Source organism: Aplidium turbinatum, chromosome 1, assembly GCF_918807975.1.
Source record: "Aplidium turbinatum chromosome 1, kaAplTurb1.1, whole genome shotgun sequence".
Taxonomy (NCBI): Eukaryota; Metazoa; Chordata; class Ascidiacea; order Aplousobranchia; family Polyclinidae; genus Aplidium; species Aplidium turbinatum.
In genome coordinates, this window is record NC_137472.1 from 18402920 (window position 1) to 18545217 (window position 142298).

The 142298-nt window shown below is 37.9% G+C and overlaps 4 protein-coding genes across 4 annotated transcripts; 2 read left to right on the forward strand and 2 right to left on the reverse strand.

The window, feature by feature from the left end:
* Window positions 1–929: 929 nt before the first annotated feature.
* On the reverse strand, window positions 930–16075 carry LOC145769057 (TBC1 domain family member 13-like). Its single transcript, XM_082580657.1, has 11 exons — window positions 16001–16075; window positions 15722–15798; window positions 13335–13401; window positions 9504–9624; window positions 7631–7744; window positions 7277–7405; window positions 5726–5927; window positions 5414–5512; window positions 4767–4869; window positions 4128–4250; window positions 930–3884 (listed from the first exon to the last, which is right to left on the reverse strand). Exons 1-11 carry the CDS (start codon window positions 16021–16023, stop codon window positions 3752–3754), a joined length of 1191 nt encoding a protein of 396 aa, XP_082436783.1. The 5' UTR covers window positions 16024–16075; the 3' UTR covers window positions 930–3751.
* Window positions 16076–23344: 7269 nt separating this feature from the next.
* Window positions 23345–26818, forward strand: LOC145769310 (large ribosomal subunit protein uL29-like). Its single transcript, XM_082580908.1, has 4 exons — window positions 23345–23439; window positions 23712–23848; window positions 26255–26336; window positions 26633–26818. The coding sequence occupies exons 1-4, from the start codon at window positions 23437–23439 to the stop codon at window positions 26780–26782; spliced, it is 372 nt and encodes a 123-aa protein (XP_082437034.1). The 5' UTR covers window positions 23345–23436; the 3' UTR covers window positions 26783–26818.
* Window positions 26819–48184: 21366 nt separating this feature from the next.
* LOC145778804 (uncharacterized) lies at window positions 48185–72700 on the forward strand. Its single transcript, XM_082590390.1, has 11 exons — window positions 48185–48443; window positions 48791–48891; window positions 54116–54669; window positions 56262–56331; window positions 65106–65197; window positions 66376–66498; window positions 66859–67023; window positions 69521–69682; window positions 70539–70662; window positions 71554–71775; window positions 72339–72700. The coding sequence occupies exons 1-11, from the start codon at window positions 48277–48279 to the stop codon at window positions 72563–72565; spliced, it is 2007 nt and encodes a 668-aa protein (XP_082446516.1). The 5' UTR covers window positions 48185–48276; the 3' UTR covers window positions 72566–72700.
* Window positions 72701–77696: 4996 nt separating this feature from the next.
* LOC145768965 (outer dynein arm-docking complex subunit 3-like) lies at window positions 77697–97019 on the reverse strand. Its single transcript, XM_082580570.1, has 13 exons — window positions 93838–97019; window positions 93044–93165; window positions 92471–92575; window positions 92048–92200; window positions 91568–91672; window positions 90941–91098; window positions 90212–90299; window positions 87967–88113; window positions 86831–86991; window positions 80960–81116; window positions 80450–80599; window positions 79780–79849; window positions 77697–78606 (listed from the first exon to the last, which is right to left on the reverse strand). The coding sequence occupies exons 1-13, from the start codon at window positions 93914–93916 to the stop codon at window positions 78467–78469; spliced, it is 1635 nt and encodes a 544-aa protein (XP_082436696.1). The 5' UTR covers window positions 93917–97019; the 3' UTR covers window positions 77697–78466.
* Between the last annotated feature and the right edge of the window lie 45279 nt (window positions 97020–142298).

Below are 142298 nucleotides of genomic sequence, written 5' to 3' on the forward strand. Positions count from 1 at the left end.
AATTTGAGAAAATTATTCAATGCCAGATGGGCTCGCAAATAACATGTTGCCTATAATTAAAAAATAACGTAAGCAACCAAGTCAAATTTTAAACGCAATGCAACAAAGCCTCACGTCTTATATTTGGACTTAAAATCGGACTATGTTCAGAAATATACAAAAAAGAAAAACAAAAAATTTGAAATGACGTATACAAATGTTGCTAAACTGAAAAAACGAAACTGTGATGAGATTATTTGGGCTAGTTAGTCATTTAATGTTCTATGCAGGATCGCAGAGCCATTGAAAAAATAATTTTGACCTGGTATCAAGAAAATCTCGGGCGCTAAATCAAGACATTTCTAAAAAAACACTATATCTAAAGAATACGGGTGTTTTTTCACGTTCCCAGGGCCTCTTGATATCACTCCGGGCCCAAAAGTATTTCATGTCAACGCTACTGGTCCTAAAACAGTAAGCCCTAACTATCAACGGAACAAAAATCATCTCAGGAGCTGCAAAACCGCAGCGAATCAACGATTGAAAACATAGCTTCAACATATGGGTTGCCAACAGTGTTCAGCAGTCGAGTATATAGCTAAAGTAGAAACAGCGATGGACACGCCACTTGGGAGTGTGTCATAAAGTCGGTGAAAAAAATCCCGACCAAAACTTTTATATCTGATTGCACTCTTGCCTATATACAGTACTGCAAGTGGCCCGTGGTGATTTAAACTAAATTCAATAAACTTGACGTAATGACGTAGGTTATCAAAAAATCTAATGCATAAAATTACAAAGTATGACGCATCAATTTACAGAATACAGTCCTCTCGCACCCTGATCCTCTTGTGCAGAAAATGTTAATTTTCGCAAAGTAAACTTTTGATACGGTAAGTGAAAAAGAAAAAAAAAAACAGAAAAGTGCCACGCTGGCATTCTATGCGGCATCACTCAGTGATTTATTTTCAACGCTCCGTTCAAAGCACAATGCGTTAGCTTTCAGGTGGTCATGGTGGCAAAGATAGTCATTTCGTACCATTGACAATGGTCACCATATAAACAATGAGCACCAATCACTGATTATTTATAACTTTACAAAACAATAACAAAAGTTTGTTCAAGCGATAACTTCGAGAGACACTGTAGTAACTGTACGGTAAACCTGAATTGAATCACAACATCTACAGACTGTTTCTCGGCAGCCGATTGTAGCAAGAGGTAACAGCGAGCAGTGCCGGTCTTAGGGTATTTTGGGCCCTGTGCGGAATGTGCTTTGCGGGCCCCAATGACAATGATCCAATTCAGTAGCGTAGCTAAGTATTTTGAAAGGGGAGGGGGGGTTTGACGGCCAGCGAGCAAAGCCTGACGGCGTGTTCGCCGAAGGCGACACCCAGCGGTGTGGGGTCTGGGGGGCCTCCCCCAAAAAATTTTGAAAAATTGCTTTGAATTTGGTGCATTCTGAGCGCATGTTCAACAAAAATTTGGGTATGAATATTAACTGTAAAATGGTGCTGTCCGGTGGCATAGCAAAAGGATAAGATCATGTTTTCTCTGGCATTTTTCGGAAATAAAGCTGAGCCTCCATGTTTTCTTGTTGCTAATTCCTAAAGCCGCAACTGACTTCAAGGATAACGGTACTTGCTTGTGAATCGAATTGAATTTTTTCCATTGGAAATGACAAAAATTACTGCATTTCTTGAGTAAATTGCGGGCCCCCTAATTTGCGGGCCCTGTGCGATCGCACGGTTTGCACACCCCAAAGACCGGCACTGCAGCGAGACACGTGTTTCGCCCATTGGGTTGGGCTCACCGGTATCGCACCACTAATTTGAAACTTAGCAATTATGTTGATAACTTTTATTGTTATAATTCATCCATTATACTGTCACAATGCATTATTATTATTATCAATAAACTTTATTTTTAGATAATGAAATATAACGATACAGATGAAAAATATTATAGAAACCTTTTGAAATAAGGCAAAATAAATCTTCTGAAAAACCACATACGTATCCAAGACAAAGCAAATGCATCATTATGACATCTGTTATCGTTACATAGACGTAGCCTATCATCCGATCTCTAACATTCATAACATCAAGTAAGAATTAGAGAAACGTTTATTAACCGAATTTTAAGACGATTCCTGTGTTACAAGCCAAGAAACCACAAAGAAATCAGACTTTTTGATCGAGGGAAGATGAGGACAATTTAAAAATGAAAAATAAAAACATGACGTTTAACCCTTTCACAGTAACAAAACGTCGTTTTAAGAGTTAAAAGTCGTCAAAATATTACAAACGTGAATACGTGATAGCTTGCTGTCTATGATTCTTTTGACATGATTTGCTGCAAACAAGAATTGAGATTGCTTTTGATAGAAAAGTAAAGAATGAACTGTCATCATCATGAAGTACCAATCACGTACGAGCAAGGGTCTAAAAAATCAAGCAACAAACATCCTAGACAGCAAAATCTATCAGTTTTACATTGATTAAAAGTCCGTTGACGATAAATCACTAACAAAGTGACGAATTTTGCTGTCAGGGATCACTTGGATTCTCACAAGAATCTACCGCATGCCAAGAAGTTTGTTTCATGAGCAGTTCAAAATTTATCAGCAAAATTATAAAGTCTTTGGAAAAATCAAGTTAATCACAGGCTTAGTATGTTGGAGACACAACATGCAAGCCCATTCTACTGAGTCAATGGAAGATAAAACAACACAAAATGTAAAACTTTTATTAGTCAGGTTTCTTCTTCACGATGAAAACTAATACTCGATGGAAAATAATCACAATCAACAGAGATTTCGTCATTAGATAGGAATACAAGTAGATAAAAGACGACTTTGAAAGAAAAATAAACTAATGGTCCTGCAACGACTAATACGATGTTTTTATCAGTATTAAAATGCCACATTTCTGTTACAGTGCTAAGTCATGTTGATGAAAAATTATAACTTTTGGACCATAGATTAGGATTTAATGCTGCAATGGTGGAAGGTTATCAAGATTTCAAATCTCAGTAAAGTCCATGATGAAGTATGAAGCAAACATGCTTTAATAATACAAAGCAAAAACATAAACTGGTTCAACGTTTCACTGACGTTTCGCACTCAATAGCAATGCTATGTATCATACTACACTAAGATTAAGATGTACATTAAGATGTATCATAATGCGCATCCTTACAGTGCCTAGTCACTGGCATTCAATAGAAAATTTAAAACATTTACATCTTTCGCCACCTGCATTTGAATGTGGTTTAAGGAGGCGCATTGCCATAGTGCGCAAAACGTCAGCGAAATTGCATAACATTTTATTCCGGTTATTTATGATCACTGCTTTTACTTCTGATTGTGCTTGATGATCATTGATCACTGAAACTAAGTAAGAGAAGCTCTCTGCAGCCTCTGGTTTTAGAAATTTACTAAATAAACACACCTTCAAAAAGTTGCTTACAAATAAAGCGGAAAAGTTAAGATAATGAGAGTTTATCCCGTACTCAACTTCACAGTAACGGAAGAAACACTATGCCGCGTTTCACTTCCCACACTTGTAGAATCATAGTCGAAGGAAATCGTGGGTGCATTGCGTGTTTTGCCATTGTTTGTATCTATTTTTTTTTATCTAGAGGAAATTTACATTGACTGACGCAAAAATGACGAATTCTTGCAGAAAAATAAAACATATTCGGCAACCAACGACAATACTGCCCTGACGTCAAATCAACGGTAATAGTTTTAGATAAATTAAGAAAAAATCTAAATGTGTAAAAATGGTTGTAATTCTTTAGCTTTTGATAGGATTGTGAAGATATTGATGTTGATTGGATAGTTCTGCAACAACTTCATGTTATGGCTGAAATCGTTTGGCAAGAGCTCGCTCCGAACCAACCTGGAAAACATGGATACCTTACAATTACGTGAATTGCGTCAATTACGTTTTTTCGAAACAGATGCGGGATTCAGGCTCTTTAGGCAAACATTTATCCCAGCAAGCAAATCAGTTCTTTCTTATATTGATTCAACGCTTACAGACTTTAAATCAACGTAAAAAAGAACTGACTTGCTGGATCGGAATACACGAAATTTCAAAGATTGTGTGCCGTGAGTGCAAAAGTGGAGAGGGGTGGCTTACATAATCATTGCCGCACAAATGCATATCAAAAAGTCAAATCGATTTCTGTCAGCAAACAGAGCATCCCAGATCTGGATGACGTCAGGGAGAGAGAACTCTTGTGAGAGCAGAAGAGTTATCCACCTGAAAAAAGAACACATGTTACATGTTATGCAATTTCACAACGTAATATTTGCAAATCTAAAACGCACGCATAATAACAGTTTATTTCACATAACGCACTCTATTTGTATATACTGTAGTGACTCTTGTTTTTTTACAAATATTTTTGTTTCTGCAAGATCCCAAATATAGTAGGCAACAGTCAGGGCCTAATGTGAAGGTGACACAATTTAAACTTAATAAGAATTCATGACCCAACTTCTCATCAAAAAGTGTGATGTATGTCTAACATTTTATTTATATGTGACACCACTTTTGAAACCGATATCAGCCGCTATTTGTATCAGACATTCTAAGCAGCATACCGCACCTTCTTAGCGGTAACAAGATAATTTTCACTTAAGTATTCTTGAATAGACATTAGACAAGGTTCGAAGTCTAACAGTTTATAAAAGTTAATGTTTGCAAGCATCATCAATCACTAACTTGCAATGGTATTAGTTATTTGAATAACCATCCACTAACTAAGCCTACAACCTGAATAAGTAATACTGTGGTCGTATGTTCTGTTTCTTAAGAAGCAGATGAACCTCCGCATCGCATCTGTACAGTAACGCCAGCACCCGATTCATGGTGAACTCTGTTGAAACATAGGCATCGCTATTGCTTGCTCATAGTCATAAGTAACTGATATGGCGTTCAGTCATAAATATCATTCAACAACGTCATTGATAATAATTAATTAATAAATGATGCTACCCTTCAGTTTGGATATGCATTAGAGTAAGTGTATACAAAGCAAGCGATGTTTGAAAATGTCTAGTTGGCTAGCTCATAAGTTTTAAATCTCCTTGCATTTGAAGAATGCTTTAATTATAAAAACAACTTAGTAGTTACAACAAAACTTTGATGACAACTCCCATGCACGCAGTTACTGCCATGAGTATGCAACGCCATTGCTAAGTGGCGCCAAAGTGTATATATGTGGCTATTGTGTTGTTTATATGGTGCTAACTGCTAATACTTTTACAATTAGCACCTTCAATGTGGAAAAAATAAACATAGAGACATTCAGCGTAATTTTAACTACATTTTTATAATTTGACGCTTTTCCTTCGATATAACAATTAAAGTAACTGCATGAAAATTGATTTTGCAGTGAGTTCGTTATTAGTTATTATTACCTATGCCGGACTCGGATCTGTCAAGGGATTTTATGAAGTTGTCTCTGATTTCTCCCATCAAGTTAGTGAAGCAAAAGAAAGTGTCAGCTTCAGCGTGTTCTAGAAAGAATTAACATTGACATTGTGTAACTGTAAACAACTAAACAGTAAACACTCGTGTAAAAATTAGAAATCTAACAATGATTGGCTCCAAAAATGGAACATCCAAAAGGGTTTATTAATTAATTAATGCAGACTTTTGCTGTGGGGAAAAGTCGAATGAATGAGAAGTTAAGAACGCTAGACAAAGCCAACAAGATAGCACAGATGTACCTCTCCAATCATCATTAGGATCAGAAGCAAGGGTGTAATACAGTGGACCAATAATCTCATTCATTCCTTGAACATAACCGGTACCAGGGTTCAGTTTGGCGTAAATAAACAATATTCGTTCAACAACCTCCCAGTGAGCCTCTTTGCCTTCTTCGATCAGAGCATCGTATTCCCTTGAGGCTTGTTTCCGGCTGCTGATCAACTGAGAATGAAAGGAAAAACAAATGACCGGGTAGTTTTGTCATGACTGGTATGTGGCCTGGCGAGAGTTTAACAACAAAGATTTTGAAAGCACTGGTGTGCAAACATTGTCTGACTGACGTAACCCAACTTAAAGAGCAAAACGTGGCAAAAATACAATACTTCAAGCCATTGAAGACATTTTATTATCACTCAAATAATAATGTTTGAAGGCTGTAGTGATATCGCTTTTGTGTATACAATACTTACGCAATAAAAACATATTTCAATTTGAATCGCTGTAAAGCTGTAACGATGGCTCGCTTTGAATTTTGGGAATGATTTCAATTTGTATTTACTCAAATACAACGAGTTAATGTGCATTGCAATTTGCAAGTTATGCATAAAACGGGTCTGCTACTATTCGGTGAGTCCGATTCGGTGAGTTTCTAACATTTAACCCCTAACCCTAACTCCTAACCCTAAAACGGCAATGATAATTAGGCTACGGTACCCGATAATTAAAAAAAAAAATTGAAAAAATCACCGAATAGAGATCGGACTCACCGAATCAGACTCACCGAATCGGACTCACCGAATCGGACTCACCGAATCGGACTAACCGAAACGGGCCATTCCGGCATAAAACACATGTTATTATTAATGACGATCGATAACAAACATTGGTAATCTGCAAAACCAGTGGTCATCAAACTGGGATCGCCGGACACGCCTGAATTGCGATGTCAATTGATCAAGCAGGCTGACGGATTTGCGTGACACAACAGAGGAAAGGCTAGACTTTGTAAAATCCATTTTGTTATTATTATTATAGTACAGGACATGATGGCCAAAAAATCTCAAAAAAATCCACAGTAAATGTTCAGTCCCAGTCTGGCGCTTCTCAACCTATGGGCAACGACCCAAACTTTTGTCAGTTGAATAGATCGCCAAAAATTTGTTGATATTAAATAAATATACACACTACACAGCCAGAGCTTTCTTTCTCGCTTGCAAGTAGTACTGACGACAGTCGGAATGGCCCGTTTCGGTGAGTCCGATCCCTTAACGGGGGATTTTTAATTTTTTTTTAAATTATCGGGTACCGTAGCCTAATTATCATTGCCGTTTTAGGGTTAGGGGTTAGAGGTTAGGAACTCACCGAATCGGACTCACCGAATAGTAGCAGACCCGACGACAGTAGAGAATGACTATGCCGGCTTAGCTCACAAATCTTTCTTACGATCTGGTCTAATCACAGTTTCAAGGTCCATGTATGGGACCACACAAAATCAACACAAGCTGCAACTAATCTTGAAAATCCGAATGAATTCATTTCTGCACACGTCCTAAAAACACTACTCCACCTACGTTTGTGATCCCCGACCGACTCTTGGTAAGGTTTTGGGATTTTAAAACAGTCCTTTCCACGCGTTTCCGAAGATTCTCAATCCGGCTGTCGGGAGACACGAGAAGATGGCATGGATACAGTGTTGCGTTCTGTGCAAAGTGAGATCAGTTGGCAACAACCAATTGGTTGACTTTGCAAGAAATTTTACAACTACTTCTAAAACAAGGTTTTTTAATTAGTGTATAACGTTTTATAACAAAACTTACAGTACTATAATGTACTGAAGCAATCGCTTGAATGCCACATGAAATCTTGGCTATATGTAATGTTTCGAAAGCCATGTCTTATAAACAGTGTCGTTATTGACAACTCACTTGAAAAAAAGAAATATCAGGGCAGAGTCTTCGTACATCCTTGTCGATTTGCAATAGGACGTCATTATCTTTGAAGTAATTATTCCACTCGCTGCTGGGATTGGGATTTAAAGGCTGTGGAATTGATGACATAACGTAAGAAAGTGCTCATTGTAGTAACTCGGCCAGCAGTTCAGTTCTTTTTTACATAGATTTGACGTCTATACAGGCCTCGAAACAACTTTTTTTTTCCGGCGGCCAAACGTGTCCGACTGAAGCAAGCTGTTCCGCGGCCAATCACAAGCACATGGCGGCCATCGGAACTTCGACACGCATCAACATACAGTCTTCGAAATTAGCACATTTTTACTTCGGCAGAAGCGAAAAATATACTAGAGTAGTCTATCACGACCGCACTGTTTGATTTGTTGTGATGTAATAATGCCAAAAGTAGCGATAAAGCGAGCAACAAGATACGCACGTCGCACGCTGTTATAGTAATTCACGTTAAATAACTCACGGGGGGAAAGTAAGTTAATTTTGGGTTGATTCAACGTTCGAGTCAGCACAAATCGATTTAATTTTCTCGGCGGGTTATATTGCGTAACAACAATGCCCAATAAGAAAGTTACGTTTGTTTTGCATTAATTCGACATCTAGCAACGTTGAATTATCATAAAATAATGTCAATTGCTCAACCAGGTACCGGTAACAAATTAATAGCTCCCTGCGAGAAGTTTGCATCGACTTACGTATACACTAACATAATTTCGGCACAATTGGGATACTGCGAACAACACAAAGTCTGTTTGATAAAGAACTAGCTGTCAGAATCGGAATCATGAGATGCTGTATCGGAGCACGAGGTTGTCGCGTCATCACGCCTTTGCTGTTCGCAATGAAGCGTCCACGTTTTGCGGCTTTCGGGCTTTGATACCAATCCACAGGCGTCTTTCTTTTTCATAGAGATCCATCAGGGTGTTGACTAAGGAACAAATCTATGGCTGTGCCATAACGACTAGGAGGAATGTCTAACCCTAACCTTACAAGCGCTCCGTGTAGCCTCGGCATTTTATTGCTGACGCTAATGCGCCATTTGCCGACGCTAATTTCGAAGACTGAATATATCGCATCAATAAAATGTATTGTGATGTCACTTGCATCCTGCGGAGGTCAGACATCAGCTGCTTGGTCACTCAATAATGTTAACAATTCAAGCATAGACAGGGTGTATTGTGATTTATCGGATACTTTGACTGCTTTCTAATCCTTTGTGATTATAAGTGGCAAAGTACTTTATTCACAAGGCCGCTTGCGTAAATTTTCTCGGAACTTCATGGCGGACAAATGCGGCCGACGGAAGGGCGAGACCCGGCGGACAAAATGTCGATTTTTGTAGGTTAATCGCGGCCATGGCCGCGATGGCCGCCTTCAGTTTCGAGGCCTGTCTATAGATATTGAATCAACGCAAAAAGGACTGGTTTGCGGGGTGGGTGAAAAATTGATTTTGAACATAATAGTTTATTCAGGAATGAGCAATTAAATATGTCTAATATGGAAAACATTCTCTGAAATTCATCGTATTACAATTCATATAGAATGATTTTCAGCAAATTTATTGAAAAAATTCCATATATGCGTGAGATACCGGTAACGATAGCGTAGTAAAAACAATTGAGGTAAGGCCACCAGCACGGTAACAAAAACTTCTTTGCTTAAGACGTTTTACCACACACGAGGTAACAAGTGTCTTGTGTAGTCTGGTTTAGTCAAAAGACTTCAATAAAGACACGGTACGTCTACTTTAGATATAAACCAGACTGCTGGTGCTGTAATATTAACTGGACAATAAGCAACATTGAAAGAATTATACACAAATAAAGTACATACATACATGATCATCAATATGTGGATCAGCATTGCATCTTTTCAATCCAGGTTCAATTATCATCTCATTTAAAAACTCGCTGTATTCTTTACGTTGTTTTGAAAGTAACGTAGCCCACTTTGAACGCCTGATCAAAAAAGTGTAAAAACTGTTGATGTAGCGAGCGTGTCTTTTTTTAAATTGAATTCTTAGTTTGGAATGACTTCAAAACTGAACTTTAATACTTTCCAATTTGACCTTAAGCAGCAACGACAAAAGAACTGTTCATTTTGTTTTATTCTTATTGTTCTATCCTTTGTTAATACATACTAGTCAACACAAATTTTAGTGCAACAGATAAGAGGGATTTTCGAGGGTTGGAAATCCGACAATGAAGTCCGTTTTTCCATAACAAATCTGTTTATTTTACTGCAGCCATCACACGTTAAGGGTTAACATGTGATAGCTGCAGTGAGAAAATAAAAAAACTTTAGTATTACCTCATTTTCAAAATCAGCGACCCAAATTTACCCTACACGAAATCTTTTTGTTTATACACCAAAAAGTTGGTTTAAAATAGTTGACCTGTGTACTTTCAGTATGCCTTCCAGTCCTGTTGTTTGCTTGATGTTGTCAATTTTCTATATTGACAAAAATCTTTCGTATTATAATTTTGTAATTATTGCATTAGTAGTATCGTAGTTTGTATTTGTATCGTAATTTTGTCCTTGTTTTGTTCATTTGCCTTGCATGATCCCAGTCAACATCACATTTTCTAATGTTTTTCTACTTGCAATGTCAGAAACATGGTAGTTTTCTAAAGTTGATGGTTGTTAATTTGATTCCAGTTGTTATCTAGGGAAAAAAGGACTGAAGAATTGTTGGATATGCTAGAGATGAGAGAGACCATAGACCAACTGGCAAGGGCAAATGGAGTAAGATGGTATGGACATTAGGGTGCCACAGGCGCCCCTCAAAAATTAAAATTTTGTCCGATACACCTGAACTTTTTTTTATATGTGACACTTGGTAAAAAAAAGCATATGTGAGAAATTTTAATAAGTTTTGATAAAATTTGGACGTGCAGATTAAGTTTAAAGTTTTTAAAGGTAAATTTGCACAATTTCAATAGTAAAATCCTCTCTAGATGATCAAAACTCAGACATTTCTTCTCAGTTACGGAGTATTTGAACTTCGAACACTTTCTGGTGAACTTACTTACTAATTTACAATCGTACAGACCATGTGTCAATTGTATATGTTCAACAATTTATGAAAAATGCGTAAAAATATGAGGTTTCATGCATTATAAAAAAGGATCCATGTAAAGAAAATGCCTATTGAGATGAAATGTTGGGTTTACTGTTGCTTTCTATTTTGAGTTCTTCCCAAACATGCGTCAGTATTATCTATCCAATATGATGCCTGCATGCTGCCCAAAGTAGGCCTTTTCCAAGATAATCTTGTATTTGGATGCAGGCCGCAGTTTTGTGGCCCGTATTGCTACTTGTGGTGTCAAACACCATTGCAGCAAGACATGCAGTAGGCCTACAGTTCCAATTGTTTAACAATTCCATGCTTGCATTGGCTATTTGCTTTCCTTTTGGATCGGATGTTTGTGCAGGCAAATAAGGAACACCAAGCAGTTTTGAGCCTCCAATACCTGATAGTAATATCGGAAGCCTATCAACTTGCTTATTAGGGTTTGTTAGTGACTCCATCCTTTTACCATCCCAATGAATGGTTCCAACTTCAAGAGGTACCCAACCTTTTTTAACCGCTTCAGAAATATTGAAAATCGTTTCAACTCTATACCTTTGAGCCGTCATGTAGTTTAAGTTTACGGGAATAGTTTCACCAGAACAACTCTTGATTAACGAGTGTAGTGTTGCAGATAATGCAGTTGGTGTTATTCTGTTTCGTAAACTTGTGGCCACTATACCAGGTGATCGTAAAATGTCGTGTGGTACAAATATTGTGGTACTGGTTTTTACAACTCGACGGTGACTCCTTTTACTTCCTGTGGATGTAGAAGGCTCGGCAGTGTTAACTGCAGTCACTTCATCACTGGTATCATCGCTAGAAGAAAGCGAAATGTTACTTTTGCTGCTGGATTCAGCCTCTTGACGTTTTATTTCTTTTTCTTTCCTTTGCACTTCTGCTTCTTTTCTAGAATGTTTTCGTTTCAACGTCTTACGCAAAGCATTGTCTCTCCCTGCCATTGACGCCTCTCTGGTAGTTTGCATGCTCCACAAAAATTCTTTATCTTCCTCAATTGACATCTTCTTCATTACATCGCGAGGCCAGGTCAAGGAAAGGTCAATTGAAGTTTCTTTTTAAATTCCTTAATCCTTTCCGATTGCTTTCCATCACTCCTATGGAAGCATTCGATCTGAATTTTGAAGATAAGACTCATTTCATCTCGAAAAGATTGAATTTTTGAGCCATTTTTTTGGATGAATTGTTGGAATATTAGCTTTGTAGTAAAACGTTAAGATGTCCTTCACTGTCTCGTTTGCTGCATCTACTGATATTTGGATATTCCTTTTCGTGGGATTTTGAGATTCAAGCTCCTGCTTAAAGGCAAGAAAACTTAAAATCACTTGATGATAAGTTGGCAGTTTACTTCCCTTGATTTTCTGATCATCTTTCGTTGGAATCTAGTAGAAAGAAGAAGATACTGTTTCTCAGCATTCTGAGACTGGCTGTTCATTATTGTAATACTAACCAGACCGATTTGTAAAAACACTACCGTATCAATTATCATTACTAGAATAACCTAAAAAACAATACAACCATAGGTTTTGCAACATTATTAGCCTTTCCTGCAAGAAGCGAAGGTAACATAACCCTTTCTTACAGTAGGCTACCTGCCTTTTACAGTCACAACTTGCATGGGTTTAATACTAAGCTTTCCTGGGCGCTGCAACACTGATTCAACAGAAGAAGAAATACTAAAGCCATTATTCCAAGGCCCTGAGTGAGGTCAAGCCAGCTATGTTGATTCAATGTTGCAAGATGGTGAATCAATGTAACAGGCGCGGAGCTGTCATGCTTGACCTCAATTGAGATCTTGACATACTGGCACTGGTCTCCTAACCTAATTCTTGAAGTTACCCTGTTTCAATGTTGAGAAAAAGATGAGAAATAGCAAAAAAACGATGTTCAAACTAGGGAAATCCCCTAATTTTACTGCATTTCAGTTTAGACTTTCGTTTTCAATCTGCACATCCAATTTTTGTCCAATCTCAATCAAACTTTGCAAAGTGCCTTAATATGTGAAATGTCACACCAGAAAAAAAGTTCAGGTGATTTCGGCCACATGAGGGCGCCTGTGGCACCCTAATGGACATGTGATAAGGAGGGAGGAAGGAAGTTTTCTTAGAAAGGCACTAGATCTAAAGGTGGATGGGAAGGAGAAACGCAGTCGTCCAAGAAGAACGTGGAAACAACAAGTGAAGGATGAATTTAAAAAAGTCGGACTGAAGGAGGAAGATGCAAGGGACAGAGTGAAATGGAGAAAAGGGATTAAAACAATTGCTGCGAGGAAACAATCGGCCACCCCCACTAGTGGGGAACAAACCGACGATGGATTATGATGATCTATTTGTTGAGCAACAAATTTATTTGCTTTTTTCTCCAACAAATATGGATTAGCCTCCTGTGATGCCACATTTCAAAACTTTTTAATGTCTTGTCTTTTCTATGACCAAATTTCATTTGTATGTGGTAATTGGAAATACGATAGCTCAAATACTATTTATATAAATACTGTTTTTCTTTGAAAAACACTACATGTTGAAAATCGTTCACATACTATCATCAAAATAGCAAGCAAATATGTAATAGGTTACTCACTCAAGAACAAGTGTATTCAATAACAATCTCCAACAAATAGGGCGAATTCCGCAAGTATCGACAATACCTAAACACAAATTAGCATTTAGACAAGGTAGCTTTGATGATCAGGTATTAATTGCAACAATGAGATGAAATATGCTCCAATTGGAATGCAGCTTATGCTTCACTGATGTCTTGAACATTGGGAATTTGTGATGCTTGACAAACTTACAATAAGTATGAAGTCAAATTTTGAAACTTACCTTGGCATGAGTACACAGATACTTCAGAAATTGGCAATAAAAGCACTTAGGCCACAATATCTTTCAGACAGTTTCATGTGCCACCTGGTCAGTGCTTATTTTTTGCTGGAGACTTAATAATACATATAAAAAAATACATGGCATAGAAAGAACATGTAGCGTAGACTTTTCACAGATTTGCATAAACAAAAATGACATCAAAAGATGAAAAGTTGAAAACGTCAACTAACAATAACACTGGTCAACAAAATGAGAAAAAAATTTTTTGGCAGGACATCTAAGAGTGTTTTCTGGGGTTTTCAAGGTTGCTGATTACGAATATGACATTGGTTTTGCCAGATTGACTCTAGTTTAGAAGATACCTATACTCCTAGATTAGCCCAAATTAGTGTATTTACCTGTATTAACCCCCTAAACATCTCACCAAGAAGGACGTAAATCTTATTAATTTTGTTTGATATAACATAATAATTAGTAACAAAAGCTAATTTAAAAATTACTGTAAAGTCCTACATTCCTTCCTACATTTTGCTCCGGTACCAATTGGACATTCTACCAAGATGAAAGAGGAGTATGATGCCATCAAACTCGTCCTTGAAAAGCTTGACTACAATACCCATAAGTGGCTCATCTGTGTTGACAAATTGGTCAACAAAGTGGATATACCAAGTATCCTTGCTCCCTGTGTTTGTGGGACAGCAGGGCGAGAACCTAGCACTGGCGCAAGAAAAACTGGCCAGAACGCACCAGTCTTCAAGTTGTGACAGCCGTCAGCCAATGTAATTAATGAACTTTTAGTTCCCAGGGATAGAATTGTATTTCCTCCTCTGCATCAAATTAGGATTAATGAAGCAGTTCGTCAAAGCATTAAACAAGGAGGGAATTGCTTCAAGTACATTCGCAGTCAATTTCCAGGACTCTCCGATGAAAAAGCTTAAAGCTGGTGTCTTTGATGGACCTCAGATTTGAACGTTGATGAAAGATTTGGATTTCACCGGTCACATGAACAGCAATGAACTCACAGCATGGAACTCCTTCAAGGGTGTAGTACAAAACTTCTTGGGGAATCACAAAGCACCTAATTACAGAGAATTAGTTCGGAAGATGTTATCTGCATTTGGAAAACTTGGAGCTAACATGAGCATTAAATTTCACTTCCTATTCAGCCACCCTGACAGATTTCCTGACAATCTTGGTGATTACAGTGAAGAGCCGGGGGAAAGGTTCCACCAAGACATCAAGACAATGGAAGAAAGACATCAGGGCAGATGGAATGACCACATAATGGCAGACTATTTCTGGAACCTGTTGAGAAACTGCCCAAAAGTTTCTCACAAGCGAAAATCTTACAAGAGACATTTTTTCGGCGCAGATGAGTTAATAGTTTTAATCTTATTGTATTTCATACCATTGTTTTCAATTTACAATGAAAAAGATAATGTGGTTCCTTTCATCTACATTTTATGATACAAGGTTGATAGACTGATTTAATGCAACATGTTTTAGTGTTTTATGTGCTTACACTAGCCTACTGTATATGATTGTGTATTTTGTGTACTGTATATGACATCGGTAACATCAAGTTTTGAAGTATGACAAATCTAATATTCCTAAAAATTTCGTGATGTTGCTGTACTTAAACTTAAAACTGTCTTTATTGTTCACAATTGACCATTAAATTGCATTTCTGAAATATCAAATATGGTTAAACTGTTTTTTTGATCTAGCACATAAGGCTCAAATATAGGATTTTGGTCAAAAATGACCCTATGCAATATCTCCTAAACTAGAGCCAATTCGGGAAAACTAAGGCCATATTCGGAATCAGCGCCCTTCAAAACCCCCAAAAACACTCTAACTTTGTCTGCCAAAAAATTTGTGTTGACCAGTGTAATCGACAATGGTTGATTAGAAGGACGCTTACTAAGATATAATACAAAGTTTGTTACTTCATACTTAAATATGTGTGAAAACAATTAGTTCACAAATCACAAGTATAATAATGTCTGTCAAATCTTTAAAGTACTGTAAGATTTTATCATAATCAATTAATCATGTGTATTGAGTTAAGTGATAGCCTATTGAAAAACATAAGCAATGGGTGGAAAAAGCAAGCATTATCTACAATATGCAAAAATATACCTGTTGAACACATTTTTCGAAGCTTGCGCATATCAATCTGAGAAGCACTGATAGCCTCAAGAAATTCACTTTCTCGTCTAAAAATAATATATGTCGTTATGTCAGTACAAGTTTCCGCACTTGATTGATTTTACTTACTTGTTATACAATAAGCAAAGACCTTAACACCATCTTAGATGTTGTGATTTCAATGAACAAACAAATTTTCTGCTAGTTGTTGAGGTGAGGTCGTCATATCTCATAAAAAGAAAAAATAGTAAGTTTCCAGAAAAAACTAACCTGTTGACTATATTGCTTGCCATGTCTCTTTATATAATAATTTAACTGCATAAATTAGGCTGAAGTTAATCTTGCCTATCTGAAATAAAGTTGAATAGTGTTTGAAATCATCATCATCAAATGGATGATGATGATAAAGCACTTGGCAAAAAATATCCAATCCAATCAATAATTGACATACTAATGGTTTCGTTGATTTGTATACTATAGCCTAGCCTATTGCAGTAAACCATTTTTCTGACTTTAATTGCATGTCAAGATATATAGATTGTTTAAAATACTTATATTTTGTTTCTGTATTAGAATACAAGTGCCTATATACTATGGGTCTGCTACTATTCGGCTAGTCCGATTCGGCGAGTTCCCTATTCGGCGAGTGCCCTATTCGGCGAGTTTTTGAAATTTTTTAAATAAAATTATCGGGCACCGCAGCCTAATTGTAATTGCCATTTTTACATCGTTTTAACGTCGCTAAACCTTGAAATCGTGCAGAAAGGAATAAAAATTAAATGTTTGAACTATTAAATTAAAATTCGTCATGTCAGTTCAGTTGTTTTTATTTCTGACCATCATATCAAAAACAATACACGTCAATATAGCAAAGGTAGAAGCGACAAAACGCGAACGTTAAAACGTGCTTGAATTCGTCATGTCAGTAGAGTTGTTTTTTATTTCTGATCATAATATCAAAAACAATATACGTCAACATAGCAAAGGTGTAGAAAAAGGTAGAAGCGACACAACGTGAAGGGAAAATAAAAAAAAAGAAAATTTACAAAGTAAATTACATGACGAATTTTAATTTAATAGTTTAACCATTTTATTTTTATTCCTTTCTGCACGATTTCAAGGTTTAGCGACGTTAAGACGATGTAAAAACGGCAATTATAATTAGGCTACGGTGCCCGATAATTTTATTTAAAAAATTTCAAAAACTCGCCGAATAGGGCACTCGCTGAAAAAGGCTCTCGCCGAATAAAGAACTCGCCGAATCGGACTCGCCGAATTGGACGGGCCATTCCGATATACTATAGTGACATCATGACCGGTCAAATAGTGTTTCAGATTAAAAGGTACTGGAGGCGGTCAAATAGCCACTGCCTATTTTTTTGTTGCGTGTTTGCTTTTGGATTGTTTCCTTGACCTGAGCAAATGGTTGCACCCAGATAAAGTATGGTCATTCCCCTAAGCACAATTTTTTTTTCTAAAACACGAAATATTTTTCATCACCCACTCTTTAATTCTGAAGATATATATTTTTTTGGTGGTAATCCACTTCTAGCTACTTGCGTCTACCTTACAAAACAATTTTTTCAGGCGAAAACTCCATCAACTTCGGAAATACTGAAGAAGATCGTGAATTGGGAGCAGCATTTTTGTGGAAGGGGAAAAATCCCTGATGCGTAAATGAGCAATTGGGGAAATTTGTGGATACAACAAATCTTTCAATTGCACGTTTATTTTGGAATAGATTTGCTTTCATTTGGCATGGTTAGCTCCTGCATACCTACTGATTATTTTCACATAGTTTCATCAAAAAAAACAAAACAAACCTTAGCGTAATGGATCCCAAAAACGATGTTGGTCTGTAGGAAAATATGTATAAATTTTCCTAATTCTTATTTATTTAGTGCCAAAATATCAATCCAAACATTTTAAAGACTTGAAAACACAATAGCAGTGATGACATTACTCATCAATTGATTGATTGAATCTTTATCCTCGGACTGGGAAAGTTTCTTGCAGAGCTTAATCTTGGCAGTTTCGTTTGTAGACGCTTTGAATCACTGATGCAGGCCCGGTCACCGAGATTGATAGAGTGAAGTTTCTGATTGTTGAAGTCTTGTTGCCAGGGAATTATTCCATCCATTAGATGCCGCTGAATAGAGAGCAGTCCTTAACGTGCGTTGCTCAAGCGCACAGACCGAGAGTCGAACCAGCGCCGCTTGATTTTGAAGCTTCTTCGTTCCAGAAGTCACGCGCTAACCAACTGAGCTATCGGGCGGACGCCATTACACAACGCAACAGTGAAAAAAAAGAAATTTATTAAAGAAATTAAAATGAACAACACAGCATAAGAAACACGAAAAAAACACGGAGGAATTAAAATGATTTAACAAAGTCTTCAAATATTTTGACTCGCTCTGCGTGACGAGTGCGCGCGAGACGTAGTATGGCATCATAGTTAGTACATTGCCATTTGTTGCCTTTAAGAGGCAGCATAGATGCAACAGACATTACGTCACATGCTGGGAAAATGGAGATGTCCGGATTTAAATCATCCGGGACATTTTGCATATTTTAAACATGTGCTATGTTCCTGTTACTGACAAATAAACCATTGATTGATTGACATTTGTAAATTTGCCTCCAGTTCTGAACACCCCCACACTAGCCTGTATAATATATATTATATATATACATGTTTAAATAAGTTTCAACATTCTCTAACGCATATATTCTCCAACGCATTTAGTGAGATTTTGTGCATTTGCACTTTGTGTATTATTTCGTTGTTTTTCATTGTTATTTCGTTGTTGTTGTTCGTTATTAGTGCATTTGCAGTTTGTGTATTATTTCGTTGTTTTGGATATGGACAGCTTTGTCTGATGCAAATAAATATTATATTATATCTGAATTATATCTGCATCCTAGGCAAAGGCTACGGTAACTCTTTATTACACTTCCTTACCTTTTCCATGACCAGATCAAAACGGATATAATAAAAGCATGACCGCTCTTGCGCAATGGTAAAATTGCTCGAATGCGTGATATTCACTATCGCCATCTAGCAGTTGCTGTTTTGAACTTTTATTTGCCACGTGGCGCTAGAGTATTATTTCTGATTTTATTGATGCTTCAATGGCAATTCTAGGTTCACCAGAAGAGATTTAACAGCAAAGTTAGTGTAGATGGTCAGAAAGTTTTCAATTTTATTAGGGACAGGGTTTTGGGCCTAGGTCAAACATATGCTGAAATCTGAAAAGCGGTTTTGGTCTAATTTTTATTGCAGAAATAGGGATAGCAATCTTCTTACCTGTGCCATTTCAGTTTTTGAGTTTAAACACACATTAGCCTATTTTATTTGAAATTTGTGTTTCGGGTTATTTTACCAAAAATTTGTGTTTAGGGGAATGGATACAACCTAGTTTGTATCATGAACAGTTCGGACCGTCAGTTCGTACCTTGAAAAGATCAAGAAAAAAATTTAAAAAAAGCCGAAGTCGCTGATTGCAGTTTCCGCATTCATTTTAAAATTTTCCCCCTGAAAAGATCGAGAGTAAAAATAGCTCAAAACCGAAGTCCGCTGATCGCATTTTCCGCAAACATTTTTCCGCAGTTTCCGCTAACCCTAATTCTAACCATAGAGTAATCTATGCTCTAACCCTAACCCTCGCTGATCGCAGTTTCCACAAACATTTTTCCGCAGTTTCCGCTAACCTTTACCCTAACTATAGAGTAATCTATGCTCTAACCCTAACCCTCGCTAATCGCAGTTTCCGCAAACATTTTTTCGCAGTTTCCGCTAACCGCAGTTTCCGCTTACCCTAACTCTAACCATAGAGTAATCTATGCTCTAACCCTAACCCTCGCTGATCGCAGTTTTCGCAAACATTTTTCTGCAGTTTCCGCTAACCGCAGTTTCTGCTAACCCTAACCCTCGAGTTTGTTTCAAATTGTTTGGGGAAACTCCGATCAGCGACTTCGGCTTTGTGCTATTAAACTGCGATCAGCAACTTCGACTTTTTTAATTTTTTCTCTCGATCTTTTCAGGGTACGAACTGACTGTACGAATGGTTCAAGGTACGAACTAGGTTGCACCCTAGGGGAATCACCATAACTACGGTTTCAACTCTTAATAAGAATTCAACCTATTTTGTTCCCCAATTTCAGGGGACGAAATCGGGAAACAAAATAGGTTGCATCCTTGGTAGTTAAGCAAATGACAACTTAGCAAGCAACATTTCAGCAAGTGGCTAAAATTGGCAAATATTCAACCCGAGCAAGTCGAAACTTGGCATGTCACTTCAGCAAATTAAGTTTAGCAAGCGATAACCAAGCAAGTCCCATGCTAGATGCAAATCACATTTGCTGACTTAAACAGTAGGCCTAGCTGAAATGTACCTGCTAAGTTGAACATTGCATTTGAACTTCTCGTTTGTGGCTTCATTATTTTTTACAAATCAAAAATCACAAAAACTTTGAGCATGGGCCTCAGTACCGGTACCTTTATTGCACAGTTGCTCCCTTTTGCATAAGCAGTGCAACTTCGTAATTTGGGAACTGGTATACAAGTCCCCCCCCCGGTAACTCATGACAAAGAGGAATTGACCAAAACATGTGGATTAAAGTGTGTGAACAGTAAAGCAAAGGTAAAGTAGTTTCACCCTATATGTTTGGTCCAGTCCTGTCTTTGTCATGAGTTACCAAGGGGGGGGGGGACTTGTATACCAGCTCCGTAATTTGTACTGCATAACCTAATGCCCTGGTCTGAATTTTTGATAACCATCCGCGGAAAGCCGAAAGCATTTGGGTTTAAGCATTAATTTAGTCATCCATGGTTTGATTCAAGTTCTTTCAGTCCCAGTGTTGCCATCGTGGCTATCTGTAAATATTAGCAGTAGGTTGCCACAGTCTTTTCATTTTGATGCCAACTTAATAATAATAATAATTCTCCGATTTCACTCGCTCGAAGCGTTTATTCACTGTCCAGATGGAGCCTATTATGTAAAAAAAATTATGTTACAAAAGCTATGGTTTACAATATCTGCCCCACCAAACTTTTTTCAAAATCACATATACCTAAACCGAACGCCAATTTGCATTTATCCATATCGAGTGCTGGAATTTGCATTACAATCTAATCTCTTGGTGTAATTGATTAGGAATTGATTATGATGTGGTGTCAATATCATCAGCTCATTGAGATATAATCTTATTTAATTGCATTTATTTTATCAATGGTCTTAATTTGGCAACACTGAATGGTTTGGTTTTGAATATTTGTCATCGGACCTTGATAGGTTTATTCATGGTTATTCCTGGTTGTTTCGTATACTTGTAGACTATGTAGAGGCTCTTCACCAGTGATGTACGCGCATACAAAAAATATTGACGCTGTCAGCGTAAACACAAACGTTCCAAAAACATACGCCGTATGCGTCAACGTAACTTGTAAAAAAACTTGGCGGCGTCAGCGTCAGCGCATATACTAGCGTAAACTAATTTTGTTTGCTAGGTGCCAAACATTCACACGGTATAAACCACTCGAAACAAACAAGTTTTATTTTGAATTTCCACGAAGAAACACAAGCATCTGAAAGTGTTCATCTGACAATTTGCTGTGTTTTGGTTCTGATATGTCTTTGCCCATTGCAAACATTCTTTCAACTGCAGCGCTGGAAGATATTGGCGTGTTGTAGCAAAAAAAAATACATTAAAAAGTATGCATTTACGCTATGCACTAAAAAACCTCGAAAACTTTACGGCGTATAGCCTCAAGCGCAAACTGTCTAAAAAATGTGGCCGTAAGCGTTAGCGTAAACAAAAAGTCTACGCCGCAACTCTGCGGCGTATACGTACATTCACTAGCGTACGCAGGGGGGCCATTGGGCCATGCCCCTCCCCCCTTAAACTTGTTTTAGTAGTTAACGACGTAGATTAAGGCATTTAATATGTTTTGGATTGCACTGTCAAAGCAATAGTCAAAGCAATATCAAAGCCAGAAAGATCGCTCCTTAAAAAAAAAAGGATATAAAAATGCTAAGCAACTGTATTTATACACGAAATTTTCCTCCGCCGGTGTTGCCAGGCGCAAAGCTAATGAGTTAAATAAAACTTGAACGTAGGCCAAACAGTAGAATTATGGAATTATGAGAGCGTTGGACTGCACTGCAGAATATTGGCTGGTGACAAATATAAGACAACAGTCGGTACAAACTCATTTTTATTTATTTCTACAGACTTTGAAGAAATTATTGATTTGTTTGCAAGACAAAAACCTCGCCGGAAGCAATTTTAAACAATCAGTTCATTATACAATGACATTCATTGATGTAAGGCCTTTTAGGCTATTTAAATCAACAATACAAATAACTTTTTGTAAGGAATTGAGAATATAAATCGTAGCGCACCATCGAAATGTTTTTTTGGGGGGCAACACTTTTTTCATCTGTTTAGGGCAGCACTTAGGCTAAATCCGGCCCTGAGCGTGATCTTGAGCCGGGTGCGTAACTACTGAGCTAAATGGGCGGACAATGAATGGTTATCAGGTCACAGGATTCTGCCCAGAGCTAAAAGGAAATTACATCCAATGCAGTGCTTTTTATTCATTCAAGTTTGATTTATTTTCTACTTGGTCTGCCTTTATTTTGTGAATTTTATTTTCTCTTTATTCAAGCGCACACTACGTATTTTTTGCTTTTTAGTACACATCAGTTAGCTTGTTGAATTGTCATCATTGGAAAATATGTACAAAGTTTAGATTCTTGATCAGACCTTCGGAGAAAAAAACAATATGATTTGATTTTCTGTAAATATGTAAAATATATTAATTAAAATTTTGGTACATTGCGACTCAGTTCAGTTCAGTTGTTTTTTTTCTGACCATCATAACAAAACAATACACGTCAACATAGCAAAGGTCGAGAAAAAGGTAGAAGCGACAAAACGCGAACGTTAAAACGTGCTTGTGACCGAAGTAAGTTATTGAGTTGAAAAAAATTTTGGCACGGTCGCAACACCTTCAGAAAAATTTAAGATATAAAAAGAAAATAAAAAAAAGAAAATGATACAAAACAAATAAATTTAGGCTATAGCTTTATTAGCCCACATAGCTTTAGCTGATATATTTAAGATTTGTATGGACAGTTGCTATGAAGATCGGCCATGGTGCGTTATCAAGAGTGCTGATGGTCTTAAGGGGAACACGTCTTGATGCGTTTAGCTCATAGCAAGAAGAGCAAGGCAGGCAAAGAAAACCCCACAAAGAAATCCTACCACGGGCAAGCCATTTCAACCGCAACGCACCAGGCCTTGCACGACTCACAAAATAGATAGGCTATAACTTGACGACATGAAAACAATGACGAAAACAAATAAAACAAACTAGCAAAAACAGCATCATCATCTTTCGGAAATTCAATTATACCCAGGGAAAGTTATGTCGAGTATGAGTTTTTATGTTTGTTTTTAATATGGACCATCTTTTGCAATCACTTTTGTTTATTGTGTTGTGTAGATTTTTGTTTATTTGTCAGCAGAAAGAATAAACAAACTTACCTGAACTGCCTTCAATTGGTGTAAAACATCCAACTCTCTCTCAAAATTATTTAATACATTTTCATTAAACTTTTAAATTGTATTGGAAACACTAAAAGATTTTGGAAACGAGATCATTGTTGGTTTGCTTTCCTTTTGCGCAGTTAATTTTTAAAATGGTAGGTTTATTTCATATCCTACTTAATCCTGCTAGACGTTAGTTAAATCAATGAAATGTCTGTATTGTGTTAATTGCATGCCTTGATCTTCCGAAAATGTTTTGCAATTTTTTTCAAGAGCTGTTTTTTAGACTCAATAATAGTGTATTTCAAGTAGCAGGTTGGCCAGCTCAAAAATGCCACATAACAAACAATATATCCTAACTGCAGTTTTTTTGTGAAGAATGTAGATATGTTTTTACATTGCAATTCAGTGCCTAATGTCATTGCAGGGAAAGGTCAAAGCCAGAGAATTGCGAGGAAAGTCCAAAGAAGACTTGTTAAAGCAACTAAATGACTTTAAACAAGAGCTGTCAACTTTGCGTGTAGCAAAAGTGACTGGTGGTGCTGCATCAAAGCTTTCAAAAATGTAAGTACAATTTCACTAACGAGCTGGTAGACCATGTTAGATCGCCGACTTCCACAAGCCAACATTTCTTCATTCTCTTCATATTTCAAACTTTTTTCTCTACTGCTGTTTGTACATGAATTGTTTTTCTTCTTGCTCACTTTTGCAACCTTCACAAAGCAAAGTTTCTCTCATGCCTACGAGAAGTATATTGGTAAATGTTTGGCAGTGGCTATTTGACCGGCTCCGGTCTTTGAATCTGAAACACTATTTGACCGGTCATGACATCACTACATAAGCACTTTTTTCTTTCAAAGCAAAAGACGATAAGCGCCTTAAGTTTTAAATTCAACACGGTTTCTACAACTGAGTCCGTGGCGCATACGTAACGTCACGGACTACCATTCTTGAGGGAATAAGTTCGATACTATCCGGAAGCGCTCTTTTTTTTTTTTTTAACTACAAAAGGATACAAACTGATATGAATAAATCAACAAGTGAATAAAAAAGTTTTTTCTAGTCTTTATTTTTAACAAATTCCTTTCATTTCTTAGCACAAATTCTCTGAAAAAATCACACCTTCTAATAGGCTGTAAGATTACGTTTCGCTGAAGTCCGAAGTTAAAAATTAAATCCAGTCTCATTGTCGCACAACAATCAGTCAAGTTTCAAATCATCATCTCAACCAACCCTTCAAGACAACTTTCCACTTTCACTTTACTACGCTACGCTGAAGAGGTCGGGAGATCAAAACACTGGCCTTTGTCCGTAGTTGCTTTTCATAATGTCTTTTTAGACATTCTTTTTGGGTCAATAATGTCTTTTTAGATATTACTTTTAAAGAAATAAAAAGGAGTCAAAAGGCATGTAAATTGTAAATTTCACTCTGTGTGGAGCTACATGTACTTGAGAGGTTAACTGTTATTCTTTTATTCACAAATTAAAAAAACTTAACTTTATTACTCACATTTGGAAAGATTTAAAAAAATGGGCTGTAGGCTACTCAAATTAAAAATTGACCACAAAAATGCACTTTGGGTCAAAATTTAGTTAAAAAAAAAAAAAGAGCGCTTCCGGATAGTATCGAACTCATTCCCTTTAGAATGGCAGCCCGAGACGTTACGTATGCGCCACGGACTCAGTTGAAGAAAACGTGTTGAATTTAAAACTTAAGGCGCTTATCGTCTTTTGCTTTGAAAGAGAAAAAGTGCTTATGTAGTGACGTCATGACCGGTCAAATAGTGTTTCAGATTCAAAGACCGGAGCCGGTCAAATAGCCACTGCCTAAATGTTTTGCAATGTGTATTCACTGAGTATTGACCTATAAGAACTCCAAACCTAGCTCTACATTTACTTGGATGCAACCTATTTCGTCCCCTGAAAAGATCAAGAAAAAAAGTACAACAGAACCGAAGTTGCTGATTGGAGTTGCCGCAAACATTTCAAAATTTTTCCTTTGAAAAGATCTAGAGAAAAATACAGAAGCGCCAAAGTCGCTGATCGGAGTTACCGGTATCAAATTAAGATTGTAACAGTGTAGTCCCTCCACTGCAAGTGATCACGAGCTGCCACACTGGAATGATCTATTCATTTGCAAATAACGTTTCTAGACAAAATTACAAAGAAAAAGTGCACTTATTTTGTGGTGGCCCATAAAAATGCAGTAGCCTAATTGATTTAAGAGGAAAATTTTAAAATGTTTGTGGCAAGTTTGATCAGTGACTTTGGCTTTGTTCCATTTTTTCTCTTGTTTTTTTCAAAGGACAAAGTGTTCAGGAGACAAAATAAATTGCATCCTATTTACTTGGAAAGCAAAAATCAGTGCATTTAAATACAACTGCAAATATGTTGCACTGCCTTGTGTTGCGTTGTTCTTACCTGAGTGAACGCAAACACATGATATATAAAGAATTATTAAAAAAACAAATTTGACTTCCCGAACAAAGCTTTGATAGGTCATGCTTTGTCGCCTGAGGCCTGCGACCCATTTAAATCGTCTTCGTGGCTATATTTAAGAAATATTTTAAGAAAGAGGTTGTATTCGTATTGTGTTTTTGTTGTACTTATGCTTATTCCCATTCAGCAAATTAGACTTGTTAACGATACAGAATGCGAATACAAATTGACGGTTTTTGTACAAAACTGGCTTAATTACATGAAAAATGTGACAGAATTTTGTAAACGGTTGCATTAGGTGTTGACCGTGCCAAATTTCTCAACTCAATAACTTACTTTGGTCACAAGCATGTTTTAACGTTTGCGTTTTGTCGCTTCTACCTTTTTCTCGACCTTTGCTATGTTGACGTGTATTGTTTTTGTGATATGATGGTCAGAAATAAAAAACAACTGAACTGAACTAGTTTGTCAGTGCTAAGGTAAAGGCAACAGTTTTAGAATAAATATTAATGACAAACTTGTTTCTTTTAGCCGACTTGTCCGGAAAAGCATCGCTCGAGTTCTCACGGTGATCAATCAGACCCAAAAAGATAACCTGAGAAAGTTGTTTAAGGTGATATGATCTTCTGTGACTGCAACCAGTAATTCTTTTTTTAGTGGGTGTTGTAAACGGTGCAGAAGGGCAATTGTCCTCCGAAATTTTGTGCTAGCTTCGCCTCTGGTTTCTGAATGTGTGAATCGATAGTTATTCATTTCAAAAGTATATGCAGCAAATTTCATGGAAAAACTTTAAAAATCGTAGAAATGTAAAACAGCAAAGACAATATAAACGCTAAAATGTACACACCGCCCACTTTGGTTTTCAGGGGATAATCAATTTTCTGAACTCATTTTTAATCTTCATTGCAGGGAAAGAAACATAAGCCCATTGACCTTCGCCCGAAGAAGACCCGGGCCCTCCGCCGCAGATTGAACAAACATGAAGAAAACATAAGAACAAAAAAGCAACAGCGAAGGATGAGACTGAGCGGCAAGAGGATGTATGCCATCAAGGCGTAAAACTGCGGTCGTGATAATAAATTCTATTCATGAAAATGTTGCCTGTTGATTTTTTGTGCATGTGCCGCAATCCCTGAATGTCCTCGACGTGGTGCGCGCAAAAAGTGTTTGACCTGACGCACAGCTAGGCTACAGTACAGTATTAGCTTTGTTAAAGTGGGTGAAAACTCTTCTACAATGCGTTGCAAAATGTTCCTATCAATATGTTTAAAGCCAAGCTGTGGTGTAAACGCATCAATGATGCTAGATTGATAGACGTATTTATAGTCCGGTGGCAGAGACGATTGACCTTGCATTGTTGTATTAAGTTTTTTTTATTGTTGATTTTGGTAGCCAAGGGTGTCTATTTTCAGAAACTGCTTGATGACATGTTGTCACCTTTGAGCAATTTGAAAAATTCAAGATGGCCGCCATTACCTATAAATGACGATAACTCCCTACCCATTCACTTTAGGAAGGAGATTTCTGTCTCTATACCTAGGTTGTAGGGGTCAAGCTATCCATTGGAACTAATTATTTTGTTAATATCGTATTACATAATGGTAATTTTCAAGATGGCCGCCATTACCTATAAATGACCATAACTTCCTACCCATTCACATTAGGAAGGTGATTTTTGTCTCTATACCGAGGTTGTAAGGGTCAAGCTATCCATTAGAACTAAGTATTATGTTAATATCGTATTCCACACTGGTAATTTCCAAGATAGCTGTCGTAACACTAAAATATCTTCTATATACATTATATACTATTCACTCTTGGAGGTAAATATAAAAAGGAAAACGACCACAGGTGTTGTATTATAACAAATGTTCTTTAATTGTAATTCTGACTTGCAGCTATACTTCGCAAGCTAACAATGTCTGCTAACCCTGGAGACTTTAAAACCACCAACCCATCGCCGAAGCGTTCGCATAGGTTTTGGACAATTAAACGACGTGTCAGCCTATCACCCCCGAATTCTTTGTATGCTTCATGCAACTCAACTGAATTCAGGAAGCCGGACGATTCTTTTATCATTACAACAGGTGATTCAAAGGCACGATCAATGTTAACTTGGCTATCAGACTTAGTTGCAGCTGAAGTCACATTTTTTTTCTGACAAGAAGCTATTTCGGCAATCTACATGATACCTTGCATCAGCTGCATGAAGGTCACTTAGGCTACAGTGCTATCTACCCTTTGCCGCACAACTTCTGATAGCTCATCTTGACGCCGTTCGCAGGCTTCACGTATAGTTTGCTTGAGTGAGTTCTTGCCACCTGCGCTGCCTATTTCCCGACATGAATAAGAATATGCTGGTCGTTAACGTTTTGGGTTTTTGGGATCTTTTTCAAGCACACAAATTTCCCCACAAAACAAACAATGTACTTTGAAAATAAACCCTGGTAGTGATGACCGTCTCTTGGTCTTAGGTGGAATGTAAGACGAGTAACTTCCTGGATTCTTCCTTTTGTGCCTTTCAACCTGGAGGCTTGAAGTATATGTTGAAGCACAGTTTCTGTGACATTTTACTGTGCATTTTGGATTTTCAATAATTTTTTCTTCAAGAAGTTTATGATACCTGTCCCCGTAGATTTTGCTATGCTTGATAAAGTTTTGAATTCTGACAGGACCCGTGTCTTTCAACGGTTCAGTCTTATTCTCACATCCAAATTTGGACACGAAAAAGCACTGTTGTTTATTCATATTTCACTATTGGTGATCGTCATATACTATACTATAGTCTATACCTGAAAAGACGACAGTGAATTATATTAGTGCCCGTCTATTACAATACAGGCCTCGAAATTTGTTTTAGTTGACGGCGGACAAACGTGTTCGGTCTGAGCAGCTATCTCGGCGGACAAATTAAGTCTCACGGCGGACACACCAGTTTTAACGGCGATCGTCATACTTAATCACTTTATCTTGATAATTGTTCGCCATTTGAGAACTATAGCTACGGTTTGGAAGGCTTTTTAAAATTTCAGCGAAGTCACTTTGAAAGGCTTTCATCAGACCAACGACGTGCGCTTGCAGAGTCAAAGCGTCGTGTAGCTGCTTCATACGCCGCATAACTGATTAATCGGACGAGACTTAGCGAAGAATTCACCTTTGTTACGCTGATTCAATGTCATCAATCGTTGAACTTGAAGCAACGTAAAGATCGAAAGTTTTTCTGCTTGAATGGAAACTAAGGGGTACAGTATTCACGTTTTGTAGATGCGCGCTAGAATTCGCGGGAAATTATATTCTCGCAACAATTGTTCGTGCTATGCAATGACGATTTGTATCGCTAGTTCCTGTGTTATTTCTCGGCGGACAAATATGACCGATCTAGATGGTACTTCCCGCGGACATCACATGCTGTGACGGCGGACATGTCCGCCGTGAATTTATGGGCCTGCAATGTGATATTTACAAGGAGTTATGGTCATTTATAGGTAATGGACGCCATCTTGGAAATTACCAGTATGTAATACGATATTAACATAATACTAATGCTCTAATATACTAATGCTCATAATTTTAATGGATAGCTTGACCCTCACAACCTAGATACATAGAGACAAAAATCACCTTCCTAAGGTGAATGGGTAGGGAGTTATGGTCATTTATAGGTAATGGTGGCCATCTTGGAAATTACCAGTATGTAATACGATATTAACGTAATACTTAGTTTTAATGGATAGCTTGACCCCTAAAACCTAGGTATAGAGACAAAAATTACTTTCCTACAGTGAATGAGTAGGAAGTTATGGTCATTTATAGGTAATAGCGGCCATCTTGGAAATTATCATTATGTTATACGATATTAACGTAATACTTAGTTTTAATGGATAGCTTGACCTCTAAAACCTAGGTATAGAGACAGAAATCACCTTCCTAAAGTGAATGGGTAGGGAGTTATGGTCATTTATAGGTAATGGCGGCCATCTTGGACGCCATCTTGAATTTCTCAAATTGCTCAAAGGTGACAACATGTCATCAAGCAGTTTCTGAAAATAGAGACCCTTGGCTACCAAAATCAACAATAAAAAAAACTTAATACAACAATGCAAGGTTAAGGGAAAAAATGGCATTTGGCTCCCAGACTATTACGATTTTATTGCAAGGTAACGTAAATTAGTTTCAACGGACGAGCACTTACAATTTTTTCTATAAAGTACGTACCGGTAATGAAAAGATCTGGCAGCGCTTTCACGTACCGTAATACATTCTTCGCTTGTCAGATACCCTCGCTTAGTTGGCCATTCTGCAGTTGTGTGAAACCCTGGTTTGAGCGTTTCTTGCCACACTGCAAGTCTAAGTTTGTTTTGGAAATGTGAACATTCAAACGTTTGAAGTACCGTTTGCTACCGCGACCCTTTCAATGGTTTAATTTTTACATTGTTGAAAACTTGCAGCGTGAAACAATCTTCATTGTAATTTTACAGGCTACGGTACCTGTAAAATAAAGAAAAAGACATGTTTATTTATTTTTGATAAAGGTAGCTTTGCATTTATTCAGTCAACATCTCCGCTTGAAGCAGATTGCGCATCAACGTGGGTTATCTACAAGAGTCACGGTTTTGAACCAGCTCAAAGCTTGAAAATAAACATCAAAATTATTTATTGAAATGTTTCGAAAATGTGAGAAAAAGATAAAACTTCATGAAAAATGTGGTTTGGTAGGCTACACATTGTTTCCAAATTATTTGAGTTATTCAAGAAAAAGCTATTTTTGTCCCTCTGGTCCCTTATCTCCCCTACCAATTCAATGCGCTTCAATCTTGAAAGCAATTAACGCATAACTTACAATATCAACATAACCTACTCTGCTGAAATTGTAGTAGTTTAGTTTATAAGATTTGAAATACCTTTTCAACATTTGACAATATTCATATGCTTGCAAATTTGATGGAAAATATAAAAATCGAGATGTGCGCCAATATTGGCTCTGGTTTGGCTTTCTGGTTGTGCGCTTGAGCAACGCATTTTAGGGACTGCTCTTCGTTCTGCGGCACCTAGTAGCCTAGCTTGGAATAGCTGAATTTCAACTCTTATTTATTGTGATGTCTTGTGTGAGCTATGTTATAATCACAGCAATTTCGGTTAGTAGATTTTTTTTCATAGGCAACTATCAAATCCACAATCATCAGGAAAGACAAGCATTTTAGCTGGGATAGGCTTCCATAAAAGTAACGTTGTATTAATACATAGGTAGATCCACAATAGGTCTAATGTTATTTTGATTCTATCTTAGTTACGTGTTAAACAATAACAAATTCATACCTACTTGATCATGTTTGTTGTCAAACTAGACAGCACACATGGCGTTTGTACTAAATACAACTTTCAAGCTGTTTGAAAAGTAAGCAAATGTGCTCAAACAGTAGATAGCAATTATTCTGAATAGAACCATCAAGAAACGATGGCCCAATACTCGGATGTGCGCTTGAGCAACACACTTTCAAAGAAAGCTTCTCAGGCTACCTAGTGAACGAAATAATTTACATTCTGCTAAATCTGGGTGACCGGGCTGCGAAATTTTTGTCCCACAAACTTTCTGCCTCTTTTACATATTTCTGTAAGCAGGCCCGCAACCAGCAAATATTTTCGGGGGGGGGCATTTAATTTTTTTCAAAGAACAAACATTAAAATGATGCATTGTGACATTTTTATGTTGATGTCCACGCCCATTGATAGAGTGTGTGGCACTACCGGTATCATGCTATCATGTTCAGTGGTCATAACTTATGTCAATCACGTTTTTGTTTAGTACAGCATTAAAGGAAACTAGCCTTTGTAACCTTTTCTCATTTTACTATGACTACCCAAGGAAGAAAATTACGATATCACAGTAATGTGTTCAGTCGGTTACAAATAAAATACAACATCTGTAGGCTACGAACTGCATTGGCACGACTGGAGTCATAAATTAATCAATAACATATACTTACATCAACATAAACAAACAGATACATATGAATAAACTCAACACGGTAATTACAAATTACACTCCTGAAACATTTTGTTGGCTCAACAAGTTTTTATGTTTGTAGGCCCAAAGAAGTTGACTTTGCAAATGCAAAATGACATTTTAATTTAGAGCATAATGTCTAACTTTCTACTTGATTTGGCAAGTTCGTTTAACACCAATTCCGCGCTTGGAATTTGAGTACGATGGATTTGCATGAGAGCTAGTCCAGAAAGCCTGTCCTGCCCCATAGTGCTTCTAAGGCAGTGATTCCCAATCTGGGGTTCGCGGACCCCTTGAGGGTCCGTGAGAAAGCATTTGGGGGTCCGTGATTACCTTGATGAATTTTGGAGAAAAAAACGAAAAGCGATCTTTTTACTTTCATTTCTCTTTTTAAATGCAAATGTGTCAAGCTCAAGCCCGCGAGAATAAATTGTAGGCTACCGGCATGCATTCAAATAAATCTAGCTGCTGCTTACAGTGTGTACATTGACCTTAAACTACATCTACCACAACGCATGTCGATTAGGCTACAGTCAAATCAGGATTGGCTCGTCTATTACGTTATAGCTCGTTTATTATCGCCTGGACGTTGAGGATGACATGCGTGTTGCATTGTCAAAAACTCAACCACAATTCAGTCGTTTAGTTAAGGAAAGGCAGAAACAGCCTCTCATTAAATTTGCTTACGTTGAAAAAGTTTCGGCATGGCACTTTGGGTCACCTTAATATTCAAATACTGCTAACATTTCTTGAACAATTCATTCATTTTTTTATTTGAGCAACTGTTTAACCTGATATTTGCCGCAGGAGTCATAACGGCAATGCAATATGACACAGTACAGTAGTTGAGTAGCATAATTACAATAGTCAATAGTATGTTAATTGAGTTTCAGGCCAAATTTAGGTAGGGGTCCGCAGAATTAATAATTTGTCTAAAGGGGTCCGTGACAACAAAAAGGTTGGGAACCACTGTTCTAAGGTAACTTTTCAAGCGTCGTAGACAGCTAAATGTTCTTTCTGCAGAAGCAATTGTGACTGGAAGTGTAGCCAAAATTATGAAGAGTTTGTAAATGTTTGGATAAAACTCTTTTTGGGATTCTATTGCTGACACCGCATCAATCGCACTTGCTGGCCTTTCACTTTCAAGAATTCATTTAAAATCAGATTTACAAATGCCTAAGCCCAACTGAGTAGCTTATTCACCACGCTATCGCAGCTGCTTTTGATCTCGAATTATCTAGTTGTTTTTAAATGCTTTTTATGGTGATGATGGATGCTGACATTATGTATACGCTAACGAAAAAGATAATGAGGATGCCAGCCTAATTTATCGAACAAAATTGTTAGCATAGCTTCCAACCAGCGTAGCCTACTTTCGGTTTCGATAGTCTACACTCTACAGTAGCCTACGTGCACGGACATTTTGCCGAACATTTTGCCGAACATTTTGCCGAAAGACATTTTGCCGAAAGGACATTTTGCCGAAACTCATTTTGACGACAGGACTAATTACCGAATTCTATAATTTCGCCAATTTGTCTAATCGGCATTTAGTCCTTTCGGCAATTAGTCTTTCGGCAAAATAAGTTTCGAAAAAATGTCTATTCGGCAAAATGTCTATTCGGCAAAATGTCCTTTCGGCAAAATGTCCTTTCGACAAAATGTCCGGGTACCCTACAGTATGGCTGTACGTGTACGACGTATAGTAGGGCCTACATTTCATACTGCATAAAACGCTTAAAAATTTTTCAAAAAATTTCGGGGGGGGCAAATGCCCCCAATGCCCCCCCCTGGTTGCGGGCTTGTACTGTAAGCGTAGCCATTAGGCTACTGGTTTCCGCGCGGCTCGCGTAACTGTTTTTACCGATTTTCGCCCTCACAGCAGCCGATTTTCGCCCTCCAGCATGTCCAAATGTAAACATTGAACTTGAAAAAACACGTAGCCTGGAGACACACCTAGTCTATAGACAGGGGCGCCGGAAGCGGGGGGGCAGGGAGGGCGAATGCCCCCTGCCCTCAATTTTTCTGCAGATGGGGGGCAGGGGGGGCAATGGTGCCCTTTTAAAGTCATGTAAGCTACTGCACATTCCGCAATATAACAATTTCTGCTTTTCTCCTTAAAACTCGTTGTTTTTTCGGCAGCCATCGTGGCCTACCGGGAGCTCCTTCTCGGCGGCCAAATCTGCGTGCTTGGAGGCCAAAATACAAAATAACGATAGCACAAGTAAATAGAATTAAACTTGCAACAATGCTAAAATCATCACTTAGCGTTGTTGAAGTCTGGGTCTGGGCGACGTCCTACAATAGAATCGTTGCACCACGCAATAACTGCTTCATCGGGATTGTAATCCAGTACTGCGGGACAATCTAACGACACTCGCACGAGTGTCTCCAATGTGGCTGATTTTAAAGAAGTTCGCCACTCATCTAGAATTATTTTTAGCAACGAAAAGCAACGTTCGACATGTGTTGACAATGACGGCAAGGTAATAAAATAAGTATTTCAATGATGTGAAGGACATTACTAAAAGAAGTATAATTTTTGCAAAATAGGATGATAAAATGTTTTCCCCTCGGATGTCAACTAACCTAGTTCTCCTTTTTAACAACGATTCAATGTCCGACAACATCGATTCGACATAAAAACGACAATATTGCCAGCCGATGTAAATTAGCACTTTCGATTAAGACTTTATTCAAATATACATCGGGAATTACAAACAAGACTTACAGCGCTGTTGATCGGCTGATCGCAGATGGATATATTCCAGCAATAACAAATATTCCCGCACAATGCAACAGTGGCGATTATGACGCGCTGATCTAATTTTGCGTCACTCTTTGACACTACATATTTTCGACAGTTAATCCACGATCATTCTATTGCGAAATTAAATAATTGGCTAGAAGAGACTGGCGGCCAAACTTGGCCGATTGAGGAGGTAGCACCGGCGGTCATTCAAGCACTACTTAGCGGCCATGGCCGCAGTCTGCTTTGAGGCTTGACAGTAGGTTACATCATTATAACATAGGCTTGCCATTTTTTAGAAATGCAAATCCAGGACGCATATAAAACTGCAAATAATCTTAATGTAGGCCTAATACAAAATAATTTAATGCAACTATAATTATTTAATATGGGAAAATTACCAATATATTTAAGCCTATTTCTCCAACGAAAGCAAGGGAACTTAACAATATTTATGAGCACATGAATCAGGCCTAATAATATTTTTCTGTGCTAAGTAGGCTACCTTTTTCGAAAGTAGGCTACAGTGTTAGATTTTATCTTTTCATAAAATTCACTACATGTCAAATCAACATTAATTTTGCAAGTGAGGAGAGCTTTGACATTCTGCTCTAGCATTTGGCCTCTGTCATCAGACCACATATTGTTTATAATTGAAAAAATTTGTTCAACTGGTGCTGATGTCCCAGGCAAACAAAATACAAACTCGACAAGGTTTTGAAAGTTTGGAATGGTTATGTTTTTGTTAAAAGTTTACTTTTGTTCAAGAGATGTCGTTGCATTTTGCCATGATTCTTTCCTCTCACTCTTAGACATCTATTTCTTTACCAAAACGTGCTCATCGAAAAAGAAGTCGATGTTGATCATTTGCTTCTGAAACATTTTGTTGATATTTTCCGCAGACCCACTTGAGAAAGAATTGTTTAAGATGACTAGCTCAAGATTTTTTTTTTGCAAATCTCAAATTGAAAACTCCGAGACAAATTGGTTAACCGGGCGAGACAACTGGACAAGGCCTTAAAATCGGGACTGTCCCGGCTAAACCGGGACGTATGGCAAGCCTATAATAACATAGCATGATGCCCTTCTTTGCATACCGGACACTTGTATGCTATCATTACTCAACACATAGTGAGCTGATAGATTAGCATTATCGCTATATCTTATCTTAAAACTTGAAAAAAAATTGGCCTTTTAGTAAACAAAAGTGCCCTTTTTTCGTAATCTTGCCCCCCCAGTCAAAAATCGTTCCGGCGCCCCTGTCTATAGACTATAGTCAAGTTTAAAAAAGTTGAGAAAAGAAATTGATTCTGGTCACTAGTAAAAATAAGATTTTCCAAATTGATTAAGAATTAATCCTATTCCATTAGCCCTAACTTTACTTTTTTTGAAAAGCTTTTGTGCACCGCAAAAAGTTAATGTAGGCCTAAAGAAAAAAAAATTGACTTCGATGGGCGTCGAACAGATTTCTTCACGATTATAAGGCTAAAGACGAAACCACTGAACCAAACGCGCCAATGAAAAGTGTTTGCATTCACACGGTATAAATACAAACTCTATGCGAATTGCGAAGTAGCAAAAGTTGGTGGGAAAAAAAATTTCACGACCGGGCTTGCACAAAAATTCAAATTTTCTGAAAGTATGCAAAACTGCCAGAAATATGCTTCTGAAAAAACTTTGTTCTTATGGGGATAAGGATTCCCACAATAATCAATCAAATTAAATTTGACTGCTTAAAGAAAGTGAAGTAGACGCTTTGTCGCTTTTGCCTTTTTGTTGTCTTTTGCTGTGTTTTGTATTTTTTGTGGTTGTTCTTTTGGTCAGAAACACAAACAAATTTGACGAGCTGGACTCATCGCTGATGCAAAGACTCAGCTATTCTTTGAGAATTTCCACTAACAGCTTTATCGCCACAATTTGCCAGTTCTTTTTCAAGTTTATGTCATTAAGATGGCATAGCGTCTTCCATTCCATCAGTTGTGTCAGCGTAAAATATAAACTACACCTTTTTTGTTATGAGAGCAGCCAGCAACTCACAGGTAGTTGAACACGAAACTGATCGATCTTCGGCTGTGTCAACATCGTCAGTTTCATTTGATAGAATTCCAACAAATACAAGACGCATTGACGCGTGTCGTGTGATCTAAATCAGATGTCAACAAGATGGCTTTTAGGCTTTGAGCGACTTTCATTTTTAAAGTGTGATAAACGCTTTGAAATCACAGAAACACAAAATGGAATGGCCAATCAGAAAATTTATCTGAAAATTGATTATGTTTTGGATAAAACACTGAAAATACAGTTTTAAATTTTGAAAATTATTTTTTACTAAACTGCTTTTACGGCTTTGCAAAACATATTGAAATGGTTCTTCTTTAGGCAATCAATGCACAAAGGACATAAGATAAGACACACATTTTTTAAGCCACTTTTGCATTGTCGATTTTTCAATTTATTTATCCATCCTCTGCAAACATGGCAACATAAAACAAAAAAATCTTTACTCCAGTTAATGAAAACGCCCTCGGTAAAAGGTGCATTGACAAAACCTTATTCAATTGACATTGGCTTTACGTTAAACCACATTTCACCAACATAAACAGCATTACTGAAACCTGGTCTACTGAAGAAAGTGACAAAACTAGTTACTTCAGGTGCGTTTTGCTGTTAACTAACGTTGAATCAACCAAAAAAATCACTTCATCGCGAACCAAGGAGACAAACACAGATTCTCAGCAAATGTTTGTTATAGAGACATTTTGTTTGATTTTCTGAAAAGCATAGGACAAGGTGTGGAGCTCTTGTCCCTCTTGATTGATTTAAAAATCAGTTCAGCGCAAATGAAGGTTAGTAAGACTTATAAAGGAAGTCACTATTTAAAGGTTTAAAAAAATGTGAAGAGCATTTTTTGTGATTTTTCTGAATAAAATAAAACATTTTTAAATGAAAGCGGATTGAGTTTTATTGTCGCAAAGACATTTGTATCTGAACCAGCTATTTTTCGATTGTTTTACGTCTGCACACGTTGAACCAATGTAAATAGACCTATTCACCTAGCTGGGACGGTTGATTTGGTTAGGTGTGCTGCTCGAAAATTAGCTCTAATTATGTTGCGATTCCAAGATTGAAAGTTCCAGCAATTAAGTCCAGCATCCAAACATTCTCGTTGGGAAAAGGAAGAGTTGCCGTCAAAGGCCGTGTGTAGGACAGGCGCCTGATATGAATTGGAGAACTGTGTAGAGTTTTTAAGCATCTGATGACTTTTCTTGTGGTGGGGAAATAACTTATACAAAATGAAAATTGTCAATACTGTCGCCTGAATGTATTTCCAACATCTCTAGTGCAGATTAAGCTGTAAGAAGATTACGAAGGGAAGTGACATGATTGGAAAAGGCACTTTTATTTTTTTCACGTAGCTGCAACATTTTAGTCCATTCTTTTTGCAATGCATTAAAACTTGCATTAGGAACTATCTTGATTAGCAAATAACTCACTGTATGTTTCCGTACGTTCTAAGACCAAGTTTCTCATTAAAATTTTATACCTTGACAATGAGTTTCCTCTTTTTTGCCTTTCGTCGGTGCAAACAAGCACAGTATAGTAGCCTTGAAAACCTGTCAGCAAGGACAGTAGCCTGACAGCGCTGGTCTACGTAATAAGCATTGGGGATTTTATTTTTCAATTAAACATAAAAAAAACTTTTGAAGAATGAGTTGTTTAAGATATTGAGTCCAAAGCATGAGAAATAATCTTTAAAGTCTTCTAGGTGTATCTTACCCGCTGTCTTTTAGAATTGAGTCGCTGGAATTCATCGCAACTAGAATCAAGTCTAATGGTCCTGTTTCTAATATAAAGCGAGTCTTTTTAATGACAAAGTCTTATTTATAAATGTTATAACCCAACAAGTAACCTTTTCTGTTTGTTTTTTACTTACAGTTTGTTTATGAAGTTTTGTTTATGAAGCCTGTTGGTTTTGTTTATGAATGTTTATAAGCTGTGTGGCACACAAGAGTTTTTTGAAAAGGTTTTGTTCAATTCAAACAAATAATTCAATGAGATTTAGTTTTTAAAGAAAATTGCTGCAACCAGCTAAGTTAAACAGAAAGAGTTGTGAACTGTAGCGGCAAGAGTCTAGTCAACTTTCCCTTTTGAGACGTGTGTAATATCACAACTACTGAATCAATAGTGATAAATACTAATGATTATTTATTGAACTGTCGTGACGTCACAATTATAAAAAAAAGAAATAAAAATGACAACTCCTTTGGTAGAATTTTGCAACCTTTGATAAAATTATGCATTTTTTTCTTCCAGAAAATGTATTCAGCAGGAAAAAATCATTCTTTTTTTGTGAGACATACCCGGATGCAATTAAAGACGAGAAAATTCAAAAAGAACCATGGGAGTTTTTAAGCGGGGTTTGGGAAATTCATTTACATATGTCTGACAATGCGCTAGTTGTAGTATTAAAACCTCCGTCTTACCATTCACATAAACCACTTGTATGAATCCCGTATGTGTGAGTTTAGACAATGCAGCAGAACTGACACAAGTAGTCTGACTAGGGGATAGGGCTCTTAAGGTTGTATGAAGAGTTCTGTCAGAAGCAGATGGAGTTTTAACTTGATGAGCAAAGTATAGGCCATCATATCTCCCTTTTACCGAATCTGAACGCTTTGAATGTCTGCTAGGCAGGGAATGGGATGGAAGGTATATTTTGCAATGGAAGATGGAAAAAGTCAAAAACGGTATAAGATGGAAGATTTGGATGATGGGATGGAAGGCAGTCTTCCATCATTCCATCTCAGTAACTTTGTAGCCTAACACAGTTTAAGAGATAAAAAAATTGTTAAAATAACTTGACGAAAAGTTACCGTTTGATTACGTTTCTTGAATCCAACTTAACATGCAATTGTTACGCTACAATACCTAATCTTGAAGCCTTTGAAAAGTTTTTTTTTTTTTTTTTCTGTTGACATGGTCATACTGAGGATGCTGTGATAGCGAAATCGATTTATGATTAAACAATGAGGCTGATACACTGTTTGTTGCATTGAGTAACAAGTCTTGTGCAGGGTTGCCAGATTGGCCTTTTTACGGCCAAATTTCAGAAATTTGGCCTTTTTGAAAAGTGTTTGGCTGGACAATTTTTGTTTGGCCGCTTGGCCTTTTTTTGGCCTTTTTTAGTTTCCCGATTGGCATTTGTTTGGCCTTTTTTTCTTTTTGTTTTCATAGTTCTTTTGGTTATCCCTAGCAACAGTGAAAAGTTTTGGTGTAGCGTTTTACATCATGCCCATTTCAAAGACCTTGCTAGCTATGCTTTAACATGTCTCTGCATCCCTGTCAGTAATGCAGTCGTAGAGAGGATTTTTTCATTACTTAATGTAGTGAAAACAAAACCACCAAACAAAATGCAGAGTGAGCTTTTGGAAGCGATTTTGCGAATTAAATACGAACGGACATGCTGCTGAATGGAAAATGTTGCACAAACTTTGATGCCAGTGCTACAATGATAAGGCGTTTCACATCTGATATTGTTTATGGTGAAACCAGCAGTAACGAAATGGCAGAGGCGCTAGCATTCCTAGAATAAGGAGTGTTCATTGTGGAAGGATGTTGGACATAAATGCAATTGATTTCTCTGATTTTGCAGTGTTGGGTGTTTAATGTAGCTTACAAGTAATTGTATTGGGTATAAATATTGTATATATATAGGCTACTATTTCATATTGCATTAAGTGATATGCCAATATTAACTCCTTTTTCCTCTGATCACTAGTCACCAGGGTCTCACTGGTGGACGTTAATGGCTTTTTAGTCTACAGGATGATGCTTAGCCTAATGTTATATACATATTTCAGTTGTATTGTAATTGTTTCCATACCTATCTGTTTGTATTTTATGGATTGCATTTTTTCAGGAATTTTACTAAGCAATTCTTCTTTAACAGATAACATGTAAAACAATAAAAACTAGGTAAATATTATCTAATTTGTTGTTGAAAGTAAGTGCAAAAACACCACTGATTTCCACAAAGAGAACAGAACCTCAGGTTTGGCCTTTTTTTCTATAATTTGGCCTTTTTTGGGGATGCATTTGGCCTTTTTTGTTTTATCAATCTGGCAACCCTGGTCTTGTGTCTTGTAGTGTAGTAATGATACGAGACAGTCAACCACTTCAAGTGGACAGTTTGCTGGGTTGGTTCACAAAAACGGAAATGTTTTATTTGTCAGTTCTAAACCATTCGTGCAACTTTCGCATTTTGTATCTCTATATAGCATGGGCTTGCAGCTCGTGCTACAATATTCGAAACACAAAAACATATTTGTTTAAAGAAAGATAATTTCTGAAAGGTTACAAAATTAAAAAATTTAAAAGCAGCTTCTACGTCCCCTGTAAGGGTGCGCCTAGTTCGCCTAAAGGACACGCTGGCCCTGGTTGGAAGGATACTGACAATGTCTTTGATCATGACGCTTGAGGCTACCGCGTATACACAACTTTACGTGACTTTCTTGTCATTCGATGGACGCACTGGCGTATGCAGAGCTCTAACATTAGCTCCTAATGTTTTTCATCGCTTTCTAGTAAAATTCTTTTCGGACAGTTTCTACCCAAAAACATTTCAGATCTTTCGATTCATATCAGTTTTGATGAAGGTGAAACACAATACCCCTCTCCTTTAGTACGCAACTGTTTGTAATATTTCAAATGTAGCCTAGTTTTGAGATTTGATTGTAAATGTATTTTATGTATTTTTAAGCTATTTTAAATTTCCAAGCCCTTTTTTATTGACAAGTATCTAGTTGAAAACGAAACAAATAAAAGTTATTTCGTCATCTGAAAATGAGACTTGATGCATCACTTTTGTCATTTAAGACTTACATATGCAGTCAAGGAATTAGGCTATATTGTGTAGCAGTGGCGCGGGAACTATTTTTCTCTAGGGGGGGGGCTGAAGATGCCATAGTGTTGTCTGCTTCTGGGGGGCAAAGCCCCCCAGACCCCCCTTATGTGGGACAGCATTTAAAAGTGGTAGTATAGACATTCGGTCCCCTCCTATGTAAAAAAAACGACGCCACAAACCAGTGCATTGTAAATTGTGACAAATGAAGACTGCAACAACAGAGCAGTTGTTCAGGAATTTCAAATGAAAACGAACAAATTAGAAAGTGATATGAAATTGAAAACGACAGTTTGTGGAAGCGAGTTCCCACACGCTTCTGAAGATTGCTTTTCGCTCAGGTGTTTTCTCTGTGAACTGTGTCATGAGTTCTTTGACATCGACAGTATCCAAAATGTTTTGGTGGACATGCATCAACGCAAGATGAGTAAGTCTTTTTGTGTGATTGACTTTCTCAACCACGTTTTCAGGCGTCTTGGAGCCAGTGGCGTAGCTAGGGAGGTAGGGGGCGGACCGCCCCGGGCAGCACATCTGGGGGCTGCACTTTCAGACTACGATTTTTGATTTTGATTATAATCTGATAAAAAAACGCATTTTATTTTCACATGCTTTTTCTTGAAGGGGCGGCAAAATCTGAATCCGCCCCGGGCGGCACATTCCCTAGCTACGCCACTGCTTAGAGCAGAAAAAGAACGTTCTGATGATGCAGCTGAAACCGGGAGGCAAAGGCAGAGCTACACGAATTTTTGCATTTCTTTGAGAAGATCTAGTGTTTGAGGGTTTAGTTGTGATAGTATCTCAGCAACCTTTTGAACGGGGTTTGCGGTTTTTCCACTTACAACTTCGCTGAACAAGGAAAGTTCCGTTTTTAGTCGATCTTTTCTGGTGGCATCGGATAAGCTGTTCTCAGTATCAGCTCTTTCCTCACCATTTGCACAGCTCAGAAGGGCCTTCTATCTGTTGGCTGCTGTAAGCAGATCCGCCTGGTCGAATTTTCGATCAAGCTCAGCTTGAACCAAATCAAGGGCTTCAATGTCTTACCGTTTCCATGCTCTTTCTCCCGCAGACGACAAACCATCCGATTCTTCTGTGTTTCGAAACCTTGCTGGAGTTTGGCTCACTCGGGTTCCTTTGGCGTTTTTAGGTTATTGGCAAACGCAAAGACGTTTGCTGCTTCCATAAGCTTGGAAATGGATTAATCTTTTCTGAGATTTTTGATCGCGGAGAATGGTGATGGATTTCAAAGCTGAAGAAGCAGAGATCTTCTTGTTTTGGAGCTGTCTTGCGACGGCATCTGTAGGCTGATAAACTTCACCGCTGCAGGTAATCGCAAAATAAAGCTGCATCGTGCGTGCTTGTTTTACTCAGCCGAATATTTTTGCACGTGAGTCTCCTCTCATTGCAATATCTTCTGTCATGTCGGTCAGACATTGCGACAGGGTAGAGACTAGAGAGCGAGGGCAGAAGCGAGGACAACAAGAGCGAAGGCAGAAGCACGCACGCACGAACGAGTAGGACACAAACCCAGCAATTTGCAGGCAACTTCATAGGAACCAAAAAGCGACATGAATAAAGATTTAGCCTACGTTTAGACGATTCACGAATTACAACTGCAACACTTTGAACGAAGTTTAAGGCATCGGCAATAAGCCTCGCTTCCTTTACAACGTTTTGCAAAATCAAATCAAGAACATGATTACTGCAGTGAATGTATACCGATCCAGGGCATAATGCTTAAGTTTGGCCCGCACTCACTTCTAGCAACCAGACATATCCTACTGTATTTGCTGCACCGTCAAGATAAGACCTTGAAGGCGTTCAGTCGGCAAATTCAGCTGGGAAAACAAGTCGGTGATACACGAAAACAACGTTTCCGACTTAGAATTGGGAGCATTATACAACCCAAGAAAAACGTTTTGCAACACGATTTCTGAAAATATGTTATGTACCTTCAATTGTCAGAATTTTCTAGGGGGGGCTGAAGCAATTATCGAAAGTTCCAGGGGGGGCTGAATTAACTCTAGGGGGGGCTGAATTAACTCTAGGGGGGCTGCAGCCCCTTGATCACCCCTACTTCGCGCGCCCCTGTTGTGTAGTGTGCACAATTAAGGTAAAAATACTAACATAGTCACTAGTCAGGGGCTCTGGCGACTGGGCGTTTCCCTTGTAAGCCATGCGTGACGTTGCAATAATTGGTCACGTTGAAAAAGTTAAGTTGAGCAATTACGATTGCAGGTGAGCAATTACGATTGCAGGTGCGTTTAATTTACCAAGATGCAAACATGTGTAAGTGTATGCATTTTGTGAGTTTTCATCGATATCTGATATCACTGACTTTGTTAATCTGTTAAGTGCGTAAGACGACAATTGTCGTCCGAGACAGTCGCTCTTGCTGTGCGTAAGACGACAATTGTCGTTTTCGTGATCGCAGCTATTCATGGCACTTTTAATTTCGCTTTCCTCTATTCGCTTTGTCTGGAAGGCGCAATTATGACGTGTGAAGAAACATAGATGCATTGTTTACATTACAATAACTATTGCAGCCTGATGGAAATCATTAATCCCTAAATCACTCTATTACAATATTAGGTAGCTTCTGCATTCACCTACAATATAAACACAATTGCCAGAATAAAAAGATGTATCCTAAATCGTTTCTTTTTCTGAAATGGCTTCCTTCCGGTGTATAAAATTCGAACCACATCATACGCGTTTAGACAGTGTGAAGTCATTTTGATGTAATGTTGCAAGCAGTTTCAGAAATATTTTGTTGTGTTCGAAAACATATTTTGTAACATAAGTCAACAAAACAATAGGGTTTTGTGTTGCTGCTAATGTTAGAACAAGCGTCAGAAAATCATACAGTTTGAATATTTCCAAACTAAACTTAAGTGTACTTTGTTTAGTGTCCTATAAATGCTTAGAAATTATTCTGTTCTGTGAGCTGATGTATTTTTTTTTCTTCATAATAAACAACTAGTTGAATAATTTCACAATGGTGAAAAGTATAATCACTTGAGAGTAATGCGATTACACAAGAAAATAATAGTTCAGACGGAGACTTCTCCGCAATAGTCGATGAAAAGGTAACGCAATAAACACAAAAGTAAAAACTTTAAACTCATGCACTTGTAACATCCAGGCTTGATTATTCAAATTCATTGTTAAATAACATTCCACATTGTACTATTTTGCGTCTTCAAAGAGTTCAGAATGCTGCTGCTCGGCTAATTACTTTAACACGTAAACGTGAGCATAGCAGCAATGGCGAGTGGTTAGCGCGTTGGGCTCACAGTCGAAAGCCTGCATGTTCGACTCCAGCCACCCGCACTTGCTGTTGTTTCTCTAGGCAAGAAACTTTACGATAATTGCCTCTACCCAGTGATCGATTTCGAGTAATGGGTAGTACCAAATTAAAGTCATAAGTAAAGTAGACAACCGGAAACAGGCATTGCCGTCGGCTGCAGCGTGGGTCAGGTGTACGTCGGAAGGCGTACACCGATGCATAGCGCTCAAGTCCGCTTTCCCGCAATGCAGGATAAAGATAAACAAACAAAAAACACTCCTATACTCAAATCCCTGCATTGCCTTCCAGTATTGTATCGTATTCGCTTCAAAATATGTCTATTAATTTATAAAGTTTTCCATGGTTTTGCTCCAAACTATCTGGACACTTTGCTTGTTCATTACAAACCTGCCAGAACTTTGCGTTCTCAGCATCAATTGCTCTTGTGCAACCCTTCATGTAAGACACAATATGGAAATCGTACCTTCCCAGTTTTTGCTGCCAGTTGCTGGAACTGTTTGCCTATTTGTGTGAAAGAAGCTGAAAATTTAAATGAATTCAAAGCTCGCTTGAAAACGTTCTATTTCAATGAACATTTTGACTGAATGTACCGTATTAATTATCACCATTGTCATGTGCAGCGCCCAGGAGCATAGTTTGACTGTGGATGTGGCGCTATATAAATACAGTATTGTTATTATTATTATAAAAGGAAATTGAACAAAAGCGTATTATGATGCGTCATGGGGATTCCCCAATATCCTAGCAAGCAATAATGCGACGAAAAATACTGCGAGTGATCAAATTAAATACGCACAGTAAGGGGAGTTTCAAAAAATTAATTACGCACTTAACGGGTTAATTGCTTTGGGTAGCCTAATATTAAAAAGCTGCATGTTGACACAGGCTGCGAGTTTTTCAAACAAAGGAAAAATATAATACACTATTTGTCAAAGCGGATTATCTGGGTCATAAAGATTTTAAAAAAAGGTTGTTGCTGTTTGTTTGAGACAACATTCTGAATCCCACCCCCTTCATAAATTACTGACCATGTTACTGTTCTCAAGTGTTGGTAGAAAACACAGAATTTGAATTTTGTTATTGAGCTAATGCAAGTTTAGATTTATGCCACGTTGAATGCATAGAGGATTAAGTCAGATTTCATTTTCTTTGTCATTGACAGCTAGTACGTATCTATTTTCACCAGCTTAGTTTACTTATTATTAGACACGACGCGAGATTATAAATAATTTATAAAAAAAAAAAGTTGGCATTCCTTCTTCTGCTGCATTCATTTGATTTTGTTGCTTCTTACCTCAACGGAATCCAATTTTCACCTTGCTTTTCTTATTCACTCTAAAAGTACCGTAGTAGCCCACTCTACCTTATAATTTTGTCACTTCCACCTTTTTTTAGACTTCTGCTATGTTTGGCATATACTGATTTTCTTGAGAAATACAAACAAATGAACTCAACAATTGGACGTAGTTTTCATCCAAATGTTATTTTCAACAAAACAGAACCATCAAAAGTAGAAATAGAAAGGCCATTAACTGCGTTGTATTATTGTAAAGGTGAGACGGATTTCAACTCTCCCAATGTTGCCAGCGTTAACTTTCACAGGAAAAATTTTAAGGTTGAACACCATATTCTTTTGATAAAAAAATGTAACCTCGTGATATTGATTGGTTGAACGTTCACAAGGTCAGCTTTAATGATTCAAAGCGCACTCGAAAATCTAATCTTGTATCAATGTCGTGTGTAATCTCTCCTTGTTTGAATAACGAGCCATATGTCAAGAATTAGCCTAAACATCCCAATGTCTATTCTCTTTCGAGTGCAGAATGTTGTGCTTTTAAAAGGCTAACAGCGCAGATTATAGCTTTGGTAACATTATGATGATACATACCGATGATTACTTGTTGGTGCTTGAGGCAGCGAAGTTACTTTGGAAAGATTATTATAGCCTATTTTTGTTATTTAATTGACAACCACACACCACAGCCATGGATCACGAATCTGTGCTGCAATATGAACGCGCCGCAAAGTCGGTTCGATAGTAAATATGCTATTCTTGAGTTTGTGAAGAAAGCACAGAGCAATGCTACGTTTCTGCAGTAAGCATTAGAACAATTGGTAGAATCTTTTACTGTTTCTATCACTTCTGCAGAAACTAATTGTACCACTGTTAAGTTTAAATCTGTCAGTCTAACCATTAAAACGTTATCCCAATGACAATTTGTTCAATCCACAAAGTGACTTAGTCTTAGGCTCTTAACTGAGGTGAATAAGCGCTTTTCGAGCAGTTTTCGTACATGAAGTTTTTTACCTGTTGCGCAGCGTCAATCAATTCACAGCAGAGATCCGAAATGCAATAACAAAAAATACCACTCATTTATTGGTCTTTATTTTTTATTATAGTAGGCTACAAAATTTTAATATGTAAACCTATCGATAAAATCTACAACTTTAACGTTGGTGATATTGTTCTTTAATGCAACCTTATCGCCTACTTCTAAATATAGCGGCTTCTCTTGGGCCGTACTTCCCACACCTCATATTTCCAGGCCCGGATTTAGTAGGGGCAGAGGGTGCAGGTGCCCCGGGACCCCCGAATTTTGAAGGGACCCCTACGTGGAAAAAATGTAATTTTATGTTATTATTACTTTTTTTCTTTCAGCCTTTGAAGTTTCTGCAAAATGTTGTGCAGTGCAGTGCTGGATTAATGCTACTGTAGACGTGGAGGTTTTTTTTGCGCAGGGGCTCCCTGATCTAAAAGTGCCCCGGGCCCCCCGTCAGCTAAATCCGGCCCTGCATATTACGTCACTATTCAGAACGTCCAATAAAAATGATGAACAGAAAGTTGGGTGACGTCATGGGACTACGCCGAAGAAATCTTTCACGTTCATGTAAGAACTCCGGTAAACGCAGATTTGACTGTCTAATGTTAGCTTGAGCAGCAGGATTAAATTTAAGTTCGTCGGTCATGCTCTTTTTCGATATACTAGAAAAAACAATGATGAACGAAGGCGTAACGTTGAAGATATTGTTCCAACGTTCCCAGCCATCGAAATCAGTCCTTTTTGCATTGGATCAATGTCTGCATTCGTTGAATTAGTGTAAAAAGACCAATTTTTCTTACTAAGTTTAGCACCCAGTAGCATTCGTAGCCCGCACAGTGGAGTTTTCGAGCAACTGCAGTCATTTTAGTTTACAGCGAGGTATTATCAAGTTTATGATTTAATAATCGTACTATTCAATACGATACATTTGTGCAATACTATTGCAGCACTGTTAAGCAACGGTTCTATTTTTAGAAACAAGAATTAAAAATTATAGCATTCATTTCAAAAGAGCGTATAAATTTAATTATTTATCCAATTTTTTCATGGGCAACGTTCTAGGCCTACCTGCAATCTTTTTAGCTACATATGAGCTGATTGCAAAAAAATTAAAACGTGCACTGTCTTTTGTTTAAGTTCAAGTAAGGTGATTGAATTTTACCCTTCCAAAATAGCTGGTAGCCTACTGTGTATTTAAAAATATAACGGAGGACTAGATAAAATGCTTTTATTGAAACTATAAAGAATTAACAACAACGACACGGAGCCAGATGGAATCCGACGAAATTTCTGATGCCCAACTGGGCGTCTTTATAGCTTTACCGGTGTGTTTTTCTGTTTTTATCGTCGTCGCAGTATGTTGCTGTTACTGGAAACAATCATTCTGCTTTGAGACTAAGCGAGATGACGTTCTTTTACCTGCCGCCAGGACAACTCGGTAAGCAGTGTTACCAGTTAAACTAAACAGTTGTTGAAGCAACAGAAAAGTCCTACAACTTAAAACTGTGATGATGAGAACACGTTTTTACGTAGGCTATAGGCTTACGTTTCATGTTTGGGCTTTATTAATATAGTTTGTCTAACTAAATCAATATCAGCAGTCGGTTGTGAAAACAATGGTTAACAGCAGGCAGCTATTCGCTTCTTGTCAAAATGTCGTCTATTCTTATTTCTTATTTATTTAATTTTTAATATTGCCTATATAAAGTTATTCAGTGGATTATGTTTTTGTTTTTTTAATTTTAACAAAAAAAGTACTTTTATTATATTTTCATTTTTTTTCAGCTGTACTGTTGATCTTAGTAGTCGGAGCCGTAGAAATAGTTCCTACATTTCAGACTCAGGCAGTTTCGATCGAGCTTCTTTAGACGACGACGTGACCCCAGGTAAAGCAATAAAAACCAACTTATGTTAACTAGATTTCGGGTGTTTTATTCTACTGAACACCTATGCAGGCAGTTTGTTTTGTCTGAGCGCTCAATGGTTGTAAAAACTTTGGTTGTTTAAAAAAAAATTGCAAAACAAGCGACGGTTTAAATTGCAGCACTAAATTTGAATACAATATTCTAATGGACAGTTATGAATTTGTGACTTAATAGACTTGTTTGAACGCGACTGCATTTTAAGAAGTCGTTCGTCGCAAGCTACAGCATTTGTTTTAATATTTTCCAACACCTGTATACAATACAATAGCTGTTCAGTGGAATTGTATAAGGTAAAACAACATTCAGTTGTCGAAAAAAGTGAATACAACCACCACAAATTTCAAATTCCTCAGACGTGGGCGCTAATGAAAGTATGAACCCAGTCACTTAAACGCATCGATTAAAACGCTTTTACCGAATCAGATCAATGGCTAACTGAATGGTTGTACCCAGTGCTGTATTCGAGGGTATACGGCGGTATACGCAGTATACTCTCTGCTTTTTCGAGCAATGATAGTATGCCCTCTGGTTTAAAAAGGACAATACGAATTATTGAGAGTTTCAAGGAAAGTCCGGAGAAAAAACACAGTTGGCTTTAGCAGCGAAGGATAATTTAATGTTCAGAAATATTCCTCTGATACAGAATTCTAAAATAGTGCCAATTAATGCGAATCAATTCATTCAGAGCATTGTTAGCAGAATGCAAATGAGACTTTGCACTAATGCCGATACTGACAATAGTCAGCTATACTGGTTGATATTGCTAACATGCAATCTGAAAAAATGATAGAAGGAAATTTGCGTCATGGAGAAGTAGAGGTGAGAAAAATTTGTAGACGCTTGATGTTTATTCATTGCAATGGCCCACCTGTGGCTCAATTTACCGCTAAAAAATATGTAGGATCCCAGCTGCTGAACCCCCAATCAGCTAAGGATACTAGATGCTAGATGCCAAATTTGTAAAGAGGATAAAGATGTAGATTCCTCTCGGCGGGCTGTTTGGAATGTATTCATAGAAAAATAAACAATTTCGTCCCTCTCGTCCAATTTTGATGTTGATATAATTCATGTTATGGTAGAATAAAGATTAGTATTTTGCAAGTTGTGAATTATTTATCATTTTGGCAAATCTGCTAGTATACCCTGTGCTTTTTTACGATTACGCACTGGTTGTACCGTTGTTGCATCTATCAGACCTGGGTTCTATTCCTCGCAAGGAAATGCAGAAGTTTATTTTCTCTGAAATTAAGCCTGTCTGGCATGCTAAGCGAGATAAAAAAGAAAACGGTCCGCAAGAACTTTTCTTGAACTTCTCAAAAAGCTACAAGAAAAGTTCTATGTTCAGCGAGAATTTGTAAAGGAAACAGTTTGGTGGCAATAACCTTTCAAGAATATACCTTTAACGATTCATCTGTAGACCATGCCTAAGTAGTTTGGAGCCTTCAAAAGTGAGCTACGCGAAACTGCAACCACAGCTTGAGTTGAAATAAGGATTTCTCAAACTGAGGTAACAAGGCTGTGAATCATTAATTTTAATTGATAAATTTCTGACAAAATTTTGCTTGATGTGGTAACCTCTGTTTCGTTTTTCAATAAAGTAAAGTTGTTTTTTCAAACTTATCAAAAATTATTCAGTTTTTAGGCTATTGTGAGTTTTTAAAGTTAGAGAAAATGTAAGTTCGATGTCCGTAAAATGTGTTTGTGCCGCTGGCGAACACTTCTTGCATGCCGCATTTTCCAGTGCAAAATCCACAGGTGGTATAATACACCTAGAGATACCTGCGTTTTATAAAAATGCATTGCATAAACCACAACCCAAAATTCGTACATCATCAAAGTGCAGGTCAATGGGTATAATATGGACTAAAAATATCTTTTTCAGTTTGTGACTACACAGACTTGCGTTGACTATTGCTCTATGTTGGTCGCAAAAATTCTCGAATTCAATTGTAAGTCAGCACTTACTCAGCAGCCAGCTTATCTATTTAGTCAAGTGAAGTAATTCATTAACAAAACGAGAGTCAAAGGAAAACAGAGAGTTTAATTTTATTTAAGAAAAAAGGTATTTTTGCCAAAAAAAAAAGGTAAACCACAGTGTCTGGTGTTCTTGCAAATAATATCCGTTTCGAAATAATTTAATTTAAAAGACTGTGCACTGAAGATATGCTTTAAATCAAATATAGTTATTACTATCTGAAGCCTTTACAAATTGTTTCACCTAACGGATCATCAGAAGGTCTAGGCTTCAGATTGTAATAACTATATTTGATTTAATTCGCTCTGCTTTGCCTTTTTGCTTGGCATTGAGCACTTTTTGTAGTATTAATAGTTTTCATTGTTTTGAAGATATGCTTTATGTTTGGTAGTGCTATGTATTGTATCTTTTTTATTCTAGCTGGAAATCACTTTTTTGAGTCGCAAACAAGCTGAAAATCTTTTTTTTATACGGCCCTTAAAATTTTCAGCAAACCTAGGGCCGTTGATGCAGTCTTGGACCACCCTGGCCTATGCTATTGAAGAATGTTGTGGATGGAACAAAGTAAATTAAAACGTTAAAGATGTAAAAAAGTCTTGGGTTGAAACAACTTCAGAAATAACCACAAACTACAGTAATTTGACATTGTAAACTTTTGTAGAAACTGATTAGCAGAATGATTTATTTTGTTGTAGCAAACAACCTCTCCAGCTATAGGCTACAGTATAACGCTTGATAAGTAAAATGACACAGCGAGTATCAAAAATCGCACTTTGCAAGTTATATCTATCAAATAAATCACATTGCGCCATACAGGAACGTATTCAGAATATTCTCAAGAAAGAATTATGTTATCGCATTCAAACAAAAATAAAATGACCAAAGACGTCAGGAGAGTATTCCGGTCAGAATCTGGCCACTATTCCGCGAACGTCAATAGGTCACATCGGGGGATACGATACATTCATTCAGGGATACATTGCACCTGTATAATAAAACTGCCTTGTCTTCACTTGTCTTGGGTGTTCTATGTAGCCTATACTACTTAGGATACAGAAATTATTTTTCAATAGAAAAACTTTGTACTTTAACTGTAATATTAATCAGGGGCGGCTCGCTAGTGTGTGCTGTGGTGCTGCAGCACTCCCAGTCTCCCACAAAAGTTTTCACAAAAAGCTTCTCAAATATCTTAGCGTTTCTTTTGCCCAAAATGTAGTTTATGTTCTCTGTTTACAGAATTGCCGACTGTGTAAATTATATTTGGCAACTCTGTGTGCTGTAAAATATTTTGCGCAAGGTTACAATAAAACAAACACTCGATCGTGACGTCAACGAGCCGCGTGTTTTTTTGAGTTGCCTGTACAAACGAAATAGCAAACGTTTGTGCTGTGATACAAACAGCACAATTCAAGGTTGCCAGGTTGGCATTTTTTCAAAATTTGGCAGTTTTTTGGCCTTTTTTGTTGTTTTTTTTTTCCCCAAAAAAATTTTGTTTGGCATTTTTTAATTTGGCCTTTTAAACGTTGTTCACATGACTAACCACTTGTTTGATTTTAAGCTTTGCAGCTGTTATTTATGACTGACCAGTCAGGCCTGCCGCCTGTTACTGTAATGAATATTAATATTTTACCATGTGAGTTACATTACCCTGTGGTGCTCAGATGCTGCGATAGCACAATAGCTAGAACGTGTTATTCACATTTGTTTGTTGATCGTCCCCTTCAAAATATTACACATTTACAAAACTCTTAAAGGCATACTAAATGAAAATTTCAAACGGGAATTAAGCATTAAAATGAGTAAACTGAACATTCAAGAGTACATTTCAAAAAAAATTACCGAAAAAAATTCGTTTTCAAAGGCGCTGGCAAGGCCCAAAGTCCAATGTTTCATTTATTTTCATTTTTTTTCAAAATAACCAAAAGTGCAAACACTACTCGAGAATACGTCACTAAAGACAGCAATAACAAAAGCCACGTTGCCACATCTGATGTTTTGAGCAAACTGTCTGATGTTTTGATGTTGAAATGTGTTGTTTTGATGTACATACATACATAGCCTACAGTCAAATCGCCCGCAGTAACAATTATTGTGCGATTAGCTGATTGCTATAGTCTGTAGTGACGTAACTGTACAGTCGCACGCTTGGCTGCTCAGGCCAATTTCGTTTTGAAAGCTCTGACAAAAGCACGCGCGCAATGGTGGTCAGATCCATAGGCGTAGCCAGGGGGGGGCGAAAGGGGCCATGAGCCCCCCCAAATTTTCAAAGTTTGGATCCGAAGTTGAACACTTTATTGAAAATATAATAAAATTTGTAGAAATTTATAACGTTTTCCAAGACATCTGGCTATTAACACCCCCAAGGACTTGTTTTAGACACACAGAAAGACATCAATAAATTTTGCAAATCGTAAATCACGCAAAATTTACTCGATTTACGTTTCTTTTAACTAATTTGTGGAAGCAATTTTACAATGGTTTACTCTGTTGGGTTTTTGTGTAGCTGAGTTTTTGGTGTTCTCTAATTTTAGACACAGTTTTTGCCCGTTTGTGTGTAAGAGCTACCTTTAATAACTTAATAGCTGTTTATCTGCTAATAAATTTCATACAAATATTAGCCTACCCTAAAAGTGTTTCCAGAAAGCGCTATAATCCATCATTTAAGTGTAATTTTGCAAAAATTTTTCGGGGGAGCATGCCCCCGGACCCCCCTAGAATACGCGTGCCTTCGGCACGCTCTCACCCCACCAGTTTTATTGCTTCCCTTGCTTAAGCCACCAAGATACGCCACTGCACACCAGGTGGCGATGTCTTCACTTGAATCAAACACTTTGTCGTTCTCTTCAACTCATCAAATATTTGGCCCCCCCCAAAATTTTTTCCTGGCTACGCCACTGGTCAGACCGCAATGGGGCAAAATTTTATTGACAATTGTTTTATGGTAGTATGTTAAACACAAAGAACGTGGAAAATCGCCAAGTCAGGTTTTTTCTTTAGTATCCCTTTAAATAAGCCAGTTTTATCTTAAACTTTTACCACAATTTAGAGCTGAAAATACGCTCAGAATGCACCTAATCAAATGTGATTTTTCAAAAATTTCTGGGGGAGGTTCCCAAAACCTCCCCTCTGTTGGATTCGCCTTCGGCGAACACGCAGCACCCCCATTTCTACAACTCACCAGCCGCCACTGATATTAATGATTCCTTGCAGGCAATTTAAAGTTCGGAACTTACGTACAAAGTCCGTTTGCTTATCCCGACATTACCCACAGTGCACCAGTGGGCCAAGCTACTCGTGAAGGAAAACGACAAACGAAATCTTCTCTTCAAGTTCCTACTCCACGTGGTCAAAGCAACAACAACTCAAGCAAATTACCAAAAAACTCGTCACAAAACACAAAACCTGTGTTCAGATCATCTGAGAATTTGCAAACACGGCAAAAACAAGCTCCGGCTAACCTTGAAAGGAGGAAACTGAAATCCACATCCAAGTCTATTCAAAGCGTGGCTACAGAACCTGTTTTTAAAACAGACTCTCAAACACTAATAACTCCTCCAGTCAGCATTTATTTTGACCATCACAGCTCATGTGAGTCGGACAACGCGCTAGATAACGCGTTTAAATTCTCCAATTTGTCAAACAACAACCCTCCAAGTAATCGGTCTTCCACACTTTTATCGCCAACTTTTATATCGGATTCAAAAAGCTCTGACATGTTGACGACCAAGCCCGAAAGAATTAGAAGAACTTCCTTTGATTTACAGGTAAGTCAGTAAAGTCACTAACATAATTGCGATCATATGTAGGCTATAGGCTATAAGTTACTAGGATATGTTACGTTTTTTGTACAATAAAACTTTCAAAAGCAAACAAGCATTTCATAATAAATGAAGCAGCACCAAAACTAAAAATTTACTACGATAATGATGCAAATTGTCTTAAAATTTCGAAAAAAATGGTAACTCCAGTCAGGTAGAAAAAATGCCACTTAGCGAAAGCTTGTTAACCGCAGTGAATTACGAAATTACATTTACTTGCAGTCACTTCACTCTTGGGTTTGTAGGCTACCGGGAAAGCTAAGCCGTGGACGTCGCTACAACAGGACGATTTTAAACGATGTCCACGCCCAGGCTAACAGAACTCTAGCCTGCTGGTTGATGATAAATAATCGCATCATGAAACTCCCAATATGCATTTTATTTGGCATTAGCCTACTTTAACACAAAATTTAAATAAATGATCAAGTTAGTCCAAAAGACCCGGTAAGCAAAAAAACAAGTGGTTGAACGATGCTCTGCCATCTGTCTGTTATGCGTCTGTGCCTGATGTGTTATGTGATTTCTGCCTTCAAGACCAGTTTCACTGATGATACGATAGCAGGAATGAAGATGCGATGGCGCAAAAAAAAATCAATAGAAAGGCAGTTTTTTTTTGAGTGAGGAGCTTCCTTAGTATTTGTAGCCTATCATGTAGCATACGTCGTTGCATCTCTCGGAGGACTTTGTTTAATAAGAAAAGTAAACACAAAGACTCGAACACGATCGATATTTCAATCACATAGAACAGGTGAAAAATTTCGAGCTCGTATTTTTATATCTAATTATTGCGAATGTTGAAACAGTAAGCTACATCGTGTTTCTGAAAGAAAAAGCAAAATTTAATTGTAACCCTTTTCACCAATTCTAGGCTGGGTTGTTTAACCTTTAAGGGAGGCTAAACTAAAGAAAATTTAAACAGTTTGATTTGTTTGCCTCACGTACCCATTGTTGTAACCCGTCTCAAACACATTGGGGTCCGCTTATTAAGCCCATTGTTAATAGCCCCACTCCTTTATTAAGCCCAACTTGGTCTGGTCCGGAGTTACTGAATGTATAAGACTTGCAGATAATAATCCCCCGTTTCATAGGCCCACTTGCTTAATAAGCTCAAAACTGCCCGGTGTCAAGGTGGGTTTAATAAGCGGGGACTACTCTAGGCCTATTAACCACTTTTTAGCCTTTGCTGTTCTTATTGTTTTTCACGAGACTGATATTCAAAGATTATGGAAGTAGTGTAAGGTCAGCTTAATGTGCTTTGTCAAGTCCAGTAGGCTGGTTTTATACCATAGGCCTTTACCCTTGTTAGGGTTCTTACGACAGGAGCACAGAAGGACAACATTATAGCATTTTCTTTTGTGCCCCATTTGTAGGTCAAGGTTTCAAGCTTGGTTTGTTGAAGTTAAGAAGGAAAGCAGCCAGCTCCTGCCAGCAGTCCATTTAACGCGCGATTTATCAGCTGTGAGAAAGAAAACTTTTGCAAAAGATGTATTTGGGTTTAAAAGCTGACCGTAAAATCAAATATTTATTTTGTTTAACAGTTACTTCGAAAAAGTGCTCATGAAGACAACTCTTCCAATGAAAAAGATGAGGCAAGACATAGTCCCTCAGGTGCATTTATGCAATAGTATTTTGTAACAATAAATAGCCTACTAGCCTATATATAGCCTATCTTATGAAAATTGTGTTAATTTGAAATTAAACTTTAGCCCTAATTTTCGGCTACAACAAGACATTCTAACACCTTTGATAGAATTTTCTTTTAATTTTATTCAAAACCTCAGCCTCCTACCAAATTACTTTTCGTAAAGGGCTTAAAAGTCGCTTGATTGTGTATTTGCATCATTTTGTTTTTGGCATAGCTGAAACCTCATGTAGCCTACCACTTTACTAAAACTTATTAACATGTGCAAGACAGCCGCAAACAGTTTTTTCGGGGCTAGAAATTACCGGAAAAAATGTAAAGTTGTCATTAGGGTTTGTGTCATTCGTCGTCGTCGTCGTCTTGTGAGCGTCTGGGGCCGAGGGTCTATCCTTTTACCACCCCAGATTTACAATGTTCCCGGACTACACTGGAAGGCTACTAGAGAGCAGCCAGTCTTTGGTTTCATCATCCATGACACGCAGACCTTCCACTCCGTTAGGTTGCTTGAAGATGGAACAGTCATTGATGATGTGGTCTGCGGTCTGTTCCTCGGCACCACATTCACAGGAAGAGGCCATTCCCCATTGGTGCATGATTGAGCGGAAAAGCCCGACGCCCGTACGGAGACGGTTGAGGCGCACCCATGCCTGTCTTGGTAGTGTTAGGCCGACGAGGCGTGTGTCGGTGTCGGATATGAACGAATAGAGTCTGGTGGCGCTTGACTTCCATTCAGAACTCCATTTATGGTCCGCCCAAGTAGCCGCAGAGATGTCTTGTACATCAGTTTCCTTGATCAGAATTAGTTGAGCGGCTGGTACGAATAAGTGTCTTGATTTCAGTCGACGGGAGTGTTCGTTTGGGAGAGCAGAGATCTTGTGGTGGAAAAGGTGGTTAGGCTCCAGTGCCCGTCGACCGAGGGACAGAGTGGCTTTTTCGCGACGAAGTTCAGCAGGTTGGATGCCAGCGAGAATGGGGAGATTGTTCAATGGAGTGGGACGCAGGCATCCGGTCACTGTGCGCAGGGCGCTGTTTATGGCAGTGTCGATGTTATGGCAGTGAGCACTGCGGCACCAAACAGGTGCACAGTACTCTGCTGAAGAGTAGACAAGGGCTAAGGCTGCTATACGCAAAGTGTCAGCTCTCGCCCCCCAGCTAGAGCCTGCCAGGCGCTTGAGTAGCGTAGCGCGGGATGTCAGTTTCTTTCACCAAATGGTGGCGGTATGTGAGCGATCTGTCCAGCGTCACCCCAAGATACCTTGGTTCGGGGCAGAAGGACAGAGATTTTCCGTTGTTCTGGACGTGTAGCTCACGATCAGCTTCCGGATTGTTGATGTGGAAAGCTGCTGCCACAGTTTTGGTTTCGCTGAGTTTCAGTCGCCAGTTCTGAAGATAAGCTGAGAGAGTTTTCATGTCCTGGCTCAAGGTGTCTTCTAGATTTTCCCACGACTTTATGGAGTGGAGAATTGCCAGGTCGTCCACATAAGCGTATTTTGCGGAGACCGTAGTTGGCAGGTCGTGGGTGTAGATGTTGAAAAGAAGTAAAGCCAGGACCGATCCCTGTGGGACGCCATTTTTCAGGCGTCTCAGTCTGCTTCGCCGTGAGTTATCGGTGGTGAGGGTGACGCTTCGAATCCTGACAAGTTCCATAATCATATGAACCATATGTCGGTCAGGAAGCAGGCGAAGCAGCTTGCAAGCAAGGCCGCGATGCCATACGGTGTCATAAGTAGCTGTGAGATCTAGAAAGACAGCGCCGACCTTCTTTTTCGCCTCAAAGCAATCCTCGATGTCTTGGGTTAAGAGTGTGACCTGATCTACGGTGGATTTTCCGCGCCGAAACCCAGCTTGTTCTTTTGGAAGGAGCGGGTCGATGATTGGGTTGACGCGGGCATAGATCAGTCTATCGAGGATCTTGAAAGGAACACAGAGGAGGGATATCAAACGATAACTCCTTGGGTCCTCTGGTGGCTTGTGAGGTTTAGGGATCGCAACTACTAAAGCTCTCCAGATTTTTGGGATTGTGAGGTGGTGCAGGCAGGAAGAGAGGAATCTACGTAACCAGGACTTTTAGGGCATGGCCAGCATGGAGCACAAGCTCAGGGCAGATCTTATCAGGCCCTGAAGACTTGTGTTGGTTTCACTAGGCGGAGGGCGGTGGCGAATTCCTCTGGAGTGAAATCTCCAAAGATTGTTTCTTCTTGTGATGTTTCCACTCGCCACAGGGCAGATACTTCCTCAGCAACAAAGCGGGATGCCTTGCGGTCCTTTGTCTTGTAGACCCCGTTCTGCACTAGCTGGGAAGTGATGGTATTAGGAGAAACGGGGCACTGACAAAAGGAATTTGCTGAGCGCCTAGTGAGGTTGTTGATGATGCTCCATGCTGCTTTGCGGCTTGAGTGTGAAAAGTCGATGGTTTGGACAGCTTCGTTTCATCGCTTAAGTTTCTTTGTGTCCATCCACTCAAGTAGTCTGGTGGGCGGTGGCGGCGGTGTTAGAAGCAGCACCACTTGTGGCGCCTAGGTATGAGCGATAGAGAGATTCACACTCAGAGTCCCAGCATGGTGTATAGATGGTTCGATGGCCACGTGGTATTGTGGCTTTTACCGCAGTTATTATGGCATTGCAGAAGTCCTGGTATGTCTCGTCTGCGTTGCATGTTTCAGTCGATGGTAACTTTGCAGCAGACTCATTGGTCAAGAGGCTATATTGATTCAAATCGGCTTTTTTGAAGTTCCAACACTTCACCGATGAACTCGGGACAGGAGCCATAAGTTTTGGGGCGATGATGAGGGACGGCCGGTGTTGGGACCGCGGAAACTTCTTAAGCACACGTCTGTCTGGAAGAGAGCTGTCGACACTCGCGAAGGCCAAGTCAGGGTTTGTCCCTGTTCCCCAGCGGCCGGAGTGGAAACTGGCTGGTGCTTTGGATTGAATAGAAGGGCAAGATGGTTTGTAGAGGCCCAGCCAGCCAGCCAGCCAGCCAGCAATTCTCCGTCGCTGCTTGTGTTGCTGTAGCCCTAGTCGATGTTCTGGCAGTTGAAATCGCCAGCATAGAGACTGGGGGAGAGGAACGTTGGAAGGGATGCTGGCAACATTCGCGAGGGTGGGGGCTTGTATATGTTGACGATGTTGTAGTCTGAGATACAAATGTACACCCACTCAATCTCGGCATCAGTTGGAGATTGGCCGACAAAGGTCCACTTTAGGCTATGCACAAACGTGGCAATGCCATGCTTCCTGCTTAAGGTATACCCGGTTAGCTTGTAGTTGGGAATAGCTAGCCTATTTGCAGAGGTGCAGTGGGTCTCTTGGAGGAGGATGACGAGTGTCCGGTTTGAGCAAGCTGCTCTACAACTTTGATCTTGCTTGTTGTGTAGCCTTCTATGTTGAGCTGCAGAATGGTGGGGCGTCTGAACTTGTTCATTGCCCCTTGCAGCTGTGCCGTCCGGGTGGAAGCTCTTGGTTGACAAGTTTCGTTTGACATCTGCTTAGGTGCAGATGTTACTCACAGGATGAAGCACGAGAAGCCACTTGTCGTCCATTGTGTCATTGTGTATGACTGTCCGCACATGCAAAAAAGCATGTCACGCTTAAGCTCACTGTCACAATCAATGTGCGAGGTCTTGCGACGGGCTGCTTGTATCTCGATCGAGCGTGCTGTTTTGATTGTAAAATTCTTATGCTATAGGTTATCATCGGTCATTATCCTGAAGTAACATCTGATTACGAAATCTGTATCATGTAACGTGTATTCTAGGACCTAGGTCATTCAATTGCTACGTGCAGATCTGGAGTCTTCTTTAAACTTGCTTGTTTACGCCGCTCAGTGCAACGTGACCGAACGATGAGTTCGTGTGATGCAACATTACGTAACCTTCTCGAAGTTACTAGACCGAACAAACCTTTTATAAATAGTGGTGTAATTTGCGTAATGATTATTATTGAGTTGATGTTCCCGACAATGGTTCACCTAATCAAACGTCATATAAAAACCGTTATGGTCTACTTAACCTAGCTGGCATCTTACGTCATGGAAGTTGCTAGAAAATGAGCCAAAATTGCACCATCGTTCGTAAGACTTGTGTCAAACCTGTTTAAACATGAAATATTGCATCATCACCTTTGAACACCTGTTTGAATTGCGTGACAATGTCTTTCACTATTACGTCACAGTACTGCGTACGTGAGTTTGAGATATTGATATCTATTCTGGTCATTCATTTTAAAATTGCTGCTTGAAGAGGTTGGTCGCATGTTTAACTGGTTTGCTTAGTGCTTGTCAGCTGGACGAAAATTTCCGTCTTTTATTTAAGTAGTTTGTATTGTAGTGACAGTTTTTAGTGGTGTACGGCGTTGCATCCCGATTTCGATAGCCGCGGGCTAATTTTACAGGAATACACTTTTTGAATAGACGTTTCAAAGAGTGTTTCTTTTTCGGTCATTACATACAGACGAACGGATTCGGGAATCTTACGTTACAATTTTCCCACGAAGAGATTATGGTTTACCGCTGTGACCAGTTGATTATGTGATTATGGGAGTTGTATTATGATGAGTTGATTATTATGATGAGTTGGTTATGAAAGATCATTGTTGTAGTGGTAGCAGCTGTTAATAGACGCAAAGATTATTGTTGATCAGGAGTTGAAGTATTGAATACGAGTAAAGCAAAGTTGATGCTAATATAATTTCTGATTGAAATTAGAATCGTATGAGAAGCTGTGAGTGGATTACGTTAAACTTGATCAATAGTCGCAAGCATTGGAATCTATTGCTGTTTACTGTTACTTTGATTAATTGTTGGAAGTGTTGAACCATTCGTTGGAGTCCTTCAAGCGTTTTTATATATCATTTCACCAGTAGAACTATCCGTGAATTTAATTGACTGCTTTTTGGTTATAACCCATTAAACTACGTCATTGAACCTTTCCAAGTCTTTTTCCTGGTAAGAGATAGAAAGAAACCGTGACATTCTGGGGGCTCGTCCGGGAATTATAACCGAAGAATACCGAAAGATTTATTGAAAGAATAATAAATTAACAACAAGCTGTCAAAATGGCGGATACCGTCAAACATGAGATGATTGAAGACTTACTGAGCATGGCTGAACGAATGGGGCTGAGTGACAATGAAAAGTCTCAGTTTGTGATGGAAGAGTATCACAAGATAATGGCCCAAAAGCTCAGCGAGAAGCTGACGAAAGAGAAGATAGAAGAGCTGCTCGTGAAATAAGGAAAGCAGAACTTGACGCTGAGGAAAAACGAGCACAGCGTGAAGCTAAAGCAGAGAAGAATCGGGCGCAACGCGAAGCAGAAGACAGAAGAGCGCAATATGAATTGGAAAATATAAGACTTGATTTAAAAAGACAAAAACTGGACATTGGTGAGCGATCTAATTCTACTAATGATAATGCTCGAGATGTTATTGTGGCGCAAGTTAGACGTCCAGATTTGCCATCATTTGTTGAAGAAAAAGATGAGTTGGATAGTTATTTGTTAAGATTTGAAAGATATGCTACAATAGCCAAATTGGAGAAGTCGATGTGGGCTACCCAGCTAAGCATGTTATTATCGGGACAAGCTCTTGATGTATATTCAAGACTTTCGCAAGAAGAAGCCATGAGTTACGACAGATTGAAGTTAGCTCTGTTAAAGCGATACAATTTTACCGAGCATGGATACCGTCAAAGATTCCGTGAGGCAAAGCCTGAACGACACGAAAGCCCAGGTCAATTTATTGAACGTTTAAGAAACCTTTTGTTAAAATGGTTTGAACTTTCGGGGGCCGATCAATCATTGGACGGATTGGCAAACCTTATAGTTAAGGAACAATTCACAGATTCATGTTCGAAAGATCTGTCTGTTTATTTAATGGAGAGAAGTCCAAAGACTCTACAAGACATAGCCAGTGTGGCGGAACAATATTTAGTTGCCCATGATGAGAAGATGTCGACCGAAGAGACGTTGTCATGCGATAATGACGAAGAGCAACCAAATAATTTTAAAGGAGGTGCGGTTCCAAGAGAAGTACGTTGTTTTAATTGTAATGGCTTAGGTCATAAGTCTGTTAACTGCCGGAGGAAGACTAACAGAAATCGTCAGGAGTCGAGGAAGTGGTGCAATCGTTGCAATAGGCAAGGGCACGAAGCGAAGGAATGCAAGGACAGGTCGTTTTCCCGATCCAATCAGTCTGGAAAAGATGAAGACACGGACGTTTATCGATGCGGTTGTGCGATAATGATTCATGAACCACAGCTTGAAGAGAGACCGGATGCCGATGATCAGTTGGAGAAGAAAACGGAAAATAAGACAAAAAAAAATGCTTGCGAAAAAATAATACCTGAAGATTACCTACCAGTAGTGAATGGAAAAGTTGGAAACAAAAAGGTAAAAGTTTTACGTGATTCTGGTTCTACGGGTATAATGGTGAGGAGAGATTTGGTTAAAGACAGTCAGTTAACGGGAAAAACTGGAATTGTGATGTCGATAAATAACACTTCAATCCAAGGACCGTTAGCGAAGATATATATCGAAACTCCGTATTGTAGTGGGACTGTGAAAGCGTTATGTTTACAAAACCCTTTAGTCGATCTTATAATCGGAAATGTTACTGAGAGAAATTCTGAAGTTACTTGTTATTCCTGTGGCAAGAATGGTCACTTTGCTCGAGATTGTTCTGCAGATAATCAGCGACAATCTCACGGTCATGGATACAACGAGCGCGAAAAACCGAGGGGAAGAGGCAGGCGACGACCATTTGGAGTATGCTATAGATGCGGTAGACGCGGACACTTCGCCAGGGAGTGCGTTGCTGACGCCGGACATTCGGAAAACAGACGTTGCCGTGACAACCACTGCTACCGATGTGGGGAGATTGGACACATAGTCAGGAGCTGCTCTTTTGATGAAAAGGCTTGCTACAACTGTCACAGAGAAGGTCATCTGGCCAAGGACTGTCCGGAGAGAAAGTGTTTCCGATGTAAGAAGATGGGTCATCTTGCTCGCCGGTGCACTGAAGACATTGAGGACGTTGGAAACTTTTGCAGAAAACGTGATTATTGTTTAGAGAAACGCTGTCGTTGGTAGATCATGCAACGATGGACTAATGAGAACTGTTTTATTGAGTAATTAATTGTTTTGTGGTGTGTTTTGTATTGATTGTGTTGTTATATTGTTTGCAACAATATTCTAAGGGGAGGCGTATGTCACAATCAATGTGCGAGGTCTTGCGACGGGCTGCTTGTATCTCGATCGAGCGTGCTGTTTTGATTGTAAAATTCTTATGCTATAGGTTATCATCGGTCATTATCCTGAAGTAACCTCTGATTACGAAATCTGTATTATGTAACGTGTATTCTAGGACCTAGGTCATTCAATTGCTACGTGCAGATCTGGAGTCTTCTTTAAACTTGCTTGTTTACGCCGCTCAGTGCAACGTGACCGAACGATGAGTTCGTGTGATGCAACATTACGTAACCTTCTCGAAGTTACTAGACCGAACAAACCTTTTATTAATAGTGGTTTAATTTGCGTAATGATTATTACTGAGTTGATTATGTGATTATGGGAGTTGTATTATGATGAGTTGATTATTATGATGAGTTGGTTATGAAAGATCATTGTTGTAGTGGTAGCAGCTGTTAATAGACGCAAAGATTATTGTTGATCAAGAGTTGAAGTATTGAATACGAGTAAAGCAAAGTTGATGCTAATATAATTTCTGATTGAAATTAGAATCGTATGAGAAGCTGTGAGTGGATTACGTTAAACTTGATCAATAGTCGCAAGCATTGGAATCTATTGCTGTTTACTGTTACTTTGCTTAATTGTTGGAAGTGGTAAACCATTCGTTGGAGTCCTTCAAGCGTTTTTATATATCATTTCACCAGTAGAACTATCCGTGAATTTAATTGACTGCTTTTTGGTTATAACCCATTAAACTACGTCATTGAACCTTTCCAAGTCTTTTTCCTGATAAGAGATAAAAAGAAACCGTGACACTCACTGATGCCGCCAGTCACAACCTCCGCGTTAACCAGATAGTAGTTCTTGAGCTGGGAAAGCTTACATCACTGGTTATGCCACACCGGGGAGCCCATGCCACACCTATCTTGTAGCAGTTGTTAACAACAAAATGACAACTTTACCGTGTTTTACGGTAATTTTTATCCCATAAAAACTGTTTGCAACATTTTGGCGAGTTTTGCAACAATTGTCTTGTCAAGAAGTGTGATGAAATAGCACAAGCTATCGACTAGTTTTCTTTTTCTGCTATGTACATCTAAGTTTTCTTCATCCGGATCTGATAAACAACTAACTCACTGAGAGATGTAGCCTTACCTACTCTCTTGTTGCTATTTTATTAGGAATCTTTATCTTCGGGCTGGGAAAGCCTTAATTGGTTATTCCTGGTAGTTTCGCATACTTGTGGAGGCCTTTGACACAGGGTTGGTTACCGAGATTGGCAGAGTGAAGTTTATGTGATCGTTATGGAAGTGTTGTTGCCGGGGAATTATTCCATCTACTAGGTGCCACTGAATGAAGAGCAGTTCTGAAATGCGTTGCTTAAGCGCACACCCCGAGAGTGGAACCAGCGCCGCTTGATCTTAAGTCGGGGGCTTAACTACTAAGCTAACGTGGCGGGAAAAAATGCCTTATAATGCTGTAACAATAAATTGTGTTACTTTTAATGGTCTCGCTACCACAAAATTAAAACTAAATAATGTCTTTCTGTTTATTAGAACCAGTCGTCAACTACCCAGGATCTGAGAGGCGACGCAGTTCAATGCAAATGCCAATCGAATTGGACCAAATCGATCCTAAGTTGTATCAGGTAGATTGCGACACCTCATCACTTGTCCAAGCGATTAAATGCAGTTACAACAGTTTAGCATGAAACCGGAGTCGCCTTTTTTTAATGACATCGACTCCAGATTCGTCAATATCCCTCCGACTCCACAGCCCTGGTTATAGCCTAACGTTACCTGACGCCGAAGATAGCATTTTTAAATAGTCTCATGAAAGTAATTATTGTAAGTAAGTAAGTAAGTAAGTAAGTAACTAAGTAAGTAAGTAAGTAAGTAAGTAAGTAAGTAAGTAAGTAAGTAAGTAAGTAAGTAAGTAAGTAAGTAAGTAAGTAAGTAAGTAAGTAAGTAAGCAGGCAGGCAGGCAGCCAGTTAGGCAAGCAAGCAAGCAAGCAAGCAAGCAAGCAAGCAAGCAAGCAAGCAAGCAAGCAAGCAAGCAAGCAAGCAAGCAAGCAAGCAAGCAAGCAAGCAAGCAAGCAAGCAAGCAAGTAAGTAAGTAAGTATTACGCAGAGAGAATTCCACTACACGCCTCGCATTAAAGGCAGAGGTCAATGATCGCCATCTCCTCCACACTGTAGTCCTTAACGCATCAACGCCTGCCTGCCTTCCCCTGCCCTTCCATGCCCTTTTTCTCGACACTTTGTGGCGCTTCATGAAGATTACTTCAACCTTTTGAAGTCATGCTGAGAAACCATCTCACGGCCCAACCAGACCCAAGTCACACCAGACACTACAGTACCACCTGGCTCAGACCTGTCAAGAAAAGAATGGGTGACTCTGAATCGCCTCCGTATTGGTGTTGGTCGCTTCAACCACAATATGTTTACCTGGGGGTTGTATGACTCACCAGCCTGTGTGTGAATGTCAAACAGCACAGCTTCATAAATCACTGTCCAGTGGTTCGACCTGCAGAACATGTAGATCTCATAGACCCTGATATGAAGACATTGCACTGATGGCAAGAATTGGGAGATGTTGCCTGAATTGCTGCCTCAAAAGCAACAAGAAGAAGAACAACAATATTGGAAAGTTTTTTGGTTGCTTGTCGGCATGCGCATGCGCCTCAAAGTCAAAGCATATTTTTACAGTGGGTGTGACACTATATGCTAATGGCTTTTATCTTTAATAAAACTGTTAAAAATAAATGAAATAATGCAAATAATATTGTTACTAAAATAACAAATAAAGAGAAATATTTTTCACCAGTGGCAAAATACACAATGGCCAAGTGTGGATGTTGATCCCAACGAAGATTTAGGATCAAGTCAAATCAATTTCAAAATCAAATACAACAAAGAGATTGAAGTCTTCTCCGTTAATCTTATGCAGGTGAGAAAAGAATCGTATTCGAAATTTGTGACTCCTGTTTGATGAACCACTTTATGGTTTTCTGGCCGAGTGGTGAGAGTGCTTGCACGATGCTCAGTCAGAAGGACGTGGGTTCGACACCTACCGAAAGAACAGGGTTTTTAACCTTAAAAGACACTGAAGTGCTTAAATATAAGCCTTGTTACTCAACGCAACGAACAGTTTACCAGCCTCATGTTTTCATCATAAATAGATTTTGCTATCACACCATACATATGCAGGGTTATGTAGAGATTCAGCATATTTTAGATCAGGTTTTAGATTAAGTTGCTTGAAGTTTTAATCCATACAGCTAAACAATTTATCATATTATTTAAATAGGCTATTAACCTCCCCGTCCAAGATGGCTGTGAAGCTGTGAATCCCTATTGCACTGTATCTCTTGAGCCAGGATATAGCCCGAGAAAAACGAAAGTTCACCACCAAACCTGCAACCCTGAATTTGAAGAAACGTTTGTGTTTAGTGTCGGCCCTGCGTCGTTGAAGGTAAATATAACATTTTAAGTAGCATAACTAAGTTTGCAAATTTTTTTGATAACGGTCATTTTTATCTTTAGAATATGAATGTTGAGTTAGGTCATAGCCACAAGTTCCACAACTAAACTTTATGAAGATAAATAAACCAAAGAAAGTATGAATTCGTTTAGCTTTGCTGCGCACAAGTATATACAGTAAGAACATTGGACTAGGCCTATAGTTGATAAGTTAAATAAATTCTATCATTTCTCATCTTACTGCAGCAGTCTCGCCATCACCAATGATTCATTTTGTCTACTTTTTAGCGTGACTGCTGTCTTGAGAATATATCAAAAATGAGTTGTACAAAATTTGTTAACCTAGTTTTTATGCAACTATGTGGAATAGAGAAGTATCTTACTAAAAAACCCAACTTAATTATGGCCACCATCAGCAAGATTCGCTCACCGCATTATTCAAACATGGCGTCTTCTCAGTGATAGTGCTGCAAAGTAAAATCAAATCTGTTTCAAACCTACGTCTAAATTCTTAAAATTGTTTTTTCAATCAGGCACGAATGACTTCTTTCTTGGATAAATAAAAGTCATTTAATTGTGATTCACTACTTTGTGGTCGGCTTATTGTTTCCACAACTCGAAGTTTTTGTTTGAAAGGCAGTAATTTAAAGCCTTACCAGAGTAGGCTACACATACAGCACAGTAAAAGCAAATTTTGTGGATGATTCAACTAATGAAAATTTGACCACAGAAAGTAAACTGATAAAAAAGTGATCAAAATCATTACCTGATAGATTGTTGATAATCACTGTTGTTGTGATGTAAATTTTACTACATTCAAAATACTCTTGAGCTGTAGTGCAGAACTGTAGCTAAACTAAAACATCCCCAATTGGGACAGAGACTTTAAGAACTCTGCATCAAATTGGAGCTATTTTTAAAGAGTAGCCTACCAAAGGAAAAAGGATAAGTCACACTAATTTTGTTGTGGCTTAACTAGTTGAAAGCATAAAAAATCGATTTGGGTGAAAATTCAAAATCGATTTGGGTGAAAATTTAAAACGAGCCTTCAAATTCGTGGGAAAAGCAAATTACAGATTGTTTTGGTTTTACGCTGCAACAGCAATGTAGCCTAGATTACCTGAAGTTTACACAATGCAGCCTTATTATGCCATGATCTGCTGATCTGGTCTCTGATGAAATCCAGATTATTAGATTATTTGGAAAAAGTAGACAAAATTGTTTTGTTCCAAAAGCTTACTATTTACCTTTATTAGTAATTGTCACAATCAATGTGCAAGGCCTCGCGTCGGGCTGCTTTGCGTCTTGACAGAATGTGCTGTTTTCATTATGGAATTTTGAGCGATGTGTTCTTATCGGGTATTGACCTGAAGTAACCTTTGAAGGAGAAATCTGTATTATGTAACGCATTTCCAGAATCGTCTGTAAGCATGCAAATCTGGAATGTTCTGTTGTTTTTCATAATTTCTGAGCGTCGTTTGTCATGACGTCATAAGGATGTTTATCAGTAGATGTCCGATTGCGAAATATTTATTATGTAAGAATCTTCTACTCCTACGTGACATTCTTTAAACTTCTTTGGGCTTCTGCTTGTTGACATTTATTGCAACTTGACAGAACAATGTGACATTACGTAACCTTCTCGATGTTACTAGACCGAAACAACCTTCTATAAATAGTGGTGTAATTTGCGTAATGATTATTATTATGAGTTGATTATGAGAGTTGTGTTATGGGTTGTGGATTGGTAGTTGGTGCAGAAATTATTGTTGATTGAGAGTTGAAGTAATCGAATACAAGTAGATGAGAATTGGTGCTGATATAAATTGTGTTCAAAATTAGAGTTATTTGGGAAGCCGTTCGTTAAAGTCCTTCAAGAAGTTAGATTATCATTTCACTAGTAGAACCATTCAACATTTAATTGACTGCTTTTCGGTTTGACCCATTAAACTACGTCATTGAACCTTTCCAAGTCTTTTTCCTGGTAAGAGATAGAAAGAAATCGTGACAGTAATCTTTGAATTATTGAAGGATTTAAGATAAAATTTGATTACCTGTTCATCACAGAGCAGAGAAACACCAGGTTAGGCTACATGTTTTGCTTTCAGTCCGATGTGAAGTGTTTGACGTAGGCTATGCCGGAAGCCAACAAAATATGAAAATAAAACCAACATCTTTGGAGCTATAAAATGTGCCAAAACAAAACAAGGGAAAATCTGTCAAAATTTGTTGTGGGCACACCTTCAAACCAAAGCATTTTTTGCTTTGTGCCGTACCCAATTTTCACATTAGCCATTCGTTCATCAATTTCAGTTTGACAGAATTATGGCAGGCCTAGACCTGAATTTTATTTTTTGTTGATCCACTACTATTTCCAATAGCTAAGTTACCAAGCCAGCCACGCAGCCTGATGCAGGTTATTGGTTGACTACTACTTACTTACTTTAAACTTCCTTGTTGCCATCTTTGAGAAAATTTGAACTGTTTAGGATCAAACATTGGTGATCAAATCTTATTGTTATGATCGGTTTTCAATGGATGAATGCACTGCTATTCTGACACTCAACCTGAGAGATATTGACTTTGTGCTAACTCCTTCAATTGATCTTAGAAAGCAAATGGATAAAGTCACAGATCGTCAAGAAGATGAGGTTAGATTAAGTCTATTTTGTCAAATTAGATAGGCCTATGCAGTAGGCTACAATGGACCCAGGCTATAAAATGACCAAATGGGTAGACTAAATCGCTTAGTTTTCAATCAAATAAACCTGGTTCGACGATAAAATAAGCTAATTGATTAAATAATCACTTCTATTTTGGGCGCAATATATTGCGTCGACTTAAGTTCCGTGTCCACTTTTCACTTTCTCTAGAGCTGGAAGGTCTTGCATAGTGGTATTTGCCGATGCCAGTTGCTCAGTAATTAAATATGTGACCAATTTTATACTATAGGTATAGGTTGCACAAAAATATATTTTCTATGATTCACTGTGTTGAAACTGCATGATCAATTTTTGCTTAAAACCAATGTGTTTAGCTATTGTTCTACTTTTTAACCCTTGGCAAATTAAACATTCGCAAAGAGCGACAAGACTGACTGTTCCAATCATTATTCTCGGACGCAAAACGCTTCGTTGGAAATTTCTCCCGAACATGTTTGTATACTTGTGGAGAATCGAACCTTGACTTCTAATACAGACCTCAGCACCGGGATTGAAAGTGCGAAATTTCCACTTGTTGCTGAAATCTTGTAAAATATTTCATCCATTAGGTGCCGCTAAATAGACTTGTAGTAAACGTGCATTTGCTCCAGCGCACACCCCATGAGTTCAGCCCTCCACGCCTGATCATTTTGTTTGTTTGTTCCGAAGTCCAATCGTTTACTCACTGGTAGGCTATAATGGCTCAAATCATTTTAAAAATTTGTTTAATTTCTGAACATATGAAGAAACAACATACGATAGCCTACCTCGACTAGCTAAGTTTCAAAACAAAACTTCATCCCAGGCTTGTTCGCTGAAAGGAGACTTGCTGCTTTCCATTGCTTATTTGCAAACAGCGGAAAAGCTGAAAGTAACCATACATAAAGCAAGGAACTTGCAGCTTGTCAATACAAGAAAAACACCTCCAGGTTTGATAATAGCCTACAGTTCTTTCATTTATTGAATGGGATATGATTGATTGATTTCATTTATCCCTGATCTTTACCCTCGCACTGGGAAAGTTTCTTTGAGAGCTTAATTCTGGCAGTTTTGCATACTTGTAGAAGCTCTGAACCACTGACAAAGGGCCGATTGGCAGAGATGGAGTTTTCGATCGTTGTAGTAGCCTATTGTTGCCGGGGAATTACTCCATTACTTGGTGTTGCTGAGTGGACAGCAGTCCTGAAATGTGTTGCTCAAGCGCACATCCCGAGAGCCGAACCAGCGTTGCTTGATCTTGAGTCTGCCACTTAACCACTGAACTGACGGGGACGCTTAACCACTGAGCGGTTGGAAAACTAGAAAGAATACATGATAGGAGAATTTAAATATAGCATACCCTAGTTCAGTAGTTTTCAGCATTTTTGGAAACGGTAACCTATATTTTTGATTCTTTTACTATAGTTGTGTTTTCTTGCAGTAGGCTACTTATTCGCAGTCGTTCCTACAGTGCAAAAGAGCTATAAAGTGTAAAAAATAAAATCAATTAGCCTACCTATCAGTTTTAACTTTTTTTTATCCGTATGACACCATTGAAGTTTGTTTGTTTGTTTGTCATATCTTTATCCTGCATTGCGGGAAAGCGAACTTGAGCGCTATGCATCGGTGTACGCATCGGTGAATTATGTGATAGGCTAAATTACGCAATAATGCAATAGCAAATGCAAAAGAAAAGATCCAATTGTTGAACAAAGAAAAGTTCAAAAATACACAAATTAATACCGTAGCCTATATACAAATGTCTCTGTTAAATAGCCTACACATAATTTGTAACTGGGTAGAAAACACAAACTAATAGCCTACTTTGATATAATTTTCAGACATTTATGTTAAAGTCAGCTTATACCATGGAGGGTTGCGGCTGAAGAAAAAGAAAACCACCACCGTTCCTTCTTGCACAAACCCAGTCTTCAATCAAGCTCTAAATTTCAACGTAACACAAGATATATTACAAGCACTCGATACTGAGCTAGTTTGCTGTGTTGTTCATGACTTCAAACTAGGAAATAACATTCACATCGGAAAATTACAGTTGGCAAAAAGTGAGTGACATAACTTAGCCTTCAGCTGTTAGCATAGCCTACTTGGCAATTTGAGTTATCACAATTATTTGAAGAATCAAAACTATTGAATTAACTTATTAGAACCAGTGGCGTACGCAGGAGGGGTATTGGACAATCCTCTCGTTTTAAAGAAATGTTTAGTAATTTTAGTAGTTGTAAGTAATGTTTTAGTACCGTAACATAGTAGAGTACGGTATTTAATATGTTTTTGATAGCACTATCAAAGCCATTAAAATGTTGCTCCAACTAAGCAAATACCGTACTAAATCCATGGCTCAATGCGCCCCCACTGCATGCACCACTGATCAGTAGTATAATGAAAATTGGCATTTAAGTAAACGTTTCAGAAAAAAAGATTTCGAAAGATAATTGAAAGTGTTTTGTAATATTAGTAGTCGTCGTACAAGAATAATATTAGTCGTCGTAATATTAGTAGTCGTACAAGATTAAAATGAGCCCTTTATTTTTCTGGTTTAACTCTTTAGGGTTGGCGGCAAAACTGCAAGTTCAATTTCTTGTTTAAATAATCTTTTTTATTACAGGTTGTGAGGACTCTGGAGCACAGTCACATTGGTCAGAAGTGGTTTCTCAGAGCAGCAATGGACCAATAGCGCGATGGCATTGCTTAAAACCTCCGCCTCCGATGAAAGAACAATCCCCAGTGCACGAAAGTCTACCTAGCTACGCAAGAAGAAAATCTCTTGCTGTACTGGATTCGCTTAGGTCAAACGCAGGACCAAGCTCAAAAGGACGAAATTCGTATAGTTAGCTATATATTTTTAGATTTAGGGCTTAGTTATATTACTGATAAACTTCGCAATTTAAGGTAACGGAACTGTTTACCTACCACGGCTTTAATTCGCGTATTCGTTACTTATAATCTACTTCAAATAAACGTCTCACTATCGTGTTTTTGCGCAGCCCATTCTCAAAACAGCTCTACATTCTGCGTCAACCAGTAGATCAGTGATTTTAAACCAGGGATCTATGAACAGATTCTGTGAATTTTTTTTTATAAGACCGTGAATGCAGGGTTCGAATCCTCATTAAGTCAAATAATTTATCAGTAGGCTATTATGGTTATGGAAAGCACTTCCAAACAGGAAGGGGTCATGTTTTTTTCCTTATTTTTAGAGATGCACAAAATTTTCCCTGGCAATGTAAAAATCCATCTCTTCTGAAAAGCGTTTTTTTTAATGACTTACGGTAACCTATTGAAATTTAGACACTCAACTTAAAAATTGAAAGGTAGCCTACGTAAGTTTGAGAATTATTCTTTGCAAGGGTCCGTGACCATAAAGTTGGAAACTATACAGGAGATAATGAATTAACATGGCAACTTTGGTAACAACGCCAGATTTTGTTCCTGGTCGAGCATTTCCACGCAGCAAAATCCGTCAGTTTTACATCGATTCAGCGTCTGCAGGCTTTTATTTGGACAACGGTTTGTGATGTTGATAGCGCATGAGATTTTAACGTCCAGAAGATGGAGTTACAGATTAGAAACATGCTTGGTTTAGGTAAATCAAAAACGCAAGATATCCCCGTCTTAGCTTTAGGAGTTGGTTGCAATATACAATAGAAAAGTGCTTTAGATCTTCTTCAAATTTCTTACAAAAGTGATTTTTTTATTCACATTGCTCAAAATTTAATCTAATAGCAATGCAATGCTAGACTATTGCAAAATAAGTTCAGGTACGGTAAGTTACTTGAGCGTTGTAGGAATTAAAAGCTGAATATGAAATACTAAGAGATTATATTTATTAAGAAAATGAGTTAAATGAGTAATGCCTATGATAGGCACCTTAGTTTTGTATTCATTTGAGATTCAGTGACTAGATTTTGGAAGGATTCTCAAAACTTTCGTATCAAAGAGCAGTGTTGTACGTTGAAGTTGTACAAAAAGTTGACGCCGTCAAATTGACGGCGTCAACTTTTTGTTGACGCTGAGGCTAGCGCCGTCATTTTTGTTTTTAATTGACGGAAGTGATAGCGCCGTCAACTATTTTGCCGATTGTAAGCGTCGAGCGCAATGCGTCATTTTTTGTTATCTCGTTTCACAATGTATTTTGGCCAGCACGACTCAACCGAATTACCCGCTTTCGCGTTGGTTGGAATGGCTACCTGGAATACAAGCGAAGAAGTTCGCCAAATGGTATCGAGAATGAGGGGTCAGAGAGAGAAAGCGAAAAATCAATGAATGTCATCGTGGAGGTTGAAGATACTTTATTTCAAGAGCTTTATGCCCCTGAAAAGAGCGATTGTGTTGCAGTGTACCTCGTTAAAAGATTTATATATGCTAAAAACCATCACAGCACGCTTGGAACAGTGATGCATTTCCGAGTGAACGTTTTCAGGCTTATTTTTTAAATACAACACACCAATACCATTCAGCGCTGCTGTGGAACGCATGTTTTCACTTGGAAAAGACATTATGCGTCCCAAACGCAGCAGATTGTCAGACAAACGTTTTGAAATGCCTGTGTTTCTACAAGGAAATAACTAATAGGCTAAGCAGCTAATTACAATACAGTCTCAAAACATAATACCTGCTCTTTATTCATAGCTATTGTTAGCCTAAACTTGGTTGAAATACTGCCGTTTTGTGAGACCCTGGTTAAAATAGCGCTAGAAATTAGCGCTGGCGCTGACGCCGTCAATTTCTTTGAGAGCTTACGCAGCACTTTACGTCGTAAAGTTTTTAGGCAATTCGCTCTGACGCCGTCAATTTATTTCATTGACGCGTACAACACTGTCAAAGAACATTCAGCCTGGAGTTCAAAAAAAAAATACATCAGCCTCCCATGATTATTAGCCTATCAGTTAGCACATAAGGTCTGTAGGCAGGGTCAATGAGAGAATAATTTGGGCTTGGTGCCGATGAAAGGCCCGCTCCCTCCCAACTAAGATCCGGGGCTCCTGAAATTACCCCTATACGGTTGCGAAAGTAGCTCACTCCTGAGTGCCAACGGTACTGCCTATAGGTCACTATGGTTTTGCATGACAATATTTAGTAATTTTAGGTTTTAGCTTAAGCGCGAGTAGTCTAGCCTTTACTGTAGCTTAAATTTTCAAGACGTAGCCTACTGTTGCGTTGAAGATGTGATGAGTCATTTTACAATAAAATTGTGTAGTTTTTGCAAGTGTTCAGACTGATATATTAAAGAATTGGTGTAGGCTACTCTTGAGCTTGTCGAGAATCAAATTTAAGCTTATAGGCCTAAATGTTTTTTTGAAATCTCGATCAAAAATTCAATTTAGAAGAGATGATTTTCTGGAACCATAGAGGTGACATTTGGCCACGAGAGTGAGCACTTAGATTTAACTGCTCTCGAGAGAAAAAGCGCCATTAAAGATCATCTACTCGATCGCTCAACTTGTTTAAGCAATAAAGCAATGGTTCTTAACAGTGGGGTATCTTGGTGGGTTGAGCAAGGGAAGCAATAAAAGTGGTGGGAGGTTAGAGCGTGCCGAAGGCACGCGTATTCTAGGGGGGTCCGGGGGCATGCTCCCCCGGAAATTGTTTGCAAATTTACACTCAAATAATGGATTATAGCGCTTTCTGGAAACACGTTTAGGGTAATATTTGTATGAAATTTATTAGTAGAAAAACAGCTATTAACTTATCAAAGGTAGCTCTTACACACAAACGGGAAAAAACTGTGGCTAAAATTAAAGAACACAAAAAACTCAGCTACACAAAAACTCAATAACTACACAAAAACCCAACAGAGTAAGCCATTCTAAAATTGATCCACAAACTAGTTAAAAGAAACGTAAATCGCGTAAATTTTGCGCGATTTACGATTTGCAAAATTTATTGGTGTCTTTCTGTGTGTCTAAAACAAATCCTTGCGGGTGTTAATAACCAGATGTCTTAGAAAACGTTATAAATTTCTACAAATTTTATTATACAGTATTTTCAACAAAGGGCTCAACTTCGGAATCCAATCTTTGAAAATTTGGGGGGGAGGCCATGGCCCCTTTCGCCCCCCTGGCTACGCCTATGGCATAAGTAGCCTATCACTCAGTGTTAACAAATTCAATCTGATTTACCAGGAGCAGCGAAAGACCAATTGGTCATCTAGTCAGCTGCTCCCAACTGGTCATTAATGAAGACACAAATGGATTGAAGAAAGCACTCGAATTGGCTAATGGCGTTAAACAATAAACGGCAATAAGTCAGTGTTTGATATAATCAACTTAAACAGCGTAATTGTTTGTAGAGGTAAGTTAAGTTGCTTTTCATGTAGGGAACTGGTTTGTCGTCTTTTTAAATAATGTAATTTTAGTTTATGACTTAAGGCTTTGACCTTGGAAATTGTGCGTATTTCGTGTGGGATTTCATTCCATACTTTTGGACCTTGCACTTTGAGGCTATAGAGCTTGACTTCTTCGTTTCAACTCTTTGCAAAAAATAGTTATCCTGTTGAAAAGATCTTGTGTTATGGTAGTGTATTTCTCTTCTGAGTTTGGAAGTATCCAGTAAAGATTGTTGACAGATGTTCACTTTTGAAGTTAAACATAATTTTTGCAATTTCATGTTTATAGATGAGGTTTACAGGTGGTAGGCTACACAACACTGGATAACAGTGTAAAATCTAATATTAAGCTCAAACCCTCCCTTCCGAGGCAGATATAATCCTTTAACCTTAGATTTTCTCATTACGCATTCGAAATAATACTAGGCTAGGTATAATACCCAATAGGAAGCAAATTTGTGATTGCATCCATAGATTAATTAAAAGAAACGTAAATCGCGTAACTTTGCTCTGCCTTTTTCCTTTGTTTCTTCGTATAGCAAAAACGAGAATATAATACCCAGCTGGAAGCAAATCTGAGATTGCATCCATAGATTAATTAAAAGAAACGTAAATCGCGCAACTTTGCTCTGCTTTTTTCCTTTGTTTCTCACCTTGTTTCTTCGTATAACAAAAACGAGAGCAAGGGAAGCGATACGAATCTCTGCTTTCGTAAGCTTCCAACGTTTTTAAAACGAAAATCTAGCTGAAATCATACGGGACATGAGTTAGAAACCGTTATAATTCGTATTCAGGTAAAGAAATTGTTTTGCTGGAAAATATTATCTTCTCTTTTTTCAATTTTGACAGGGGAAGCAATGCTTCCATTGAGGATACGCCCCTGGTTCTTAATCTGGGTGCCAGACTATGGAAATTTCTGAAATGGGGCGCTGAAGAAAAAAAGGTGAAGAGCCACTGCAATAAACCATCCCTGGAGTCTTTTAGATTTGTGCGCATATGCTTTATCGATTTTGATACTAAAATCCACGAGGCTTTGCTAATAAAATCCTGCAATCCTCGCCTCAATAGGCAGTTGTTTGAAGCGGGTGCCTCCTACTTGCTAAATGTCTTTATTTTATTTATTTGCAATCAGACTCAAAGTCCATAGAATTCAAATTTTTAACAGTCATCACACAAAATATCAGACTAACAGACTATTAAATTATGCGTCATGTGATTTGTTTTTTTACTTGCGCAATTAACCGTTCTGCGATGTGTCTCTCCACTGTCTTGCCGGTTCATTCTTGTGCACATATTTTTTCGATTTATTGTATGTAGATCAGTTATGTATTTTCAATTTATGTATTGGATTAGTCATTTTCTTACTGGATAAGAGCTAACATGTATGTAGCCGAAAGCGTTCGTAATTTATAGTCTATCTTTAGTTTATTGTATTAGTATTTTATTATTAAAAATGCATGGAAAATCATATTTTTAATAATAAAATACTGAATTGATACTTGATGGAGAATCGCTGGCCTGCTGCTTCTTAGACAGGAGATCCCCTATCCTTAATGGAACTCAATACATACGTTTATGGTATAATGTTAAATGCCGCGTAGTTACTAGGTTGTATCAGTCTACAAATCACAAATGTAGTAAAAGCCTCTAATGTAATTAAAAAACACAGCGAACTACTTAAAGTACAACCTCCAATTTCATTACCGAGCTTATGGACTAGGTAGATTGTCATCAGGCTTTACAAAAATTACAAAGTGAAATAAAAATCATTGAAATCTCAACTTCCATGCAGTTTGACAGTGAGTGAGAAAAGTTTCTCAACTGATCAAGCCTGACGCAGAATCTACAGTTTCACAAAAAGCGATGTTAAATGCGTCGGTAGACCAAAGCGATATAAACCATGAAACAAACGTATGAAAACAGAAGCTCAGTAAATAAAATAGTTAAATTTGAACGAGAGTATTAAGATATAAAAAAACAATGTCGAAACCCTTCACAGGTGCAACTACTATGAACAAAATAAGAAGTCAAGAAATGAAATGTTCAATGGAAGCAAATTAATATTTTGTGATCATACGCCTAACTAAATGATACCTTAGAATGACATCTTCTGCACACGTGAAAAACGCTTATAACAAAAGATAAAAACAGAACTAGTTATTAGTCATTTATAACTTTAAAATGTGCGCAAAATATTTACAAAGGTAAATACAAAGTAAACAAAAAACTAACAAATAAAAATAAAAACTTTTATTTGTTAAATTAAAACTAAAACTTATAAACTTTAAATTAAAACTCAACAACACGTCCCGGTGACTAAAACGTCACAAAGTGTCAAATCACAAAGTGGTGTCTTATTAAAAAATCTGCAGAAGAATTTTTAAATTTCCAGTCTCGAGGATTTTCCTTCACAGCTTTCCGATTTTCTTCTTTCGAGGACGACTGCGTGTCTTCTTCGCTTTGGCATCAATGATCTGTTGGGAGCGGCGCTTCAACTCCAGTCTCGTGGGAGCAATCATGTCCTCCTCAGCGCTATCATCATCATCGTCTGGAAACCAGAAAGAACGGTACAAGAAACGGCAACATTTTTTACACTGCACATCGATTTAAGGTTGGTGCTTTCGCCACCTACCAACAACCATCATAGTGCGTCACAAGGAAGGACAACGACGGTTAGATGCAATTCAGTTCAAACTGTCCTTCATAAAATAATACATTCTTTCTGTGGAGCCTGGAAGTAAATTTCTAGCCGCTAGACAGGGGTTTGACAATTGGGACCATTCAACTTTTTCGGTTTTGTTTACCCCTATCATCAACTGCTACAGTTCATTCACCTCAAAGCAACATTATCCTGAGCCAACGATAATAATCTCTTAATCAAAAGTAATTTTTCAGAGTTGTAAAACTAAAAATGCCTGGACTAAAATTTAGGCCAAAAACCCAGGATGTGTCTCGGTCATGTTATTTTTAAACATTTCAATAATGTAATGATGAATGCCAGGCTTTAGAAAACAGAATAAATTTTTCATTTTTAAATCTCCGTTTGTTGTGGATAGGGTTTAGTCAAAATTAATCAGAAATCTTAAAAATTCCGTTAATGTCTAAATTTCTTAGACAATATTGCAGAATGATTGATTAGTTTATCGATGTTTTGTTTAAATGCTCCTCAGAGAATGTTGATAATTTTGCTTTAGGCTATATATTTCGTTGTGTTGCGAGGATGTCATAGATTACTCCTTTAGAATCGAAAATTAATAGCTTTTGCATAAATTGACAAATTCAATTGGTTTGAAGTTTTTAAGATTGAAAAGAAAAGAATGGAATCTTGAACAACATTGTTCAATGTTCATTCACCTTTAAAAAAGTCCTATTTACTTCTCATTCACCCACCTGCTTTCATTCAGGCTTGAACCATTTGCCAGTTTAAGAAGCGCTGATCTAATCTACAAGGCTTAGTAACGTCAAGGTTAACCAGTTTTATCACTTGATGCCTCTGCGAGTACGCAGGAAAGTTACAAATGGGCACAATTTCTGGTTCGGCATGAAAATAAAACGTACAAAGTACGAAATCAATGCTAAACCTGAACCCTTCAAAAGCCAAAACATTCATTGCAAAAAATTACGAGCCTTTGCAAATAAGCGGAAAATCACTTCGATGTTTTATTGTTGATGACAATGACAAAACTTGATTTAAACACATCTTTTAAAAAAAATCTCCAACCTTGAAAAGTGTCGTGCTTCAGTAATGGAACTCTCGCATTGTATGATGGAAGCTTAACGGTTGCTTCAAACTGTTCAATAAATAATATTGTCAAAATACAGTTTTAAAAGTCAACACAAAACCAACAGGCGGTCTTTACTTGCTGCATCGGACTTAAACACACCCCGAAGTTATCCCCTGCTATGGTTGAACCCATACAGCAGACGTTGAATCAATGTAAAAATGACGGATTTTGCTGTCTGGGAATGCACCAACGGTGGATGATTAATAGATTAAGCATATCCACCGATTAAAAAGTTTAGTTTATGGACATTTTTACTCTTTCAACAGCAACCTTAATCCACTGATTAAAATTGCCGATTACTGATCAACAGATAAACTTCGTACAAACCGATTCTCGATTAACCGTTCATAGTTGGCTCAATTGGTCCCAATGGATACGTTGTTGGTGAATGTAACCCTTGGTGTGCTTTATTCTGACAAGCAAAAATTAAAAGTCTAATTTCAACAAAAAATGTCATCGCCCATCACGCTTCACTGGCAATGCACTTCACGTTCCGTTGCTTAAAAACCTGCCCTTGTTTTGATTAGGGTTGCCAAATTCTTAAACGTACTTTTTTTCCACCTGATTGAAATTATGCTTTAATAACAATTAAGCAGATTGACTTACCGCATCTTCATCCATTTGATGAAGAATCTCCGCCAGATTAGCACCCTCCAATTGCTCCAAGAGTCTTATAAGTTTTCCCTCAGAAATCGACAACAGGTCAAGGATGTAACCATCTAGAGAGGTATGAGAGATAGGCTCGTGTGGCCTCCCCTTTAAATCACACCAATAACGTTGTAAAAACGTGAAAACAACTATCAATATAGTTTTAAAAAATAGAAAAAATGAGCACAATGTTAAGCAGTGAAAACCAAAAAACATCTATCTTCATAGAACAACAGCATCTCTGAAAAATGCGTGAAAGAGATCTTGGATAAATTGTAGAAGCGCAAAAGCATCACGCAATATATCACTTTGGTCTTAAAATAACTACCTCGAAATGAAGCGACAAATACACCTCTAAACATACTTGGTGCTACTAGTGGACAGTTATTAGTAGGCTTAACAACAGTAATTTCAACGTCCAAAGCAAATAATATGGAAGTGTTTTGTGAAAAGCTTAACGGTTCTTACTTGTTTCAAATGATGTAATTTATCGGCTAGATGTTGCACGCCTGCTTTCACGCTGACAAGTAGGTGACTAGCTTCATCCAGGCCATCTGCAGCCTCTTTACCAAGGTATTTCTGGTCGGCGAGTTGCTTCTCAAATTCCTGGATTATCCGTTGATTGCTTGGGGAAAAATAACAATGGACTTTAATAAAACTTTTGCAAGGAAACTTGTGTGACCCTTGTATAACTTTTGACCTTAAGTGGTTCAAAGCTTCCTCTATTTGAACAGTTTTCCTTCTTAAAAAAGCAGAATTGTTGCCATCAAGTTTAGTCAAGCACAGTGCATTCACTTACAACTAAACCAATGCGTTTCAAAAAAAAAAAAATCTAAACCTGCTTACCAAATCTATGATATGATTGATGCAGCAAACATCAGGGGGCAGGTTCGCATAAAAAAGTACCCATTTCGATACCAACATGACTTACTTCAAATAAGAATCACTATTGTGATCAGCTGTCCTGATTTATATTAAACCCACACAGTTTGCTTATAAAAATAAGTCTGCAGTGTTTAGTATTTTTTTTTTCATTGTATTGTCCTTCTGTGGACATGTGTGGTAGACGTAGAAGGAAGTTTGAAACCGTTCACCAAATTAGGAAAGATAAAGTAGTTGTCCGGCGTACCAAAGTACCAGCCTCAGCGGTGGATCAGACATCGGGTGAGGTTAAAGTAGATCTCGTGAGACATGACCTGCATTGCTTTTGTGGGGGTGCTTGGTTGCGGCTCTAGATCCGGCCCTCCCGGTCTGTTGTTGGCGGGTGTCGTTGAGACACCTACACCACCCTGGCCTTTCATTTAAACCATATTGTGCATATTATGGATATGTATCACCCTTGTTTTTCATATCAATTGTATTGCGTGTTCATGCTTATGGACAATTGGACACGTAACACACCAATCTGAATAAACATGCGGCGTCATTCTATGTATGTTATTGGTTCGTATTTCGCCTACATGCGTAGTTCGACATCATGCCCTTGCAGCCAGGGTATTTTAGGTCTTTACGTTATTATAATAGTTAAGCTGGGTTTAGACTACGTGCGTTTTCCGTGCGTAAGCACTCCGACAATACGCATCGCTCGATCCATCACATACAAGTGATTGGGACCGTTTACATTGCGCGCGTATTTCGTACGTTCGGTCTCAGACAATCGCAAGCCGTCGCAAGCGATCCGAACTGAGTGGAAGCTGAAGCTGTCGCAACGGATCCTAGGTCGCGTATTTGCTAAGTCAGTCTAGGTAGTTTGCGAAAAAACACGGAGGTAGGTTAGTTTTTTGTGAAGTATTGATAGAAAAATTGCTTTTTACATCAAAAGTGACTTGTTGGGCAGATTTTGCTGAAGTTTAGACTTTTTGAAAGGGTTTTATTGTATTTTTAGGCAAGATAGATGCCTCTCAGTAGTGTTTTTCTTGATCAAACTTAATTTATTTTTCGTTCTTCATGGTTTAGGCCACCGTTTTAAACTTTATTTTCGATAGATTGTTGCACATAAAAAAAATCTAGGCTATGATTATGAAAGTTATGAAGTAAAACCAACCAATCAACCAGTGATCACCATGCTTATGTCATTATGAGAGGCTACCATAACCAGAAGGTGAGTAAAATGACTAGTTGACTATCAAGTTCCTACTACCTAAATGTTATTTTAAAGTATGAAGCTAATGATCATACCAAATAGCCTGCCTATTCTATATTTGGAAGTGCTGATTATTTCACTGTAAACCATTATGGTTTTGCCACCTTTTCTTTTTGCTGGCTTTATTGCTGTTTGGTTTGGTTTTTGAATCTTTATCCTCTGACTGAAAAATCCTTGATAGGTTGTTCCTGGTAGTTTCGCATGCCGGTACTTGTAGAGGCTTTTGACACAATATCGCTTGATTTGCGTTTTAACAAAGAAAAATGAATTCAATTGAAGGCATATTTAACATTTAAAAGTCATCACAAACATGCTAGGTATGTCCAGTGGCAGATCTATAAAAATATTTGGGGGGGACACCAAAATTTAAAACAAATGAAAATTTGTAATACAACATAGACAATGCAAAAGTTCTGGGATGCTTGCCCTCCATAAAAGTTTACCTTGCTTTGGTGACGTTTCGTGCACTTTAACGCCTAATAATGTATATTTTGTATCAAGACACACACTTTATTAGCCTATATACGGTATTTGACCAAGTTCATTAAAACTGGACTTCTGTAGAAGTTTGTATCACAAATCTTAATTTTAAATTGAAGCTTTGTTTTAAACATTATATTTTTATCATGGTCACAAAGAATGATTGGTGTTTTGAAAGTTTGTGTTGTGCTGTGTTGGCTTTCAATAGAATTTTGAAAATTTGCTAAGTGGTCCAAACTTCCCTTATAGTGTAGGCCTACATGGCACATTTCACCTCATACATTGAAATAGGCCAAATTAATTGTCAACTAGTTGAGTGAGCAATGTGTTTGTAGATTACTGCTATGCCGTACCTAATTATACAACCTAGTTTATATTGGTTTGTTGTAGGATAATACTTCGGCCCCAGTCCCTCATACAATGATGATCTTATTCCAAATGCATATATATCTTGAGCATACTGCATAAAAACAAAGTGTAGCTGATAGTTGATACAACTGCCATTATTACCAAACAGTGCGAACGCTATTTTGGCTTGTCCATTGTTCTTTGTAGACAAAATAAAGTAATATTCCTTCTCAGAGGTTTATAGGCTATGTCTCTCAGTCACATTTTGCTATGAACATAAAAACTGCATTTATGTGTATCTTCGTTGATTGTAATTTCATTTGTTTTGCAGATATGTTTGTGGTCTTATCGGACTCATGATGATTCTTCTGCTGTTGAAATTTGAAGTCTTGCACTTTCTACATCAATATAAAGTCCATGATAAAGAATTTGAACTGCATAATCATTGTACTGTCATAGACATATACTATATCAGAATTAATACATTACACCTATTCTAGTATGATACAATCACGGCGCCATGGATACAATATTTCAAAAGTATACATGTAGACTTGAGGTGTACATTTGCTTATAGCCTATTTCATTTTGTTTTTGTATTTCAGTTTTGAAGTTATGGGTTTTTATGGTTACTTTGACTATGTGTTTTATTACAATCACTTTTAAAATTAAGTATTCTGAAGTCATTTGTTCTTATGATTACTTTGGCTGTGCATTTCATTACAATCACCCTTAAAGGAATTTGGTGGTAAGAACACACACATAACATATCATGTTATAGTATGTGTTCTTAGGCATTACAATTGATTTGACAAAAGTATAATATTAACTGACATTATTCTATACATGTGTGACACAAACATGTCAATATAGAATATTGTAATTGCCATCATTATGCAGATTAACACAAGAGAATTTGTTTACTGAAAATTATTTGTTGTGATGAATAACTGCCATTGCTGGCCTATAGATTTGTTGATAAACAGCCAAAAATTGTCAACTATAATGGTGGTTTATTATTATCAACATTGCTATTACAAAGAATTCTTTGTCCATATTTGTCATTGTTGTGACTTTGCAACCTTTTTAAATCTGTTAGTGCTATTTTATTTGCTTCTACCAAATTTGTAGCATCTACTTTTTTCATTATTTGTGTATAGCCTATAAACAAGTATAGCCTACAGAAAACTGCCAACATGCAAAAATACTATGTAAGTTTTGATTCGCTGGTGACAAATAAAGTTGAATTGCATTCAGTTTTTTTTGTTTTAGCCTATTAATAGTTATGAAAGCAGAAAATAAACAGCTATTAATCTATAGCCTGTCATAATATCAGAGAATTTAGTCTATCACAAATGGTAGTGATCTGTGAGATCTCATACACCCTGTATTGTATAGTGTATATTTACACAAATATGCAATTGCATTGCTCAGTGGTTTACATTGCCGGCATTTTTAGTGCTCTTTATGCTGAGTGCATATAGGAAAGCAATTTTTAGCAATAGACTTGTGGTATAGTTTCAACTTTTAACATTTAAATAAAGAAACCAATCTACTAAAAAGCCAACAAAGAATTCAAAGTTATTCCTCAAAGGTTATAAAACAAGAAAGGTTGTTGAACAAAGATACCAAGGTCAGGGGCAAAATGGTTGGAATGCAAGGTCAATCTAATCAAAAAATATATAGCCCAGAAATAGACAGTTTAGTTTTCGAAGTGTTTGCTAAACATGAGTTTAGAATCCAAGGTTATTCTAAAAACATAGCTTGTCTAAAAATTCCAGTGGTACACTCTTGGTGTTGGTCCACATGTAACAAAGTTTATTTTAACACAAGAACCCACTCGGTGCAATTAAATGTATCTGGCATTGCTTTAAAAATCTGGATGCCACTCTGCACTCCATATTGATAAGTAATTTTTTTTGGCTTTTTCATTCGCAATATATGACCCTCAAAAGTGTTCTACTTTGATATCATTGTGTGCTAATAGCTAGTGTAGTCTAGAGTTCAATTACTTGTGTTATGAGCTTGTTTCTTTCTGTGAAAGTCATTTGTGCAGAGGAAGTAAAACTCAACATGTATTGTAATGATCGCATTGACAGAACTGAAGTGATGTCAACTAGATCAGCTGATTGACATCAATGTAGGGGAATAACCTATATTTTCAAAATGACGTAACACTGTACGCATGAAAACCGCAAGTAGTGTAAACGCGAGCTGTTTGAGACAACACGCACGTAAATCGCAACGTAACAAAACCGCACGTAAAACGCACGTAGTCTAAACCCAGCTTTACTGCTGGATATTTGGTGCTCGATTTATGTTTCCTGTGCATGTAGCATGATGAAGGCATTCTTATTCTTTCGTGTGAGATAGGTTTGTTTAGATTTCAGGGCAAGTGGTGGAAAGCCAGGTGAGTGTAGCTTTGTGCAGTGCTGCATTATTGATGGTGTAAATATTAGTACAATGTGTATTGCATGTCGGTCATCGCACCTCCTTCTTCAATAATTCAATTGCCATAATTTGGGACCGCAATGTTCCGGCGGGTCGATTACCCTTTCTGGGATTGTAAGATTGTAATGAAAGGAACGCTACGTCCTTAAAGTTCTAGCTGCCAGTTTCGTTCCGAGAATTCAGATGATGCCAGAACGGCCTTAACGTGGACGGCTGGACGTGCTTGGTATTAGTTTTTGATGTGTAACTGTACCAGTTAACTGAAGCCCTTGTTACCATAATAAAAATCAGGTTTCTACCACCTTTGTCAACTCGGCAACTGAGATCAATGCCAGCGTATGTACTGTACAATGTCAATATAAACGTCAAAAATGCAGAATTGTTATGTTTGGCAGTCAAGCAAGGCAGAGGATAGTAGGTAGGCATCACGTCCTTACTATACAAGCAACAATTGTTTATAGCAAAAACTGACACGGACAAATTCTACGCTACCTAAAGTTTTAAGTTACAGCAGATTACAACCACAATGTTTGGAAAGTTTTCAAATAGAAGAGAAGGATATGAGTATATAATGGTACAAGAAATATATGCTACGAATGTATGTACGTGTGATTGTGTAGTAGTTTTATAAATGCAAAAATCTTGTTTAATAAGTTCATATAAAGCCTATTAGATCAAATATTGAGAGCGGAAAAAAGCTAAATGAGAACAGAGAGTATACAATGGTAGAAGTAGTAAAGTCTATGCTATGCAGGTATGTTTAGTCATCATCATAATCCATCGTCGGTTTGTTCACCACTAGTGGGGACTGGGGGTGGCCGATTTAGTATTTTTATGAATGCAACATACAGTAAATACGTTCATATAAATAGTATCGGCTAAAATATTGAAGCCCGAAAGAAAAGATGAGGACATACCAGGATGGTCCTGTTTCGCCGGAGTACATCATCTCGTCGTATTCCCTCTGCAACTGTGCACGCTCTCCTTGCAATCCCCTGAGCTGCTCGATGTTTGTCATCCTAAGTTCTTCCAAGTGGTTTTGTGTGTCCCCTTGTGACCGGAATCGAGTTACCACATCCTGATGAAAACAAAATTGAAAAGTACTTTTCCAGGTAATCTTAACATGAAGCGTATGTGGCTTTAACTATTATGAGAACCGATTTCGTTACACCTTTTTCTTTATTCTACTATCACTTTTTCCAAACTCTTTTCTTTCAGAGCTTGTTGCTGAGTAGACGAATGAAGTTGTTGAGGAGATGGAAAACGCTTGGAAGCGTTGCACCCAAAAATGTAAACATAATTATAATTGCGTTAATTCCAAAAATAGACTGACATTTCACTAGCGACTGAGTCGGTAATAGTGAGCATCATTAAAAACAAAACAATAAAAAGGGTAAAAAGACACATCGGAGGGCTTACGATTTAAATGAAATTCTTTGACTTTTTGTACAAAAATGACATTTTATAAGTGTTCAAAAATAGATATGGCTATACACATCACCCAAATGCATCTTGTTTGCTTTTTGAAATATTTTGCTTCAAACTGCTTCTTGTTTCAAGTACATGTTGGGTTACTTTTACGTTACAGCAAGTGTCTAGTAAAAGAAACTGCAATAGGAATTAAACATAGGTAAACAATAATATCTGAAAAAGGCAATATATGCTCAACGGATAAATTAGAATTTGCGTCAAGCAGTCTCGCGGTGAAATGTCTCTGCAGCAGGTCGGACGCGAGATGGTCATGAACCTCAATAAAAAAAACACATAGCTAGTCGTTAAGATAAAAGTTAGACAAACATCGCCTACAAGGAAGATATCTTTCCATAAGCTGTGAATACTTTTTCAAATCAACTCAATGCTTCCACGAAACAAATAAAAAACAACAAGAATGATCGCTTCTACACATTGCAGACTACCATAGGAATCAGTTGAGATTGTGTTCCACACAAATGGCATCCCAACAAGACAAAGCATTCATCTGTATGGCAAGGAAATTTCTCACAACAATAATGCTTTGCAAGGATTCAAGCAATTAACTCATAGTTGCAACAACCTGAATTCCAGACACGCCTGTAGCCTCTTTGATGCGGAAAAATGCTAACTCGTAATTCATGATCTTCTTTTCCTGCTCCTCTTCAGTCAACAATGGCCTTTCGCTTTCCTGATCCTTCTCTTGCTCTTGTATTTGCGCTCGGATGAGCTGATGAAAAGAAACGTTAAGTTTAAAGCATCAGCGAGCACAATATTGCTGTGTCTAGTTGAAAAGAATATTCTTGAAACTAGGAATGGGCATTTTCGAGTAGTTGAGGATTCGAATCTATTCCAGATTATATCAAATCCGATATATTTTTGCCAAAGAAAATGAAGCAAATCCTAAATAAAATCAAGGTTTTGTTTTGGGCACAAATTATGTCCATTAAAACGTAAAACCATTGCTGTGCAGTACTTATAGCTTTTCAAACCTTTCCTGTTAAATGATATGTCAATTTGATAGTAGTTAGCTCTGTAAACTAATAATGTGGAGACTCATGCAACATAGTCGCTGTTCCAATACCCTGGCGATAAACAGCGCGACACCCACTGACAAGATTTTATTTTTCTCCCCTTGATACAATGCAGTTATTCAAATTAAGTGAAACAAAGCAACCAGTATCGGTTTTTATACTGACTGTCTGCAAACGTTGAAACAATACAGTATAAAAAGACAAGTTTTTCTACCTAGTGCGTCACGCAAGGAAAATGCGGATTCATTTTGATGTTGGAATCTTAGTGAACCAAACGACCATCACACAGTTGGATGCAGTGGTGTTGACAAGTAAACAGACCAAATACTTCACAGTACGTTACGTCACTTCTTTTAAAATTAACATATTTTTACTGCGGCAAAATTTTGCCGACGAGCACTGAAATCGTCGATTTGCACGACATTTCTTTTGTCGGAACATTTCAAATTGTAGTTCGTCTACTTTTTGCTAAATTTAAGAAAAAATCTAATTTGAGAAAAGTCGAAACATTCTAATTCATATGAAATGATAATCTCCAATTGGCTAAAGGTGAAGAATGTGACCATTCTTTGACAAAATCTGTGTGCGACTTTGAAACTTTTGATCTCAAGAATTAGCCAAAAAAATGCAAAATTACATCAACTAAACGCAATAAAATTGCAGAGCGAACTTGCAACTGCGATGCCAATCAGCCTCGTTGTCCTCAGTGTTTGTGTAACGCATTTGTTGGGCTGCTTGCACGCATTCCATCGGTGATGAATAACACAAATGTGACGTGAAAAAAGAAGATATATACCGAATCCTACTTAGGATTCGAATAGTTTAAGGATTCGAATCCACTATTCTAAATTGCCCATCCTTACTTAAAACTGAAGCAGCAATAACGAAATCAGAGTGGATTATAAACCGCAAAACTGAAAGTACAAGAGTAAGCTCAGTTGTTAAACATTTAAATTAAGCGGACGGGAAGGCAAGGAAGCCAAGCTTCGTGTCCACCTTCAGGCATGCCTTTAAGTGTCCTGTAATACAGCCACATACTCTTGAGCGGTGTCGAACAGGCGACCTTTCGAACGCTAAACCATGGCTCTCACCACTCGTCGACTCACCTCGTTGAGGTGAATTGGCGTCAGTAAACTCTTCTATAAAGATGCATTTTTTTTAAAAGTATAAAAGTTTTTTTCTGTAATTGACATGATATCTAAGCTTGTTTAACTGAATTCAAAAGCTTTTGTAAATTTCCTGTCCGATCATTCATCAGTAGGCCTCACTAAACTAAAATATGAAAATTTCACTTTATAAATGAGAATTTTCTAATTACGCTTATCATTATTGCAACACTTTCATGTCAAAACCAAATCTACAAACAGCTAACTTGACGGTTGGCATAGTCTTCCTTTGTTTTCTGTGATGTGGTAAAACTAAGCAATTCTTCTGTAACTGCTGCTATCAGTGGTCGATGTCGGCTGCATAACCGAGTGGTGAAAGCTCTGGAACGGCAATCGAAAGGGCGCCGGTTCGACACCGCTCAAAAGCAAGCAGCTGTGTCTACAGCAGGACACTTAAAGGCATGCCTGAACGTGGACACGAAGATTGACTTTCTTGCTCTCTCGTTCACTTAATCTAAATCTTCAACCACCGGCGTAAGCCTGGAAAGGACAAAAAAAAGTGGTCGGTAACTTTATTGGGACAACTACATAAAATTTTCCGTAAGCTACTTTATTTTACACATCAGACAAAGTCTTTTTACTCTCTGATGAAAAACGGCCACTTTCTACACATGCAAACTGATCTAACCCTCCGTTCAACTCTCTCTGCGTGCTCTTTCTTTTCATCTGCCTTCGCTTTTAGTTCACCGACAGCAATTTCGCGCTTTTTTCGTTCCCTGAAGTTGCAAGTTCGGATAAAAAATGTTAAAGCAGTAACACTCCATTTGCATAAGCTGGACACAGGAAAATTGGATTCGTAAATTGAGAAGTTAAGTGGTTAACAGTTCTAAAGTTAACAAAATGTGGTTATTACTTCAAATGGTCTAGGACTTGAGGTTGGTCTGGTCATACTTGATAGGCAAGCATGGCTGAAGCAATCCAATAGTTAAATTTCTGTTGCGAAATAAAACATACAGTAAATTGACAGAAGGGTTGTGTCACAAGCAGAAAATCAGACCGCTTTAGCATTGATCTTAAGTCTGCAGAATTTAAACAAAGAAAATTTGTTGGCTGGGATGGCCTGCACAGTGCCCTCGAAGCCGTTAACGTAACAGCTAAACAATTTCATTGAAGATTTCGAAACAGATTACAATTGCATTTACTGACATTAAAAGAACAGAAGTATACTTATAGGCTCTTACCATATTCTTACATTTGTTCTATTTACTTGAAACTGGAGGCAAATTTTCGCTGAGGGAACAGTTTTCGTTTAGAGTTGCTTAGGAGTCTGGGGAAGCCACTGTGTTGCTTTCTCTGCTACATAGTCATGTAAAGAAGGTCATGGCCCATAGTAAAAACAATTATTCGAAAGATTTACCTGTAAACTCTGTCTTCATGATGGGCAAGCTCCTCTTTAGCGTCGTCCCTAGCAACTTGAGCATCAGCATAGAAGGATTGGACCTCCAATAACTCCTGCCGTGCTCTTAAGATGTCTCTTTCCTGCTTGTCAAGCTGGCCATGGAAAGTAAGACTATCCTGGAACAAAGATGAGGTCAACTGCAGTGATGATCCTTCTGATCATACTTTTCAATGAAAAAAAATTGTCAAGCCCACACATCTTCAGCCAGAATACAGAAAAAATGGTTAACCGCAGCTGCAGACAAAATCCAGGATCAAGAAGCTGAACAACCATGCCCTTGTTGGCTGTTGGGGCCTTCGAATGAGCATTAAAATTCCTCTTTAGCCATTTGACACTCAGCGAAATGTAAACTTTATAACTTGTCATTATGTGCTTGCCTTACTGAGCAATTACGACATCGCTAATTGCTTGAACATTGCAAACAATAACTAAGGCAATCGAACCTCTCATTTAAAAGAATGAACCCCATTTCCAACATCCTCATGCAAATATGTTGTAAATATAGCCACTGCTTATAACTTTAATCAAGTGTGTCTACTGTAAAGTGTACAAAAGGTTAAACACTGAACAGTAGTGTAGACCAACCTGTTGCAGGTGACCTTTAATTTTCTCGTACACTCTGGTTATGTGCTCAGCTTCAGCACTCTTCAATCCTGCTTTGTCTAATTTATTCTCTAGCTGACGTATGTGCTAAAAAAACAACTAAGGAATGTATCGTGCATGGCTTACCAAATAGAGAAAACTATTTTTGTCAACTTTCCTGTGTGTTCGATGGCTGTCTGAAATTTCATACGAAAACATATATATATACAATTTTCTGTAAATTAACCTATAAAACAAGGTTAACATATAAGTACCGATACATCATTATTTGAATAAGGACCTTCTGATGATCCTCCTTTAGGTGAAACAGGCTGTTAAGTATGATACATCATTAGAACTTTAGAAGTCTCCATAACATAGTTTTACCAGTAAAAGCAAGCCATTACTAAAATTCACTATTTGTGCAGGTAATCCAATTTTAAACATCTTCAGTTCTAGTCAATCACATCATCAGATAAGAACCTTTGCGTGTACATTCTCCCCACTCTCCATCTCAGTGAAGACTAGCATATCTTTCGCCATTTGACCGCATTGTGTTTTCAATTCTTCGACTCTTTTTTTGTAAGAGGCTGTGGTTGACTTAAGAGCATTCAATCTTTTTTTGCTGTCACAGACCTTTGCAATGATAGTAACATTATTTTTCAAAAGATTATGTAGCTTGATCGATTCTTTGAAGTGGTTTCGAAACTGTTAAAGACTGGTGGAAAAAGATAAAAAATTAGTAAACAGTCGAAAGATAAACATTTTTGCTAAATCAATTTGATTTCATTGATTAAACTTTTTACTATATTAGGCTGTTAACGTGGAACTATGAGTATGATGCTGTGTGATAAAGCTATACAGCACATTTCAGTTGCTTTGAGTTTTAAACAACTGGCAACATGCCTTTTGATCCACAACAGACATGGCCATTTTTCCTGTCTTGTTGCGAAGAGCAGCCCTTTCAACATGCCTGCCATGAAACGCTTCATCGATCACTCGATCATCGCCCTGTGGAAGAAGCTATGTTTAAAACACCGTCTCTGTAAAACACCAACACCGTGCACAGTTGCAAATTTAATACAATCGACTTGGTTCTCTTCAACCAATTTTTAAAAAAATACACCAATCAGAAAATCTAAAACTTTGACATCCAGCACTTTAATAAAGTCACTTTCCTCAAGCGATAATAATAGTCGATAAACAAGAATACCCGATGAAGAGATTGAAAATCAACCCTTTATTGAACAAAAGTAATGTTTTCATGAATATTGTTAAATTTTGATCACCTTATAAGACATACCAATTAACAAGCTAACCACTCAACAAGCTGAAAAAAAAACAATACAACACCTTCTTGAAAACCAACATATATCAAACAAAATTCCACTGTGTTATGGAAGAAAAATCAAATGGATACAGTAAAACTAGTAACCAACTACTCGGAATGATTTCACACAATGTAAATATTTTTCTTACAGCCAAAACGTTTGCCAATGTCTTGTGAATATCTTTGTTTTCCTGCCTCATTCTTGTGATTGTATCACGGTTTTTTTTAATCGCCCATTGTGAAGTTTCGTAGTAAGCCTTTCTGTCGCCCTCTGTAAAAAACAAAAGTATTTTCAGTTAACAAGTCATACTGAAATTGGCAAAATTCGGGAGAAATATTCAACTTCAACGACAAACTAACTAATAAAACCACATCAATCTAAACGTACTCAAAGTCATGAACATGAACCATCAATATGAAAATTCGAATTCACTATTGCATTGGCCTTTACTGTAGTTCATTTAAAAATTTAGGAATTCAAATTGGTGTAAGATTTACAAAAATATGTAATGTAGAGAACTAAACTATCTTTCAAATGCTATTCTTGTAAATGGAAAAAAAAGTAATACAGCCACAGCACCTTGAAAATTTAGTACTGTAATTAAGGAGAAATCAACAGGGTAACTGATTTCCAAACAATTCTGAAAAGGTTTTACCAAAAAAAGCAAGTTACCAATTTTTTTCATATTAGAGATAAGCAACTTGTCAGTACTGCTAATCACCTTAATATGCCATTATTTTCAAAATACTGACAGCCAAGTGTAGCAAATTAATAAAACAAAAATTGAAGCTAAAAAGGTTGGTACTACAGTGCAAATTTAATACAATTCTGACAAAAACGTCCTCGATATAATAGCGCCTTCTTTTTATGTGACTCGATAACAAAGACTAAACAAATCAATGTCAGGGCAGTTGGTTGCCAGCTCTATGAAAACAAACGCACCTAGAAGTTGAATTTTCTTTGTAAGTTCCACTATTTGGTCTTGTATGGGCGGTTTTCGCATTTCTTCTAATCCAGGCATTGTAAACCTTAGTAACAAGTAACAACACTAACTCAAAAACGAATGTTGGAACAAATTCCAGTACCTTAGGCTTGACAAATGACATCCGAGATCTATAAACCAAAAAAACATTAGAAAGCATCACAAAAGGAGTACACAACAGAGTTGGGCCAATTATACAGTTTTCAGTTCAATTACAGCGTTCAAATTTTAAATGACATTACAATTACATTATTCTGAAATTTTCAAATTACAACTATAATTACAATTACTTCCAAATGCAATAAATTACACGTTTAAATTACAAGCATTCTACATTTCAACTTTTATACTGTATTTATTGATGACATTTTACAGATTGATTTTATCAAAAATAAATTGAAGAAGTCCGTAGGGAAGAAGCCTCTCACAAACTGGCTTTGCATGCAAGACTCGATCCTCAACACCTTCTCCACAGTCACTCCCAAAGATATGGACCAGTCAGACCCCAACGTCTGTCATCAAGGCGCCCATTTCATCGATATGCTACACAGCTTGCGGATAAGAACTTCAGCTGCATGAAGACATGGGCCCAGGAATGCAACGAGCTGCCACATATCCCTCCTCAGTTTTCAGTTATACCAGCACTCTCCATCCCTCCTGGAGCAGACCTCTCAAGAAAGGCATGGGTCACATTGAACAGGATCAGATGTGACGTTGGCTGCACTGGAGCTAATCTATTTAGGTGGGGGTTGCATAATACGCCGATATGTGTCTGCGGAGCGGTAGAACAAACAATGCAACACATACTCCACGAATGCCCCATCTTACGGCCCCCAAGTGGAATCATTGGTATTCGACAACTGGACCCAACTATTGTATCATGGTTGCACGATGAGGCATTGCCAATCTAAGCTACTACAAGTCAAACGAGAGAAGAAAAATCAAAAATAACTTGAATTGCATTTGGTAAAGATCAGGTTGCAATGTAGAAAATCCATTTTAAACTCTAACTAGCGACTTAACAAAAACAATGATATCACGCGTGCAACTTACCAAATGTAATTGTAATTTGAACCAAAATTTTTTGAAATTACAATTACACAACAACAAAAAGTCTCAATTACAATTACAAGAAAATGTGTAATTAATTACACTCAATTACAACTGTAATTGATCCAACTCTAGTACACAATACATACACAATATATACAGTATATACATTATACATACTGTACAAGCATTCACTGCTGTGTAAACAGCCAAAGACAAATATAAGCATAAAATTGATGATGATAAATACAACAGTCTCAAGCATGCAACATTACAACGATTTTTTATTCAATCAAAAGTAAAAAATATAAAGTATGAAAGCGATGATGGAATGTTGTTCATTATGGCTTTTATGATAAATAATACAAAAATCATGGTGTAAGTCATCAAGAATGTAATCACAAATGTAATCCTAATAAACGCTAGGGTAACTGTTGAGTGTTGATTGATGTTGAATAACCAATGAGACAATACCCAATATAAGTATAATATATCATAGTTGCAGGACGTGACTAAGAGGACGAGGTGACACAAAGGATGTTATATACATCCTGCTGCATCTCATGGTTCACCAAATCGTCCTGACCATGTCTTCCCATTGGATTTTAAACCTTGAGACGAGAGTGAAGTTGAAGTCGTGCTATTTAGTCTCGTGTTTTTGATAATTTGTATCTCAAGCTTCAAATTCAACAAAAAATTCATAACGAGAACCAATGAAGAATGCAAGCTGGTTTTTGGCTTGAGCTCAAAAGGTCCATGTTTAATTGTTTATATCTACTATATTATTTGATTCTAAGTGTACCATATAAATCACAAATTGGCAAAAACACAATTTACCTGAAATATCAGATTCAACACAAAGAAACAAATTGTAGGGGTAAATATAGAGATGTGAGTCGTTTTTGTGTTCGTTTTTTTTTTAAACGTAGGGGAGATGTGGCACCTAAGAACAGGGTGGGACCTATGAACCATGGTGTTATTTCGCCACTGAGTGGATAAAAATTGTTGTAATTGCAGTCGTGGAATCGAGATTTGATTTCTTGCTGCCAAGTGCGTTTTGGTTCACTGTTTAGTCTTTCGTGCTCAAAAGTTAATTTTAAAGAAAAGAAAATTTTTTTATTCATTATTAAAGTTTGGAATAGCTGGTACATTTTTCGAAAAAGTTTGTTGGTTACGCTATATGTAGACGTCAATTTATTGTGTTCTTGTATTGTGTGCTTGTGCGATTATTTTCTCCTGTATCAATCACCTGCTCTAAGTTATATAACGGAAAGGAAATCTTAAAATTGTTTTTGTCATCCTGCACTGGCTACATAAATCCATCATGATTAAATCTTTCAAAGGATGACATTTTGCCTGGTGCGAGGCAAATTTCCTGCAGACGTCCAGACTTTTGTGCTTTGTAAATGCAAGTGCAAAATCGCCCATTACGTAATCACGGAAACCATTTTAACAGAAGGAAGTCGATTTGCAACCGTGTTTATCTGTCTACTATCCTTCATTCCTATTGTAAACTATTTCTCCTATTTTGTAACAACAAGTGCATAAGTCAGCCTTCTGACGTCACAATTTGTTGTTGCGGTAAACTTCTTCCCTTGGGAATAGACTTCAAACACAATGTATGAACTCCCTTTGTAACTGCAGCGATATATATACATAGGTGGGCAAAGTTACTTTCAAAAGTAACTGAGTTACAGTTACAGTTACTTGGCCAAAATAGTAACTGAGTTACCATTACAGTTACCGAATTTAAAAAGTAACTAGTTACCATTACTAGTTACAATTACTAGTTACTTTCAGTCAGCCTACTCACAAACCTGAACATAAAATTCTGCACCTGGCCAGCTCTGCATGCACGTCCAGTTTAACCGCAATGTTTGATATATAGTGTTAGAGCCATCCATGCTAACACAAAACCAACAAGGTTTTATTTAAAAAAAATACTCAGTGGCTTATATGTTTATTTCCTTTGAGAAATACGAGCATTTCAAAGTGCTCGTCACTCAGGCCTGCCCTTTTGGGCTTTAAAATGTCCTTGCCCAATCGTTGTCGTCGTGTGAGCCTCTGGGGCCGAGAGTCTATTCTTTTACCGCCCCAGATTCACGATGTTCCCGGACTACACTGGAAGGCTACTAGAGAGCAGCCAGTCTTTGGTTTCATCATTCATGACACGCAGACCTTCCACTCCGTTAGGTGGCTTGAAGATGTTACAGTCATTGATGATGTCCGCCCCAATAGTTCAATTGGTTGGCGCGTCACTTCTGGAACGAAGCAGCTTCAAGATCAAGCGGCACTGGTTCGACTTTCAGGGCATGCACTTGAGCAACGCACGTTAAGAACTGCTCTCCATTTAGCGGCATCTAATAGATGGAATAATTTATCGGCAACGAGACTTCAACAATCGGAAACTTCACTCTGTCAATCTCGGTGACCGGGCTTGCGTCAGTGATTTAAAGCCTTTAGTCTACAAGTATGCGAAACTGCCAGGATTAAGTTCTGCAAAAAGCTTTCCCAGTCCGAGGATAAAGATTAAATCAATCAATCAATCAATGATGTGGTCTGCGGTCTGATCCTCGGCACCACATTCACAGGAGGAGGAAGAGGCCATTTCCCATTGATGCATGGTTGAGCGGAAAAGCCCGACGCCCGCATGGAGACGGTTGAGGTGCATCCATGCCTGTCTTGGTAGTGTCAGGCCGATGGAGCGTGTGTCGGCGTCGGGAATGAACGAATAAAGTCTGGTGATGAACAAGTGCTGCAATGAAAATAATATTTTTACTGCATCACTTGACGGAATGGGAGTGTTATGTTTTTAAAACAGTTTTTTTCATCGGTCCAATTGTGAATCTGGATCCGCTTAACTTGTCCTCAGGGTCCGCTTCCAAATACTCCTGTAACAGATTCAACCCCCATTGCTTTCTTTTCTTGGTTTTTGCGTAAAGTGGTGCAAAAAGTCCTCCGTGGCTCTACCTACCACCATCCACTTCAGTGTCGCTGCTACTTCCCTCTTCAGGAGAGCAGTTTGCTTTTTCAATTGCTTGAAGCATGTTCTGTTTTATTTTGGTCTTCAATTCAGCAGTGTCGCTTAATGATCAGGCATTAAACACAGATAAGTCTAAATTGTGGGTGGAATGCAGTCGCAAGCTGAAAGTCGCTGTCCTCGAACCAATGACCAAATCTGGTTTGTATTGCTTCCACAAGAACGTCCAACAACGGCAAGCAAACAGCAATACTGTTGCTGGTTTTAATGTCAGACAATCTTTTTAGAGGCATTGCAAGCGTTACACTAAATGCAATAAATTTCAACTTCTTGAAGGTAAATAACTAACTGACTATAAGCATCAACAAATTGCTTTTAATCGCTGCATGTTTCTTGATGCTTATAGTCAGTTAGTTAGTTACCTTCAACAAGTTGAAATTTACTGCATTTTTATAAATGTTTTCAGGTTCCTGATGAGGGCTTAAGTTAAATCGAAAACGTTTGACTATTAAACTCATTTGTAAATATGTAAAATATATTATTATGATGCCCAACCCTGTTGTATTGTTGTGTCTTGCCTGTCTTTGGTACATATTGATTAATCGCCAAAAACAATTAATTTAGCCAAATCAGTTATCAAAAATCGCCAAAAAAGAGCCAAATCATAAATATGAAGCTAAACGTCTTAAAATATCGCCAGATTTCTGGACTTTGGCGATAAATTCGCCAATATGGCAACCCTTCTCCACCAGACCACAAAACAAAAGTAGAACCGCGCATGCGCAGTGCTGCGCCGATACATCTGCAAGAAAAATGCATTATTGCGCAAAACGCAGCAAACACGCACTAAGCAAGACACAAACACGTGCAGAGAAATAAACGGCAATTAAAAACTGAAATTTCAATACAAAAGTAACTTGTAACTGTTGAAAAACTGCTAAAATAGGAACTAGTTACCGCGTTTCGTTACTTTTGGAAAATAGTAACGAAGTTACCATTACAGTTACTCAAAAAGTAACTAGTTACTTTTGTAACTAGTTACTGCCCACCTCTGTATATATACTTGTCGCTTTGCCTTGAAAATTAGAAAGTGGTAATCAGAATAGATGCATGAAGTTATTGCATTACCAATGTTTGAAGTTAACATAATTTATGGTACTTTATATTTCATAGTTTTACGAAGTTAAGTTCTAAGTAGAGCAGGTAAAAGTTCTGAATAATGATTGTATTACTTCTTATTTAATGTTTACAAAATTAACCTTATAGTGATTCTATTTGAATAAGGGTATCGCAATCAATGTTTTCAAATCTCTCTTTTTCTCTCTATCTATATCTCACTCTTTAAAACTGATGCTTCTGCACTTATGACAACAATATACTGCTTGCGAAACTTGCGGAGTGTTACGTCAATGAAAAGGCAGCAATCGTTAGTTCATTGTGGAGAAGGGTCAAAGAGAGCATTTGAAGTGAGTGTAGGTACCTTCTCATAGAATCAAGTAGGACTGACGCCGACATCATTTAAAAACATTGTGGTCCAGTCGCTTGCTGTGTATTTGTGAACAAGGATTATTCAGAAACAATGTACTCAGTTTTGACCAATCGTTCACAGTGTTCACAAGAAGTTCTTATCCACACAGCTTGTGGATAACAACTTCAGCTGCATGGAGACATGGGCCCAGGAATGAAACGAACTGCCACATATCCTTTCTCAGTTTTCACTGCTGGGTTTTTTTTTTCGGTCATTTATCGGTCATTGACCGATTTTTTAGCAAAATGTCCGAAAAAAATATAGTCAATTCGGTCAAAATGTCTGAAAAATATATAGTCAATTCGGGTGTTGCAAGGTTGAGTTTCGCTGATGAACGTTGAAGAAAGTTTTCTCAGATAAAACACGACAACGTTTCTCAGCGAAACTTAATGTTGTAGCTCATAGGCGCCTAACTATTTTTTTGGCCGTGGTGGCGAAAGCGTGTTTCATCAGCAGCAACGTAAATTCAGCAAAATGTCACGCAGATGGATGACATAATTATGTCGTCACACTAGGATTGCTTTTATTGCCACACTCGGAGTTATCGCTACGTTCGACCTACCGGTACCGTTAATTATTATAAACAAAACTCGACCACTTTGGTTAGGCAAACACATGCCATGTGTCTGCGTAAACTAGCGGTTGATGGACTGCGACTCTTCAAGCTAAGCACAACATAAAATTTAGCAACGAATTAGATTTATTACCATAATATAAGAGACGAAAAGGTTTACTAAAAAGTAAAAGGTATACTGTAAATGGAATGACAATGTCTTGAAAATGGAATGCAAGTACTAACTTGATTATACGCTTGAAAATGTACCTGTTGAAGGTAAAATCATTCACGTTTACATCAATTCAACAGCACGTCACCTTGAATAAATTTAGAAGTTCCCGCCTTTGATCAGGTTTCTATGGCAACGGTCGTGTGTGCGCCATGCAGTTTGCGCGAGTCCGTTGTTGCGTTGATTATTCCGCATGTGCGCAATGCGGTTTGTACCAGCCCTTGTTGCGTTGGTTGGTGTTTACGTCGTGCCGAGAGTTCAAGTTCATTTTCACAGCGAGCGGTTCACTGCCGCGACAATTCACTGCAGTGGTTTCGACTTTCGAAAGCAACATCGAGTCTGTTTGCAAGCGCGTAAAGCTAAACGCACGCTCCGTCTACGTAGCAAATTATGTTGATTTTGGGTGCATTCAACATCTGATGACATTGAATCGACACAAAATGGTAGATTTTTGCTATGTCGCAGGCAGCAAAATCAGTCATTTTTACATTGATTAAAATGTAAAAATGACAGATTTTGTCTGGTGTGGAATTGTAGCATCCTACTCGTTCTAGTGATTATTTATCGCGAAGCTGTTGCGGTTTGCATTCAAAAAATGTTGTCCTGCTGCCGATCGCTAGTTCATCTATTCTTTTATGTATCAATACAGCATAAAAAGTTGGCACCTATGTTGTAGCTAGTCAGGAAGTGCAAATTTTGGTTTGTACTGCTACTTGAAAGGAAATATTTTCCTCAGAAAAAATGACCGAAATAAATAAAAAATGACCGAATTTTTTCAAGTCATTTCCGACAAATGACCAAAAAGTGTCAGCGAAAAAAAAAAACAGGTTTTCAGTTATACCAGCACTCTCCATCCCTCCTGGAGCAGACCTTTTAAGAAAGGCATGGGTTACATTGAACAGGATCAGATGTGACGTTGGCTGCACTGGAGCTAATCTGTTTAGGTGGGGGTTGCATAATACGCCGATATGTGTCTGCGGAGCGGTAGAACAAACAATGCAACACATACTCCACAAATGTTCCATCTTACGGCCCTCAAGTGGAATCATTGGTATTCGACAACTGGACCCAACTACCGTATGTTGGCTGCACGAGGAGGCATTGCCAATCTAAGCTACTACAAGTCAAATGAGAGAAGAAAAAGAAGACCAATCGTTGGAGACTCAGTTCACCACAGTCGAGTGTGAACAGCAGACTCAAAGTGCCAGCGCTTAGGAACGGTTTGTTGAGCATAAACCGTCACTTAATCAACAAAGATGTACAGCAGTAGAAGTTGGTGTTTCTCGAAAATTACAGTTGCTGCAGTTGCAAGAACAGGAAGTCCAGCTGCAGAAACAAAAACTAGCTTTGAAAGAAGAAAAGATCGAGCTTGAACTGAAGCTCACACAGGCTAGCAAGGAGCTAGTTCAAGAAAAGTTATCCCAGAGCAATGACAGGGAAAGGCTGCGTAGTCCGAGCCTGGTGGATATTGCACTACCTGTTGACCACCTGTTGACTCACTAGCACCACCTGTAGACCAAGTGCCAAACCCGTTGGAGAGACTTCAAAATGACGTAAGTTCGATTTCATCATTTGGTTCGGCTTTGAACAAGCCATCGGTGCATAATTCTTCCAAACAAAGGCCAGGAGCCATTGAAGTTGCAAATTTAAGTGGTTCTTGCACCTCAGTGTCTATGCAAGACAAAACTCTGCCTTTGCTTCCATGCAATGCTTTGGATGAAGATCGAGACATTGTCGATCTGGCTGATGCGTTCAAAACAATCGCACAGTCCTTCCAACATGGTCCGATGCCCTCGTGATGTACCGAAATTTTCCGGTAATCTATTGGATTTCCATCGTTTCTTGATGTACTTTGAGGATAACGTTGGTTCTCGAACACCTGATCCCAAAACTAAGTCAAGTTTTTTGGTCGATCATTGCACTGAACTGGCATATGACGCGATTCGGTCTTGAGTTATCATCCGTCAAGCTGCCAATGCATACCAAACTGCAATGCAAGTGTTAAGAGAGCAGTTTGGTCAAGAATATAAGGTAGTAGAAGCCCACATGAAACTCTTAAAGGTGGGACCAGCAATAGGGGATGGAGACTCCGTAGCTTTGTACAAATGTACAAGTTGGTGACAGGCATGCGTAACTGTCACATTACATTGTCTGCGTGGGGATTTGAGTCAAATCTTAATAACCATGATACCATCGATAAGATATTCCTTCGGCTTCCTTATCATCTTAGAAAAGAATTTAAAGAAAAAGTTTTTCAATATAACAACAAGGCAAGGAGCCCTCATTTTTAGACCTGTTGACGTTTATTCAACAGAATGCCATGCTGGCCAATACAAGGTTCGGTCATATCATGAGAGATGCCGAACGAAAGCAGAAAGAAACGCAAAATATAATACCAAATAGAAAGATATTTAGCAACCATGCCAGCATTGTGGATAAGACAACTTCTTCTCCCCGACCCAAAGTCAAATGTGTCGTGTGTACTGTGTACTGTAGCCATAATCACGTAGTTTGGGATTGTGGCAAATTCAACCAGATGAATGTGTACGAAAGACGAAACGTTGTCAAAGAAAAAAGACTTTGTCGCAATTGTTTGGGTCTCAGTCACATGGCTCGAGATTTCCCAAGCAAAGGGCATGGCAAAATGAAAAGGTGTGGAAGACCTCACCACACTCTTCTACATCTCTGTCAGCCAGAGACAAGTGATGATGTGACTACTAATTGCTATGCGGTAACATCAGCTGTTACAAGTGCAACGAAAATTAAACAAACAGAATCTGCGAGAGTACAACTGAAGGTACTGCCAGTAGAGGTCTGGTCCAGCAATGGAATGAAATCAGTTCGAACGTACGCTTTCCTAGACAAAGGCTCAAATGCTACGCTTTGTACGCAAAATATCTTGAAAAGGCTAAATGTGACAGGAACTAGGGAGTCCATGAGCATCTCTACAGTAAATGAGAAGCAAAACAAGTGGGCTTCTCATGTCAATCTTAAGGTCAAGGGCATCAACAAAAACAGATCCATTGCAATGAATGGGGAATGGGCTGTTCGTTCATTGCCGGATTTCACTCGAGACATTCCCACGCAAAGCGATGTCTCACGCTTTAGTCACTTGAAAGGTTTAACTTTCACAGAAATCGATCAGGCAAAGGTCGAGCTTCTGATCGGTGCAGACAACTTAGAGGCACATGAAGCGTCTGAGGAAAGAAAGGGAGACACTAGTCAGTCCAAAGCTGTTCATACTGCTCTTGGTTGGGCTCTAATCGGAAAAGGTTCTGGACCATCATGTCAAACCTCTGTGCACTTCGTAAATATTACCCAGGATTTAATGCATACTGAAATGCAACTATTATTTTCATGCGATCTTTGCAGGGATATCTAGAGAAGGGGATATGAAGGCTCGCAGCGATTGCCTTATTTTCATGGCACTACCAGGGAGGTAGTTTGTAGCGCGTTAAACATGTGGTTCTTTTTAAACTCGTAGAAAGTTTTGTAGTGCAACTGGTACAACGAGCTACTCAGCTACAGAAGACAGTTAGCAAATCTTACATAGAGCATATTTAAAGCATACTTGTTTACAAAGACAGTTGAAAAGTTACCAGTAAGCTGTTTTTTTTTAACAAAGCCTTTGCAGTAGGCTAGATATAAAGCAAGTACATTAGGGTGGTCCTTATTTTTCAATTTTGGAAAATTCAATGTCTGACCCTGCTAAAATGTGCTACTATGCACAAAAACACTATGTGTGAAATATTTAAAAAAAATATTGATGTTTAGAGGTTGCCCATGACAAATGAAAAATCACCATGCACCACCCCAATAGACAGATTATTGTTTGGTTCATCATATTTAATTTACACCATTATTTTTCATAAATGAATTTCTAACAATGCTTTCTTATTTTATAAACAGATTGTTAAGCTCAGTAGAAAATAATGGCAAGTGTGTCTAAAAGTCGAAAAAAGGTGTACCTTCTAGATCAGTGGTTCTCAACCGGGGGTCCGTGAAGCGATTTCAAGGGGTCCGTGAAAGTTTCCCAGTTTTCAGCATGATTGATAAATTGCAAAATTTAAAAATTGTTTGTGCTTTGTTTCTGTATTAGCCTACAGTGATTCTTCAACTGTAAGTTGCAACGCACTGGTGCGTCATTTGAAATTGCAAAGGACATTGCACAAAGATTTGGTTTCTTAACTAAAAAATATCATATCAATGACTTAAACCTTTTAATAAGGCTATGTTGGCTATCTCCTTCTTAATTCTTTTGAAACATCGAATTGTTGTTCAATGTTTAACTTAACATATAGTGCCAAGATATAGCTCATAAGTCATAACATAGTTTCGTCAATCTCATCAATCGTCAAGTATGTTGGGTCATCTCGCATGGGTGAACTTATTGAAGCCGCTGAGCGAGATGCAGGTTTACAAAAAGTCAAAAACTATTGTAAGAATGAATGAACTACTGTAAGAATGAAGAATCTACGTAAAAGCCTGGATTCTTGCTCCACTTGCCGTTAAAGCTCCCAACAGTGACATGTGTGTTTTGAAGAGCTTGGTTGATTATAAGTGCATCAATAAAGGCATTTCTATGACATCTTTGATACAAGTTTTTTTTTTTGTGAAGTCATCACAAACAAAACTTGTATTATATCAAAGATGATGATGATGAAAGGCATTTCAATGGTGATGGCTAAAAAGATGGCTGCCCATTTGCGGTAGTTATCGGAAGAATTAGTGGGTCTTTCCCTGTTTGATGATGACATTTCAACAAATCTGAAAGATGAGATGGTGCAAGCAATGTCCAGCAATGCAGGAGAAGGCCGGGTAAAACAGGTTACATTAGTATTGGGTAACCTTAAAGGAAAAATGTTATGATCATTCTTCACAACTAACACAATGTAACAGTAACACATGGTCACTCTTCAAGAAACTGAACATACCAGACTCTTTCTTTCAACATCCAGCAACAGAGTGGGAGAAAGATGGTAATTTTCAAACCGCTAAAGCAACTGTAAAGTTTCTGGCTGTTACAAACAAACATGCTGAAAGAGGAGTTGCTCTGGTGTAAGATTTCTCTGGATGTTGGACAAAAGATGTAGAACAATCACAATTGTCCTCTAAGTCGTTTGTGATCACCGCAAGAAATATCCACAAACCCTCAAAAAGACCTTAATGCAACAATGATTGGTTGGTCACCATGGCTCTTGGTTGGCATATTGAATATACTGTCTAACTAAGGACATGGACAATAGACATTGTACAGTATAATATCCTAAATTTAGGGTATTAGAAATATAGAATATCGATATATAACTATATATATTATTTGCTGTGTTATCAGTATGATTTTTAAACTGAACAAAAACTTGTTGAACACTGTATAGTCAATCAATAAATATTTTGTGTTACTCTGTGATGGTTGATGTTCTTCTGATGAAAACCTATGACGCTAGGACTTTAAAGCATCAATTTATTAATGGTCCTTCGCCAAGCAGTTAGCTTGGCCCCCTCACAGTAAATAAAGAGATGCTAAAGTTCAAAATATTGAATCAGAACAGGTGATGTGACTAACAGGCATACTCATTTCCCAAAATTTGCTACTTGCCGTTCATCGTTAGCACAGATAGCATGGACTGATGACTGCTATACAATCATGGAATGATGTAAAAAACACTTGTGCTCTATTTCTTTAACATCTAGTATATGCACATTTTTCGCCATAAATTCCAAATTTCAACGGCTCTGGGCATTGGGCAACCTCTATATATATGTATACTTTATTCATAATTTACACAGAGTGTTATTAAGCCGATAAGAACATTTTGGCATGGTCAGACCTGAAACTTTAACAAAAAAAATTTACCCTCAAATAAGGACCACCCTAAAGTACATGGGTAGTTGAATTAACAAGCAACCATGAGCATGTCGTGAATATCCAGGCCTGATGCTAATACCGCAATGCAAGTTATCATAACAAGATTTATTAAACTACTATCGGTGCCAATTGTCATTTTACGATAAACACAGATTATTTACGATAAACAACAGCCCTTCTATTGTCAGACATAATAAAAGCCTTCGTATCCCCTGCTTTAGATATCCCTGGATCTTTGTAGCCGTGAAGATGATACATTTGGACCCTTTTTGGAAGACCAACAAGCGCTAAGTATTACGAAGAATACTGCCGTAAAACTGCAAAATCATTACCAAATGGCTTTGCCCTGGCAACAGGAGAAATCTTATTTGCCAAACAATCTGGAAATGGCAAAAGGAGGCCTACTAGAACACTTGAAGAGAAAGTTTCTTAGAGATGATGAGTTTTTTATAAAATACAAAGAAAAAATGCATGAGTATTTGGACAGTGGTTATGCAAGGAAAATACCTGTGGAGGACGTGAAGATAGAGTCCCAAACAAATTTTGCCTTTTTTAAGATCATTTTAACAAAATTTACTGGTACACCAAATGCATAAAAAATTCAAAAAATTTCAGTGGGGTTTTGAATCTACTAAAATCCCACAAACCTAAATATACATTATACAAATTGAGGAAACGTAGGGCCTACGGTATCTGGGCAATGGGCATTGTGTCTAAGACCATCCAAGTATACATTTATATATTTTTTAAATCTCTGATTCATGAATATTGCTGTGTAGCCTAAGTCACTGTATTTTTATAAAAATTAGTGAAGTGGAAACCGCGTTATGAAGTAAACAGAAAATACAAGGAGTGGGAGTCGATGTTTCTTTGGCTGAAGAAAGGTGAAGATAAACAGCCTTATTGCAGTTGGTGTAAATCAGTGGTTCTTAACCTTTTTTTCCCCAGCGCCCCTTTTCAGAGATTTCCATAGTCTGGCGCCCACCATAATATAAGGGCTGTAGCCTACTAATGACATTTTCTTCCAAGACTATAAGGCTAGCCTACAGCCAGTAGTAATTAGTTAGTAAGAAAAAACTAGTTTAAGCCGATGTTAGTTTTAATACTAAAAAATCAGCACAGATGTGCCTTAAGGCTCTTAACTTAAAAGTCTTAAGGCACATCTCTGCTGATTTTTTAGTAGTTAGTAAGAGTTACACTAATAACCATTATTGACTGACTATTATTATGACCAGTCCTTATGGTTTGCTTGCACTGCCTGCCCGCTGTCCCTGCCAAAAGCTGACCACAAAATGCCATTTACTTACTACAAGGAAAGGGAAACAATGCCCATTATCAACAACAAAGGCCATGCACAACACCATCCGACGTCCACGCTTGTCGGATGGTGTTGTGCATTGTGCTGTATAGGCCAACATAGAATGCTCTGAGAGAGAATCACTACTTCCCTTGTTAAACACAATCTCTATACTGTATATAGCTCCTCATCCTCGGTGGATTCTCGTACCCCCAGCAGAACTACTAAAGCAAATTTGCAGTGAGGAAAATATCGTTACACCTTCTGAATGTAGCGCCCCCTATAACGCCCCCTGAATATTTCCGCCCCTCTAAAAGTTAACAGCGCCCACTAGGGGGCGGTAGCGCCCAGGTTAAGAACCACTGGTGTAAATGCTCAATTACTGCATGAAAGAGCAGCTTGTCTGACCATAAGACTGTCAAGCATAAAAGCAAGGTCCGTTCTTTGCGCCAGCATCAACTCCCAGTGGTAAGAGTACCTACACTACAGTTGACGTAAAGACTAAGAAAGCTGAATTACAGATGGCTGTTGCAGTGGCATGCCCTTGTGCCATCTTGGCTGTAGACCACATAGGGGAAATTGTTACAAATCATGGTGTCGGCAGTACCATTGGCAAATTGAAACTACATTGAACCAAATGCACTGGATTAATAAAAAATGTTACAGCCCAGCATTAAAAGAGGAAATGATAAATGATTTGGCGGGGAAAAAATATTCTCTCATTGCGGATGAGTCGACGGATATATCCAAACAAAAATATTTGTGTATATTAATTCGTTTTGTAAGTGACAAGATTAGATTTGAAACAGCTTTCTTGGGCCTTTTGCCTGTGCAGGATGCCACAGCAGAATGTCTCTTTCAACTTATTGCTCAACAAACTTTACAGTGTTGTCAATCATTGAAAAACTGCATCGGATTTGCATCAGATGGGGCTTCCACAATGGTAGGATGCACCAATTCAGTGTGGAAACGTATAAAAGCTGTGTCCCTAAAATGCATTTGTCACTCTTTGGCTCTGTGCATTGAACATGCTGTTAATAAACTGCCATCCAACATGGGATATCTATTAGCCGAAATGCAATCTTGGTTTAGCAATAATGATTTGCTATGCGAAAGTTTCAAACAGCAGTTTGATATTATGAATGCATGTGAAAACCCATCGGATGCCAGAATAGCTCCACATCCATTTGTAAAAACATGCACTACAAGATGGTTTGTGAGAGGGAAAGTTCTTTACAACTTATTAACCAATTAGAATGAGCTTACTGCATACTTTACCGCAGCAGAAAATGCTCAATCAAGACCTGATGCCAGATATAAAGCACGTTTGCTTAAGCAAATTTTAATCAATTGTAAAAATTATCTGTATTATATTTTGTGTTTTTTACACTAATTGTCCAAGAATTGGAGCGCATCAATGCATTGTTTCAAAAAACTTATGCAGACCCTTGTAATCTTTTTGAAACATTGTTTGCACATCATCAAAGCCTTTACAGCAGACTCTATTCTAGCAATGGTGTTCAAAAACGCCATAAACATGTTGACTTCGGACTTAAATTTGTCAATGAATGTGGGAATTTGTAAGAAGTCATGAAGATCGAAGACATGAGATAGAGATTGTAAAACTGAGATGTGAAGCAACGCTCCATGTAGCCTTCAACCGAGTTGGTAAGCGACTTCCTGAAGCACATGATATGTTTAAAAATTTATCAAAACTCAGCCCAAAGTTTGTTCTGAGTCAGGTTGACAGAAAACCATTTGCAGAGTTTCCAGTGATATATCTGATTGAAGCTGTTGATGTGGTTGAAGAACAATACAGAAAATTTTCATTTGTTAACTGGAGTGAAGAACCTTTCTTCAAAACAAATGGATTGAATGCTATCGACAGCAAGCAGTTTTGAGTTGGTGTGCACAACCATAACTCATTTAAAATATTGCACTTTATGCATTGTCCTGTTTGTCAATGCCAGTGAGCAATACTGTTGTTGAGAGAATGTTGTCATTGACAATCAGCAATAAAAACGAACCCGCACAACCGAATGCAAATGTTGGATGCTGCAGTGAGAATACACACTAGCTTGCTGTTTGTGCAAAAATGCTGCAAAGACTTTGAAATCACAAGCAGGATGCTTGAGCGATTTAAGGCAGATGCTACAAACCAGGTGCATCCTAGCATCTCTCCTGGAACTAAAAACAATGATGAATTAGCAATTCTATCACAAAGCTGAGAATTTTAGTGCTGATGTGTGCTCGCTAACTTGCTAAAATTGTTGATTGTGATTTTGTTTTGTATTGCTGTAGGCTTACTGCTGTAGTAGGTTATTTTGTAACATATTAACAAAACTAATAGTAGGCTAATGTTAATGCAATTGTGTCCCGGTACCATGTACATTGTACAATTAGTATACATACTACAGCAGTGTTTCTTAACCCATGGGTCCCGACCCACAAGTTGGGTCACGTACACTTGAGCAGTTTTTGACTAAACCAACTTACTGTGCTTAATTAATGATACAGTGACCACTGACCAATACCCCCGAAATGCATCAGTCTGGAACAAAGAGCCTAATTGTTAAATGCTTATCTGTCTGACATTGTCCAATGTGATGGCTTAGATTAGTTGACCGTTGCCATGTATTTGCGCCATGTAGAATAAAGAAGCCATGGATTTGTGATAATAACTGTAGCCTCTTGACATGTAAAGTTATCAGGTGTATTTCCTTCATATTTCATTCTATTTGAATAAGCAAGCAGAGGTGTTTTGCTTTAGGCTTACCTGGAAATTTAGCTTTCAGCTTACCTTGAAATGACTGGGGGAAGGAAAGGTTCTGCACTGAAAGACTCTAAATCTGGTGGAAATTTCAGTGAAGCTGACAGAAAACAACTTTACGAAATTAACAATGCAATGACTAAACTAGTTAAAGAAATTAAAGATTTGAAAAAGAAATTGAAAAGCAGCCAAAACAAGGTAAATAGACTAACAAAGGAAAACTTCACGCATAAACAAGCAACTAACATGAATAAGATTAAAATTGATAAATTAGAACAATATGGGCTAGGGTGCATCAAACTCCCCGATCAAAAAAATTGGTCATGGCAATTAATTAGAAATGTTCTACCTCTGGTAAAAACACAATATGTAAAGTTTCAGAAAATTTGAATTAATTCTACCGGGTCAACATTGGCCTTGAATATCTGTAATAATGGCAAAATCGGACTAAGCGAAAAGCATGTGGAATGATATAGTCTTACATGATGTAAAGGTATTTTCACACACAAAAGTCTTTTACAGTGGGTGATATTTCAAAAATAAAATTTGGTAACGGACAGACATTGATGCGAAAATCTTTAAATTTGAAGACCACAAGAGCCCCAGCTCCGCAATATTCAGCGTGTGAAAACTACTAAGTATGATGGTTTGGTGTAGGAAAAAATTTTGGGTCTGGTTTCAGTATTACCAATTTTACGGACTATTGAAATAAAGTAACGGACAGACAGATAGAATTGGGAAAAACCACTAGTCAGCCTTCACATGCACTTTCTATCTAAATTCAGCTCCCAAACCCAATAGATCAAAGTTTTTTTTAATTGGAGATCTACCCCCCATCTTAAAAGTAGTATTTTTTGCTAATCCCTGATGCAGTGTTTGCGCAACAGTTAGTTCAAAACCTTTATATAAAGTAACGAACAGACATTCTAAAAAGTAACGGACAGACACTATCTTATTTCTGAAGTTTTTTGCTACACTGAACCAAGGTGATAAAAAAAATGTTTATTTCCCAATACCGGTAGGAAAAATTATGGTTTGCAATTTCGGAAAATGTTGGTTGAAAAAAAATTGTTTTAATATTTATAGGCTATCATACCATTACAATTATATATATGATATACATAAATTACATACATTTCCGAATTTGTTGTCATGCATTTCGAAATAGTGGTGCTACCCTGCTTTTTCCAGCCCTGCTGAAGTGTTTTTCTACCCTTGTTCTTTCATTCCTAACTATATTTTTATATTCTTATCAATATTTGCATCATCATAGCGGTCATTTTTCACCAGTGGAAGATAAAAGCAGTTTATTGGATATAAATTCTTGAAATTATCTTTAATTCATGAAAATTTACGACTTTTTCAAGTTATTTCACACAATTTGAGTCATAGTATCCCCAAATGTGATGAAGTTCTGGTATGTAAAAGGAAACATTTCTCTCTCCTCCAGGAATAAGGCGTGGAGTGACTATAGCCTGCACAACATCACTTATTATAGGGTAATCATGGAAGTCCTCATCCTTTGGCCATCTCCATGTTGATCTGATATGTTGGCTTTGGAATAACATTTGACAGTTACTCTCTCTTCACTTGCAATCAAAACTTGTCAATGACATTTGCAGCGAGTAACCAACAATTGTTAAAACAAACATCTTTAATATTTCCCTGACTCAAAACATGATCTTCATTAACGAATCACAATTATAATGGGATTTTTTTTAATAAAAACCATTTACATATATATTTTTTTTTTACTTCAAAAATTTTTTTTTCAATCTATTAAGGGGGTCTAATGCGCTAGGGCTAATTCCCACCTTCCCTTTATGACTAAATACCCAGTCATCTTTGACAGTCTTGGTGTTTAAAGCCCTATTTACAATCTACACAAATTCATCAAAAATAAGGTAACGGACAGACACAATATCAAACTTCCATAAATGTAGTGATTTAAACTGGGGGAAAGATAATTGTATAGGGTTGATATGTGCTGCCAAATGTGAGATAGTCAATATATGTTAGAAGCAGGGCTGAGATTTTTTCTTTCTTGTCGAACGACCAAAAATTTTACGCTTGTTTGTCGAATAGTAATATGACGTCACAAGAGTCATATTATAAGCGTTTGGCCGCGAGTTACCGTACCACACAAGTTGTGTGGTATCAAAGTCACTTACTTTAAGTTTTTAATCGCACGCTGGTTGAGTGATTGCAAAGGAGTATCAAGCGCTAAGTTATATATCTACCGGACATGTATTATTGTATACAGCCCTCGAAATTAGCTTCCATCTACGACGGCAAAAACATTGCCGTCGCCAAATCAACACACCTTGGATTGCGGCGACAATTGCCGTATGCTTTAATGTTTAATCAAACGAAATTTTATGCGCTTCTTCATCGCGTGTCATACGGTGGTAGCCCAGAGCATCACGCAAGCTATTTTATGAGCTGACAATGCTCTTGTGAACTGTAAAAAGTTTGCAACCTTATAAATATCAGCTTATTGTTACGCAAAAGTTATTCTTTCATCGAATGCTTATTTACCGGTGTCGTTGCGAATATAAATCACGGTGAAAAAAGATATGTATATATAGTACAGTTAAAAAGTGGAATTTACCTGCTATTACTAAACAGAAAGAAAAGTTAGTGTGGTATTTTGCAAAATTTGTAAAGAATTTTATGACGGAAACAAATCAGAATTAGAAAAGCTACGGGGTCCAGTTATGAAAGTAGTACGAAATTCTATAAATGGTTCTTTGGCAGTAAAGTAATGCTTCCGATCATATGGCATCGCACGTTCATGAACGGGCAGTTTTGTGTCTTCAAGTATTCCAGTGACGACGCGACAACCTCATCCTCCGATACAGCATCTGATGATTTCGATTCTGACAGCTAGTTCTTTATCAAACAGACTCGTGTTTGCTCGCAGTATCTCAATTGTGCCGAAATTATGTTAGTGTAAACGTAAATCGAGGCAATCATCTCGCAGTGAGATATTAATTTGTTACCGGTACCTGGTTGAACAATTAACGTTATTTTATGATAATTCAACGTCGCTAGATGTCGAATTAATGTAAAACAAACGTAAATTTCTTCTTGGGCATTGTTACGCAGGCAACAAAATTCGTTATTTTTGCATTAACTTCATGTCTGTAGACGTTGAATCAATGTAAAAATGATGATTTTTGCTGTCTGGGTATGCAATGTAACCCGCCAGGAAAATTACATAGATTTGTGCTGACTCAAACGTTGAATCAACCCAAAATTAACTTACTTTTCCCCCTGAGTTATTTAACGTAACAGCGTGCGTATCGCTACTTTTGGTATTATTACATCACAATAAATCAAACAGTGCGGTCGTGATAGACTACTCTAGTATATTTTTCGCGTCTCGTTTTTTCGATTCAACGTCTGCAGACGTTGAATCAATGTAAAAACAACAGGTTTTGCTAGCTGGGTTGTGTGCTTTTGTGAATGCAAGTGCAAAATCGCCCATTACGTTATCACAGAAACCCTTTTAGTGGGTGAAAGTCGAGTTGCAACCGTGTTTATCTGTCTACTATTCTTTATTCACATTGCAAAACATTTCTGCAATCTTGGAACAAGTGCGTAAGTCAGACATAAATACAAACTTGCTAACACGTTGACAACTAAAAGTAGCCTACTTCGGTTATTTTATCTATAAAAGAAAACCGTTGTGTCGAATAGCACGAAACGTGTGTGGCGAAATGTTTGATGGCAGGCGTTAGAACTTCGATCAAAGCATTTTCCCGCAGTGTTCAAAATGTTCTGGAAGAGAACTCCTTTCCATAAAAATAGCGGCTTTTTTCATCTGTATTTCTGAACATCTGGTCAGAAACTAGGCTGTTTTCTACATGTGAAAAACTTTCATAGCAAGTATCCAACAGTCATTTTACCAGAGCAATATTGCTAATTGGCTCAAACGGCAAAATACAAACTGGCATAGACGTTGACAACTCAACGTAGCCTAGGTTATTTCATCTATAAAAGAAACCCGATGTGTCGAATAGCATGAAACGTGTGTTGCGAAATGTTTGATGCCAGGCGTTGGAACTTCGATCAAAGCATTCTCCCGCAGCGTCGCTTTTAGACCTTGCTTTGAAGTAGGCTACCTGGCGCAAGAAAGTTTATGTAAGTCAGCACTCTTATGATTACATTTCGTGATGCCCCCCCCCCCCCGATTGTTCCTCGACCTGACGATGTTTAGTCCTCTCTCAGTTTTTTTTTTCTTTTTATTTTCCTTTTTTTTTCGTTTTTTTTTTTTTTTTCCGCAATGCACGGCGTTTGTCGAATAGTGATGGCGCGTGTCGAGTGACCGCGTCACCAAAAAAGGCAAAAATTGCAGCCCTGGTTAGAAGTTAAAAAAACATATAGTTGTTCATAAAAAAAAACTTTTTTGAGATTTTTTGGTAACGGACAGACATGTGTGGCTTACCAAACTTGCATACCTATTTTCTAAACTATGTATCAAACACACAGCTAATTTTTTTTATAATGTTTCATATATATATGACTTCTCCAGATACATTGAAATTAGAAGAATATAATAAATCAAAAGTCATTTACACCCTGTACCATTCTAAGTGAAATTTTAATGAAAATTTGCTTGTAAGCAAGTGGAGATTTCAGAAATTAAGAAAAAGTTTGTCTGTAATGATAAAAACAAAGTAAGGTTAAATATTTGCTGTAGAGACATTACCCTAACATTTGAACTTACTCAGACTTAACTGCGTTACAATTTTATTTTTCTTACTCTGTCATACAATTTTGAAATATGCCCAGTGGCAGTCCTAACATTCTCATGTCGTAACAGGTTCCTGACTCTTGTTTTACAGTATCATTGTTTACTCTTATCAGAATAACAATAGTACGCATCGGCGATGCTAGGCTAATCTAGCATCGGCTAATCTAGCAGAACGAAAAGAGACAATGCAAAGATTGTTCTAGAAAAGATAATTCCATTTTATCTCAAAAGAAACATTCCAATGGTGCCACATAAAAAGGGCTGTGATAAAATTATTGAATTGATTGGAAAGAATGCTAAACTTCGAGAAATACCAGTAGATTGGCGTTCAACTCCAGGAGCATAGGGTAAAGTAAAAAAAAATGGAAATTGTATTACAGAAAACTTTCCCTTTGTGGACCAGAGACACAGAGCAAGCAATCAAAAACCCACAAGATCTTAAGTTTCTTCAATAAATGAAAACTGACAGAGTTGCCCCATTTGGTGTTTTTGATCAAGCATTGACATCGCAAGTAAAGCGGAAGCAGACACGTATATAGAGACAAACGATCTATCAAGAGAAGGCAGCAAAGGAAAGAGAAATTACTAGTGAATCAGTTCACCTATCTGACAGTGACAACAGTCAAGGTGAAGAGAATGACATTGAAGACTTTGTTGTTCCATCACAAGGTAAAACTCATCATCGAGTCATTCGTCCTGGAACATCAGCCTTCATTCCACATCATATTTTGAAATCTTCAAAACTTGTTTCATTAGCTACAAGAATGAAATTGACGCCAGCTCAACAGGCAGCATACACCCAAACAATCGTTGAAAAGTGTGGTGGTGACAAAAGCAAAGTTGCAGTTTCATGTGCCAATGCAGACAGGTCACGACGTGAAGTTGGAAAGAAGATTGCTGCAGCAGTTAGAGATGAATGGATACCTCCAACATATGCATCACTTCACTGGGATTCAAAACTCATGAATATTTTGTCAAACAAGAATGTGAATGAAGAACGGTTAACTGTGACTGCAGGTAATGAGAAAGAAATGAAGCTTCTGGGAGTTCCAGCTTATCCACCAGGCACTTCCAAGCGTTCAGGAGAAATTATAACAGAGAAAAGCATGGAACTTCTGCAGATATGGAACTGTAAACAATCTATTGTGTCAATGGTGTTTAACACAACAGCATCCAATACAGGCCATGTGACTGCTGCTTGTGTTAGTCTGCAACAAGCATTAGAATGACCATTACTCTGGGCAGCATGCCGCCATCATGTTGGTGAGGTAATGCTGGCACAAGTGTTTACTGACCTGAAGATAGAAGCTTTAAAATCTCCAGAAGTATCTGTGTTCAGCAGATTTAGGAAAAATTTTGAAAGTGTACTCCATACCAACAAGGAAACACTTGCATTATTTGATTTAAGCTCTTATTCTGATGAGACAAAAGCTCTAGTACAGGAATGGACAAAATAGCTTTAAGCTTACCTTGAAATGACTGCCGGGGAAGGAAAGGTTCTGCACTGAAAGACTCTAAATCTGGTGGAAATTTCAGTGAAGCTGACAGAAAACAACTTTACGAAATTAACAATGCAATGACTAAACTAGTTAAAGAAATTAAAGATTTGAAAAAGAAATTGAAAAGCAGCCAAAACAAGGTAAATAGACTAACAAAGGAAAACTTCATGCTTAAACAAGCAACTAACATGAATAAGATTAAAATTGGTGAATTAGAACAATATGGGCGACAGGAAAATATTTGATTATGCGGAATTCACGAAGACTACAACCACTATGATGATGGTGAGGAAAAGGCCTTAAAGATTGCAAAGTTGTTGGATGTCAACCTCACTAAAACAGACATTCAACATGCTTATCGGTTGGGTAAACCACGGAATGATGGAAAATGCCGACCGATCATTGTTCGTTTCTCGAACTACAAAAAACGTAATGAAGTGATCAGGGCTAAGTCTAAGCTAAAAGGAAATCAAACCTATAGAGATGCATTCATTACTGAAGAGTGAAGATCCAAAATGAAATCGAAACTCCTTAAGTACGTCAAGAAAGAATACGGTGATGAATTTATGTTGGCTCACACAATGAATGGAAAAATTAGGATGAAGAAATCGGCAAAAAAGCAGGACAATCAAAGAAGTAAAAAAGATGAAGACACACGTAATTGGATTCACATTAACTCTCATGATAACTTATTTAAACATAAACATGATGTAGATTTTGATAAACTTGACTATGAACCACTCTTGTTCAACAGTGATCTTAAATCAGATGAGGATGACACTGATACTGAGAGTGGTTAATTTATGTGATTTGTTATTTATTGCCTGATGACTCATTTACAATACATGTATTGATGAAAAATGACAATAGCATCTACAGTAATTGGATAAAAAATAACAACTTCTGTGTAAATTCGCCTAATAATCAACTTGACTTGAATGATTCACTTGCATCCTCATTAACTTCTAATATTGATTTGTGCAAGCCTTAAAGCAGCCAGCGACCATGGCCGCTAAGTAGTGCTTGAATGTCCGCCGGTGCTACCTCCTCAGTCGACCAAGTTTGGCCGCCAGTTTCTTCTAGCCAACTATTTAATTTCGCAATAGAATGATTGTGGATGAACTGTCGAAAACATGTAGTATCAATGAGTGACACAGAATTAGTTCAGCGCGTCATAATCACCATTGTTCTGTTGTGCAAAAACATTTGCTATTGTATGGAATACCAGCTGCGCTCACCAGCTGTAAGTCTTGCTTGTAATTCCCGACTTTTATTTTAACAAAGTGTCAATCCCGAAGTGCTGATTTACATCTGCTGGCAATATTGTCGTTTTTATGTCGATTCAACGTTGTCGGACATTGAATCGTTGTTAAAAAGGAGAACTACGTTAGTTGACATCCAAAAGGAAAACAGGTGTCTTCATGGTTGAGAAATGTTCCCGCTATGTGTTAGTGAAATGAAAAGACTCACCAAATGTGTGGCTTATCGTTTTAACGTCGCTAAACGTTGAAATCGTGTAGAAAAGAGAACTTTGATGACTAGGATACGTTGCAAACCTTAAAGCAGCCGGCGACCATCGCGGCCATGGCCGCTAAGTAGTGCTTGAATGACCGCCTGTGCTACCTCTTCCGTCGGCCAAGTTTGGCCGCCGGTTTCTTCTAGCTAATTATTTAATTTCGCAATAGAATGATCGTGGATTAAATGTCGAAAATATGTAGTATCAAAGAGTGACGCAGAAATAGGTCAGCGCATCATAGTCACCACTGTTGTATTGAATATATCCAGCTGCGATCACCAGCGCTGTAAGTCTTGTTTGCAATTCCCGATGTTTACTTTAACGAAGTGTTAATGCGAAGTGCTAATTTACATCGGCTGGCAATATTGTCGTTTTTATATCGATTCAATGTTGTCGGATATTGAATCGTTGTTAAAAAGGAGAACTAGGTTAGTTGACATCCGTGGGTAAAACACGTATCTTCATAGTTGAAAACGCTGTGGGTTAGTGACTTCATACCCTCAATGATGACATTATAACGGAATAAATGGTCAGATTTTATGAAAGGCGGTATATGCAGTTGAAACAATTTACTGAGCTGCGAGCAGTTAAAACAATTTAGTGTCGTTAGATGGTCCCGCAATACTGGATTACAATCCCGATAAAGCATTTAATGCGTGGTACAACGATTCTATTGCAGGACGTCGCCCAGACTTCAACAACGCTAAGTGATCATTTTAACATTGTTGCAAGTTTAATGCTATTTACTTGTGCTATCGTTATTGTATTTTGGCCTCCAAGCACGCAGATTTGGCCGCCGAGAAGGAGCTCTCGGTAGGCCACGATGGCTGCCGGAAAAAAACACGAGTTTTAAGGCCTGCGTTGAAACTGAAAAACATTCACAAAAGCCCTTCGATACGTTGCATTTTTAAGATTATGCATTTTTAAGATAATGTATTCAGACGTTGAATCAATGTACAAATGAACTGTTATGCTAAATGGCTTCTTGGAACAAATCGAAGGGCTTCTGTGAATGTTTCCCAGTTTCAACGTATTCTAGTCATCAGAGTTCTCTCTTTTACACGATTTCAACGTTTAGCGACGTTAAAACGATGTAAAAACGGCAATTTCTGCTGGTTGGGATAACTAGGCTACGGTACCCGATAATTTCCTTTCAATCCAAGCTGTAGGCCACACATTTGTTGATCCAAGCTAATCATTTTAACTATTCAAAAGTACTAACTTATAGACATTAAACATGATTTTTTTTTGTAACATTTTCTTTTTTTTATTTTTCCTTTATTTCTTAAATTTTTCTGAAGGTGTTGCGACCGTGCCAAATTTCTTTCAACTCAATAACTTACTTCGGTCACAAACACGTTTTAACGTTCGCGTTTTGTCGCTTCTACCTTTTTCTACACCTTTGCTATGTTGACGTGAATTGTTTTTGATATCATGATCAAAAATAAAAACAACTGAACTGACATGACGAATTCAAGCACGTTTTAACGTTCGCGTTTTGTCGCATCTACCTTTGCTATGTTGACGTGTATTGTTTTTCATATGATGGTCAGAAATAAAAACAACTCAACTGAACTGACATAACGAATTTTAATTTAATAGTTCAAACATTTTATTTTTATTCCTTTCTGCACGATTTCAACGTTTAACGATGTAAAAACGGCAATTATAATTACTAATTAGGCTACGGTACCCGATAATTCCCTTTTAAAAATAAAATTTCAAAAACTCGCCGAATAGGGCACTCGCCGAAAAAGGCTCTCGCCGAATAGGGAACTCGCCGAATCGGATTAGTCGAATCGGACTCGCCGAATCGGACTCGCCGAATAGTAGCAGACCCGGCTAGACCAGACATATAAGCAGGTGTTTGCTTGCCAGAGTTTAGTTGAGTTTTAGTTGGGTTTTAGTTGGATTTTCATCTAGACCAACTCAGATGCGCGGCAGGCATCGACACATGCTTATATAGCTGGTCCTAACTACTTTGTGTCAGGCTATTTCTATGTATAAAAATATTTATAATCAATGTAACTTAAATTATAATATGTGTTGTGAGTTGTGGTCTTGTCCAGAAAAGTTTAGCCAGAGCAACAATCAGAACTCGCGAACTATTTGAATAAACTCAAAATCCCGATTTAGTTAGCTTAAGTAATTTACCGTACGCTTATCAAACTATACGATATTCATATGTGCACTCTAGGCGACATGTGGGTGTCATAAATTAATATTGATTACAAATGAAAAAAGGGATAAATTCTTTGTAACGGTCGCAAGTAGGCTATTCGATTAACTTTTGATAAAATTTATAGAAAAACATCAAATGAGCATATAGATCAGTGACGTTTGATCCCGTGTGCCAACATTGGCTATAGCCCATAACATTATTTCGTCAATCTCACCGTCGTCAAGTGCGTTGCGCAAATTCTTCTAAGTGTGTTGCTTCGAAACTTATGTAACATATGATTCCATAAGGAGACGCAATATACCAAAATTTCAAATAGAAATTTTTAGGGGTCCGCCACCGCTTCGGAGGCACCAAAAGGGGTCCAACCATGACAAAAAGGTTGAGAACCACTGCTTTAGAGGTTAAATGCTGCACTATACAAAACGTTTAATTATGACACAACAGACGCGCACTGGAACAGAAGTGCCAAGCGAGCACGCTACAACATGAGCGGTGAAATTATCGAAGAATTGAATCACTTTGTAACAGCGAATCATTATGATACAGTGAAACATGTTTTTGTTTGGTCATTCCTACTTGTTTATATTGTGTAGTACTGTATTTTTGGTTTGCATTATTTTGAAACGTGTATTACTGCGCAATAAAAGATGTCTGCGGCCAGTAGGGTGGCTCTTAAAATTGAGTTTTTGAATTTTGCATGGGACACCCTTTCAAATGGTGAGGTTGTCAGAAAAAATAACTCTTGCAAATTTTTTTTAAATTTGAAGTTGATTTAGAGGTGGCCCTCCCCCCCTAAAGTTCTGTGCCCTCTCTCGAAATACCAAATCTGCGTATCTCGAAAACCACTTGAGCTAGAGATACGGTTTTTGTGTTAAAAGATGCAGAAAACATGGTTTTCTATCTGCTTTCTGAACATTGAATGCATCTATCTTGAGTAGAAAAGCAGTTATTTAGAAAAAACGCATTTGACCAAATCTTGATTTTACAACCTTTTTTGTGACCACGAAACCGTCTACAAAATTTCGTTTTTTTTTCTTAATTTTTGCACCTTAGAGGGAACACTGGTAACGATATTCATTTCAAAATGTAATTCTGGTCAGTACTGCAAGAAGCGATATTATCGACAATATTTTACATATTGCCTTGCGTATCGTGACAGGATGTCTGCGACCTACACATTGTACACAATCGGACAATTTCCCTGTCCTTGCAGGCAACCAACCAGCTGAGTTTTGTCGCGAAGAAGTCATCCTGTCTCTTTCTCGGCATTACGAACCCCAACCACTTGCTCCACTCAAGTCTCTACAAGTCTGTGAGCGAGCAATCGAGCATCCTCGCCAACTGAAATCGAGACACCCATTTGTATGTGACGCACAACTCCTGATGAAAACCGCTGAAAACCAATCCATCAGCGCGGCTACCTGGGAGGACAACAAATAGAGCTCAGAGAGGAAGAAGAACTCCTCAAGGCTCTAAAGTTTTATCTCCGACACCAGCCCCCATCCAACCAGAATGCATAATTTGCCAAGGAAGGCCTGGGTGTGGCACAACCGCCTGCGTGCTGGGCTACTGGAGTCAGACTATTCCGCTCAAACATGCACAAATTGGGGATGGCTCCATCCGCAATCTGTGAGTGTGGCATAGAGGAACAAACCACAGACCACACCATCTGTAACTGCGCCAAATGGTGTGCGACTGTGCGTGGTCTGCTTGAACTGGATGACGAATCAATGCAATTGCTACTCGACACCTGCTCAAGCATCTAAACCACATCGGCACTGCCCAAGGGTGGTAAAAGATAGAGCCCCTTGACCCCTGGAGTAACAAAGAAGGTTTAAACAAAGAAGAATCGACAATATTGTTCTTGTTGGAATTTGGATTCAACAGTTTCCTGTGTTCAGTAACAACTTGCAAAAGAAACTGAAGTTGGTACTCATCTTCAGTTGAGAGTTTGTTAAAATCCGGGATTAGACTGAGAGCAACTCCTCTCTCTGCTCTGTCATTGACTACTGAAAGTCCCTTCGCCATGTGTAAAGCTTGAATAAATGCACCATCTTCAGTCCAATGAGCAGGATCCTTTGAAAGTCTAATTATTGCTTCATCTTCACCCAACAGCTGAAGCCATTTTGAATTAGAGGTGCAATACTGTTCTAGACCCTTATTGCTAAGAAACGCATCTACTTTGATGCTTCGTCTCCTTGGTGGACGTTCTGCTGTTTCATTTAACATGGTTGCCACCATTACCTTGTTACTTTCCACAGACAATCGAGAGTCAAACAAGGCTAGTTCAACCATTTCTTCAGACAGATACCATAAATGCAGACCAAGCTTTTGCATAAATCGCCTTCGCCTTCCAACAAGTGCAATGCATAGCACCTGAAGCTTGAAAGCAGATTCCACACTCAGGAGTTTCTTCAAGGAATATGACAAAAAACGGGCATTTTAGCTATTCATGAATGCATAAAAGTTTAGGAATACTTATTTCGTTTATTACTTTACCAGTTTTACAGGTTAGTTTATGAACTTTGTTTATTGAATAGCTTGGGCCACAATACTTGTTTAGCACTGTTTTGTGCTAGAATACCGAAAACAGGTTTTTTCTAAATAACTGCTTTTCTAATCAAGATAGACGCAATCACTGTTCAGAAAGCAGATAGGAAATCATGCTTTCTGCATCTTTTGACACAAAAACCGTATCTTTAGCTCAAACAGTTTTTGAGATATGCAGATTTGGTATTTGGGAGGAGGACGCAAAACTTTAGGGGGGGAGGGCCACCTCTAAATCAATTTCAAAGTCAAAAATTTTTTTGCAGGAGTTATTTTTTCTGACAACCTCACCTTTTCAAAGGGTGTCCCACACAAAATTCAAATTTTTTTCATTTTTTGCCAAATAAGAGCCACCCTAGGCGGTATGCAGTTGAACTTGAAACAATTTACTGAGTAGCGCAGATATAGTTAGCAAGACAGCATGCAGAAGAGTTTATTTAGTTTTGGCTTATCGTCAAACAGAAAGAGACCTCGAGAGGAATCCGAACAAAAAGCTGATTCACAGCCTGATGAAAACATAACTTCAAGAACTGTCGCTGGTACTGCGCAGAAAAGAACTTGCACTGTTGCAACTGCGAAGAAATGGGTAGAAAAGGAAGGGTACGATTGGCTAGGCTACGAAGAAAGCAAAGGTATAGTGACAATGGTTTGGTGCAAGCATTGCAAGGCCTACCCGTCGGTTGTGAAGCAACACACAAAAAATTCTGGAAATTTGGTAAACAACGATGCCTATATAAATGGCACTAACAATTTGAAAATATCCTCGGTCCGGGATCATGCTTCCAGCGCTCCGCATATTGCAGCTGAAACGTCTTTCAAAGCCGATAGTGTGCCTTGCCACAATTTTCCCATAGCGAAAGCTCTTGGACTCAAGCAAGACCAGAAAGATCGTATGCGAAAACTATTCGATATTTCGTATTTTATTGCCAAGGAAGAACTTCCATTCACCATTTTTCCTCAGTTGGCAGAATTGGAGAAAAAGCATGGTGTTGAACTTGGCGTCACGTACCTCAACAACGTTCAATGCACAAATTTTATGGGCTACATTGGAGACGATTTGCTAAATACCGCGCAAGATGAAAGTAGTCAACACGAAGGATACTTTTCCATGCTATTCGACGGTAGTACGGACAACTCATTCAGCAAACGAGAGATCTTGTGCATGAAATATTTGCATAATGGAATACCAACAACAAAATTCATTGGGTTAGTTTTGTCAGATTTTGTAAACAAAACAAAATTACCAATTTTTTTTGTCGATTTAATCCACTTGAAATTGGGCGAAATCCTTTGTTGCAAGCATTTTTTGTTAGATAAATAAAACGTAACCATGTCCCTAATTATTAGAAAAAATTCGCAGCTAACAAAACTTAATATTTTTGTACCCAAATTAAATAAATACCCAATTAAATGTAGACTTTTTGCCGGGTTATGAGAATACAGTTTACTTTTTGTTCGTATCAAGTTCTAAAAGTACATTATACTATAAATCTCATTATTTAATAGAATTATGGACCCATTTAAATGCGACGCTGATGGAATTAAAACTGCATTACTTCACAAGTTTGAACAACTAAACTTTTCTTGGAAGGAACGACTCGCCGGGGCGTCTGCGGACGGAACTGCGGTAAATTTTGGCCAAACAACGGGGGTCTGCTACTATTCGGCTAGTCCGATTCGGCTAGTTCCCTATTCGGCTACAGTCCGATTCGGCCAGTCCGATTCGGCTACAGTTTTGAATTGTATTTTATTCCACAATATCGTTTCTTTTGCATTCCGACAATAAAAAATAAATTGAAATAAAATTGTTGAAATAAAGACGTTGAATCAATGTAAAAATGACTGATTTTGCCGTCTGGGAAGGCACTCAAAGGTAAACACTGGATAAAATGCAAGAAGGCAAAAGAAACGATATTGTGGAATAAAATACAAAATTCTCTATAAACAGAAGCATCGGACATACATCTCTCTGTTATCATTTATAATGTAAAAATTCAAACTGTGCTGTTGAAATTTCCGATTTTAGTTTTGGTTTGCATACAGACGGTGACGTAGGATACATGTCGATTTTATGTGAGCAAACATTTCAATTTAATAATTCAAACATTTTGCGCTAAATTTCATTTCAATTTATTTTTCTTTGACGGAATGCAAAAGAAACGATATTGTGGAATAAAATACAAAATACAATTCAAAACTGTAGCCGAATAGGAAACTAGCCGAATCGGACTGGCCGAATCGGACTGTAGCCGAATAGGGAACTAGCCGAATCAGACTAGTCGAATCGGACTAGCCGAAACGGGCCATTCCGAAACAACGGCATACTGACATCGATCACCAAGCAACTCCCGTGGTTGATATCGATTCATTGCACAGCGCATAGACTGGAGTTGGCGATCAAAGATGCTTTCAAAAAAACGTACTTTAGTGAAGTAAGTCACAAACAATTATATACTTATTCTTTAACCCGCTTGAAATCGCCTACGAATAATAGACCTATAAATAGTGCACTTGATTTTTTGATGTTGACTTTCACCAAAGTTATGTCTAAGTAACCTCAGCACAGGAGGCCAATTACTCACCATACAGTTTACATTGATTCCATTGCGAATTGACATAACTATGATATTTTAATCAGAGAGAGTCTGATTAACATTTTTAAATAACACGCAAAGTACGTAATCATCAACTTTTGCATCATTTGAATTTCACTAGACGTTGAAAAGACATAAAAATTATATTTTTCCGGTAGAGATGATTAACTGGTATTTATTCTTATTTTGATATATGTTTTACAGGTCATTGATGAATTGTTGATGCGGCTATACTACCTATACCGAAATTCACCGAAGAAATGGCGTGAATTGAAGCAGCTGGCCGACATTCTTAATGTTTCCGTAACGAAGCCAGCCTGATCTTCCGGAACACGATGGGCAGCGCACAAACTAAATGCGCTGAAAGCTCTATTACACAGCCACCCGGTAATTGTTGGACATTTTGAAGAGTTGGCTGCAGGGGAAAGAAAAGATATATCGACAGATGATGCGGCAAAAATTAAAGGCTACCTCAAAAAGATGAAGTCATGTGCATTCGTGTATTGGGCTCACCGTTACACAGATATCCTTCAAGAACTATCTGAACTTTCATTGTTGTTTCAAAAAAATGGCATCGTGATAACGGGCGTGATGGATGGACTAGATTCATCATTGGCTGCTTTAAGCCTGTTAAAGAATGGGGTCTGCTACTACTCGGTGAGTCCGATTCGGTGAGTCCGATTCGGTGAGTTCAATTCGGTGAGTTCAATTCGGTGAGTTCCTAACCTCTAACCCTAAACTCCTAACCCTTAAACGGCAATGATAATTAGGTTGCGGTACCCAAGAATTAAAAAAAAAAAATTGAAAAAATCCCCCGTTAAGGGATCGGACTCACCAAATCGGACTCACCGAAACGAGCCATTCCGTAAAGAATGATGGCATACAGTTGAACAAATTTCATTCAGCTGTCAAACCTAATGATAATATCTTGTATTTTGGAAATGTAAAACTAACCGGTTCCATTGCTAGCGCTTTTGATACTACGGCAGTAGATTTTATAAATTCAATTTGTAAGTGTATTCAACGTCGCTTTTCTTCTTTTATGTCACATCCAGTACTAAACAAAGCCAATGTAGTTGACCCAGCAAAATGGCCGAATAATCCAGAAAGTTTAGCTTCATTTGGTAACGACGAAATTCAATTCATTTCGAACCATTTCCATGACATTCTCTTGAAGCGAAAATGTAACCCAGATTTAATATTGATCGCGTGGGTGAAACTAAAGCGTTTTGTTGCACGCCTGCAAGTTGCCCAAAATGCAAATACCATTTGGCCGATCATATTTTGCAAAAATTATGCTTCTTTTAGTAATGTCCTTCACATTATTGAAACACTTCTTACTTTGCCGTCATCGTCTGCACACGTCGAACGTTGTTTTTCGTTGTTAAAAAGAATTCTAGGGGACTGGCGCACTTCTTTAAAATCAGCCACATCGGAGGCACTCATGCGAGTGTCGTTAGATGGTCCCGCAGTACCGGATTACAATCCAGATAAAGCAGTTATTGCGTGGTACAATAATTCTATTACAGGACGTCGCCCAGACTTCAACAATGCTATGTAATCATTCTAGCGTTGTTGCAAGTTTAATTCTATTTACAATTACTTGTGCTTTCATTATTTTTATTTTGTATTTTGGCCTCCAAGCACGCAGATTTGGCCGCCGAGAAGGAGCTCCCGGTAGGCCACGATGGCTGCCGAAAAAAAAAAACGAGTTTTAAGGCCTGTTTGTGCAATTACTATGATTCTGATGCTCCAATTTTCAGTAATAATCGACATAAATCGCTCCTTGTATTGCATGTTAAAATCAGATCCATACAAAAAACATTGATTTACTACATGAATTTGTTGAATCCTTCAAGAAAGTCCCTGACGTCATCTGTACAAGTGAAAAGCACATTAGAGATGAGCCATGTGTAAATATATCACTAACAGGTTATGACTTTGTATTCAAAAATTCTCATATCTTGGCATGAGGAGATTGATTTATATTTCGAATAATTATAAATTTAACATTGTAACAGAATATCAAATTGAAAGTAACGACTGTGAAAACCTATGGGCTAGCATTGATATAATCTCTTCTCAATGTAAGCTTATATCATAATTGGAGCAGTTTATCGCCACCTTAGAACTAGTCAAACTAACTTTGTTGAAGCTCTTGATGCTACTTTGTCCAAACTAAACAACTCGAAGAAAAAATACTTCGTATTCGGAGATTTTAATATAAACATTTCTGACTTCAACAGATCTTCCCTTGCAAACAATCATCTTACAATGCTTGCAAGCAACAGAGTTTATCCCTTAATAACTAAACCTTAACCCACACGAGTTACTGATAAATCTTCAACCATCATCGATCACATCCTTACCAATGACATTTGGCATTGTATATATAACGCCGGGAGTTATTAATTACGATGTGACTGACCATTACTCAGTTTTCTGTCTCATCACGAGTTGCAATTTCTCATCAAATTATTCAACAACCTACTCAAGTGACAAACACAATTTTGAATTAGCAACTTACTGTCAAGAAATTTCTAATCCTGTGGAACAATTCATGCCTTGCCTTACGACTATATCATCTGAAAGTCTAAACGATAAATTCTTGGAGCTAATTAAAACAATCAAAAATGTGATTGATAACCATGCACAGTGGCGAAAAATTATCAAGATAAAGTGATTAAGCATGACGATCGACATTAAAACTGGTGTGTCCGCCGTGAGACTTGATGTGTCCGCCGAGATAGCTGCTCAGACCAGACACGTTTGTCCGCCGTCAACAAAAACGAATTTCGAGGCCTGTAATAGCTCTACAACACATGGCGCTCTCGATATCATCAGCACTTCCTACGATCAAATGAAAACCAAAGATTTTACAGGGCTTGCTTTCTTGGATTTAAAAAAGGCTTTCGATACTGTTTGCCATAAACAACTCTTGCGCAATCTTGATCACTATGCTATCCGGGGAATAGCAAACGACCTTGTCTGATCCTATTTGAATGGCCGTCAACAATACGTTGAGATTAAGAACTGCTGTTCTGCTCATCAGTATATTGAGTACGGCGTTCCGCAGGGATCTACACTAGGCCCATTGCTTTTTTCGTTATATATAAATGATTTGTCCAATAGCATAACATCAATACCAAGATTGTTTGCCGATGACACGTGTCTCATTGTCAAAGCTGAAAACTTAACTCTGTTAGAAAACAAGCTCAATTCGGATCTAGTTGAAATTAATAACTGAATAAATGCCAACAAGTTAACTATCAATGCTTCTAAATCAAACTTACTAGTAATTCCGCCAAAAAAAAACTACAATAATGTTGATAAAATCCATGTTCTCTACAACGATGATATATTAGAAATAGTTAACCATGCTAAATATCTTGGAGTAACTATTGACCATTACCTTTTGTTTAAACCCCACGATCTAAAATCGAAACTTGCTCGGTCCGTCAGCATCTTGTCTAAATTGAAATCTTTCATTCTTCCGAAAACCAGACTTCAATTATATCATTCGCTTGTGCATCCCCCATATATATACAATACCGTATGCAATAACAATATGGGGTTCCACTTTTAAGACACATGTCAACAAATTCCAAGCATTCCAAAACAAAGCAATAAAAGTCATTGCGGAAGGTAGATGGTCGGATCATGTAATTCCATATTTGAAACAACTAAATGTTCTTAAAATACAAGATTTGTTCAAACTCGAAACTGCAAAATTAATGCATAAATATGAAAACACCACTGCCATGTACAATGGTGGAGTGGGGCTACGACACAAGCTTAGTTGCATGTATCCGTGGCACCGAGCCCCAAACAGCGGACCACCTTCTTGTTTGCCCTCGGCTTACCACCCGGTGTAGCAGGTGGGACCTGTCAGTGTAAAACTCTGTTGCAGAAGAATGTGTCAATCTGTGGTGTATCAACGACTTTAGAAGACTCAATAGAAGAACTGCCATGTACTTATTCTATTTATTTTAAAAAGGCAAAAAATGTTCATTACCGCAATACCAGAAATGCAATTGGCATAGATAATTTGTATGTTCCTCAATTAGCATCTTCAAAACTTCAACGTAGCTTGAAATATAAAGGGGTGGAAATTTGGAACTCAATCCAGTTGGAAATGAGAAAAACTCACCAAACTCATTTAAAAATCTTAATGAAAATTTTCTACGATTGTATTACTAATGTGGATGGCTTCAGGCCTATGTAGATCTCTTAGGTACATCTAGCGATATATCGGTACATCTCTATATTTAATCATTAATCATGAAACGCCATTTGACAATGAGTGCAAGCTGTTGTGTCAGAAAAAAATCTCAAAATTGGGCTATTCCAGTATTAAACAAATAATTTCATAAGCATGATGCTGTGTAATTTTATGTGCAGTGCACATTCTTGCTTAAAGGTAAACAATTTAGTTATGGTGGATGAAAAATTAAATTGTGTTCACCTTCAAGTATCTTTCCAACAATGGAAAAAAAAAAACACTCCAAAATTTCAAAATGCTTTGTCAAAATGACTTGTTTGATGATTGATACTTCATGGAAAATACTTGTTGTGGATTTGGACATCATGCTTGTATGGTATTTCATTGCAATAATGCAGTTTTTGTGATGGTTTCTATTCATCAGAATGCTTTTTTTTATGAAACATTAAATTAGAAGCTTGGGCAAAGCGTTTGTTACAAACTTCACATTGATATGGCTTTTTGCCAGAATGAACTCTTTTGTGAACATTCAAATGAGTTATCTGGGTAAAGCACTTGTTACAAATAACACATTGATATGGCTTTTCACCAAAATGAATTCTTTCATGACTCTTCAAATTTCCACTTTGTGTGAAACACTTATTACATTGATCACATTTAAATGGCTTTTCACCAGAATGAATTCTTTCATGACTCTTCAAATTTCCACTTTGTGTAAAACACTTATTACATTGATCACATTTAAATAGCTTTTCACCTGAGTGAATTCTTGCATGAAGCTTCAAATTAGCAATCTGCGAATAGCATTTGTTGCAAACATTGCATTTGTATGGCTTTGCACCTGAATGAGTTCTTTCATGCTTCATCAAATTAGAACTTCCTGCACAGCATTTGTCACATATGGTACATTTGTATGCTTGGGTTTCTGAACAAGTTCTTTTATGATTTTTCCAATATCTACGCTTCAAGAAATATTTGTGACATGCATAACATTCATATGATCTAGAATAATCAATGTCCTTGTAATCTTGTGAAGCAAACATTCTAGAAAACCTTTCATCCTGTTCGGGTGATTTGTCATCAGCAAGGATTGTTCCCTCATTTGTTTCAAAGTTAACAACATCTTCAAGCTTTACCACAATTCCTCGATGTTGACTCATATTTTTTAAAACGTTGCAGCTTAAAAAGTACCACAATTATATGTCTGAAAATAGTGAATTGTTTAAGCAAAGGAACAAAAATACATCGAAAATAGGGGAGCAAGTCTTTTAGGCGCTGACAATTAGGCGCTGGTCTAATAGGCGCGCACACTGTGGCGTCTGGATATTTAGGTGCGTAGCACTGTGGCGCCCGGTCATTTAGGTGCTATTCCTAGTAAAGTCTGTAGATTGTATCAGCTTGGCAGCTTGCCAGAAAACTATATCATGGCTTCAGTGAGTGAAGCTGCTAAAACCGGCAATGCTTTTCACACAAACTGTTACATTGAACAGAAAAATATATTGTTGTTTTATTGATTTATTATTGTTTTATTTGTTGTTAGTCCAGGTTTGCTTTGGTGAAAGCTTTATCAATAAATTATTGAAGCTTCCAACATTATTGAGTTCATTTTTAGTTAACTCTTTCGCGACCACGGACGTACACACATCTTGGGATTTTTGCCATGATGACCAAGGAAGTATCCCTACGTCCAAGGTTAAAAGGTAGCCTATTTCAAGCAAAAAAATAATGTAAATGATGGCAGATCCATAGTCTTTGCCTGTCCTTTTTTGGCTAATTAAAAAAAATATTTTGGCGGTGCAGTTATCAGATGAGGACTTCTTAAAGATGGGGACACAGTAGATTTTTTTTCTTTCACTCATTGGAATTGGCAGTCAAAACTGGCTAGGCAACCCCTTACTTTGGAATTTCTCGATCAAAAAGACTGTAGGCTAAATTACGTAAACTTTTTGCTTAAAATTTTCCAAATTTCTCCATAATCATTCTGCTGTACCTCCTAAAGCATTGCGCGCAGAAACGAAGTAAATTTTTTCTCATGTGCAGAATTGTTTTGGCATTCGATTAAACTACATATATTTTCATATTATTGTATCATGCTTGGGTAGTAAAAATTATAATGAAGTACACTTTTCTGCCAATTTTTAATTTTTTTAGAAATTAGAAAAAATACCTTTTGGAAAGTTGCTAGTTGTACATAGAATGTTTTAAATTTTATTGCAAAGCTTTGCATCTTCGAATAGCTGAAGATGTATGCTTTCATTTGATGTCAAGATTGTGCGTCTACGTCGATCACATGACATGTTTTTACCGCGTAAATACAACAGATTTGTGTGAAAAATGTCTGGTAATTTAGATTAAATATAAATTACTTCTGTTCGGGATGGATTGGCCATGTGACGAGAATGCGTAAGACGCTCTACTACTGTTCACATGAATACATTTCTACAGGGCATATAGGCTACAACTTGGCTACAAGTTGCAAGCATAATGGTGAGACTTCGCTCGTTATTAAACCTAGTCCGGGTTTTGACAGAAAACTAAGTTACTCTTCACTCAAGCCTACCGCCCGCTTGAGTACAGCCTACGGTACATTTTTTACTGATGTTTAGTTATTATTTGACCCAACTAAAAGTGAACTTAATCTCATACATTTTCGGAAACTTGAATAATTTATTGATAAAGCTTTCGCCGGCGCAAACCTGGACTAACAACAAATAAATGCTGAACACGCGCATTAAAAAAAACAACATATTTTTCTGTTCAATATAACATTTTATGTGAAATCATTGCCGGTTTAAGCAGCTTCACTCACGGAAGCCATAACATATTTTTCTGTTCAATATAACATTTTGTGTGAAAAGCATTTCCGGTTCAAGCAGCTTCACCCATATATTCTTCTGTGTAAGGGAACGTTCAAATATTACGTAACGCCTTTTTTCCGATTTTTTGACCCCCCTCCCCCATGTAACGCCAACGTAACGCTTTTTTCAATCCCCCCTCCCCCATGTAACGCTTTTTCACTACAAATTCAGCACAAAAAACTACCATTCCGTACTCGAAAGCGTTACGTAACATTTTGCTTGAACCCCCTCCCCTCTGATGTGACGCTAACGTAACGCTTTGCATAAACCCCCCCTCCCCCTCGAAGGCGTTACGTAATATTTGAACGTTCCCTAATATAACATTTTGTGTGAAAAAGCATTGCCAGTTTAAGCAACTTCACGCACTGAAGCCATGACCAACAACGCACACGCATTAACAAAACAATATATTTTCCTGTTCAATATAATATTTTGTGTGAAAAGCATTGCCCTACGCCCCTACCTGCCAAGCTGATACAATCTACAGACTTTACTAGGAATAGCACCTAAATGAACGGGCGCCACAGTGCTCCGCACCTAAATATCCAGACGCCACAGTGTGCGCGCCTATTAGACCAGCGCCTAACTGTCAGCGCCTAAAAGACGTGGACCCGAAAATAGCCTAAATTGAGGAAGTTTGAAATGAATTACAGTATAAAACAATCACAAAGTTCCATATGTATACTAACGTAGCACACTAACATAACCAACTAATCATTATGCAATATGCATGAAACAGAACAAACACATAAAGGTACACCATTGTAATCGTACTGCAGTATAGCAGCCATCAAACATGTATAATCACAACAAACTATCATCAATGAAAAGATAGCCTTTAACACAGACATAAAGTTGCTCAAACTATAGAAATTCGGGATGGGTTACAAACATTAAACACGATTTTGTTAATGCTGTGAACGACAAAGTATACCCATGGAATCTGTTTTATTTTTACCAGACATACTTCTAAATCTCAAACCATATAATATGCATTACCAACTGCAAAAAAGAATAATTGGATGAAATTTAATTAAATAAATTGCTAAATTGCATATGTTTGGTCAATTGTTGAATCAGATAATAATTACAAGGCTAACCCTTAATAGCACATGTGTTTTTTTGTTTTGTTAGATTGCTCTTGTCCTGTATGCACTAGCTCAGCAACATTCAGTGATGAAATAGGTTCTGAGTCGCTTGCTGCTGTGGTGATTTCAAAATGTTAAATTGCTTCCATAATCAGTTATTTGCCTTATACATTAATCGGCACATCTGTTGACAAAATGAACAAATAGGACAGAGTCTTGAAAAGAGGGAGTTTGGCATTTGAAATCAATACACCTTACACAATTACTAGGAGTGAATGTGAATCTATATTTGATGTTGATGAAGTGCCTTTGGAAGAGTAACTGTCCAATACAGATGTATTTAAGGAAGAAAGTGAAGGTGAAAAGACTGGTAGTGAATAGTGATGTTAATCAAGAATCCGAGGATGGTTCCTCAGAAGATGAAAATCACGTACCAATAACAGCTGGCAATGCAAAATATTATATAATACAAATCCTTTTCCAGGCAAGCTCGGAAGAAGAAATATATTGATGAACAGCCTAGTGATGTGGATGCCTTCAAACTCTTTTTATCAATCTGAAATTATACAAGCTTAACAAAATTTCTGAAATTAAACTTCAGATAGTATGTGTGCTCAAGGGCTAAGGAGAGGTACAACCTTTCACTGACTGATGTGCAATACAGAGCCTCTCGTCTATTGCCAGCCTCTGTCTGTGTAGCAAGACCGTCCCAGCTAAAACCTGCATGAGGAGAGCATGCTATGCTGATCTGGGCGAATCGAGAGAAGCCAATCCGAAAAATTTTTTGAAATTGCTGGCAGCGGGGTGATGGATTCCTGGAAGTGCTCTAAGATGAGTTCAACGATGACGTCAGAATAAGATGCTTGGCGGAAAATCCCTACATGTGGACAACAACAAAGATCAAAAACCTCAGTTGGCGAGATACGGTACTGCGATTGTGGAAAGAACTTTGGAAGCTCTACGACCATAATTTTTATATCTCCAGACTATCTCCTATTATGAACTTGACTGGGATGGTGCAAGGCAAATGAACAAAAGGACGACACAAAATGAAATATTTTGACAATATCAAGCAAATTACGGGCATAAAAAGCATGCCGGAAGCACTAATAAAAACAAAAAACAGAACAAAATGAAGGCAGTTCATAAGGGAGATCAAAGCTGATCAAACATGATCAATCTGTTGAAGAAGAAGTATATGTGAAACAAACAGAAAAGCAAGGGACATGAAACAGGAACGTAAGATTTGCCTAATTCTGTCCACAAAAACTTCACAAGTGAAGAAGTTGAAGCAGGTCTTGCACTTGCAATCATGATACGTAGGGTGAGACAGAAATAACTTCACAGATTTGTGTCGATTGTGGAATCCACTTGACCCTAAACCGTTTTATAGAGTGGCTATGGCACAGGTATGGGAAACCTTCAGCAGTAATATGCACAACGTCTACATCCCTAATGAAGCATTGATTGTAAATGAACACCAGGTCAGACATCGAAGCAAACTTCTGGAAGAACATACAATCATACATGCCATCAAAACCTAGAAAATATGGTCCAAAGTTCTTATGGATGTGTGAAGCCACAACAGATTTTGCTTTAAGTGACATAATTTATTCCGGAAGAGAACCTAACTCAGCACCTTACAGAAATCTTGGAAATGATATAGGCTAGTTATAAACCTGATCAAGAAAATGAAGTATCTTCTGACAGGTGTCAAACCCACAACAATGCTTGATATGAACGACTCGGTTATCTACATGTCTTGTAATGCAAAGAAGTTTATTCTATAGCTTCTAGTTGATCGAAATCTATATTTAGATACCGTATATATGATTGAACTGACTCGTGTGAGAATAAATTTCTTTGCAGTTATAAACCTGTGTTCTGTATATTTTGGTACTGGTCGGGACATGTACGTTGATAGGTATTTTACACCTCATGGTCTGGTGACTGGTCTGCAACTTTTTACCTCAAAGCATTACATTGGTAGGAAGACTGAAGAGTAATGACTAATCGACGTGAAAATTATGAAAAATTTTAATTTTGATCAGAATGTGTTTTTCACCATGCTCAGGCTGTTTTCCCTTCTCGCCATAATTTCCATACTTTCTTATGCGATTAAAGTGATATAGCCTATGACAGGAATGGCAAATCACAAACCTGCAGGTTTGTGATTTGATACAACTAAGGCCTTTAGTAGTGCATTACTATGGCAAGTAGGCAGGCCTCGAAATATCCGGCGGTCATGACTTGCATAACAATATATTTCACCCCATGATATCTACTCAAGGAAATCATTGATTGCAACCTTCGAAACACTTTTCCAAATATTTTTGTTGCTTTGAAAATTTGTTACCTAAACCAGTATCTCCAACGGTTGTTGAAAACATAGTTTAAGCACACAGAAATTTGTAAGATTTGTTTACGCACCACCACGACTCAGAACCGAGTGAACAGTTTATGCATGTTGTGCATCACATTAGACCTTGCAAAATCTTTATTATTTGATGCTGTGATCCGTAACTTTGCATGGCAAAAGAATCGGAATGGATTGAATGCTCTGTTGAGCTATTTTCATTGCCTGCATTGTGTTTACAGTTTTTCTTTTATCTACTGTAGGTTAATGTACTAAAATTACCACCGAAAGTGAGTGACCTTGCAAAGCTGGCATATGCACAGTTCATGTTCAAGTACGAAAATAATTTTTTGCCAGCATGTTTCTCTGGCTACTTTGTTAAATTAGACGACATACATCAACATGATACAAGACATAAGGTAAAACCAGATTTTTTCTTCCCAGGTTTGAAACAAACTTTGGCAAAAAAACACTCCATTTCTTGTGTGTGCAAGTGTGGAGTGAAATTTCACACGATATAAAAGATTTACCGTTCCATTGCTTTAAAAAAAATCTCAAAAACCAACTGTTACATGAATATACATGCGTACCTTAAGTGCTCAATACAAAGGATAACTTACCTTTACAGTAGGCCTATATCATCATATCGTACTTATTAATATTTGTTCTCTACAGTTATTAGTATCAAATTGCCCTGTTTTTGTATGCTTCACATAAAAATTGTTGCAATTCGGTGGTGGTATCCACGTTTTTCCTCGTTATTTCAAGAAAAATTTCACAAGTGCTGTAGCCTATTATAGCACACAATCACTAATTATTGGTGGTTGGTCAATTCTTGGTCGTTGGTTTGAATCTTCATCCTCGGCTTACTCAGTCTGAGAATGCAGATTCAAACCAACAGTAGTTGTTTTTCAATCTCAGTGGCGAATAGGGTGGAGTGAAAAAATTTTTTTTTTCCAAATCAAAAAACATGGGGTCTGTATACAGGCCAAATGACCCAAAACGGCTTTTCAAAACATTTTTTGGGGGTAGCTGTCAATATTGGCAGCGCTACCGCCACCTGGTGGCTATGAGCGAGCAAAAATTCTTAAATACTCCATAACTTTTGATACACACATGCTAGAAGGTTGGTTTTGGTGTCTATAGATGCAAAATACATATGTTTATATCTGCTCTAAGAGACATGTTTTCTTTAAAATGCTTCTAAATTAAGTTATTTGCAAAAAACTGATTTTTGCATTGAAATTTAACAAAAATAACATTTAATGTTATACTTTTTCCTTTGCAGAAATACAATTTATCATAAGTTACTTGTAACTTTGTTTAAAGCTATTTATTATTCATTATGATGAGAACAAGAAGTCAATTACAAGTTAAAAAAGTATTGCACAAAGACTATGTTTTCAGAAGTAAGAGTTTATTTCCTGATGGGAAGCTACCCACTGCAAAAGATGTTTTACAACGAGTACTACACGAAGATAATTGGACAAAAGAAAAAACAGCCAGTAAAATTGCACTAGAATTGGTTAATCATTGGATCTATTGCAATGTTTATACTCTACATCACACCACAGTTGCACACAAAATATTTGACCTTGTAAAACAGTTCTGTCGTCTAAACAGATACCCGAAAAAAAAAAGAGGAGCAAAATATGAGAAAGATATAGAAGACTTCATGGAAAAGGCAAACCAACTTTTCGATATCTTTTGTTATGATATTGTGCGACGTAAAGAACATGAAAAGCAACATCAACTGAGAATGTCAGACGATGACTATGCATTCTTCAATGACCAAAAAGGACCAAAGCTTGCCAAAACATCATCTTCTGTTGAAATATTAACACCGTCTGATGTTCTTTTTGCTAGAAAAGCACATGCTAGTATTGTATCTACTGGTACTTCAGTGTCAGATGATCAACCTTCTTTGTCATTGGAATCCCTTAGTGGTGAATCACAATCTGAAGATGATGGTGATGTTTCATCTTCTTCATCATTCATTGGTCCACAAGTTCCTGCTATTGGCTTTCAAAATAGGACATCCTATCACAATTTGGCTATGGCATGTGACAGGTACAGTGTGTCTGACAGAGTTGCCTCTGTAATAGCAACCGCCGCTCTGAAAGACCATGGCATTATAACAAATGAAGAAACCACGTTTGTTATAGACCGTTGCAAGTTGCGAAGAGAACGAGCTAAATACAGAGAAGAAATGCGTAAGAACGATGATGAGTTATATTCAAACGTCGATGGAATATACGTAGATGGAAGGAAAGATTCAACTCAAAGTGTTACCCAAATTAACGGCAAATATTATCGCAATTCTGTGCTTGAAGAGCATTATGTAATAGTAGGGGAACCTGGCGAGTTCTACTTGTCTCATGTAATTCCTGAAGATGGAAAGGGCATCAGTATTGCAAAAGTGCTTCATAACGAATTGGAAGGAACTGTTCTCTTGGATCATCTTTGTGTGATAGGTAGCGATGGTACAGCATCCATGACGGGAGCCCATCGAGGGGCAATTCACTGCTTGGAACAACTAATAGGTAGGCCTTTACAATGGGCTATTTGTTTGCTCCATTGCAATGAGCTTCCTTTGCGCCATGTTTTTATGGAAATTGATGGCTCAACCAAGGGGCCTGATTCCTTTTCTGGAAATATTGGGAAATGCTTATCTGGATCTGTTTCTGACTGGGATATAGTCCCATTTAAAGCAATCTCCAGTGTTAATTTTCCAGAATTACCAAATGCTATTGTGGATGATCTCAGTTCGGATCAGTATTATTCGTACAGAATATGTTGGGCGGTAATTCTTGGTGATGTGGATGCAGATCTTGCATTATTAGAAGTCGGTGGGCTGTGTCACTCAAGATGGCTAACTTTGGCATGTAGGATCTTAAGGTTTTATGTTTCTGTATCAACGCCATCTCCAAAGCTTGTCATTATTGTAGAATTTTGCATAAAGGTTTATTTCCCCTCTTGGTTTGAAATTAAACGCAAACATTCAATATCTGATGGTGCCAAAAATTTCTACAACATGATTAGAAGAGTAATGACCTTTCCAAACTCAAAAGTACAGAAGATTGCTCTGAAAACTCTGCAACGAAATGCTTTCTTCGCAAACCCTGAAAATATATTACTTGGCATGCTTGGAGATGAAGATGAGGATACCAGAAGAATAGCCGTCAATAAAATACATGCTTTGCGTGGTAATGCAACAACATCAGCTGTAATCTTTGATTCAGACAACTTTGATGGTGGGGCATTGGAGCAATCAGATAGTGAGGAGGATGAACAATCAGAGACGCCTGCTTCTACAGCCACTGTCAGGAAGTTCATTATTCCCAAGTTAAACTTTGGTGCAAAATGTTATTACAAACTAGTAAACATGAATGTGTTGGAGCTGACAGAACCACCCATTCTAAGAAGCTTATCAAATAGCGACATTGATGAAATTAGGAGAACACCCCTTCGTATGAATCATCCTTGCCATAACCAAGCCGTGGAAAGGCATATTAAAGTTGTTACCGAAGCAAGTGCATCTGTTTGTGGTTTTGCTCGACGTGATGGAATGATTCGTCAAAAACTGAAATCAAGAAAACTAATGAAAAGATATGACACGAAACAACAATTTTGCTGTTGACGAAAGTAATGAATATTTTGAATTTGATTATGAATGATAATACAAACATGAACAACACGATTGATGTAAATTAAATAATTGATAGTAAATTGCTTTTTGTAACTTGGTAAGCTAATGTTAAGAATATTGCTATCACAGTAAATTAGTAAACTATATTGTGACAATCTAAAATGTCATTGATTTAAATAATTTGAATTTGCCAAAATTTAAAACATCATTAATTGCCAATTGGGTTTATGATTAAATATAATGTGATACTGATTACAAAAAGAATGGTGAATTGAAAAAGTTGTAATTCATTATAATATATAAAATACTACATGTAAATTACTTTTCCTACACATACAACATTATTATATACAGTACCAGCATACCAGGGCCTTACACTACAGTACATAGTAAATTCCACTTATAAATGATCAGTCAAATTCAGTCAAAATCATTTTTTGCTAATAACTCAATTTACAAGTGTTTTAGAGAAAACATGTCTCTTAGAGTAGATATAAACATGTGTATTACGCATCTATAGACACCAAAACCAACCTTCTAGCATGTGTGTATCAAAAGTTATGGAGTATTTAAGAATTTTTGCTTACTCGTGGCCACCAGGTGGTGGTAGCACTGCCAATATTGACAGCTACCCCCAAAAAATGTTTTGAAAAGCCGTTTTGGGTCATTTGGCCTGTATACAGACCCCATGTTTTTTGATTTGGAAAAAAAAAATTTTTTCACTCCACCCTAGTGGCGAACCCTTTTTATTCAATGAAGTAGTGTGCCTGCCTCTGCACACTAGTGTGTATGAATGTGTAGTTAGATTTACTGTGATGGGGTGGTGGCTGACTAGATGACTGCTTATGGTCTTTCGCTACCATCCTGATTGCGCCATAATCTAACCAACAGTTGTACAATGCATTGTTTTGACAATTACATTTTACTCTGATTATATGTTAATATATGGCGCTGTTAAAACAAAATAAATTGACTTGACTAAAGCAATTTCGATTCACAACATGACTGGAACCAACGCGACGCAGACTTGTCAAGGAAGGAGACGTTATCACCGACCCAAAAGCAGCTCTTGCAGGATTCCACACAGCGAACTGACAAGAATTCATCAGCAAACACGCCCGTCACTGCTTCCTTTTGGCGGCAAGAGTCACTGGCCGAGACCATCAGGTCTACGTCTCTCTTATTGCTAATTACTCCGTCGGCTTATATCAAATAACAACGGGAAAAAGTATGCCGTTGGTCAAAAGCCTTATCTATCACTTCAATCAATTTATTTCTCAAAATATATTCGTGATTGTGTATTTTATGTAGAAAAGGTGATAAAGAGTCGGTTTTTGACCTATTTTCGCCATTTCTTGGTCAAATTTCTCAGTTCACATTTTATTTTGGAAGTCTTTTTGCATTGAACACAGAATTTCATCAATTTTGTTTTTCCGATTCTGTGCAAACAGTATTCCATGCACTTTTTGCACTACAAAGCAATTTGCGCCAATAACAAATTACCTTCCTAATTGATGTCTGCCAGCAAAAAATGACTCGTTTCGCGTCAGAGACCGACTCCCTGCCCAGACAGCAAAATCGACACTGAATCAATGTAAAAATGACGGATTTTGACGCCTGGGTAGGAAATGGAATTTTAGCGCCATCATGTTGTGACTGACAGACACAAAATGAAACCGCACGCTAATAGTAAACCGTCAATCAAGCTATTGAATTTCAGCAAATTTTTTGCATTTCATAACTGGCTGTGACAAAAGGTTTATTGTAAACTTCACAATTATCCGATATCAACATAATCGGGATTAAAATTTGGGGCAAGAAAAAAAAGTAAAAGTCAAGAAATCTCAGGTTTCTAGCGTCACTGTTTCTAAGTTATGTGAAATTACTGAATTAGCAGAGGGCGAGACCATAGGGTCTACGCCAGTGACAGATAGCCTACGGTTAACACTAGAGAGTTTGAACAAACTATACTGCATTCTTTGGATATGGTGCATTTTTCTTTGAAGTGCCTTTATTTGGGGCCGGAAAATCGTTGTGACACAGGACCTAAATTCTCCTCTAAACGGCCGTGGTCAAAGGCATATTGTATGAGGTGTGCATGTGCACAAAACTGCACATCATATAACTTTACTGCAATTCTTTCAAGAGAAAATATTGAGCAACAATGGCAAGTTTGCTGCAAGTGTAGTCTAGTGATTTTTGTTGATTTTCATAATTATTGAAAGAAGTGTTTTTCATATAGATAGGCTAGGCTATAGGATACGTTGTTTAAAATCGAAACTTTAAAGGAATTCAATTTCACGATGAGGAAAGTAGCCAAGTTCGGCTTAAGACACATTATGCAACGCATGATACAAATTTGTTACGGTAGGGGAGAGTGGGGTTAGTTGGAAGGCGGGGTTAGTTGAAAAATGATCATTCTTTTAACTCTCCATAACTTTTTTAAATATTTACTGCAAGCATGTGAAATAGTTTATAAAAACACACAATCCATGTTAGTTTCGATTTGTTGAGTCAAGGTATGTTTGTTTGGCTGACAATTTTGTGTTTTCTTACTTTCGAAGTAAATTTTTTAGCGTATTTAAAAACATCTCATGCGTCAATATCGTTAAAGATAGGAAGAAATTTTTTGGTGTGTGTCAGCTGTAGGTGTATTGTACCTACTTGTATTTTTGCTGAAAAACGCTTTTTTGGGGCCCTCTTTTAGTATTGTTTTCCGACCAGTCATGATTTCTCTCGGAGGCCCTGTATGTGAGTGCTAAACTATCGGTTGCAAGGATGTAGCCTACTCAGTTTGTGGCATTCCAAGCTCTTATGAAGCACGCAAAAATGCCTGACCACGTCTCAAAATCCTAAAGCACAAGTGCACAAA

What these genes read in the sequence shown, in the direction of transcription:
- LOC145769057 (XM_082580657.1), bottom strand. Translation starts at nt 16,023, where the DNA reads ATGGCAAGCAATATAGTCAACAG. An exon ending in CTGATATTTCTTTTTTTCAA is followed by an intron (nt 7,406 to 7,630) that starts GTGAGTTGTCAA and finishes CACTTTGCACAG; the next exon opens with AACGCAACACTGTATCCATG. An exon ending in TCCTAATGATGATTGGAGAG is followed by an intron (nt 5,513 to 5,725) that starts GTACATCTGTGC and finishes AATTCTTTCTAG; the next exon opens with AACACGCTGAAGCTGACACT.
- LOC145778804 (XM_082590390.1), top strand. Translation starts at nt 48,277, where the DNA reads ATGGAATCCGACGAAATTTCTGATGCCCAACTGGGCGTCTTTATAGCT. An exon ending in TCTCCGTTAATCTTATGCAG is followed by an intron (nt 66,499 to 66,858) that starts GTGAGAAAAGAA and finishes TTATTTAAATAG; the next exon opens with GCTATTAACCTCCCCGTCCA. An exon ending in AAAATTACAGTTGGCAAAAA is followed by an intron (nt 71,776 to 72,338) that starts GTGAGTGACATA and finishes TTTTTATTACAG; the next exon opens with GTTGTGAGGACTCTGGAGCA.
- LOC145769310 (XM_082580908.1), top strand. An exon ending in GCATCAAAGCTTTCAAAAAT is followed by an intron (nt 23,849 to 26,254) that starts GTAAGTACAATT and finishes TGTTTCTTTTAG; the next exon opens with CCGACTTGTCCGGAAAAGCA. An exon ending in ACCTGAGAAAGTTGTTTAAG is followed by an intron (nt 26,337 to 26,632) that starts GTGATATGATCT and finishes TCTTCATTGCAG; the next exon opens with GGAAAGAAACATAAGCCCAT.
- LOC145768965 (XM_082580570.1), bottom strand. Translation starts at nt 93,916, where the DNA reads ATGCCTGGATTAGAAGAAATGCGAAAACCGCCCATACAAGACCAAATA. An exon ending in TGTCTGTTGTGGATCAAAAG is followed by an intron (nt 92,201 to 92,470) that starts GCATGTTGCCAG and finishes ATCATTGCAAAG; the next exon opens with GTCTGTGACAGCAAAAAAAG. An exon ending in GAAGCACGACACTTTTCAAG is followed by an intron (nt 78,607 to 79,779) that starts GTTGGAGATTTT and finishes TCTGGTTTCCAG; the next exon opens with ACGATGATGATGATAGCGCT.